A 122,193-nucleotide genomic window follows, 5' to 3' on the forward strand; every position below is an offset into this window, starting at 1 on the left:
GCCTACTCGTAGGCTACTCTTAAAAATGCTCCGATATCAACAACAGCCATAAAAAAATCAATTTTCGCCCCGTTTTTAGGTATAAAATTTTGTATAAATCAGAATCTGAATGATATATGAACAAACCCCTCTGTAAAAACCTTGAGAATATAGATAGGAATACAACTGGAAAGTTTGGTGTATGTAAGTGCTGCTGAAGTGGATACTTCTGGCTCTGAGTATGAGAAAAAAAAACATTTTGAGAAAATGGCCTTTAAAGATTTGTACTGTAAAAATGCATACTTTTTTAGTGGAAACAGCTATTTATAGACACAACAGCACGTGTTATTTGGATTAAAACTAAATCGTATATGTAAGTAAAACATGACCTGTTACCTGATTTATGCATAATGGGTGGTTCCCTACATTATTACAGGACGTTTGCAGGTCAAGAAGTTCCATGAACGAAACATCCAAAGCGACCGCTCTGAAAACCAACGTCTTGATAGACAGCGCATGAATACTGAACTGAATTGTCTTTCACGTCTTGCGCTTGTACGGACGAATTCACACTAGTTTATGCAGAAAGTAACAGAAGCTCATACAATGCATTTTAGCAGGCTTAATTAAGCATGAAAATAACTAAAAAAGAAATATATATATGATGGACAAATTAAGCAAACTAATATGATTTATATTATTTTGGTGTATCTTTTAAATACAATTAGAAATGTTAGAAATGCAGTGAAAATACAGGTATCGGTATCTGACTCGTTCTGAAAAAGTGGTATTGGTGCATCCCTATTAATCATATCTTTCCACCCGTAGTCCCTAATGGCCTAACATTGCAGAAAAACTACCATGCCAAGAACCTTTTGTTTTGACTAAAATGTTTAATAGTTTCAGTGACATTTATTCATTCATTCTAATTCAGTTTTTGTTTAATTTTACTCAACAAACTCTCTGTTTAGTCTGTTTTTTGGGAAGGTTACAACTTTGATGTTAAACATACTGTTTCAGAAATATAAACAATTAAAGATATTGAAATTACAACTTAATTTGGTTGGTTTTATGTTGTTTAAGTTGGCTTTAAGAAAATAAATATGACTATTTGTAAAAGGAAATTTGATTTTTTAAATTAGTTTTTAAAATAGGTAAATGATCTTTACAATTTCACATGGGGTTGATTCACATTCAGTTAGATGGTCAGTAAATTGAGCCACATCAACCCTTTTTAATAAGAAGCCATATTTTTAGAACCCTTTGTCATAGATATATTCTCATCATTTAAAATTATAGGAAACATCCTGATTTTTTATTTTTTATTTTTTTAGACATTCAGTGTACTTCTGCCTAATTTTCTCTTATCTTGAGGAACACACAAGTAAAAAATGGCTCATCTTACCCCACTCTCCCCTATTTAAGAAAAAAACATTATTTTATCTAATTGTGAAAAGGGTTGATTACAGCATTACACTATATTCATATCTACTCACATTGCATAAAAGGTTGCAGGGATGAGCGTTGTAGCCTATCACAGTAATGCGTAAAGAGCGCAACTAGATTTCTGCACTTTCACTGAAGCTTTCAGCATAACTAACACAGTGGAAACACAATGTAAATAATCCTGTTTTTATTTCTCCTGCCTGCATATCAAACACGCCAGAGGGCGGTGATGAAGATGCAGGTGTTGATTTGTGTCTATGCAGGCAGTCTTGTGCATTTTGGTATAATTTTTGCCCCAAGCCCGTTAATTTCTGACAATTCTAGACAATGCCAAATGCCACTGTTTAAAAAGAGCAAAACTGAACATTCTGCCAAACATGCAGGTTTGGAATGACATATTTTACGCATGCATAAATGAAGAAAGAATTGTCATTTTTGGCTGAACTTTTTCTTTAACACTTAGTGTCCATGGATGTTCTTGAGCTGTCTACCGGCTGAGCTTTCTTGGGACTTCGTGAATGCTTTCTGTTATTTCTCTGAGAGATACTCTTCCAGGTCGTCATGGGAACGCTGGGAACCTCCTTCTTTTTTGATACTAGCTCTGACTGAATAACTCCCCGGATTTTCTTCTTGTCTTCATCGGAGGAAGTGTTACTCTTAGAGCTCATCTCCACCGTAGGCTCCGTGAACACTATCAGCTGATTTTTACGATGAGGAACTTCAACTGTAGGACTCCCATCTGCCCCTTTCTCCTTTGTCAGTACAGTGACAGTCATCTGGGCCACACTGTGGTTCAGAGAAGCGCTTCGGAGGAGCATATTGGAGCGTGGCTGCACCATCTGGATCCCGCCTATAGGAATCGTGAGGCTGAGATTGGGAATCATCACCTGGGGCTGGGAGTGCAGTGGCAGGTGACTTAACACACGCTGGCCTTCTTTCGGTTGCATGTTCCTGGAGAGACGCCCATGTGGCAGAGGCCAAGACTGTGTCATGTTGGTCCCTCTCTTAGGACTGTGTGTTTTCTCCTTGAGGGGAGCCAGAAAGACATTTTTTTAGTGAAATCACCAAGTGGTCTGTTGGATATTGTAGAGTGACCACTAGTGCAGTCATCTTTATTCTAGGCAAAAGGACGTTATTTCTAAACAGTGTGGTTAATCTTTTTTTTGCAGCTACGGTCTTGACAGCTAAAGATAGTCCTGGTTCTTCCCAAATTTTTATTTCACACAGTAGATGGTAAACAGATGAGTATGCATTCATCATTTCATGGGTTACTATCTAAGGTTTTGGCTTTAATTGTATGTAAAGACCGGTGGCTTGACTTCTATTTGTAATAAAGGTGCGACACAAAAATAACACACAGTGTGCTTTTAGAATCAGGATATGTGTTTTTGGATGTTTATCTTGGATATATTTGGGTGTCTTTGTGTGCACTAATAAAAAAAAATCTTTCTATAAGTGGAGTAAAACAAACTTAGACAAAGAAAGAAGCATCTACATATTTAGCTATCAAGACTAGAAACCCACAATTTACTCACTATTGAAACAAGGATGAATGGAGCCAGTAAAGCTGCCAGTATGAGTTCTGCACATCAACACTGTTGTCAAGCGAGAATACTATTTAAATACATTTATTTTATTTTATTTTTTCTATGGGTTTTAGAGGAACTAAACAAAACAGGTTTAAATGGGAAACCATTATTTTTGATCAGGCCAATATACAAATGCACGAAATAAATGGCATGGTCATTTAACTTTTTCTTATCAGCATTATGGTCACTTGTTACTTCTTACATTCAGTCAGAAAGATCTACATAAAGACACTTACCGGTTTGGTCTTGAGATTGAATCTGTTGGGTGAGGCTTTTGTAGAATCTCTGGGTCTATTAGCTTGGTACTGAACAGTCACGCTGGCCCCAACAGTCAACGCAAGTGGACAACTGTGAGCCGAAGGCTGTATGGGGGACAAGGCTCTAATTGGGGACACACGTCTCTCTGGGAACGATGAGGCTGGGTGTTCAGAAGGAGACAAAGAAGAAAGGCAGGATGATGGAAAGAGACTATATCTCGGAGAGGGACAACGTAGAGGGGACATGTCTCGCTGAGGAGACTGTGGTAAAGCAGGGGACATTTGCAGGCCAGGAGACAGGCTGCGGATGGGGGATGAGCATTTCCCTGTAGTGGGTTCGAGGTGTGGAAGGGTTACTATAGACTTTGTGGTCTTCGGAGAGGCAGCTTCTCCATAGTGGCTCGGTTTTCGGGGGCTCATACTGACAGGCGGTTTGGGATGTTGTTCCCAGCCTGGGTTTGAAAAGCCTGAGATGTCACAGGAGCCAGAATTATCTCTGGAGAGAGACGCACTCTTAGATGATGAAGAGGAGCATGATGCTTGCTCGTCACCCTCATCATTATCATCAGCCTCATCCACATCTGTCTCCTCTGCATCTGAGAACTGGTGCTCCTCCACCAGATCCGTCTCAAGGAAACGTTTATCACTGTCACCTACAGCACAAGAGAGTCACTGTATCTTAATTATGCAAACAAAAAAGACAAATACATTTAACCAATTCAATCACTAGCTAAGTAACCATACTTAATCCAAATGCCACAATAATTCATGGTAAATACATCATTTATTTCCAAATAATCAGATGAATTGATGTATCATATAATTTGCTCTGATCATTTTTTAAGTCAAATTGATAGACAAAGTTTTAATGCTTTCAACAAACAGAACTACAAAAAGAGGTTAATGAGTAACTAATACTTCAGACAGAATTTGTCTGAATTTAAATAAATTATACATGTACATGGCTGCTGAAAATTCAGCTTTGCCATAACAGATATAAATTACATTTTAAATTGTTATTTTATATTGTAATAATATTACTGTTTTAGTGTATTTGTGATTAAATAAATGTAGCCTTGGTGAGCAAAAGGAAGAGACTTCTTTCAAAAACAAGTTTCTCACCTCCCTCATCTGTCTCAAGCTCACACTGAACTGGTCCTGGAGCAGTTCCCTCTGGACACCTCTTCCCATGAGCCTTTGACTTCATATGTTTGGTTAAATTCCCTGAGGAAAACAGTATGAGAGCTTCAACAAGGGAATGAAAAAAAAGAAACTTATTTATATCAAGTTCGTCCCTGTGAGAATCCAGGTGTAGACTTTGTCCATGTAAACAACCTCTGATGTCATTGAACTAGTGATACAATAACATCTATTATAAACCTCTATTTTTGTTGTGTTGGCAATATTTCTACTACAGGACAGGGAGCATATTGATGGTCTTGTCCTTATCATAAATTAGTTTAAATTTGCTTCTTGCTATTACTAGTCAGGGGCAGGTGGAGTTAGGGAGAGTGGCAATCTTATTCCACAGTACATTTTATTTGACCAAATATTTGCATTTGCCCTTGAGCAGGAGATTATGTATTTTGGAATGTACATTTTAAATGTATATCTGCTAAAAGTAAATATTGTCTTTTAGGTGTACACTAGCGTATAGTAGATGGGCTCAAAGTTAATATAAATATTAAATGTATATTTTACTTTATCAATAATATTAATATAATATGGACAGACATGAACTAAAAGCCACAAATCTCCATTCATCAGTTGTGCAGCATACCTTTGGTTTTGAAGGCAAAGTTACAGTGCTGGCAGATGTAAGGTCGATCGTCCGTGTGTAGTCGAATGTGTTTGCGCAGCATGCTGGGTTTCTTACAGCGTATTCCACACTCTTCACATACATATCGTCCTCTCCCCCGGCCACGTACATACACGTATTCCTCACTTGACCTGTAACTGGAAAACACAACATTAAAGCTGAAAGAATATGTTGTGTGAACATTCACCAGGCTTTTCCAATGATCAGGAGTCACTGACAGATAACAAACTGACCCTTATAAGTTGAACTACTAAAGGGAAAGACTTTTGAAAAATAGAAAATATTGCAGAATGTCGAGAGTGCTCTTTATCATAATGGGAATTGTGGCTTTCAAACTCTAAAGGTAACAAACCAAGCACCAGAGAAATATCATAAAATAAGAGATGAACCAAATGAAAACTTCATGGCCAAAGCTTAAAAAATCTGGACACACTGGTTTAAACAAAACACAAATTTTTAATTACATACCTGTTTAGAATAACTGAAGTTCTATTAATTAAAAAAATCATCATAACATCACATATCTTTTGAGATCAATATACTGTATAATCACTGATGACAATCATGTGTTTAATTAGCGAATCAAACACATAATTAAATTAGCGAATAATTCACAAAAAAAAAATTCCAAACAAAGCTATCATATGGATTCAGAAGACTCGCACAAGCCGTATGGACTACTTTTGACATTTCTGGAGCTTGACAGTTCTCATTATAAAAAAAAAAAAAAAAATAGCACTATGGAACCCTTCTGAACCTTTGTGAAAAAGAAGTACTTATTACGGAAATTAAATACTGTAAAAGACTCTACACACAAGTACAAACTGAATGTAATGTTTTCTGGCACTTAATTGCATGATAATTGTAATTAAATGAAAATGTATTATAGTTTAAATTTATATGTACTTATAAGCAGTTATAAGCAGGACTTAAGTACATGTTTAAATACAAGTTCATAACTAATTCTATTGTCTTTTAAATATGGTTAAAAGGTTCTGCTGATTGTATTGTAATTAAATTGATTATTAAAAAGTACACTTAAGCACTTAGGGCCCTATCTTGCATCCAGCGCAATTGACTTTGTACACCGACGCATGTATCATTCCTATTTTGCACCCGCGCAAAACGAACTTTTCCCTCCACAGAAGCACGTCGCTAAACTAGGGAATGAACTTGTGGCGTGTTCCAGCGCAAACAATCCCTGGAGCTATTTTGCTGTTCCATAAAACAATTGCGCCACTGACCAGAAAAAACCTAGTCTAAAGTCAGTGGTGCGTTGCGCGTTGTTCATTATGCTATTTTAAGGGTGCATGCTTGGCCATAAACAATGTAGAGTGTGCACAACACGCATACACTTTGATTCTCTCATCTACACAGAAGCAGCGGTTTTCATTTTTGCAAATCATACATTATTACATAGATAGATAGATAGATACATAGATAGATAGATAGATAGATAGAGTTTATTATAAAAGCATACATCTAGCTTACACATTTACCCAAATTATCATACGCCTGTTTAACCGAAGTTAATTTCGGTGTGTTTCTCCATCCCCAACGTCCCTGACGAGAACGTTGGTCTCCTCGGCTGTGAACTGCTCCTGGCGCGCGCCTGGCAAATCCGCCGTTATAATAGGAATCCGCTATAGAACAAGCGCGCCTGCTCTTAAAGGGAATGTGAGATGACGCTCTGATTGGTTTATTTCACGTTACGCCCAAACCACACCTATGAATAATGAAGCTACTTCATACCAACCTCTTTTAGATTTGCGCCGGGCGCAAGAGTCATTTATCCAGCCGGGAAAATAGCAACAGCGCCCAAGACCCGCCCACAAAGTTACTTGCGCTTTGCGCTTGACACTTGCGTTTCAGATCGTTAAAATAGGGCCCCAAGTGTGTTAAGAAACAGTCATGAAAGTACACTTAATTCATTATATTATATATTAATCTATATATATTTTTTTTTAAATTAACTTTTGCAAAAATTGACGTACACTACAGTTGCACATAATTAAGTAAACTTCTTTTTTTATAAGGGAATCTCATTTGAGTTTGGACAAACATGAGGGTGATTAAATAAAGACTTTGCCTGAACAAACCCTTTAACTGGATGAAATGTGTGCAGCAAAAAGGTGAATCATATCAGCACTATTTTTTCAATGTTTAATAAGTTAAACAAACAGAATGGAACAGAAAAGCAGCACATGTAGGTTGACATTGACACTGCAAGTTCTCAACATCACCTTTAGGTTAATTAAAATACCAGCAAAGCAAAGCAAAGCCTCTGGGTTAGAATATGTGCATAAAGAGGCCTATACATTGATCTCAAAGGTCTGTGTGGGAGATCTGGTCTCCAATCTATAGCACCTGCATGGTATGCTTTTAAAGGTGCTCTAAAACAACTTGGTATGCTTGGCACAGACCCTCTTTCAGACACCACACATGCATATATATCCATACACACCCCTTCCACCTACCCACAGACACACACAAACATGGGTAGTCTGGCTGGTTATCCACCCTGTTTGTGTCCAGAGAGTCCCAAAACGGGGCCTCCACTTGACCTCAAACAGAGCGCCATTTATAATGTCAAGAACTAGGGCTCCCCTCCCTTCGACCCCCGTCACCACCACCCCGGCTCAAACATGGGGATCTTGCAATGCCGCTCTGTGCCCAGAGCCCGGGCTTCTGTGCCAATGCAAACAGCTGAAAGGAGGGAACCCTGGACCCAACCAGCAGCTCATAACCAATAACATGAGTACAAATCAAGAACTGTGTTGCCAGCTTTCTTAAAAATAACAGCCATAATAGAGTTCAATTTTAGACGATTTAGTTTTTTAGATTGAGGCTGTACAGCTATTTAGGTTGTGATGCGATATATTCACAGTAACAGACTACAGTTCACCACCAAGTAAAGATGGAATTAATATGATCCAATAAATAACCAATGTCAATCTAAACATACCGGAATTCCAAAATTTTTAATTAAAGTGGGTCCAAAAGGCAGTGTATTATATAATAATTAGATTTAATCTGTTCTGAAGAAAATATGAGTGATGCTTGGGCATGCAAAAAAAAAATGTTTTTTTTTTTAGCATGTTGCTACATAGTTGCTAAGGTGCTTTGCGTGGTGGTTAAAACATTTACACTTGGTATTAAGATGCATTTTCAATAATCCACAAGTGGTCAGTCAAAACGCATTACCGTTTACACTTGGTCTTAAAATCCATTTTTAAATCTTTTGTGACCACTTGTGTTCGGACTTCGTCTAGACCCTGTGACGAGTCTCCAGAGTGCACTTCAGCATCGCCCTGTAATTACTTCTCATCATTCTGTTACGTAAAGTATACGCTGATGCAAGATGCAAGTAAAATATCTCTTTATTGGGAATAAACAACTGTAAGTCCAAACGCCACAGACAGCAGGAGAGTGGTGACGCAGGGACTTCGATGGGCAACTCTGAAATGATGAGTGATGATTAGAGTGTAGAATTCCCCGGAGTGATGAGTGATGATCAGAGTGTAGAATTCCCCAGAGTGATGAGTGATGATCAGAGTGTAGAATCCACAACGGGACTGGAAACAGGAATCCAGCACAACACGATGAACTCAAAAGCAGACAAGAGAACACACGAGTAGAACAGGAACAGGTAAAGACACGGGGAAGCTCCAACAACGATCTGACAAACACAAGACGAAAGATAAGGCATTAAATAGGCTGGCTAGATGGGATGCAGCTGGCGCTGATGAGGGAATAAGTAATCAGCGGCAACGGCCATGCGAAACAATCAGTAAGAACAACACACACACACACACACACACACACACACACACACACACACACACACACGACATGAGTAAGACAGTGGATCTAACAGCCGTGACACATTCAATCAGCAGCCAGGAGCAAGTGCTGATCGGCCACACCTGTGCTTCATTAAGAACAGAGAATATAAGCAGAACAAGAGAATGGCTGCGTTTACACTTGGTATTAACATGCGATCATCGCGATCCGATCAAGCAGATCGGATCATAAGCCAATCAGGACACGGTGCGTTTACACCTGTCCACATCAAGTGGCTTCTGTATCTGGATAACAGATCGGATCTCGCATTCCCACGAAAAAAAAACAAAACATGGATGGCTCCGGTGTCGACCTGAAGTGGTGGGTTTTCTTTAAAAAAACAGTTTTCAGTCGGTTGACATTTTACAAATCTCGCAAAATGAGGAGGATGAAGAGGCTGCAAGTACTAAAATTGTGGATAGATGCCATAATGGAAACGGTACAGAGAAACGTATGGGTCCGAGAACATTGCCAGCTGTGGTGGGAAAAATGCGCGTTCTTTGCACAAAATGAATGGTTCTGCAACTTTTGGGTGCGAACTGCGAAGGCAAACATTTCAGTATATTTGCGATGTACTTCGCAATCGACTGTATCACAAAACCACACAGCTCTCAGTTCCGGAGAGAGGAGGGGGAATAAAGACAGTGGGCGGGGTTTTGTGTGACGTCCACCAGTGAATGCAGACCAGATGGCTAGATTGCGTTTACATTACACTGAGATCCGATCACAATGCGTCCTCGACTACCTCTGAACCTGGACAAGCTGATCGAATAACATTCCGATCAGAAGCACGTTTACACTTGTCTTTTCAATGCGTATGTGGACAACATCCGGATACAGGTTGCATGTTAATGCCAAGTGTAAACGCAGCCAATGAAAGGGTGAGCTAGTTCTCCACTGCAGGAAATGCTAATAGTGTGTTCTCTTTGTCGCTGCTTCTCCAGATTCAAGTGAGGATTAACTGATCAGCACTGGCCCTCAAGACCAGGAAACAGGCCGGCAGCGTCCACACCACGGGATGAACCTATGCCAACCGATCCACACCCACCCAATGCCAAAGTACGGCTAGCAGGTTGTATTGTCCACCGAGCTCTACCGCTGGAAGCGCCTGCACGGCAAGTGTGGGTCGGAGGGAAGATTGTGAATGCGATTCTGGATTCAGGCAACTCAGTGAGCCTGGTACAACCTCAAATCATCAAGGCCCGGCCAGGCAGCAAATCGTCTATCCCCATCACCTGCGTACTCGGAGACACCCGTTATGTGCCTGCCCAAACGGTCACCATCTCTGCTGGATCGAAGTCCTGGCCGGTGGAGGTAGGAGTGGTAAAGGACCTCCCGGTCCCTGTACTGCTTGGAAGGGATTGGCCGGGGTTTGACCACCTGCTAGCAACCACCATACAACCTGCTAGTCGGAACAGGAGTCACCGAAAACAAAGGACCCACCGTCGGACTGCTAGCCAACCAGTCCTGCAGGCCACCGACAGCGAGAGAAAAGGTAAGTCACAAAATTCGCCCCCTAACCTGTATACTGATTTCTTCCAACAGATCACTGAAGGGGGCTTGTTTGGACGCGAACAGCGAGAGGATGATAGGCTACGGAATTGTTGATCACAGGTTAGGGAGGTGGAGGGAGAAGCCCAACATCCAGCCCCCCATCCCTACCCGCACTTCATAGTGAAAAATTGCCTGATTTACTGTGTCGCCCAATGGCGGTGGGAGGAGAAACACCTGCTGGTAGTGCCGAAGTCCAAGACTGAAATCATGTTGGAGCTAGCCCACTCACACCCGACAGCAGGGCACCTAGGGGTGAAGAACACAATTCAGCGTATTTGAGATCAGTTCCATTGGCCTGGCCTGGCCTGGCCTGGCCTGGCCTGGCCTGGCCTGGACGCTGAGGTGAAGCGGTTCTGCCAAAGCTGCCCAACTTGTCAAAGAACATCACCACTACAACCTACCCCCAGCCCACTTATCCCATTGCCAATTATCAAGGTGTCCTTTGAGCGTATCAGGATGGACCTGATGGGACCGCTGCCGAAGTCTGCATGGGGCCACGAGCACATACTCATCATCGTGGATTATGCAACCCGATACCCCGAAGCTGTACCCCTTCGGAAGGCTACACAGAAAAACATTGCCAAGGAACTGTTTCTTCTGTTCAGCCGGGTGGGCATTCTGGCCGAGATCCTGACTGACCAGGGCACTCCGTTCATTTCCAAGCTCATGAAAGACCTATGCCAGTTACTGGCATAGTTACTGAGTCAAACAGCTCCGTACTTCAGTCTACCACCCACAAACGGACGGACTAGTTGAGCGTTTCAACCAGACTCTAAAGCAGATGTTATGGCGGGTGGTAGCTGAGGACGGACGTGACTGGGATCTCATGATCCCGTACGTGCTTTTTGGTATCCGTGAAGTCCGCCTTTGAGTTGTAGTTTGGGTGGCAACCGCAAGGTCTCCTCGACGTAGCCCGGGATGCATGGGAACGTCAGCCCTCCCCACATCGAACAGTGATAGAGCACGTACGAGATATGAGACAGAAGATTGACCAAGTCATGCCATTAGTGCGAGAACATCTAGCCTTGGCCCAGCGTGCACAGCAACGCCTCTATAACCGACCCGCTCAAGCTCGGGAATTCCAGCCAGGAGAACAGGTCCTCGTCCTGGTTCCGTGTGCCACTTCTAAATTCCTGGCGTCCTGGCAGGGACCCTACACCATAATTGAGCGGTTTGGGCCAGTGACGTATAGAGTCTGCCAGCCGGGAAGGAGGAGAGCAGAACAAATTTACCATATCAACCTGCTGAAGAAATGGACAGCACCTCGAGAACATCTGGCCGCTTTTTCACAAGCTGAAGGGACCAGTGGTTGATTTGGGACCACAATTGTCAGGCACTCAGAGGATAGAACTTGAATCCCTAGTCGGACAGTTCCGAGATGTGTTTTGAGAATTACCAGGGCAGACCAACTTAATTTAGCATGAGATTCACAATCCCCCTGAAACTATTGTCCGGCAGTGCCCCTAAAGGGTCCCCGAGGCTCGTCGACAAAGCTATTGAGGAAGAAGTCCAGCAGATGTTGAAGGGTCATTGAAGCATCACAGAGCCCATGGTCCAGTCCCATTGTGATGGTCCCAAAGCCTGATGGAACCCTCCGTTTCTGCAATGATTTTCAGAAACTCAACGAAGTTTCCATCTTTTACAGCTACCCCATGCCCCGGGTAGATGAGCTCATAGAGCGTCTGGGTAGAGCCCGATATATTTCCACCTTGGACCTGATAAAGGGATACTGGCAGGTCCCTCTCACAGCTGCATCCCAGGAGAAAACAGCCTTTAGCACCCCTAGTGGCCACTGGCAGTATCGGGTTTTACCCTTCGGGGTGCATGGGGCTCCAGCAACCTTCCAGCATATGATGGACATCCTGTTGAGACCTCATCAGGCCTTTCTGGGGTTGGCAGGTTACTACAGATGTTTCATCCCTAACTTCTCCGCAATAGCTTGCCCCCTGACAGACCTGACCAAGAAGTGGCAGCCCGAGACACTAGAATGGACATCAGATGCTGAAGCAGCCTTCCAAGCATTAAAGTCAGAGTTGGCCTCTTCTCCAGTCCTTTATGCCCCTGATTTTAACTGCCCCTTCACACTCCAGACAGATGCTTCCGACTCTGGGCTGGGAGCTGTCCTGTCCCAGATACTGCACGGAGAGGAACATCCGGTGGTGTACCTTAACCGGAAGCTTACTCCAGCTGAAACCAAGTATGCCACAGTGGAAAAAGAAGCTCTGGCCATAAAGTGGGCAGTTCTGGAGTTGTGGTATTGCCTGTTAGGGCAGAGCTTTACTCTGGTGACTGATCATGCTCCATTGCAGTGGATGGCCCGGGCAAAGGATACGAATGCCAGGGTGACTCGCTGGTTCCTCGCCCTCCAAGATTTCCAATTCAAGGTGCAACATCGGGCCGGAAATATGGAAATGGAAATGGAAATACGGATGGATTGTCAAGGATGTGGGCAGGTTGGTGTGGTCTGTCTGCTGTCACTCCCCACCTACGCCTGTCTTCTCCCCTGTGTTGTTCCAGGACCAGGTCGACGCTTAAGCGGGGGAGTGATGATGAGTCTCCAGAGTGCACTTCAACGTCACCCTGTAATTACTTCTCATCATTCAATCAGCAGCCAGGAGTAAGTGCTGATCGGCCACACCTGTGCTTCATTAACCCTCTGGGGTCGACAAACGCGTCTGCACGTTTTGCTGGATTTTTTTCACACAGCAGCAAAATAGACTTAAAATACTCATTACTCAATACGTCATTTATGGTCATATAAAAAATAACTTTAAAAATGTAAAAAAATAAACTGTTAAATGTCTACTTTTTTATGCGTCCACTTGCAATCGAAACAAAACATTGTGCTTTTGTAAAATAAAGAAAATAAACAGGGTGTGCTTTCTGCCTCTCCGTCTCCGTGAACGTTTTTTCTGGAGCACGTCTCTAAGCTTAACCAAAACTCAGCGAATACTAGTCACACAGGCAAGAGCAATACATCTTTATAATCATTGAAGTGTCTACTTTTAAATGATCAAATTCAAAATGGAAACAAATATTATCTGTTTATGTAATCTGTATGCAAAGAGAGAGATATCAGTCGTTCTCATGGCAACTCATTATCTGCTAATGTGAACACGCCCACGGAGAGCAAGCGCCATTGAAACGCAAATGATCTGAGGCGATCCATGCAAACCTGTCAACGCCCACATCAATTCGATAAAACACACCAAGTTTAATCAGATTCATGTACTTTACGTCGCCATGCGATGCTGTGGGGAATAATAATAGCATAATAGTAATATAATCCTGGAAAATGTACCTCAAAAGTGCTGGTTTTGGTTTCATTTCGAGGAGCAACGGCTGAGGATTGTGAATAGTAAGGTCTTTATTCTTGAGTGCTTTGTTTTAATTGCAATATAGTGTATGTAAACCGCAAAAAGACTGTTTAAATATGAATCGTGTGTCTATGTGTGAATGAACGGCACAGATGCGTCTGTTGTTTACTACAGGCACTTACAACATGCTATTTTTACATGAACATGACCACATCTACTAGTTTAGCTTTTCCTAAACTATATTGCTATACTGAGATGAGTAAAAATCGACTGAAATATGTTAAAATAAAATGTCTTTGTATAAGCAACGTATTAAACTGCATATTAACATTTATATGCCCTATATAAATATATTATAAAAACTATATGTTACAGATGAAAAATGAATGTTTAGACAAGATTTTGTTGATTAGTTTTGGATAGATAAGAAAGTTTTACAGTAAAATAGACTACTGCCACATCAAATAAGCTTTTGTTCTCCAATTTCTGCTCATATGTTACATATATAGTACGGGATGTTTTGTCTAAAATAAAGTAGGTATATTGAATTATCAACTAAGAGTGTTTTTTTCCAATTCAAACTAATGAATCCTTAACTTTGAAATACGTATGATAAAATGTATGCTTTTTACAAAGAAAGATTACACTTGAAATATTGTTAAAATTGTAAATGTTGTTGATTTACATGTGAAACCTATTTAATAAAATAGCAAAACATTATGAAACCTTGCATATTATCCAATTTGCATGCATACAAAATTTGTGGGAAAAGACATTTTTTTCAAGATGTTTGAAAATTCATTATTTGATTTGAAAATTAGATTTTTCAGTCTCATTCATGTCTGTAGCATGGTGTGGGATGAGTTATGCACTGACGTTTAATAACTAAATCTAAGTATGAGAAATATTGACAGCTTATTATTAAAAGGTAAGACATGGCCTGAAGAAAGGGGATCAATCATGACACTTAAAGATGTGAAAATTCATGACATGTACTGTACATTATGTGAGGATGAACTGTGCAGAAACCACAAAATTACCATTCACTTGAAATGCTGGCTCAATCCATTTCCCAAACTTTCACGCAAAATCACTACCCTCATTCATCAACTAAAACTTCAGAGCTTCCATTTTAAGATGCACAAACCACCTTAACCTCAACTGAAATGTCTTCTAAACTAAAGACCATACTTGGATGGAGAAACAGCACAGCCAAATTATGAGTCAATTTCATGGCTGCTGTGAAGAGTATGCTGTGTTAAAAATGCTATAATTCTTCAGAAGTGCCACAGGTGGTTGTTTTTAGGAAGACTTGTGTCTGTAAACTGATCTCAGTCACGACAGACTAAGTTACAGACTACATAACCTTAAAGAATTACATTTCTTTCAGTTCAATTTCTTTCTATCAGTTTGTCTGACTTCTTTTGTAGTTAACATAGGGCTTGAAACCAGACTGATTTATAGCTTTAATCCATAGCACAGATTTATTTATCTTTATTATATAGACTTCTCTCTTTTATTAAAAATAACTACTCACTCTAATAAGCATCTCTTAGATCTCAAAAGACGGCAGAGTTGACAAGTTTTTGTGTGAGGGGGTTAAGAGATACATGAAACTCAATTAGAGTTTCAATTAGAATTTAGGTACAAATAAGCGAGTTCACACTTACAAATAACCAGATAGAGTAAAAAGCAGCCAGGAAACGGTACTGACACCCCAAAAAAGATTGCAAAGTACAAGGCTGATAGTGCAGTGTTTGCAGGGAGTAGGTTGGCCGCTGGACCGGGAGGGCTCTTGCAGCTTCCGATGGGAGTTCGTTGGGTGTTGGGTTAGCCCTGCCGGCAGCTGAATGGAGCTTAGCTGCTCGACTGGGAGGCTTTCACAGCATCCGGCAGGAGTTCAATACTCACGGCGATCAGATAGGAATGCTCCAGCCGGCATATGGGCAGAAAATAGATTTCGACCATGGAGGGCTCTCACGACGTCCGACAGGAGCGCAATACTCACAGCGTCAGACGGGTAAGCCCCGCCAACAATCGAACGGTTACAGGCTTGGCCGTTTGACCTAGAGGGCTCTCGCAGCATCTGACTGGAGTTCAATACTCGCAGCAATCGGACGGGTAAGCCCTTGATGGCAGTTAAGCGCAATTAAAGATAGGAAATTAAACAGGGATGGTCGCGTATAGGGGTGAGCTTCTGCTAAAGTCAGGTGTTAACGCTGCTGTGGTGGTGAGAAAGGGGTTAAATGTAGAGGCAGGGCTCTTGAAAGCCTATGATGGCCAACGACTGAGTGCTTGAATCTGTTGCTGGGAGAGGCCTTTTTGAGCAGCTGTGGTTACGGAACCTATGTGAAAAGAGTGACTTGAAAAGTGCTCTGCTAAGAGTAATTTGAGGTGTTTTTGGAACCAGAAACACATAACGGGGTGATTTGAATCGTCTCTGAAAAGTGGGTCAGAAGGGTACTTAACTTGTGAGTTTCTAAAATGTAAGTAACATAGAGGGGTGTGGTACGTTTGGATAGGTGATGGGAGATTGAAAATGTAAATGAAATGGCCTTTTTTCGTCTGATCTGCCTTGCTTTTTTTTGATGAAGAGATTGTTTCGTTATCTAAGATTGATAAATCTGAAATAGTGGGATGGATTTAGGGTTAAAACTATAGATGAAATGAACATAGCGTTGAGTGCGAGCGGTATTAATGGAATGGTAGCCTAGGCGGTGAGTTTGGTGAGTATGTCTTTGGTGAGTATGTCTAAAGTTAAAGGTTGTCTGGTGTCTGGGTGGGTTTTTTAAATGCCTTTGATAAGCAGGGAAGTCTGTGACTTGATTATTTTGGAGGAGAGTGAGCCGAAAATTAGTTTATGGAAAAATTGGATTCCACTTTAATGTAGCCTTTAATGGAACCAATTTGAAGGCTCTTGACTGTGTTAAGATTGGAGATATACAACGTAATAGTGAGAAGAGAAAAGTCTGGGAAGGGCAGGTTGAATGTGAGTGGAAAAGTTTTAAAACATCTCTATGGGGTCGGGTTGGGGTCCGCTTCTGAAGCCAGCTGCCTGAATTTCTGAAAGGAAAAGCCAGAGAGAGTCAGTAATTTGTTTTTTGGACCCAGGAACATGCTTAGCAGTTATTATGAATTGATTGCACGCTGTGATCCAAATTAGGAGTCTTATGAGTGGCATCATTGCTGGGGAGTGAGAACGTTTTTTATTGATGCAGTGCACGGTTGCTTCGTTGTTGCAGTAAACTACGATGTTGCTTGTAGACCATTCTTTCCCCCATAGAAAGGCTGCTACAATGAGAGGATACAGTTCAAAGCTGGGAACTGCCTTGTATCTAAAAACTGAGGTGGCCACATAGGCACGAACCAGCAGCCTTGATAAAATCCCCTGAAGCTGATGGAGGGATCTGCGTTGGTGAAAAGTTGGAGAGCGAGAGAAACCAGGTTGCTGTAGAAGAATGATAGACCGTTCCATTGTTTAAGGAAGGCTATCCATAAAGTAAGCTCGTCACGGCACAAATTAGTTAGAGAGATTTGGTCTTCTAACGTGTAAACCGAGGACGCAAGGGAGAGAAGATGTGAGATGAAAGGGCAGCCTTGCAGAATTATGTGCAGTGTGAAGTTTAGGTGGCCGAGCAGAGATGGGAGTTTGCGTTCAGAACAATTTGGGCTGTCTAGTAGGGTGGATGCGACCAGAATTATTCTGTTGATTTTCTCTTTAGGCAATGAGACCTGGAATTTTACAGTGTCTAAGTCAATGCCTAAAAATTTAACGGACGTGGCTGGGCCCCTTGTTTTGTTCTGAGCAATTGGAATCCCAAGCGCAGTGAAAAAAAATTTGGACTGTGAGGAAAATGTGCGGCTGGGATGACATTGGGAGGCGAGATGAGGTGAATAAGGTAAGGAATTGCATAGTTGTTAGAGAAAATCCAGCAAATGGCTTTGGATAACATGTCAAAAATCTTGGAGCTGCTTTTGCAGTAAAAAGTTAAGCGGACGGCAAAATAATATTTTTCTTGCCAGCGAACGCCAAATAAATGCCATGAATCCAGGTGGATGGGCATCACTTTAAATGCAGAAGTGATGTCAACTTTGCAAGCCAAGCTCCACGGCCAGCATTTTTAATTAATGTTTTTGCTTGATCGATGTTGTGATAGTGAAGGTGAAGTGGGATAAGGCAGTTTATGCTTGGGAACGGAAAATTTATGCAGGGCTGAGAGGTTGATTATTAATCGTTTTTTACCAGAATTTTTTTTAGTATCCACTCCAATGGGGCTGATGCGAAGATTTTTCGAAGAGAGGAACATAAAATGGGTTGATCATGAAGCCTGAATTAACTTCCTTACTGATCAGGTTGTCTTCTGTGTCAGGTTCTATGAGGGCGAATTGAAGATTATCACAAATAATATTTTGTGAGGGAAGGCTTTCTACTCTGGGTTCAAAACCATGCTCGAGACCAGGCTGAAAATAGTTAGTAGATTCAGGATTAGGGTGGCAAGACAATTTAGTAGACAAACGGAAAATATTTTCTGGAGTCAACAAACAATAAAAAAAAAACATATTAATAGATCTCATGACAGGGCATATTAGGCATGAGCGGCGCTGCAGTAGCTGCAGATGTGCAAAAACCGACAACGCTGTCTTGTACATTTCCCTGTATTAACGTTATTGCAGACCTGTCTGCTGGAAGAAAAAGCTGAGGGTCTTCTTCTAGAATCCGTACCAGAAAAGTTGAAGTTGGTGGTTGCTGTGCATGGGATGTAACTGGATGATTTTGTTTGGTTTGGAACAGGACATGGAGGAATTGAGGGATTTACTTGGGGACAAGCCGTGGTGGAATGGGCGACCGATCTACATACTGCACATGAAATGTTCAGACAGTCTAAGAAGAATCTATTGTGGTGGTCTGTGTCCAGCACGCCCCAATAGAGGCACTAATTCCATTGGGAGACTTGAACGGCGCATTTAGCTGAAAACAGCTTGTGATAGGTGTAAAAGTGGGTTCCTCCATATGATAACACAAGCTCTGCTATTATCACAAGATTCTCAATTAAATTCTCACCTCCTATGGTGAAAAGCAGCACAAATGATTCCACTGTATCGACTGAAAGCAATACAGAATTCTGAGAAGGAAAGGATCCGGGATGGGCTATGAGCTGAATTTTTCTAGGTAACTGAAAAATCGTCACAATCAGTTTGGTGACTTGATTCAATTAGGGGAAGCAGGGAGAGTAGGAAGGATAAATCAATGTCTGCACCTGACAAAATCTGTGCTCTGATGTTGCTGGCGACAGGGAGCAGTTCCAAAGCGATGGCATTCGATGGTATGGGCATATGTGTTGCAGAAAAGAGGGAAAATTATGACCTAGCCTGAGGAAGAGAGTTAGGAGGGAGAAGCTCCTGGGTTGTTTGCAGAGGCAGTCTCACGCTTAGGTCGGCCCCTGGGGCTTGGGTAGTAATGGGGAAGGTAAAGGAAGAGGAAAGCTGGGGTGGAAAATAGACTGTCTGGGTCTGCGCCGCTAGCAGAGGCAGCCTCACGCTAGGGCCCATGGTTGGCGCTGTAGGCAAAGGACAAAAAAGAGAATTTGAGACTGATGACTGGGCCTACGCCGCTAGCGGAGTCATCCACACACTAGGGTCTGCAGGAGAAGCTGTAGGCAACCGATAGGGGAAAAGGTTAGAGGCAGAGGGAGGAGAGGGAAATGTTATCTGGCCATGTGTTACTAGCGGAGGCAGCCTCACGTTAGGAGCTGCAGGCAAAGGACAATGGGGAGGGTTAGAGACGGCAGGATGAAATGGCTGAGATGGCTGAGCTTGCTCACGCTAGGGGGAAGGCATTTGTTGAGAGAAGCAGGCATTGTTGTACTGGGTGCAGCGCTGGGGAAAGCCGCGGTGTGTGGCTGAGCAGAGGGAGGACGAGAGTAGGGCCTGGCAGCGGCGGAATCTGGGGCGCAGCCCAGGCTCGCTGAAGGCCTGCTGCCGCGGCCCAATGCATGGGAGGAAGACTGTGTTTGAAAGGAATGTGGCTTTGGGCACCTACAGTCTTTGTTCACTCTACTGGCAGCCTTAGAGGGTAAAAAGGAGCAAACTGTCTGCAGGTTGATGTATAATTGATATTACTGTGCTTTATTCATGTCTTAATCCCTACAGTGTCCATTTCTCGATTGCAGATATAGTTGGATGGGCAAGGGTGTACTAAGATGGCAAGGAGGATGGTTGATGTCTTACCTGTAGGAGCAGGGCTCTGCATCTTGGGGTGTGGAGAACAGAACGGATGGGCTGGCAACCGCGCAATGGAGCCAGAAGCTCTGCGGCAGCACCCGGCGGAGAGTGGGTGCTGCTTAGTTCGGTGGAGTGCGGCGAAGGATTTCGGGAGAAGAGGAATGTGTCATCAGACAGGAACAGCTCAATCTCTGACATAGCTGCAATTGGGCGGGTCCAAATGCAGAAAACTGTCGAGGAACATAGATGAGTCGGCTATGTATATATAGGCCTCCTCTTGTACTGATTGGATAGGCAATATGAATTGGTTCCTCCCAAATGTTGTCAAGAAAAAATCATGACTTGTTTCATGGTCACAACTGGACACTAGACAAACATAAAAATTTAGAGTGTGTATGTGTCGCTAGTATACTCAGCGCATTTGGGCTTTAGATCAAAGTATTTGGTTTTTTTGTGCTTTATGTACTCAAAGTGCTCAAATTTTGTCATCAACACAGCCCAATTTTTTCGAACTCTGTAATTGTAATTTTTACATTTGTAAAATAAATGGATGAGATGGAACAACAACAAACTACTAATGATGGCAACAACAATAGACAACGTTGACGAGTGCTTGCATGAGGGGGTTAAGAGATACGCACAACTTTTAAAAGTTTAAACGAGTACAAAGACATCTTTATCCCTCTTAACTTTTGGAAAGAAGAAGCACAGACATTAAATTAAATAGACATTGAAAGGCTATATATACATTTGTACGCATATGCTAGTGTTCATGAAAGAAACTTTTTAGGATTTGTGCGTTCGGCTGTGTGCATACATTAAGCGCTTGAATTAAAACGGAAGTATACTTTGGGAATTACACTAGTGGTTTTTAACTGGTTGGTCGAGACCCAAATTAGGTCACAGGTCTGTTTTGACAGGATAGAGAAATGCTAAATGCAAAATAAAAAAAATGTAAAAAGTAGCTATTAATTGTGCAAAGTAAAAGAGCAAAATAAATAGGCTTATTAACTGGTTGGAAAAAAACATTATACTGTACATATCTTTTGTTGCTCATGTTCAAGTCCATGCATCCAATCAAACTACGCCCAAATTCTACATTAAATATGGGTTCAATTGCAACAAGGGTTAAAATAAGCAGTTAAAATGGCCACACTAGGCTTTACCTTCCATTGTCTTTCATTCTTATGCATTTATACATGTGCATGGGAGACCGGATACGCAACCTAATGCAAAGAAGTTTTGGTGAACTCTGACCTGCAAATGCATATGACGTGACCAAAATTTGTGACCTACACTTCCAATTCAGCTGTTCATGTAAATAATTGTGGCTTTTCTTGGGCCTATGCAGTTTTCAATAAATATATTATTTACTTTTGTATAACAATCAATTTTGGTTACTGTGTTTGGTTGCCACTTATAATTCGGATAATTTGGGTATTAAAGCAAATCCAGCTAAAAACCACTTAAATCTCTAAGATGTTTGTTTTTCATTCATCTGAAAACACCTCAAAATGTGACTCTACTGCCTCTTGGCCATCTCCATATGCCTTCAGCTCAATGACCAAAATCATTGATGCAGTATGGTGTAAATGGGACTCTGTGGGGTTCCACAGGAAGTGACCGCCAGGCTAGGTAGTTTCCTGGCTCGGCCTGTGTAACAGACGGTCCGTGTTGGCTCTGACAGCCAACTGATCTCCTGCAGCGGGGCAAGAACAACACTGCTCAAAATACTGACAAACTAGTGACAGAAAGCCACCACACATACAGTATGAGCAGGATGCACAGTGCAGGAACTACAAAGATTCTAGCTTTCATATGGGTGTGGAGAAGAGGACATTCATAGCTGCTGTATCTATGACAGTATTAAAAACGGCTAAAATTTGCTTTAAAAAACAGTGCTTGCAAGGCAGCAAAAAAAAAAAAAAAAAAAACCTTTCTGGTTTTCAAATGAAATAGTACATCAGAGTATATCTTGCTTATTATGATGCTCACACACATCTGGTTTTCTTACATCTGTGTACAAGAATCAACAGCTAACATGACATCATATTTGAAGTGTAAATACAAATATAAATGTTTAAATAAATGCATGAGAGAAAATAAAGAAGACCAAAATTCAGTATGCAAATAAATGCAAAATAAGACATGAATCACAAATAAGTATGCAAATTGTACAATGACATTATCACTCTGTGTTTCATTTTGAATGGCCAAATTCTAATGATGTAAGTCAACACTGATTAACTTTAAAGGGGTGGTTGATAATGATTTAGCTTTTTTAACTTTAGTTAGTGTGTAATGTTGCTGTTTGAGCATAAACAACATCTGCAAAGTTACAATGCTCAAAGTTCAAAGCAAAGGGAGATATTTGCTTTTAAAGAAATCGCTTTTTAAGAACTTTTAAACAAACGGCTGGTTGGGACTACACAAGCTTCCTCCCGGGTTAGTGACATCATTAACCCTAAAATTTACATAAACCCCGCACCTGAAAAACAATTTATAGCTTATCAAGACAGAATATGCTAATCAATGACTAGAAGATAATTACACATAAGCTACATAAATTCATCAACTAACCATTCAGAAATGTCCTGTTGCTTCTACATGTTGTCACATCTTCTTGAGTCTCTCCATCATTGTCTGAATCCGGTTTGAACATAAAAGTCTAAAGGTGATGATACACAGGGCAACTTTTTGAGCAATGTTGCTGGGCAATATTGCCGAGCGATTGTTGCTGGGCAATATTGCCGAGCGATTGTTGCTTGGGCACTTTTCCATTGAAAATGGGAAATAAATTTCTATCTGGATACTTTAGATCAGTCGTGGGCCCTGTGTCCCATCTGGTTTCCCGTTGACGGCAACATTGCCCAGCAACATTGCTCAAAAAGTTGCCCTGTGTATCATCAGCTTAAAAGTTTTTGAAATTTTCAGTGAATGTCTGTGTGAGTGCAAGCTGTTGAAGCTCCACCCTCTGTGCCACTAGCAGCAGGTCATTTGCATTTAAAGGAACAGACACAAAACGGTGTGTTTTTGCTCACCCTTAAAAATTGACAATTTTAACATGCTATATAAAAATATCTGTGAGGTATTTTGAGCTAAAACTTCACATACACACTCTGGGGACATCAAAGACTTATTTTACATCTTGTGAAAAGGGCATTATACCACCCCTTTAATTTTACATTTCACAAGTATTATGTTTACAAAAGCAAAACTAGACAGCACTTAGACTACACTGAAGAATAAAACTATTTACAAAGGTATCTATGGAGGTTTAGGCTGAATTTCTTGCAGAAAAGTGTGAGGAAAATAAACAAATATATATTTCTATACAATGCTGCCTTGCAAACACAGTAAGAATGATTTACTGCAAATTGTGTAAAGCATTCATTATGCTTTTACACTTTATTTTCTTTGCATTTATACAAGTGTTATGTATTATAATGACTTACCCTCCCTCACAAATCTGTACCCGTGAGCTGTACTTGGAGGTAGATAGTCGGTCCTCCTTCTCCACTGCGGTTTTCTTTTCTACCTCTGTCAACTCAGCTTGCTGGGCTTCTTTCGGTTCTGTGGGCTGAGTGGCATGTACCTACACTCGAGAGAGACACGGGCAAGTTCACCAACCCTATTCCGGGAGCCCAGGGAGACAGAGATGGGGGGGGAGTCTCATTCAACATTTTAAGTTGACTTTGTATACTTTTTATAAGTAAAATTTACAAGTTTACATTAATGTTGTCTTGTGAAGATTAAGTTTAATCACATTTTAAAACTGTGGAGTGGGGACTGTAAGTCCCTTACCTTTGTATTACTTAAACCCTCATATGCCTTTTAAAATACTGAGCTAAAAAAACAACAACATAATCCCTCAATTTAATAATATCAATGTCAGCTAGCATAACAGTTATTCTCCCAACTGAAAAATTAAGTTTTAAGTGGACAAGCTGTTTTGGGAACATGGTAGCTGGTTAACCAACTAATGACCAGCTTGGAGCAGCTAGAAACCATCTACCATGTTATAAAACACATCTACAAGCCTAAGCTGATTTTCCAAGCAGGGCAGAAATAATTGACGTGATGAATGCAAGAGTTGTTACATTTACCTCAGTCACGTTAGGCTTTTGGGACTCAGGTGTCTCTTGTTTCCTGTCTAGAGGGGGTGACATGGCTGCCATGGTGTAGATGAGTGGTTCTGGTCTCTGCCTGCAGTGCAACAGGGCTAGCATTTCCTTGCTTGTCAGGCCAGGAGGGTTTGGATTGCGGGTACTTGTACACCATGAAGAATAGACTGAGTTTTGTTGTTCACTCTGTATAGATGGATTGGGCTTTATGTAGTTTAGATAGCACCAGGTAAAAGTAAGGTTAGTGTTAAGAGTCAGAAATGGTGGTTCTTTGTGTTCTGTTGGTAAGATGACACTTTGCTCACCCAGTCTTTCATCCTTCTTGGATTCAATCAAAACTTCATCATTTCCCCTTTCATTTTCCTGTTTTTTCTCCTCCTCTTTCACACGTTTCTGCTGTTGCTCACTTTCTGGGCTGAGCTCCTCACTGCTTGTCGGGGATAACACACGTTTGGTTGCTCCAGCACTTACTGATTTGGATCCATCAGATATTGGTTGTTGGTCCATGATTTCAAACTTTGAGGCCACTTGAACTGAACTGACTCCAGAGCAGCAAGGTTCCTGAGGCCTTGAGGCAAATGTTTGTGAAGCTGTAGTATAAATAGAGCCTGTATGGTGTGGAAGGTGTGAATTAAGACGGACTGGAATTCTCTGAGCTGGTAAAGGTCTCAGTAGTTCTGTGTTTGAAGTAACATCAAAACCAAGATTCTGATGGTGGCGATAATGAGTGAGGTATGGTTGGTTGACCCTTGTATCAGAATTCACCAATTCATTCTCCATTGGAATTTCAAGCTTGAGTCCTGTCGACATTGAAGAATAATGAGCTCTGGCAGCACCTGATGGACAAAGCAGACTTCCCATTGTTGTGGGCTGGTCAGTATGAATCAATGGTGTCAACTGCAATGCATTCTGCTGGGTATTCTCTGATAAAACATCCTGTGATTGCATTATCTGCTTCTCACTAAATGTGTGTACAGTATTGCTTAAAGACAGAAGATGGGTGGTGGTTGGACTGTAAGAGATTGCTGGGCTATTGCTAGGTGATGTGATAGTCCTTTGAGTTGGAGAACTGGTGTTGAAGACTTTAGAAGATTGATCCTCCTCCTCAGGTTCCCTCACTGCACTATGCCTCATTAGAAGGCATTTCCGCCTTTCTCTCCATCCTGCAGGGGTCCGATCTGGAGACAAACTGCTGTAGTCAAAAGACTTACTGCGAGCTTCCTTAATAAGGTTAACATGTTGAGGAACATGGGGTGCCTGCTCAGATGCAGAGCGCCTCATTTCTCTGTGAGAATTTGTGGGAATTGTCAAAGTATGAGTGGCTCTTGATCTCCTAGTTGGTGTCATATCTGCATCAGCTTTGCAAGCCTCTTCAAATGAAGTTGATCGACTGGAGGTGTGAGATACACAACTGTCTTGACTTGGACTGTGAGGCAGGGACATTGATTCAAAGCTTGAGTCCCCTGATGACTGGGTAGCTTCTGCAAGACGGAGACGTTTCTTTTTAGGCGGTAACTTCTCAATTGGAAGTTGGGCTAAAGTTGGACTTCTTTGGGGCCATTGGAACTCACTGACCTTTTCAGCGTCCTTGATTTTAGGTACAGTTGGAGGGGGTGATACTGTCAATGTGTTGGTGTTTGAATCTTCAGTGACCAGAATCTCTGGCACTTGGACATTGTGTTGCCGTACAAGTTTACGGAAGTATGGTTTAGTTGACTGCTCCTTTGATTGTGAGCAAGGAGAACAATGGGAGACATCATGAGGGTGAGAGACCTCATCTGGTCCAAGGTTTTTTAAAGTACTATCATGTTTCTCAAATGAACTAGTATGTTGTATGACAGATATTCCTTTCAAAGCACATTCTGTGCCATGTTCTTGACCTAATTCAATGGTCCCTTTAATAGGCTGTTCACAAGATGGCATATATCCTTTGAGTGATATATAAGAGACTGAGGGTAAAGAAGGATCATCAAGTTCTATACTCTCTTCTTTTCTTCTTTTTCTAAATGCAAAAGCACCAGGACGAGTTGTGAATGTTCTTTTGTGTTCTTCCACTTGATAGACTGGAATTTCAGTTTGTTGAGAAATATGAACCATGCAGTGTGTTTGATATCTCTCCCAGTCATTAAAAACTATACCACATGCATCACACTCAAGTGGCTCTTGTTTCTGGCTGGGATCAGGCACTGCAGGAACTGAGGGATGAAATGATGAGCTGGAATAGGGATGTCCGTCTATGGTAATTTCAGCGCCGATGGGCAATTCAATGGCAGGCTGTCGTCTTAGCATACCATGACGCCGATTATGAACTGGTTGCTGGTCATCAAAGGATTGGCTAAGGCGAAGACTAAGAGAAGTTTCAGACACATCACTAACGCTTGCATCTGAGGGCATGGAGTGACTTCTCAGAAGAGGAGCAGTTGATGTTGTGTCAGTTTGTTCCATACTGAGAGAATGGTGCTGAAATTTCTCACAAGGTACACCAAGAGTAATTGAACCACTGCTCTTTGTACTCACATCTATTTCTTTTGGACTGTGAAGGAAAGGCTCTTTAGAAGAGGCTGGCTTCAGTTCTGTGCTGCTTCTCCTAGAGAGTGAGAATCTTCTTGGTTTGACGCTGTCAATCTTACTGGTGTCTACCACAGCCTCATTGATGGTGATGAGTTTTGTTATGTGGTCAATAACTTGCTTTTTTGGCACAGAGAATGGAATTCTTTTACTTTCTTGCCCAGCAGGATGGGCATGTTGCTGATGAGCAGTCCTCTGTAACTGACCAAGACGACCAAACTTTCCCAGGATGACCTCTGCATAGCTTTTGGCACTTGTGTTTGGTGGACTATCTTGAGAGACTTCTGTGCTCTCAGATCGAGAGAAATAGCCTGACTCTGTGCTACCTTTGCTACTTAGACCAAATGATGAGGATGTTTCATCAGATGATCCTATAGGTGTACGCCTTCCTCTGCTAAGTCTCATTGCAAGTCTTTTTTTAACTGCATGAGAATCTTCTGTACCTTGTAACTGTTTATCAGAGCACTTTTCTGTGGTATTTTGCTTTTGAATGGACATCTTTTGTTTTTCTAAAAAGGAGGATGGTTGGCTTTCATCTTCTGATTCTGTAAGTGGCTCCTCCGAACAACTTATACTTGGTCCTTCCCTCTCTGCAGTCAGACCAGCTTTCACCCTATGAGTATGTGATTTTCTGTGTTTGTACAGGTTACTTTTAGTCTTGAAGGAGAACCCACATGGTGCACATGGGTAAGGTCTCTCTCCAGTGTGGGAACGAATGTGTTTTTGAAGCACACTGGGCTTGGCACAAGCACGACCACAATATGAGCACACATACTTTCCGGGTTTTTGAGGTTTACGCTCACGTTTTTGTCGAGGTGTACTTTCCAGGGCCTCATCCATGGAACAGGATGGTATAGCTGATACTGCTGAGGATGAAGCTCCAGATGGCATTTCACTAGGCTGCCTCATGTTATCATCAGGATATTCAGAACTACCAGATGCCCTTGGTGGCTTTACCTCTTCAACATTGTCTGTCTCAGTTTTCTTCTGTAATCTGAGACGCTTTCTCTCAGGATTAATACGTTTTTGCTTTTGTCCATGATGCTGCTGGGTGCCAACCTTGTTCTGTTCATGATACTGTGGCAATGAATGTGGCTGGGGGCTGTCCACTGGAGTCTCATTCTGCTTTTCTAAACCTCCAGATTGCTCCCCTGTGGTCAACTGGCTATGCAAGGCCTCCATAAAATTTGATGAAAGCCTGAAGTACTGTTTATTCCAGACTACGAATGACCAATTAATTTAATTAATTCAGAGCATCGCTTAATACATTGTTTCATTCAACATATGCATGGATCGTCACAACTGTAGCATTCTGTATACATCATTGCTTGATGTGAGAATAGCTTCTTCAAATTAATTTTGTGGAATACCACTACAACTTTTTCAGTTACAGATAATTCTGCCTCTTCTGTTTCTTGTCCTTTCTTGTCCTTGGAAATCCATGGCAACTATGTTTTTCCATGAGTGCCCTGTCTGGTTTTCAAGTCCCTGTGTTCTGCAGATGTTTTATGTTCTGCCTGGTTCAGATGATGATCCACTTCAAAGATTCAAATTCTGGGAAATACCAGAAGGCAACAGAATTAGTCAGACTGTCAATTCTACATTATAATTGCTGATAGAATATCATACACAATACACCCTATATTCATGTGTGTAGCAATGCTCAAAGACTCCAGACCACACAGAGCATGCACACAAAATAAATATGTGAGCATTTGAAAGCAGTAGCCTGACAGTCAGACAGATCGAAGTTATCGATCTGAGTTTGTACTTGCTATTTCCAATACTCCAGAAAGACTGGCATGTTACTTTTTCTTTTTTAATTTAGTTGACTTGGTACCAAAGTACCAAAACTTCTGAAATTACTAAATCACTTAATGAACTACATCTAATGGGATCGTAGCTAAACTTTTTTCCAGCTATTAACATACAGTTGTTCACATTGACTGTTACAAGTAAATTGGTTAAATAAAAGCTGTCTAACTGGACTTAAAGTAACACTAAAGTGTCTGTGTACATGTATGTGCATATAAAAAAGAGTAATGTATGTAGTAACAAAGAGTGAATACTACAGGTTCTTTGGTATTCTTAACAAAAGCACAATTTCGGACAGCACTCACTGACTCTGACACTACTTTCACTAGAACACAATAAGGAATTAGGCATCCCACTCACTGACCAGCTGGTATTGGCACCCACGCTTTGCTTTAGGGGGCGGTTAGGTGTGGAATCACAGGGGATCCTGCTGGTACATATCAAAATCCCTGCCAATTATACATTCCAGCACAATTGATGAGTGTATGATTTAAGAATGCTGTATTGTGGAAAGTAGAGAATCTGACAGGTGACAATTATATTCAGTTACCCAAAATATTTGATTCATGGAAAATTAATTGATAGCATTGACATACTAAATAAAACTTTGTTTTAACAAAAGGGCACTGTGATTTGAAGACTTCAAATAAAATAAAATTAATTAAACCATCTGAAAATTTAAACAAAGCAAGATAAAACTGCCTGGGTTGTATTCACATGTCATTCTGTGGCTCATGCTTTTTAGGTTTGATGAGTATATGTAGGTCGGACGGATAGTGTAGGAGGCGTAAAACATGGTGGTTGTCTGGACTTGGATGTGAGTCAAGTAAGCATTCATCTCTCTAGAACCACCTGTTCTGTCCTCCCACTCAAAAACACTGGCGACCTTGAATCACAGACTGCAGTGGCACATCATAATGACTCATTTTAGCTCAAACACAGTTCTATAACTGTTACACAATTCTGTATTAAAACTACACACATTGCTTCTACAAGAGAGACTGATCTGTCTTCTCTGAGCTGTTTTTCCAAATATGTTCTTGATTAAGAGAATTAGGGCTGAACGATTAATTGCATTTGCGATAATATCGCGATATGATGAAACGCAATTTTGTAACCGCAAAGGCTGCGATTATACTCTGATCACGAGACACGTGAGAGTAAAGCAGTCCGCAGAGGAAGCATCAACTTGGCACGCTACGCATATAGGCCTGACCTACAGGAAAGAACAGTTTATGTTTAATTTATGTGATATTGTGTTATAGATTCTCTCTCCAACGATTCTGGAACGATTCAGAGAATGTCAGAATCAATTCTGAGCTTAGTTTTTAAACACAGATGCGTGATGACGCTGCGTGTGCTTTAGAAACACCCGTATTCTGCTTGCTTCCAATTCCTCACGCACACACCACTCGAACCTTCCGTAAAATAATCATTCATAAAGTTCGGAAAGGTTGAAGCGAATTACGATGACATTCGCTAGCTTAATTGCACAGGATATGCGCTGTGGAGAAACTCACGCTTTGCTCTATGTTACTCTTGTAATGCGCGAGTAATGTAATGAAGCTTGCGAAATTATGCTCTTAAAAGGCATAATTTATGTCTTTTGGAATGCAGTGGGCTTATATATTAAAAATATGAAACTCACTGACAGTAGGCTGCTTTCAATTTCAATTTCAATTATGAAATGAATGTAAACACAGTCAGTTATATCTTAAGGGATTAAACAGTCAGGACAAACAATCTTATATTTCAAAAGAAACCTGTGGATTAGTGTGAATGCAGCTTATCGGATCTAAACTGATAAAGAAAAATCACTCACAGCTCTTGAATGGAAAATGTTCAGATAGCCTACTCTTAAATAGCCTACTGAAAGCACTCTTTGTTTATTCCTTGTAGCCTATTTTTTTTTCCCCTCATTGTTATTTACTAGCTTTTGTTTTGAAGCTATATAGTTTATATAGCCTATTTAAAATTCTTAACATTGTTTTAATTTAATTTTTTAATGTGTAATTATTTTTAAAAGTACTTATAATTACATGCAATTAAACAAAAAAAGATTTTAAGTTTTATTAATAAGATTAATAAGAAAAGTAGATCAAGAATCGGTTTAGGAATCGGATCATGAGGTGCCTAAAGATTCCCATGCCTACTTTTTTTAATAATACAGAAGATAAAGAGCTTAAAAAATAATCGCATATTAAATCACAATCACAATATTGGTAAAAAAAATTATATTTTAGATTATATATTAGATTATTTTCCAAAATCGTTTAGCCCTAATTAGAATTTAAAGCAGCACTCAGTAGCTTCGAGATTTCTTCGCTGTATTCTCGCTTTTTGCTCGCAGGTTTCTCTGTAGAGCTCCCCCCACAGCTTCGGAATAGATATTTGACAACACTGTTGTAAAAACTCGTTGGTGATTCTCAGACACCAGAGGCTATAGATCAACGACATCAAAGCAGATGGGACATTCTTTAAAACGTCTTCTTCATTCGGGTTCGGACAGCGTGAGGGAGCGCAATAATGACAGCATTTTAGCAGATTTCTTTTGGCCGTAAAGCAATTGTTTACATCGCGAGACCTGATATCACGCGAGACTTCCTGACGCGGCGGCCGGCGGCCCACCGGCTCAAAGTTGCAAGTGCGTATTTTCCGCTCACGGGCACCAGGGGGGTGCGAAACGACCACCATTCAACCCGAAATAAGTAATATAACCATTCCAATGACTCCGAAGCTGTTCAGTTAAGGTAAAAAAAGTTACTTAGTTCACCTTTAACTTGAAACACACAATGAAGTCTTTTGGGGAGAACTCATAAAATCTCTGCAGGTAATCAAGTCAAAAGCATGATGTTCTCCTAGACCGCAGACGAAATGTATACTAAAAGGGATTGTGCCAGCAAAACGGAAGAACTATGGGCAATGTTTGTACTGAAACCATGAGAACATGAAAACATTCAATACTGTATGTGACAAAGAAAATCATCCAGCTGCACTGTGTATGGTCACTGGGCACCTGTGAGCATTTTAAGATATTTTATAACAAGGTCAGTGATGAGTCTTACCAAACCACAGCATAACCCTGCCAGGCTCAGATGGTTAGAAACTGGGAATAAAGCTTCATCCACTCTGTTAAAACCCCAGCCACACAAAACAGAAGCTTTACACTGTACTTAACCAAATCTAAAATATGTTGTTTAAATACGTTTAAGAAACCTCGCCAAAATTCCCTTTCGCTCACTAATGGGCACCCATGGTGGTTCCTATAGCAACGGCCCTAAACCATGCAATGGCAGATGGAAGCAAAGCTGGAGGGCTAAATTTATCTCCCAGCATCCTCCCTGACTACACAGTGAGCGCCTGACAAGCCAAGGTGCCCCCTTCCCTCCAAAAATCTCCATCTCTCAAGACAGGAGGTGATGGACAAGGAAAAACAACTTTTCACTGTTTCCTTTAAATTAAATAAAACAAATTTCCAATTCAATTTCAAAAGATGAGTGCAATAATAACAATAATAGGATTTCTTTCATTTTAAATTAAATAGCCTACAAATGATCAGCCCAGGATTAGCAAAGTCATTGCACTATTGTGGCTCTATAAAGTGATAAATAAAGCTTTAAAAATGCTCACAAACATTGTCATTATAAGTTAAAAGGATCAAGACAGATAAAAAGCATATTTTAACAATATTGGAGAAATTCTGAGATATCAGAGCAACATTTGTTCTGTTTGCAGTTACTGCATGCTAATAATGAAATCTCTCTTTATAACTTCACATTAACACAGCTCATGCAGACATAGATAAACATTAACATAACTCATGCAGACATAGATAAACTACACAAAGCATATATGCTCGGCAGTCAATCTGAATCTGTTGATGCACTAAACACCTGTGTCAGGCATTTCAGATAAGCAATCTTTTGGCTTTCCTATGCATTTATTCTTCCAAGTTTTTTTCTGTACACCTTACGCTTATCATTAGCAAACAATCAGCCCAATCCCAATGACTTCATCTAGACTGTAGTTCACGTCCATCTCCCGGGATTTAAATTTCCCCTCCCTCCAGTGAAAGAGCCCTGGGCCACCCCCGGCATCCATCCGCCCCGAGTCTCATTCATACGGCAGCAGCGTAGAGGAGGACACATACACAGTACAGTCAGTCCATTCATTCTTTCTTTGCTAGCCTTCTGTACTGGCAGCCATTTGAAACACACACACACGCACAGCACACTACAGGCAGCACACAGCCTCCCAAACTCAACGTCAGTTGGTACATACTGTACAACCAGACATATGACTCTCAAAATTCAGCATAACACATAATACGAACTATACAGATAGCTTAGAGCCCTTTAAGATAAGCAGCATCAAGATCCTGTAAATGTGAGCTCTGCAGAAGTGGATGTGTGTGAAATCTGGTAATCAAGCAGATTAGACTAGTAATCATCATTGTTTTGTTTTTTTACCTGGAAGCTGCAGGTCTCCTCTTCAGCCCTGCTAATATGTGTGAGCAGTCAGGCTTTGAGTGAAGGCTGCGAGGCTGAGAGCGAGTGAGTCATAGCGAGAGAGCCAGGGAGAGAGAGAGGCTGAATGTATGAATGAGCTGCCGTAGTCTAGCTCGTTAACCGTGAGGCAAAGGGGAGGTGAGATTATGCTTCATGTACGGTGGATTGACAGTAAAGATTTTCTATGAGTGAGGAGGCACAGATACCACTTATCAATGCCAAAATGTGTCATATATTTTCAGGGAGGGGTGGGGGGGGGAATTGGAATTTCAATTCCAAATTGAAATGGATTAGCAAAAAGACTTTGACTAACCGCAAATATGAACAAAACGAATTGTGATTGGTTGCGTTACATGTCAGTCAGTCCTTGGCTGATATTTTTATTCTTAAATACAAGTGAAAGTGTTTTGTCATTTAAGAAACCTTTAAAATGAATATGATTTATGTTAGTTGATGTACAATGGGCACCACCATGTTAGTAGGGGAGCGCGGGGCACAACGTAACACGGGGCTAGTTGTAACACACTTGTTTTAAATACTTCCACACATGCTAGGATGATGAAACTTGGTGTATTTACTAGTTGCAATATCAACACTATATAGAGAAAAAATTGCGCCAAAATTGACATTTTTTTGGCAGATATCCATAGACATTTATTAAACCATAGCAAAAGTAAATTTCTTACTTACGTTAATTTTTCATCTCTATTTTTTGTGTTTATTTAAAATTAGACAAATCTGATATTATTTTAATCTCCAATATGTTATTTAACAGTTGAGATAGTTCTTTAATGCTTCACTAACTAGCAGAAGACACTAGCAGGGTTTAAATCCCAGTTGTGCAGGTGGGGCATGTTGTCACACTGCGTTACAATGTGCCCCTATTAGAAATATGCTATTATATTCTATAGTTTTATTAATTTTATTGAGAAAAACGTGAGAAAAAGGTGAATAAAGACTGAGAGTCAATGTTCAGAAATTACTAATTATTTCTTTGTTTTGAACTATGTTGTATAGCTGTGTTTTCCTGTGTTCGTAATCAAAACTCAAAAATTAGTTTATATTTAATTATTAAAAATTGCCATTATTTTATATGAAAACGTTTTTTAATTGTATTTTATTTAGAAAATATTTTAGTTTGTCTTGTATATTTTTTTTTTATTAGATCAGATAACATTTTAAGCTGTCATATGTCATGTTACAATGTGCCCCTCACATGTTACAATGTCTTAATCTATGGGGCATGTTGTCACATTTCACTTCCATTCTTTCGGGGTATATCCAGAAAAAAGTATATACTGTATTAATAAAACAAAACCACATAATTGTACTAGACATGTGGGAAATTAATGTGGGAAAAAATAAATACTCTGAACCATAGGTAGATTTACACAAACTGAGAAAGTCAAAAAGTGTTACTTTGTGCCCCGCTCTCCCCTACGCACTGCAGTTCAGAGAATTATCTGTCAGATTTAGGCTACAACACGTCAATTCATCCACACTCCCAAAATAGGCTACATGAAAGTAAGTGGGCAGTGAAGTGTGAGAAGAATAGAGTAAATTGTATAGTAACCTACACAATGTGTATCTAAATCAATTTATAATTGAAAGGATTGTTAATGCCGCTTCCATAGACATCAGTGTGTATTTTACAAACTATCAATGTATTGTTTTGCTAGCCTAGTACTTATGTGTATTTAAATGTCTGAAACCTAAAATAAACCTGGTTGAAAACACTGAATAGTTGTGATATATGTAGGGTGACCAGACGTCCCGAAAAATTCGTGACAGTCCCGAAATCTAAGCTGTTGTCCTGAATCCCGAATCCGGCCCTAATTGTCCCGAAAATTATACTAAAGCAAATTCTTGAGTAGTTATTGTCTGATAAAACATTAAAAACTGTCCGTGGAGGTTGAGTCGTCCTGCAGCCAGCCCCTGCCGGCTGCTCATTGGCTGCAGCATCTTTTTTTTTGTCTTTTTTTGAAGTTCTACAAAGATACCGTAGGCGCGAATTAAAATGCATTGATAAGTGAGCGCGAGTTGTCGCAGCCGCGAGTACAGTGAATGTGCAGGCAGCCAGTAAAGGAGTGATTGATTGGTCGCGGCACTGTGTGCAAAAAAAACTTCGGCCTAATGTCTGATGTTGGGTTACACAAAGCAAATCATCTACACAATTATTTAGTTTTCTTATTTAATGACCGACAATTTCGTCATAATAATAATTTTGGCATAAGGCTTATTAGCGTTAGACTATAGCCTGAAATGTCTGATTTACGCACTGTTACAACAGTCTTTTTTTTTTTTTTTTTTGTCACAATGACATTTGAGTTCATGATTTTAATGTTGTTTTTTTGTGGCAGACTAAATATTAATGACAGACTGTTGATCTTTGAATAAAAATATGTTTGGTTCAGGTTTGAAAATTCATTTTATTATAGGCTATGTAGTCTAATATCATAGTAGGACTACCCCAAAACCTCCCCAAACAACACTCCCCCCCCGCCCCGTCCCCCAGCCACCCCAACCCCAGGCGTGACCTAGAGTAGAAGGTGGATGGGTAGGATCAACTGAGAACTAGGAGACTTGGAGCTGGATAGGACTAGTGGATATAAAAAAGGCTTGGAGCTGGGCGGGACTAGCAGGGACAGGAGACCACAGGGAATAATGCCGCGTTCCAGGCAACCTGTAACCCGTGTTTTTCCAACTCGTAACTGGGAGTACATCGATCTAGTACGAGTTCACGGGTGGGAAGTTACGGGTTTTACTGCCGTTCCAGTGCACTTTCACGGGTATAAGGTTGGAAAAACACGGGTTACAGGTTGCCTGGAACGATGTACTCCCAGTTACGAGTTGGAAAAACACGGGTTACAGGTTGCCTGGAACGATGTACTCCCAGTTACGAGTTGGAAAAACACGGGTTACAGGTTGCCTGGAACGCGGCATAACTTCTTCCACTTCCTCGCATTATAATTCAAATGTTTTTGATAAAATTATAGTAGAAGCTGTATTTCCCACGCAATCTTCAACAGCACTAACTGAAAGGTAATTTTGTATAATGCATATCTAGTGTCTGTTGACACATTATTAGAAGCATTTTAAGGATTCCCTCATTCATTCCGGACAGAACTGGACATTTCTAGTTATTTTTAAAATGTTGCTTTGTGTTTTCTTTTTCTAGTGTGGAGAGATTGAGGGGACACACTTCAAGCACACTTTCCCATTGAGCTTTCAGCACCCCCTACAAAAAAGAAGTATACTTCAAGTTGATTTTACACGCAAGTACACGTAAGTTTACAAGTTTACAAGTACACGTAAGCAATGTTCAAGTATACTTTATGTATTAAGTAGGCTATACAAATATCAATGTGCACTTGTAGTAAACTTGTAAGTGTACTATTTCAATACTGCTTGGTACCACTTTTAGTATATAAAAGTATACATTTAAGTGTACTACAAGTGTAACAGTCGTAAACTTTAAGTACACAACTAGGTTTCTCATTTGTAATGCATCTGTACTACAAGTGAACTTATAAGTATACTAGTAGTTTACTATTTTAATACAAGTAGTACATTTTTTAGTTTATGAAAGTACACACTGAAGTGTACTCTCAGTAAACTACTAGTTTAGAAGTTTATACTGCAAGTATACTTGTAAGTTTTCTTTAAGTGAACATAACATTATGCTTATAGTTTACTATTTATATATTATTTTTGCACTTGCAGTATACTACTATGTTCAAATGTAGATATTATTTTTTATTCTTGAAAAATACCTTTAACTGTACTTTAACTAATTTTAAAAACATTTTATTAGCTTCATGCATCCTTTTTTATCAACACTTGAATGTCGGCAAGTTTTATAGAGAAAGGCAACATTTTAAACAAAAAAGTTGAGAAAATCAAATTTTTGTCAAAGACTACGCCTACGCCAAAGACTATGATCAAAACACAGATGGAGTAGATCTAGTCCAACACACTTAACAGTCGTTTTCTCTTCATGGGTTCGATATTTCATTTGGTAACATTAAGCAGTTTTGATTTACATGCTGTTTAATGTTTGATGATCACGTTATTTTACATTTGCGTGAGCAATCTTCTATCACTTGTTTCAGCTTCTTCTCCTGTGTTTTGATCCGGAGATTCTGTACTAGAAGATGTGTCATAGCGCCCCCTACCATATAACAGTGAAAACATGGATAGCTGGAAAATTCAGCCAATGGTGGGGAAAGAGTAAAGTAGAATTAAAGTAAATTCCTATGTACACTTTCAGTTGACTAGCCTACACAAAAATTCAGATACGCAGAATTAGAAACATATCTGTTTTACATCAATATTCTAATCAATATTTTCAAACAATGGAAGTTTCATAAGACTGTATATGAAAAACTTTGTAAAAAAAGCATATTTAATAGGCTACTCGATCAAAAGAGTTAACACAACTACAAGCCAAGTATACTTTGAATACTTAATTATACTTAAGTCTCGATCAAAAGATTGAGTACAAGTACAGGCCAAATATACTTTGACTTCCCTTTCAGTCGCTCATGTTCGACGTAACGTCGACGTGACGACGTAATTGGGATCACTTCAGGGAGCCCTATCAACTTCGAGTGTCTACAGAATGAGCCAATGAACGTTGGCGTGCGTGAATCGTGTCACGCGCCCCCGCCCCTCAGCGCGGGTATAAACAGGAAGCTGGCGCATTGTCTTTCACTTCGGAGCTGAGCTTTTGATTTCACTTCCGAACTCTACAGGAAAAGACTGCCTTTGAGAACGAGAAGAGGACTCTCCTCGTGTTGGTGTGACGGCGCGATCAGCGGTGGCCGCGAGCATTGCAGCTCACAACTGCTGTTTTCACAGCACTATTGTTCTGTGTCTGTGTGTGTGTGTGTGTCGGTTCGGTGGGCGTTTCCCTGTGTGTTCATTCACACCGCGGCTACCCCTGGGTGCCTCAGCACTGAGAGAGTTATTTTTCTATTTTTTTGTTTTCACTAAAAGAGCAACACAAGCGTGACCCTGCGTCTTTTTCAAGATGTCATTCCGCTTGTGCGTTTCGGGATGCCGTCGTTCCCTGGCGCCAGCAGATGGCCACAGTAGTTGCCTCTCGTGTTTCAGCATTCAACATGCTGAGGCAGCTTTTGTGGATAGTTCATGTTCCCATTGTGGGAATATGACTATCTCAGCGCTTAGATCGAGACTCGCTTACCTCAAGGGAGGTGCAGTCCCCTCGCCTATGCTCCGATCTAGTGTTTATTCTGCCCCGCAGAATAGACCTACTTCAGTGCATGACCAGGGTGATCTGAGGATTACCGTGAGGGCTTCCCCGTCGAGTCAACCTCTGCGGGCCCCTCACGCCTCACAAGTGCTGCTGCCATTGGAGTCCCTTAGCGAACGTCTTGGTCCTTCTCCGGAACGACCAACTGTTTCCTTTGGGGCTCCTCCTGACGACCAGATGTCGATCGCAGCATCGGAGGGGGAGCTTCAGTCCTCTGGAGATGACGACTCGGCTGCGTTACCCCCCTCGGGGCGTGTGGCGTTGTCCGAGACCGATCCAGAATGGGCGGCTATGCTTTCCCGGGCCACCGAGAAGGTTGGGCTTGCGTGGAACCCTCCACCACGTCCCGAACCTTCTCGGTTGGACGATTGGTTTCTCGGGGCGGGCCGTGCTGGTTCTCAGTGCGCCGCCCCGGTACCTTTCTTTCCGGAGGTGCATGAGGAGCTTTCTAGGACGTGGAAGGCACCGTATAGTGCCCGAAGCCGTCTTAGTGGCTCCTCCCCCCCTCGCCACCCTAAACGGCGGGGCAGCAAAGGGGTATGTGGATATCCCCCCAGTGGAGCAGGCCGTCGCGATGCAACTGTGTCCGGCGTCCGCCTCCTCTTGGCGGGGGAATCCACGCCTCCCGTCCAAGGCCTGTAAGTTTTCGTCCGGTCTAACGGCGAAGGCTTACAAGGCCTGTGGACAGGCTGCTTCCGCCCTCCATGCCATGGCGCTCTTACAGGTCCACCAGGCCCAGGCTCTCATGGACATGAACGAGGGTGGTTCTGACCCAGAGCTCTTCCGGGAGCTCTGTGTAGCAACCGACCTCGCCCTCCGGGCGACGAAGGAAACCGCACGTTCAGTCGGTCAGGCGATGTCCACCTTGGTGGTCCAGGAGCGCCACCTTTGGCTCAACCTGGCGGATATGAGGGAAACCGATAAATATCGGTTCCTGGATGCCCCTCTTTCCCAGGTTGGGTTGTTCGGCGACGCTTTGCCCAGCAGTTCTCGGCTGCACAGAAGCAGACGGAGGCCATCCGGCACATCCTGCCCCGGCGGACCGCTGCTGCTCCCACCCGTCCGCCGGCCGCAGACCCTCCGTCTACTCGTCGCCGAGGTAGGCCTTCTGCGGCGTCCTCCGCTCCCGCTAAGCCCCAGCAGCAGCAACCATCCAGGCCTCAGCGTGGAGCAAGCCATAGGAAGCCGACCCCGCCCGTCCAGGCCGCTGCCAAACCAGGAGGCAAGCGACGGTGCAAACGACCCTGAGACGGGCGGCCCAGAGGTGGATCAAGTTGCTCTTCAGGAGATGGCGAAGGCGCCACTCCTTCCCCCGGTGGAGGGCCGGGTGGAGAATCTTTTGTTTCCTTTTCTTTTTGTTCCGTCACTGACCCACGGGTCAGTGGTACCCACATTTTCAAAAAAAGAGCAATTTCTGAAACCTCTGGGCCCCAAGAGGGCGCACTTGGCAGTCGACGACGCCGCCATGCCTTGTCACTCCCGAGCCCCTCTTTCATCGCCAGCAGGCAGCAGTGGCTGTGTCCCGGACACACTGACGCCTCCGCACACTCACTCTGCCCTTCAACGGAAGCAGGTATGTGCTGCACCACACACTCAGACCCTACTTCGGGCCGCTGTGCCGTCCGAGTCGGGTCCCTGCATTCCGCCGCGCTGCCCCACCCCGGGTACGTCTGTGGTGCCGTTGGTCCCGCTTGCTCGGTCTCTGGGAGCCTGGTTAATGCTTCCCAGCCCGTCTCGCTGGCTCATCCGTACCATCAGACTCGGCTATGCGATTCAGTTCGCCAGTTCTAACCCAGGTAGTGAACCTGCAAGCGCTGCCTTCGGAGGAGGCAGACCCAGCCCTGGCTTTTCTCTGTCCCGTTCGTGCTCTGCGTCTGTACGTGGACAGAACGCAAAGCCTCAGGACCTCAGATCAGCTCTTTGTCTGTTACGGAGGCCAGCAGAAGGGAAAGGCTGTCTCCAAGCAGAGGATGGCCCACTGGATAGTGGATGCCATCGCCTTGGCTTATGAAGCCCAAGGCGTGCCCTGCCCGCCCGGGTTGAAAGCCCACTCCACTAGGGGTGTCGCTTCTTCCTGGGCGCTGGCACACGGCGCCTCGCTGACAGACATCTGTAGAGCTGCGGGCTGGGCGACACCTAACACGTTCGCTAGGTTTTATAGCCTACGTGTTGAGCCGGTTTCTTCCTGTGTGCTCGCTTCAACTAGCCGGTAACACCGAAGTTCCCGCTCTAGTGTCGGCTTGCTGCGCCACTCCCTTCCTAGGAATGGATACGTGCGCTTTTTGCTCCAGTTGAGTTCCCCAATTGGCGAACCCTGTGAGTTCCTCCGCACCCCTTCGGCAGTCGGACGTTGCGGAGCGTCCGACGCCAGGCCTAGTGCTTGTATGCTTGTGTAACTTGTGCTAGGCTGTAACGTCCCGTCGCCACCGTTGCTGACCATCGCTGCATGGCCGTCACAAATCTCAGCTCCTCAGCGAAAAACAATGTGTGCGTGCGCCCGCTTCCTGTTTATACCCGCGCTGCGGGGAGGGGGCGCGTGACGCGATTCACGCACGCCAACGTTCATTGGCTCGTTCTGTAGACACTCGAAGTTGATAGGGCTCCCTGAAGTGATCCCAATTACGTCGTCACGTCGACGTTACGTCTCCCGTTCCCTCCTTCAGGGAACGAGGGTTACATTAGTAACCGAGACGTTTTCTCTCAGTATAAGTCAAGTACACTTAAGTGTAATTTTAAGTATATTTCTGAGAAGTACATAAAGTATATTTCTGAGAAATATATAAAATGTAGACTGAAAGTACAGTATACTTTCTTATTTTTAGTTTAAAAGAAGTATAGTAATAGAACACTTGAATAAACTTCTTTTTCGTAAGGGACTAGATGGAAAGAATGGAAAGAATGGAAAAATGGAAAAGAATGGCCGCAGGTGGAAAAAAGGGGGTCCAGTTAGAATGGCTCTGGAGAATGTCCTCTGCTCCAGCTGAAATAGGATCAGGAGCTCTGACATCACTAAAGTTTTCTGTTTCTTTCCATTCATACAGTTTGAAGGAATCTGAAGCTCAGTGTGCAGTACTTTGTGCAGTACTAAAGGTAATAGGCTGCTGGGTGAGAAAGGGCAAACTTGAAACACATCAGTGCTGAAAAGACCAGTTAAACTAGAATGAGCTTCAATGCTGCTTCAGGGTGTTTTGGTGCTTGTCTAGCTGTTTGTAAATTATTTTTGTATCTCTGAATACTTTGCATACATTTTGATTTTGATGTTGATTTGAATAGGTAACAGCTACAATTGTTCATATTGAGAATTTGAATGAATAGGAAAAGTTTAAAATTAAGTAATGTAAATGGACAACACACTTTCACGTGCTATCCCATTTTCATATGGTTAGAAAAAAATATGACCTCATGAAGGTAAAAATGCCCCCTAATATCATCAGAAAAAGTAAATATCACAACAAAAAAGTTCTGACATTGGTTTAATGTCTTCTCCTTTTTCACTTTTAGTCTTACTTTTTTTTTTTTTTTTTTCTTACAACTAGGTGAACATGATTTCACCAAGGAATCTTGACATAAACTGTAAACTTCCCTCAAACCTGATTGGTACAACATGTAGTACAACATGTTCATTGGTACAACACCAAGTACAACATGTTCCTGGATCATCTTTGTTGATCCTGGGACAACATTCCAATCAACCAATCCGGTTTGAGGGAGGCTTACAGTTTATGTCAAGTTTAGGCTTACAAGCAGGATTAGTTGTTTCTTACATCAGTGTTATTCATCTATCATTTCTCTCTGATTTCAGGGCTAAGTTATTGGTAGGGGTAGGTTTAGGGGTAGGTATAGGGATAGCGTTAGGACTAAATTTGCATCCTGAGTAAATATTTACCATTTTCATTTAAATTGTGCTGGTGCTTATGCTGGTACTGAACTGGGGAAACTACAAACCTCTCTGAATGATGACATGACACAAATATGTTACTGAACAAGCTTCCCATAAACAAACACGACACATTGTTTACTCTTAATTTTAAGAATACATTTTAACTTTCCCAGACCGGCCTATATTTCAAAAGTTCCTTCTATGGCTGGTCAGCCAGTGGTTCTCACCTGTTATGTCCGGTCTGTGCTCTGAGGATCTATGTCCACAGCTCAGGCCAGTGGCGTAAATCTTCTCAGCTTCAGGTCTGCTTTAGGACCCACAATAGAGGGAACGTATCTTGCATTAGATCACTGATACGATCTCCCTCTCCTATGAGGTGCACGGAATGGCTTCGCCTCTAGGAGTTAGGGCGCACTCCACTAGGACTCATTAGGGATGCATCCTTACAAAATGTTTGTGCTGTAGCATGATGGTCGGCAGGTTATATAGCCTGGACGCAGATTCAACCCCAGGATCTCAATTCCTTAAGGGTTGATCTGGGACTAAGCCTGCACTGAACAACTACCTCTGCAGATCCATAGCCTTGTTGGGCAGGCACTATCCTGAGGCACTGTCACTGAGATAACCACACCAGCAGCAGCACATTGTTTGTGGAAAGGGGACATGGGGTACCTCAGGGATCTGTCCTGGATCCCCTTTCTTTTTCCCATTACTTTACAGCTACAATAGCTGCTTTCAGACATTAAAATTAGAGGTCGACCGATTAATCGGCCGATTTTTTGCATTTTTTAACATAATCGGCATCGCCCAATATCCAAGTATATAAAGCCGATTATCAGGCACGCGCATCTGTGGGCAGCCTAGTGTTGTTGTTGTTGTGGAACACGCGTTCGACGCACGCTGCCCCTAGGGTCATTTTCCAGCAGAGTGAGCAGACCTCATCCAGTGCCTAAGGAAGGAGCTAAGTTCCTTGGAGAAAACTCCTTTATATTTAATTAAAAACTTTTGATATGTTACTGCCAACTTCGAGAACATGAATAGGCGACATGACGTTCGGCTACTTTGGATATTGATAGTGTAGTTGAGGTTGCATTATCACAGCAGAAGGGTTGCTATCATGTTACAATAAGTAAGCAAGAATTTTGCAATTACAGACAGTGAATCTGAGACTTTTATTTGTTCTGTTTGTGTGTCTTATATTTGAGAGGGTTGTCACTCAATGCAGAGAAATAAGTAATAAAAAAAAGAGACCAACGCACTATAGGCTAGTGAAGGACTGGCTTTGCTTTGCTAGCGTCGTCGTTGCTAGGGTTGGGTAGCTACAGACCGACCCAGTGATATACGGCACTGGTGCCTTAACGACCGTTCTACCAGACCGAATATCAACGCGGATTTCTGTGCTTCATTTCGGTGCTACTGTTATGCCTGTGCTTCTCTTGGATGCTCTGAAAATGGACGTTAGAATAACAGAAACATCGCTTCCCTGCATGTGACGTTAGTCAGCAGCTAACTTTAGCATTCCGTTAGCTAGTAGCTGGAATAAACACGTTAAAATGCTGGCCAAACAGTGTAATGTGTGACTGTATTTCACTGTAGACTAGGGGTGGAACGGTACATGTATTCGTATTGAACCTGTCATGGTTCGTGTAACGTTATAAATTCACACGGAGAATACACGCTATAAAAATAAATAACACTCGCGTGCAAATTAATTAATGTAATGCGGAACTACTGTTAGATACGCGGGTTCTTTAGGGACACCTAATCTGTAGCCCCGCTTTAGCTCAGTCTGCGATGTAAAGATTGCAATGCTGGAATATGTTGAGAGAGAGAGAGAGAGAGAGAGAGAGAGAGAGAGAGAGAGAGAGAGAGAGAAAGGGGCGCGCGGGCGCGATCGAAAAGTCGCGTGTGTTTAAAGTCGCAAAGTGTTTACTTATATTTGTGTGCACTCGTGTGTGTGTGTGTGTGTGTGTGTGTGTGTGTATGAGGCGCGATCGAACGGTGGAAACATAAAAACATACTCCGTCATTTTGTTTATACAGGACATCATTCAAACTGCAAAGAGTTTAAGTTACTGTTAATTAACATTTTAAGGAAAACAAATATATTAATCTGAAATGTAGCAAATTAATTTTCAATTCATTCAGGTACAATTACCAAACATATGTCAAGGTCTTTTTGTCTTTTGTACAAGTGCACATTGGTCAAGTGTTCAATAAATGTTTTTGTTGAGAAATTGTGTCTATCTTAAGTAATTATTTGTGTTACATTTTATCTTTCAAATAGAGGTTAAAAACAAGCACATAATCGGACAAAATAAATCGGCAGCATTTATCGGCCATCGGCCTGAAAAAACCCATATCGGTCTACCTCTAATTAAAATAGGTAAATTGCCTATAATTTCCAGATTCCGGTAAATGCACCATATGCACTATGTATACACAAGCATTGGCCCATTCACAAAAATACCATTCACACAACAACAGCAAAAAAAACTGTAAACTCTGTGGTGTAAATAATTGGAAATCACCTTTAAACACAGCACTTTTTCTTTGAGAAGTGCTTTAGTTTCTGTCTTATCTGACAATGTATTTTTTTAACTTAAAAGTGACAGGCATAAGGAGCCTTTAAAAATGCAAGATGCCAAGCAATTGTATCTTTAGTGAAGAAGGGATTCAAGACGTGTTTTTAAAAATGTGTGCTCACCTATGAGATGTGGTGCAACGGTCAAATTTACTAGTCATTTTTCAGAAACAACAGTATATTTAAAACACTGAAATGTACATGAAAGCATAGTCACTGCACATTGATAAAAAATAATAATAATTTATAAGACCTGTACCAGCTGTCTCCAAAGAAAGGATAACAGTACAGCAGATAACTATAGACAGAATACATGTACCCAGAATTACTCAACATTCAACCTGTCCTTGCCTGTCATGTCACATTAGACTAGAATATCAGACACTAGGTGAGTCTCTGTCTTACCAGTGTACTCAAGGTGGGTCTGTCTGAAAATCCTGTTCTTTGCACCAAAGGAGAAAACTCTGGGCTCAATGTCACCTGCAAAACAGAGAGGGACAATCACTCACTCACATATAGTCTAAACTCGGGGTTTCCAATTTTTAGATGTCACTTACTGACATATAGTCTAAACCAGGGGTTTTCAATTTTTAGATGCCATAGACCCCCAATATGATCATCCTTTTGTGAGGGACCCCATTCTAAAAAAGGGGGTTTATAAACTGAAAATATAATAAATCTCATCTATTTTAATTAGGGCTGTAGATCTTAGAAGTCAGGAGTTTATCACACTGAGCATTTACAATGCCACAAACACCTTTATCCCTGCTAGTGTAACAGATGCACTGGAGGCAAGCTTATTGAGAACCCAAGTGCAGTTTATTTAAACAAAACAAGATTAAACATAAAACAAAGGCATGGCACGGCACAGTCCACAAAACCGTGGACATAAACACGAACATAGACTTACACAATAGTGGACTACAGGAAACAATACTTGACAAAAGACATGGCAAACATGAGGGCTTAAATAAACAAGACTAATGACCGGACACCTGTGAACAATGAAAAAATGAACCAATGACAACATGACACATCAGACAAGGGAACACATGGCAGGATCACATGATTTTGAACAGGGGATCACATGACAGACATGAAACATGACAAAGACATGAAACGTGACCAAGACGAGACCAAATCGTGACAGGTAGGCAGAAATTTCTATTCTAACCCTTTAACCCAATTCCGCTTCTCTGTTTGCGATCAGATAATTTTAAGCTGCAAAAAAACCGGCAAAATTTTTAGCCCAATGATTCAGTGAGCGAATTCTTTCAAACAATCAGTCCAAACCAGTGCTAATGTAAAGAAAACTAGGGATTACATCACTTATTACATCAGAGATGGCAGAGAGAACAGTGACTTGCATTTCCAGTTTTCAGTTAATTATTCATTCCAGTGTCTGTTTAGCTTTAAAACACAAGCTTGTCATTGTTACTGAAGAGCACGAGTCCTCACGGATCGTGCTGAGTGAAATACACTCAACAGAACGTCAAAACATCCCACCGATGGCGAGATGGTATGCAAACTACGTTTCTCTGCTGGATAAAGCAAACCACCATTGTAATTGTTACAATGGTGGTTGCAGCAGAGACGAAACAGGATCTAAGTGCAGCAGTCGTTATTTACAAATAAACTCAAATCTATACCAAACAAATTCTCAGGATCAGGAACAAGAACAAGATCGGGAACAGAACAACCAACAAAATGCAATGTTAAGAACTGACAAAGAACAAGACAGAACACAGTGTTTAAACAGACAGAGCAAATTAACAAGACACACCTGAACTGAACTGAACTGAACAATCAATCAGAAACTATAGAAACAATCAGACAGGGGGCGGAGGAAGACAGAACTGAACTAATTGACAGATTAACCAAACACAGACAAGAACAGAAATCAAAATAAACTGACATCATGACAGAACGCCCCCCTCCCGGAAGGTGTGTCCTCATGCCGCAAAGACTTTACAGGGGTGGGAGGGGGGTAGCCCTGGAGGCCGAAGAGGGTGAGGCACCCTCCAGTGGCGGCAGCGGCAGTTCAGGGGGCCAGGGCGGATCCGACAATTCTGGAGGCCAGGACAGATGTGACAGTTCAGGAGGCCAGGGAGGATCCGACAGTTCAGGAGGCCAGGGCGAATCCGACAGTTCAGGAGGCCAGGGTGGATCTGACAGTTCAGGAGGCCAGGGAAGATCCAACAGTTCAGGAGGCCAGAGTGGATCAGGCAGTTCAGGAGGCCAGGGTTGATCAGACAGTTCAGGAGGCCAGGGAGGATCCGACAGTTCAGGAGGCCAAGGCGGATCCGACAGTTCAGGAGGCCAGGGCGGATCCGACAGTTCAGGAGGCCAGGGCGGATCTGACAGTTTAGGAGGGACCAGGGAGGATCCAACACTTCAGGAGGCCAGGGCGGATCAGACAGTTCAGGAGGCCAGGGCGGATCAGACAGTTCAGGAGGCCAGGGAGGATCCGACAGTTCAGGAGGCCAGGGGCGGATCCGACAGTTCAGGAGGCCAGGGAGTATCCGACAGTTCAGGAGGCCAGGGAGAATCCGACACTTCAGGAGGCCAGGGCGGATCCGACAGTTCAGGAGGCCAGGGAGGATCCGACAGTTCAGGAGGCCAAGGCGGATCCGACAGTTCAGGAGGCCAAGGCGGATCCGACAGTTCAGGAGGCCAGGGGCGGATCCGACAGTTCAGGAGGCCAGGGAGTATCCGACAGTTCAGGAGGCCAGGGAGAATCCGACAGTTCAGGAGGGACCAGGGAGGATCCAACAGTTCAGGAGGCCAGGGCGGATCAGAAAGTTCAGGAGGCCAGGGAGGATCGCACTTCGTGGCCTTGCCATGGGAGCCAGGCTTGGCCACTATGGCCGGGGACGTATTTTCTTGGGAGGGGCTAACTGGATTGGGTTCATGGGCTTGAGGAGCGGGCTCTGGGCTGAACTCAGGTGCTGGAGCAGTCACTGGATGCTGGTCCACTTAGCTACAGGACATCCTTGATGTACCGCTGCAGGGAACAAGTGGTTGTTGAAACCGCTGGAACCTGGTTGACGATGATAGTCCAACCCGCTCCAAAAACACTGTTTTTAAGGTGCCCTCATTTCAAGGTACCATGTAGGAGAGCTCTAAAAATTCCTCCACATAATCCTCAATCAGGCAGCCATCTTGTGTCTTGGAGAGGAGAAGGCACTCTACTGCTATTACTGCAGTTTCCGGATGTGCAGTGTTGAATTTTCTGTCGAATTTGAACCACTGAATTTGTGGAAGCAAATTTGTAAAGCGAAATAAAATGGGCCAAAAATTGCCTGTAAAATTGACCGAAAATAGTATAGGTTGTATTTTTAAACTGACCAAATATTTTGGAAGTGAAATGTGAAAGATGAATATGGTTATTGAATTTTTAATAATGAAAATGTGTTTGAAATGTTTTGAATTTAAATTTTCACAGCTTAAATATATAACCATGTTGAATTTCAGCCCATAAAAATACAATTCCTAAAAAATACAATACATTAAAATGAAAGCATGGTTAATGCAATGCATATTTTTTCAATTAGTGTAATTCATCAAGCTTTCTTGTTTCAAATACATTTGGCATTCATTTTCTTCCATATGTTCCTTATCAAGCTGCCTTTGTTTGTATAGTGTATATATACTCCTGTGCTTTAGTCACTCCTTGTTGGTTCTCGTTTATGTAGTGTGTGGTTAATGTTCCTGTGATAATTGTAGTGTTCTTCTGAGTGTAAGTTTAATAAAGATTGTTATTTCTATCGTTGTCTCCTTCGTGCACTGCAACCACCTCACATCTAACATAAAGTGACAGCAGCATAATATACTTGTCTGTGTCATTAATGTTAATTAATCAGCAAAATACAACTGCTCTTGACTGAATAACTTTTGTAACTTTAATAATCTGTGTATATTTAATTCAGTGTTATTTTTACATTTGATTATTTAATTTCTTACTTTAATACCTAAAAAAACATAAATCACAGTTTATTTCATTTGAAGCCTTTATTATATTGTATTTTTCCTGTTGTTTGTAATTATCAAACTTGAGGTTTCATGTATGCTTGACACTTTTTTTGGCAAAAATGACCTTCATTGTCTTGTCCAAGATCTTGAGAAACATATATTCAGTTTAATGTGTCAGACATCTTAACTGGTACTGTACTGTATGTCACAGCAGCTGACGATTTTAAAGTATACGTGTGTTTGTTTAAGAGTGTCAAAGAAAATGTGTATGTGTATGTGCCATTTATTTGCAATAAATGAGGGTCTTTCATTTCCCTGTAAGCATCCAGAGGGACACCTGAGAGGGCTAAAAAAAGCACTCGTCTGGGGTGGGGACCAGTCACACCCCTTGTCCATAAACTCACATACATACACTAATACATGAAAATATGTACACGCACTTAAACAAACAGCCCTAAAACTAAAGCTATGATGGCCTTCCCAGCTAATGTAACAAGAAAACCATAGACTGGACCACTCCTTCAAATAAAAATGTGATCTGAAAAAAGGTACAGAAGTACACGCAGAGACCCCTGCACTTCAAACATATATTTGTAGCCACAACATATTTTGTGGTGGAGCTTTTCTGGAAGATGTGTTATTAACTGTAAAAACAGCCCTGTTTACACAGTATGTAACACTGCCAGTATTTGTCCAATAGTAATATAGTCTCTCTTGGAAAAGGTGAGCCCAGCATATTATTGTCACTGCTGTTAAAATGCTGTCACAGCACAAGATCACAAGTTTGGACCTTGGCAGATTAAACCAAGATGGATCAAACCAACTGTATCCAACCAGAAAGCGTAGGAGAACTCAGAGAAAATTCATCACATATGAGTCACCTTACTTCCAGTAAAGAGCCTCACTGAGCACCCTAACAGTCTCATTCCTGACTTACCACTCGCTATTACTGTTTCTTGTGTTGCTTACTGGAAAAGCCCTCATTATTTTACCAAAAGATGATCAGCATCTTTACAGTGTATAAAGTTAGTGTAGTGACTTGTAGGATGAAAATCATTCAAATGTTTTTGGAAAAAGTTGTACAACATTGTTAAATGGTAGTTCACTGACTAAAACAGAGATGTTTTAGATGGAAAAGAGGCAATCACTTATATCTAGAAATGTGTGGCTGAGGATTAGAATGGCGGTTTTGTAATGGATTATAAATGTAAAAAAGAACATGTTTGCACTTGTTTTGACAAAAATTTAAAGAAAATCCATCCTCCACCAACAGCATACACAGAACATACAAAACCATAAAAACAGTATATATTGGGTCATTCTCATTTCAACCCCATCACAGAACATTTGGAAATTATATATATATATATAACAACTACATACTAAAAATAAGATAACAGAGATAACAGAGTTAATTCTGGCAATGTTACACAGTTTTTGGTTGCCCTATAAGTAAGTAAGTAACTAAGTAAATAAATACATAAATAATTAAATAACATTTCTCAGGAATGTCAAAATGTTATGGCCTTGAAGATCAGTGCAAAAAATGTCTAGTAACAGTCTTAGAAAGCAAAGTCAATAGGCACATACAGTACTTAGTACTAGAATAGTACTTATGCACTATACTACTGAGTAGTGTGTTCACACTGAAAATTCCAAAAGGAAAAGTGCATTTTAAATACTCTGATGATGTACTTAAAGGCAGGGTAGCTGATTTGTTCTAGAATTTTTTTTGTTTTTGTTATGCTGGTTGAAAGTCTCTTCACATCTTGATAGCAATCACTAAGGTAAGTGATCTTATGTATTTTTATGTATATATATATATATATATATAGTCTGTGGAAGGCGTAGGACCATAAAATGTTTGACCTCAGCGCGAGCACCGCAAACGAAACAGCAGCCAACTTTTACAGTTCCTCCTGAACCAAAACAAGCTTATGCTGCGTTCACATAGTAACTACTGTAGATTTAGAAGAGATTTAATTATGTGACATTATACTTGGAGCGGTTTGTGACTCGAATTTATGCATTTATATGGCAATACTATCAATGCCGAAATGAATATGCAGCAGTCAGGTGGTACATGTCAGTGCTCTTTAAGTTGTGTTCATTATTATTTTAATGTTATGTGCTTTGAGACAAGAGGTAGTTTAATGCTGTCTCTCGTGATGCTTTTGTTTGCTCCTTGCTGTACGCATTCATGTGTTTTGAAATGCAACTTAAACTTACTTACTTAAAATGTGTAAAAGAGTCAAAACAGTGCCAGGAATAGGAATTGCATGCAAACAAAGATCTGCTGCAAGGAGAATTTAAATGGGCAAAGTAGCTCCTATGACGAGAAAAAAACAGCTATGCTTCAGCATTCTATCCTTTCTGGTGACAGATCTGGTGACATCATGTATTGTTTTTGGTTTGTTTAGATGTCTTTGGTACATGTTGCGTTCACATTTCTGTCAAAGCATACCAGAGTTCATTTGGAAGCGGACCGAGACCCACCTTTTCAGGGGTCTCTGTCCGCTTGTTTGGTGCACACCAGGGTTCAGCTAGCAGCGTTCACGCTTATTCAAATGAACCGCACTAAAAGAGCAATCGCAACAGAGGACAAACCTGTGTGAACACACCCTTAGGAAAAGAGAACATAGCGAATGCATGATTTTTTTCAAGTCAATCAAAACAACATTTTGGCAGAACTAGCAGTGGCATCACTGGCTCTTGATTTCTAGTAGGGCAAAATCAATAAGATGCCCTGCACAACACAAGGGAACATACAAGCGTCCCTATTTTCATATCAAGCAAAGAGGCACAGAAACCATCCACACCAAATGGCCTTATTATCTCACACAACTCAGGTGAACTAAAAGTATAACAAATCTACTATGCAATAATGTGATTTAAAAGCGCAACATATTCCTCGTACAGTTTCCAGGACAAAGGGCAGCTCCCTTTGCCAAGTTTTTCCAATCTACATTTACCTGAAAATCACAAGCTTATTGCTTCACACATCATATCAGGCCTGCACACACTTTTAGTACACACATAGAGAAATGATGGACATGTGCGGATCACCTACATAGTATTGTCTTGTCTTAACTGCTGAGTAAGTGGTTGAGCTGAGTTGAGATGAAAGCATTATGTGATGTGATGTGATTCATACAAATATAAATGTACAACAAGATTGGATATAGGCAACTGCACTAGCTAATGGTGTCAGGCAGGATATTAACACTCAGCTAATGTTAAATAGCTAATGTTGTGTCATACAGACCCAAGCTTGAATCTTGATGTTCACTGTGTAATTTCCAACCCAGGAACATTGGAAAAACATGCCTGAGGCAACACATCTGCAAAATCATATTATGTAGCTTCTTAAGCATTTTGCGACACTTTCAAAGTGAAATGTCCAGTGAATGGCGCTAAAAGCATTTTTATCCAAGTTTTATCCAAAACAAATGAAAGTGAATCTTACAACGTTTTATTATGTTTGTTGTTGCATACGTATTGCGACAGTTCAGAAATTAAATGTTCGGGAAGTGGCGATAAAAGGTTTATGCTCCTTTAAAAAATAACATACATCTTGCACTAAACACAACCTAAACCTAACCGGTTGTGTGAACAAAACAACATAATATGAAATAAAAATGCATGTGCTGACCTAACCATGCCATTTTAGCTTGCTTCTAAGCTTTTGTAGAGCTCAATGCTGTACCAGGTGAGCTACCGGGAAAGTTTTCTACACCAGAAAAGCCATACATAAGGAGCTGGTTATTTGATACAAATGTGAAAATGTATTAGTTTACAAAGCATGCACTATTTTAAAAGTATTTTGAGGTCATTACATAGTATCATGCAAGGAATAACCGATAATCTCGTGTAAAAAGTTATTGGGGTTTTAATGCCAGTAGTGTTCATTTCAGTTGGAAACTACCGTGAATCGTACCCTGGTAATCCAGAGTCCTCGCGAGAGCACAAGTTGAATTTGCTCAGCGAGTTACTCTGGTGTCGAATAATGTTGCTCATTAAATATGCCCCTCGATCTGAGCTGAACCAATCACATCGGGTTATCTGATATAGGCGGGCCAGAGCTAAACAGATGTAAACCAGTTGTTTGAAACAGCTTTGGCCGCTACAATGAACGAGTTAGACTTGGCTTTTTATCTAAAACAGGAACAGAAGACGCCGCTCGAATCGTTCCTTTGCAAGAAGGACGTTTTTGCTGTTTTGCCGACCGGATACGGTAAGAGTATAATCTACCAGTTAGCTCCGCTGGTAGCTAAGCGTATGGGGTTTATTGTTGTGATTGGTCGTAGTGTTATCCAATTGCGTGCAGTGAGATTTTCAAATGCATGCCTGGTGCCGCCCCTCGAACTGGCCGATTTTCATTAGCCGACGCCAGACCATTAATCTTTTAGATTTAGGTCTGGATTTCCAGGCTACCTGAATCATATGCATATGTACGATTTTGCAAAAATGTAGGTAGAGTAACATTTTCCAGTGAGCCTAGGTCGTTAATGCCACAACTGGTGTTACCAGCAACAATTTAAAATGAAACAAAGCAGCTAAACAATTCCAATTTTGACTATCCTGTATTATTGAGAGCAAAGAAAATAGTAATGCTATCTACACACCAAAAGATAATCGGGCTGATTTTGGGCCGATTTCCCCCCTTCCGACAATCCTAGCTATGTCCCGATTATCTTGATGGTTCAACAGATTATCTTATCAGATTTTCCCTTGGTGTGAGGTGTGTTAAGAGTGTCCGAACCTGCTCGGAAGAACGTCGGAGCCGCCCCGATCGCGAATCGTAAAAATTCAACATGTTTAATATTTACGATCAGAAATCCTGATGTGTGGGGGGAACCCCGAGGACAAACGCACGCACGCTCTGGAGAGTATCACGTGAAACAAAGCGATATCCAATCAGAAAGCGAGATGATGGAAGACAGAAGCATAACAAACGCAGTCATGGCGCAGCACAAAGTGAAATTGATGTGGACAGCAGAGATGGAGGATCAGCTTGTTGATCATTCCAACAAGAATTGTTGTTCCAACAACAAAATCATTCCAAACACTATCATCGCAATTTCTTCCTGCATATCGTCCGGCATGCTTATTCTGAAGTCTTGCGAGATTTTACGAGATTTCCTGTGTTCACAGTCAAGAGTCTGGTTGAAAATCTGTTTGTGTGTGGTGTGCTGTCTTTGTCACATCATGGCACACCACACACTATAGGAGCAAAACGCTTAAATCTAGGATTTTTTGTCCTAATGTTTGTGGTCACATTTTGAAAATCTTATAAGATGTAAAAAATCTTTTGGTGTGTACCCAGCATAAGTGAGGAGAGAGATTTATTATGAAAGGGACAATGGCTGCACCCCATGAGAGCCGTGCAGACAAACAGATCAGTTCTGATAGCAAGGTGATGTCATGCGGAGAGGGACCAGACATATGTTCTCTCATTTCACCCACACTGAATTAAGAGACAGGCTATGGCACACTTCCAAATCCCTCCTGCCCTGAAATCTATAGCATTCATAGATAGATAGACGCAGCGTTGTAAACCACGGCCCTCAAGATTTTTTAGCAATAGTGTACACCCTTTAATGAGAAAAGGTCAGGAAAATAATGTAGATGAAAAATCTACATGTAAGTGCATTTTGTGCATTTGCAAGTGTGTTTGTTTTTTCAACTTGTTATTTTGCATGACAGGCCTAGTCAAGCCCCAGCATTGTTCTGGGTTCCAAACAAGATGTGCTTCAGCACCGTGGACAGGGGCAAAGCAGGCGGGCCAAGGACACAACATGCACATTAAACCACTCATCCCAAATCACAACAGGAAGTCAAGGAGCACCAGGCATCCCACTTGAGTTTGGATTAAGTCGAGGGCATTTTGAATGAGGTCCTCGAACCTTTATAATTCATCTTGCTTTAATCTTATACACAAAACTTGTCCAACCACAACAATGCAACAATAAAACAGATGGAAGGAGGGATCCAGCAGCAGATCTAGCTCAAAATCTGGACTGGATTAATAATCTGCATTAAATGCCTCTTAACCCTTAAAGACCTATACAGCCGCTGCCAGCTAAAAATAACAATTACTCTTAAATGTTTATGCTTTAAAAAGTCATTTAAAGAGGAGATGTGTGGCTTTTATCGGGTTTTTTCGCTTTTGGACATTCAGAGACTCCGTAATGAATGTGACTACGTCATCAAGTTTTGATCAGCATTGATTTGTCAAAGAAACCCAATACTTCTAGTACACAAGACAATTTTCACAATTGTTTTCACTACTTGCTGCAAGTTTGTTGTTCATGTTCAGATTGAACACACACACACACAAGCAAAAGTATCATATATATTAGATAATTTATAATTATATTATATTATTATGTATTACATTATAATTTAAGTCACTTTTGCTTCAGTGTTCTATTATTATATAACAATGTTTCTATTTATTTTACTTCCTGAACTTTTTTGGACACATCTACATTGTCAGTAAATAAATAAAAAAACACAAGCTTTTCACTGAAAATCGCCTATATCGAATCGCCAATCGAAAATAACAATGTATATTCATCTGGAAATCTAGAATATCCAAGTAATAAATTGTAGCTAAATTGTAACTTCAAGTTCTCCTGTTTAAAATGATATATGGCACTTGATGCTGACTGCTATAATGGGTTAGAAAAACAAAGAAAAGTACAGAAGAGTCAGGTGCTCCAAAAATGTATTTAAGGGTTAAGGCAAAGGCAAGAAAATAAAGAGATACTTTGAATGGCAAACAATTAGATACAGAAATAAATCAGTACTAATACACTTTGAAATAGTATCAGAAGTGTATTTCCATGTCAAAGAGAGCAGAATCGCAAAACACACCTACCTATTACGTATTTACCATGGACCAATGGTAGGTGTTTACATATTATAACACAGTATTGTAAAAAAAAATTATATATATATATTTTTTAAAAATATCTGTCAATTGCAAAGGCTTAAAGGTAGGGTAGGAAATTTGTTTTATAAACACTTTTTGTTTTACTGGTTTAAACTCTCATCACATCCTGAAAGCAATCAATAATAGAAGTGGTCTTAAAGGGGTACTTCACCTCTGGAAAGATGAATGTGTATTTAAAATAGGTCATTTATGTAGAAGAAATGTGAAATTATTTTTGAATTTAGAGCTTTCTAGACTGAGAAAATCCAGAAAATGTATTTTTGGCTTATGTGGATGAAAGACAACAACTCCCAGAATGCACTTGCTTCGCTGCCCTAGGAGGCCACTCCCAAGCCACGCCTACCAGTAAGAGAGCGCAGTTGAAAACAACAAGGCTAGGCTACTAGTGAGACTCCGTGACGAGTTTGCCTGGGATTTCGAGATCGCCCAAAATGTCCGGGATTCGGCTTTTGCGTTCTACAGACGCCATTCATTATGTTTATTGTGGCGAGCAGGATGAGGCTGAGGACCGCGGGAGAACGGCGCGAGGCCGGTGGCGTCATTACTGAGACGCGCCGGTCTCGTATCTCTCACGGAGGAGCGGGAATTTTCTTAGCAATGTTAAAACGCACATCAACTGATCACTTGTTTAGCGTTCATGTAAACACTACATTCAGATTCACCAATCGGAATGAATTCAGTTAGATTGAAACAAAAGATGTGCATGTAAACAATGAATGGCGACTGCAGAAAGCAAAAGCCGAATCCCGGACATTTTGGACGATCTCGATGGCCGGACATGTCCGGGAAAAAGAGGATGGTAACCCCTACTACTCAGCTTTCTCCTACTAAGCTTTCTCCACAGAACCTGCGGTGAGCCTGCTAGCTTAGCTTCCAAAGAAAGACGGCTGATACTATGTGTACATTCTGTGAGTGAGATGCCACCTCCTATGGGCGAGTTGAAAACATGCGGGACAGCCCCTTCTACTGGCTGTAGTCTTTAGCCTCTGGCCAAAAAATCCTCCGATGACGCAAAATGACGATTTTTGCGTCATCGGAGGATTTTTTCCAGACAAAAAATCAAGGTAATTCGAAAATACTACAGGTTTTCTACTAATACAAAGCTTAATGCTAAATCCTGAAGTATCCCTTTAATATTAAAACATATACATACTATATATCTTCTGTGGAAGTCCCAGGACCAAAACATGTTCATCCAATCATTGCTTTCAGTCCATATGCAATGATACAATGTCCTACCTGCCTGTATACCTCTGTGCTTACGCAGACTTCACACATCATCGGCGCGTTCCGTAAGGCTATACAGAGTTGTGGACAGACAGTCACTGAGTGCCACAAACAAACAGAAGCCACCTTTTACATTTCCTCCTGAACCAAAACAAAGAGTTTATACTTTGTTTACCCTATGTTGTTACCGTAATTACGAGATGGCAACCTGGAACTATTCACATCCTCAGATTCGAATCTATGAGTTTTCTATGTAAACACTATCAACGCCGGAATTAATCTGCAGCAGTCAGGTGGTACAAGTAAGAGCTCTGCAAGTTGTTTACATTCATTATTATTCTAATGTTAAGTGGTTTGAGACATGAGGTAATTTCCTCTCATTTCTCGTGATGTTTTGCAGTCTCTGCTCTGGCTGTGTGAGTTCATGCGGTTTGGAGAAGCTTTGAAGCTTTGGCTTTGAAAAGCGCTCTGAAGGGAGGGTGGGATCTCATGCTTTCAAAGCTAACTTGCTATTGCTAACCTCTCTGCATGAATTGCCTACCCTACCTTTAATTGTTGGGTACAGTGTTTTAAGAATGATTACTCTTTTTAAGTACCTATAACTAGAGTTTCCTTTCCTATATACCAAATTCTTGCCCGTGCATATTGAAACTCTCAAATCTCTGATTACAGTTAAGGGGTTAAAGGTTGACAGCGCAGCTGGATATTGCTCTTGTGCACTGCTCAGGTGGGCTGGACTCCAGTCCAAGTCCCAGTTCTCCAAAGGGTCCACCTGACTGACAGCTACTCAAAGTGTCTACGTGTAAATGAGACATTGATATCAAAATAGACTGATGGCTGTACACTGAAACCTTTGAAATCATAGACAGCCTGTAATGTTTACATAATTCAGTGGCTTAGCACTGCTTTGATTTGAGGGGAAGCTGTGGGGAATTTTACAGTACAGAGAAATGAATGCATCTAGGGATGCAAGAGCCAGTACTTCAGTACCAAGATGATGCTAAAATCATTGTTAGTATCGGTAGTACAGACACAACGAAACCTAAAAAACAAAAATCGTTTCATGTTTAATCTTCCTCATGTCCTTCTCGTGCTTTCTATTTATTTAATTATCTTTATCTAAATATTTAGCTTAATAAAAGATTGCTTTACAGGAATTTTGATGTTTTTTATTACCTAGTCATTTCACAAAATAATTAAGGCATATTACAGTTATGAATACATAACGTAGTTCTGTAAGTATTGTAAGTCTAGATTCAGTTGTTTTAATTTAATTTGTAAATATTTACACTGCAGTTCTATAGTGTGTGTTCAATGGTGTTTTTGTTTTGCTGTGGTATTAAAATTAGTACAAAGAAGAGTGAAATTTCACTAGCATCAGCAATGACTGCTGACATTTTGGTATCATGGTAACCCTAAATTCAACATATTTGGCCAACTTGGACTTACTGTAATCTCCTCAAGTTTTAAACTTTGGCAGAGTCAATATCAAAGCCAGAGCTTCAGCATGGTGCACACCACCAAATATGAGTCATGTTGTCATCCTTCTCATACACTTATCAAACAGCTCAAGCACTAAAGCAGATTTGGCCCTTGTTTGGCTCTTGTCTGGATAGTATGGGTTTAATTCCTTCTGAACTGTGCCTGTATCAGGTATCAAGAAATCAAACTCCGTATTGGCTCTGATGACACACCTTCAGAGTGCCATTTGGGCTCTGGGCCTATCAGTTTCACAATCGAGGCTTTATTCCTCTGGACTATAACGGCTGAGGCTTTAAGTATGATTACAGAGGGATTGTCTTAAATAACCTCAGAGAGAAAAGGCACTGTGAGCTAAACCTTATGCTGGCAGAACACATTTAGCAAAGAGGAGAGCTGAGTTACGGGAGTTACGGGAAGGACAGTTAAGCATCAGGTTTGAGTTTAAGGGAATACTTGGGATTATTTGAGGTAGCCATTGAGCGATGTAAGAAGTATCTTTATATTTGGTTACATAACCAGATACCATTCACTTTACACACAATATAAGGCTGTCATTACGAAACCAGTTTCCTTTCCTTTCCTTTGTTACTTTAATGCTGGACTCTGTTGAACATGTAAAGTTTACAAGTCATTTATACACTACGGCCATGATTGGGCTGGCATATTGCATGTGGATTTGAGCTGAGAACTGCAGGCCAACTGGACAAAAAGGAGAAGCTCAGTGCCGTAGACAGAAAGTAAGCTGTGTGAGGCAAGATCCCGGTCATTCTTGAGCAACATTGCGCTTACATGCTCTCTTAGAAAAAGAAATGAAAGATAAATATTGTCACAGGCTTTCCTGGAAACCACTGGGGAGATTCCTATGGCCTGTCCGATGCAACCTGAAGAATCCCACTTCTTCATGGAAAGTCATTAAGACTGCCTTATCAGTATGTCAGTATGCCAGGCCATCTGAAACACAAGGAAAGGTGCCTTTGTAGACCCTCGTGAAAGAACTGATTCCACATTCCTGGCTAGTGGCACATATGGGTGTACTGGGTTTGATTAATAACTGGAATTTATTGGATTGTCCATGAATGATTATTATTATTGACATTAATAATAATAATAATTATATGCTATTCATTATTCATATGATACATTAATTCCTAATTCATTGGGAAATTAAGCCTTTATCTGTAGTGACAATAGCCAATGACTATCTCATACACACAAAATCTCATACACACACATTTACTTTAAAGGGACAGTAAAAAAAAAAAAAAAATGAAAATCTATTACTCACATTCATGCCTGTATGACTTTTAGACCTCCAATATTTATTTTTTTTTTTTTATTTTTTTTTTTTGCACAACGAAGGTCAGTGAGGATAATGTGCTTTTGAATCCCACTAACTTTAATTGTATAGGCAAAAATAGCTCAAACATTCTTCTAAAATTATTTTATGTTGGATGAGTAAATTATGACAGAATTAAAACATTTTAGTGAACTATTTTTTTCAAGTCCTTATGGCAAAACAGTGACAAAGCAAATGATGACTAGAAACTAAACAAGACAATGAAACTAAACATGACCGTGACAACTTAAGTAGAACTTGAGTACATATTTATATTAAATTGTATAATTACTTCTACTGTATTTGAAATATGGTTAATGTGTACTGCCGGCCCGGTGAACTAAAATAATTAACTTTAAACGTAATATTGAATAAAAAATTACAGTACAAAATATAATAAAGTAGCTTACATGTGCTTCAGTATGTTAGTCAAAACATTAAAACAAGTGTACTTATGTAAAGCATGACACAATATTATTAAAACATAGACTTAAAAAGTAGGCTACTTAAAGTAAAACTTTTCATTTGACATTAATTGGACTTTTAAAAAGTGCACTTTTCAAAAGTTTACTTTAATGTGTTAAGAAACATATTAATGAAAGTGTACTCTTTTGAAGTACACATAAGAGGCATTTTAATTAATATTATATTATCTGCAAGTACATGTTTTTAAAAAATATACTTTTAAGGTTTGAAGTGCACTACAAATGCACATTCAATACAATTAAGCACACACCTTTTTCACAAGAGACTAATCTGTGATGAGAATATTAAATAAAGGCTATAAAAAAATGTAACAACAATCCATGATAATGTGGTGAATCGTACTATTTACATTTAATTTGTTGCATACTTTGGTCACATTTTAAATTACAGAAACATCTGTCTGTGTAACAATAATAACCTCATATTACATTATATTATAATAATAGTGTAAGTGAAATTGTAAATGTTATCCAATTCCCTGTCAATTAGTTACTAGAATGGTTTGAGACTGTGTGTTCTTGTGGTATCTTCAGCCAATCAGTGCTTATGACATCAGAGTTATTAGGCTGCTCGCATGACATTTTATTAAACCACAACATGCATTTTTAAAAAAAATCAGATTTACATCACAACTATGTCTTTGAATATTTAAACATCTCTCAAACACAAGAATACTCTTGTACAGCCCAGAAGTCTAGGTTTCTGGGTGATGATGGGTAATATCAGTTTTACAGTAACGTTAGGTAAAATCTAAACCCCTTGATTTCATTTTTCAGTAATCTCATTTGCTCAAATTATTTTCATTTTATAATGTGCCTTTGGCTTATTCAGGCAGAGTATGGCTGGAAATGACAAAAAGGTGGACTATAATTAGGCCACATTAACATAAATCACATGAGCAAGAGACTAGCGTCATCCCATCGACAGCGCGAGCGACGCGACAAAACTACAACGCTCTTTTAAGCGTATAGCCTACTATTAGGGAGCTTTCACAGAGAACGTTCCATTTAGAACAACTAGACAGAGCGCTGGGTTTTCGAGACTAAATCGGAATTGTTAACATTACACCTCGTCTAAAAAACGACACGATAATGTCACAAAACGCGACGCCTGGGTACAGAGAACAACGATTCAAACTAGCGCGGTGTAAAAGCTCCTTTAGCATCGAAGCTTTTGTCGCGTTGCGATTAGGACGCTCGCCTCGAATTCTCGTGCAATAAAGAAAAGCAGAATCACTCTGTTTTCTTTAGGCTAATGTAGACTAATGCTGCCCTACTGCGCGTATGTCTATGTTAACAAAGGCGATGAACAAACGACGCGATGGACTGCTAGATTGATAGACTAATCGTCATTATGAGGTGGCATTTCGCATCTTTCTAGGATTGACACGCACGCAATGACCCCCGTTTAACCCAATCCCGCATTCTGTGATTATGCAACATTATTGATGATTTCATCGCGCTCTGGACAATGCCGGGAATTCTGCGAGCCTACAATACTCCAATAGTTCAGTCCGGCGTTTTAGCGACAAAACGGCATAATACAAAGATTAACGCGTTGACCAGGCGCTATACATTCAGTTGGCTATATTACATTGGCTTTAATCTGCATTTGCCCTTCATTATATATTTAATGCTTCAAGTTCTCAGTGCTGAGAGTCTGGATTTCCTGATGACGCTATAAACTGCACTTGAAATCATAAACGGTAAGAAAAGAGCGATGATGTCATTTTACTTCAGTTCCACTATATTAACGTTTACTCCCGCTAACAAAGAGCTTGCATGTTAAAATGGCTATCAACAAGAGGGCAGCTGGGAAACACATGACTGTAGTCTTACCGAAGCCACTGAACATGCTTAGTGACCCCCTTTACACCACTGACAATGCAACATATACCCACCCTGTGCCTTGGCACCTAGATTGGTGTGCCCTACCTAATGAGCCCTACGGCTCATGTGACTTCACTGCAAAGACATTAGAATATAAATAATTGACGCACTGAACGTTTGCATTTGGCGTCGTTATAAAAGATCTGGCGAATAAAGCATATTTACAGACCGCATGGGGCAGACTTGGGTTCTTCGGATGTAATGTTCTGTTACTGTACCCTGCAGGACAGATCTGTGTACACAATAAAGCTCAGTAAAACAATGTCAGAAAAGACGTTTACCTGAAAGCGTGGCCGTTCCCTCACCATCTTTAATTCCACGATGACTCGGTCAACCGACTGCCTTGTAGCATTTAGGTCCGGAGAGGCAGGTCTGTTAGATGCTGGCACATGTCTCCCCTCTCGTCCAGGGCAGGCTGGCACAAGCAGAACTGCAATCTCGCGCAGAACACGCTGCTTCGATGAGCGCAAGCGCCGCGCGCCACGCTATCCCGCACGAGACCATTGAGCGGCTCGCGCCACGCCCCCTTCAATGAACTGTCAGTGGCAGTGCACCCGCACGCTTGTCCCACTGCATGCTTTCAAATCGTTTACAGTGAGTTTGTTTTCCATGCAGACCTACAGTTTCCCCAAAATACGTTAGGATACTTAGATCTCACTTAAAATGTCTGAATGAAACGCAAGTGGCGTACAAACTGCAGCTCGAGTTTTAACCAGAACTAACTTCACTTTTCTGAGCCAAACTGACTTTCAATCAACTTGGATGAAGTCAGTTTTCCTAAATTTCACTAGTCTAGCAGAGCAGCCATATTATCTATGAACAGTTCATTCCCACTCATTTTTAATAAACATGAATTAGGCTGCGCAATGCTTTTTAGATTCATTTTGAGCAGTAGGCTATGTGTTTTTTCAAAATTAATCGAATCATTTTAAATAAAACTGCTTTCATCATGATATGCTGTTTATTAGGCGTCATTGGTCTGTGTTTGAGAATTATAATTCAGACAAAAAATAGGCTACTTTTTGTATTGTTGTGGGTTCTTTAGGCTATGAGATTTTTATCAGTAAATCCTACTGAGGGAGCTTCTGGAGGTCCAAGGCTAATTCTTATTTTCTCTAAAAAGTGTAAAAGGTGATTACTGTTACAGTGTCTGTCACATAATAACTAAAGTCTGGACCAGATCAAAAATCAAACGTGATTGAGGCTAATAAAATAGCCCCCTGTAAGCTCCCCTGCACTCTATGTCAGGCATGGCAAACTGCCCCATTCATGTTTCTATTGCTCTCATTCGACAAACCTTTTACACCTCTGCTGAGTATGAGACCTAATCATCATGGTTCCTTTATCATTATTCTTTTGTTTTAATTCAGTCATTATTAGCCTTTATTCTAGCAGTACATGGCATGCCAATCCACATCACGTTGATCCCAATATACATTTATCCACCAATAAAAAGACTTTTAGAAAACAAAACAAAACATTTTCTTATGACCTTATGTGAATTCTTATGACAAAATATATCATGAAATATAACTGCACCTGTGCAGCTGTATTAGAGCTACAATTGGCATTATGCTACATAAGACAATTTATTCATTAATAGCCTACTATGCCTATTTTTGAAGAATGTCATTAACAGTTGATGGACCCCATTGACTTCTATAATAGGAACATATCCATAATGGGATACATCAACTGTTTGGTTAGCGACATTCTTCTAAATATCTTTTTTTGTGTTGAGCAGAATAAAGAAATTCATACAGGTTTGAAACAACTTGAGCGTGAATAAAATGACAGTTTTCATTTTGAAGTGAACTAAACCTTTAACCGTGTCATATTTCACGTGTAGAATCGTTTCTCTGGGTTTGTTGTGTACGGAACAGAGCAACAGACAAGAGGATGAGTGATGGAAGTTCGTCATCGGAAGAGCATTTCATGCTGACTTTAAAAAAGATCCACTAAACAGCATTTCTAAAACATTTTTCATAAGCTTTTTTGCCTCTTCCCTGGTGCACTATCTACACTGTACACTGTAAAAAATGGCTGTGAAATCTACAGTTATTTACTGTAGATTTCACAGTAACATTACTGTATAAGATTTTTACAGTAGAATATTGTAAAGTTTACAGTAAGACCGTAAAATTCACAGTAGTCCAAGCATTACAGTTGAAATCACAGTAGTCAAATCATTACTGTAAAAAAATCACAATTTAGCCACTATAGTACTGTAAATAGTAAAGTAAACTACTGTATTTTCCTTTTTTTTATCATATCTTTCTTTGTACCCCTTTCACATGGACCCAGATTATTGTTGTTCAGAATTCATTACCGGAATATGATATAAATACTCGATGGTGAGCTTTAAGTAAAAGTGTAATATTATTAAATTAAAATGTGTCATGTAACTTGTACTGATGCACCTGCTGCAGGAGCTTTCTATTCCATACAATATATTATTTTTTAAGAATTCACATAAGATTCTAAGAATATTTTTTGTTTGTTTGTTTTGTGACTGTAAATGGGTGTTTGGGTGTAAATGGGTGTTAACAGGGCAATAAAATATTTGATAAGCCTTATCTTAAACTTTTCCAAAGTCTCCCCTGACATGGTCTAACAATATAGGCTTCATAAACACATATTTTTTTTAGATATCATCCTTAGATTTGAAATTAAGCATGACCATTGGTTATAAGTTGCAATAGTATATTCACATAATTATGTATATTAATATTAAAATATTAATATAAATATTTTTATACATTGAATAAATATATTCTTAATATTTGTTGTTTTTATTTTTGAGCTTATTTATCTCAATATTAATAACATCTGATTAATTTTTAGTTTTGAACTTGAAACTAAAAATTAAATTGAAAACTCTCAAACTTTCTCTCATTATGTGTCTATTCAGAATGACTTTTATTTATGTGTCTATTCAGAATGACTTTTATTTTGGGTAGGCTATGTCATGTGCATTACTTGCCAAAATTGGGGCTGTCTGGTTAACTCATAAATACGTACCATGGGATTTTTATTTTACAAAAAAATCAGTGTTGTATATTTTTTTCTTTGGAAGCAGGAGAGATAAACGTGCAAGTTTCCAGAGCTGTTTCTGAGCTGCAGGGCGAATAAAGCGCCGGCAGAGTGGGCGGGGTTTACCCAGTCAGTCTAGAAAGTTCTAGAATCTGTGGGAAAAAAAGCGCGAAAGCAGCACTTGCATTTCTGACTCGTCGGACTCGTCAGTGACAGAAAAGCTCCGTTAATTCAAAAATTTACGTTTATTTACACACGCTTTGTCTTGCGGTTGTATTTATCTATTTTTGTTTTCGTCTTTTGTGTTGATTTCTTTCACTTTTTGCTTGAGAGGAATTCAGCGAAAACGTTTAATTCCGTGAGAGCTCCGACGGAGCTCCGACGGAGACGTTTTCACAGCCGTTAATAACAGACTATTATTACACAAATTTACGTTTCATTATACACGGCTTTGTCTTGTGGTTGTATTTATTTTGTTTTCGTCTTTGTGTTGATATCTTTCACTTTTGGCCTGAGAGGAATTCAGCGAAAACGTTTCCGTGAGAGCTCCGACGGAGACGTTTTCACAGCCTTTAACGTTAACGTTAATGTATTTTTCACCACCCGTGGCCTCTGCCGGAGTTTCCATCTTGGAATCGCGGATCCTTCACCAACTGCTTATCGGGACTTCCAGAAAATCAGTAAGTAAATGTACCATCACTAACGTAACTTACTAGGAGCAAAACAAAAATTTCTGTGTCTGTGCCACACCCTTGTAAGGCTGTGGAAAGCCACTTGTCATAAAAATGAATTATTCGTGCAAGCACTGTAATTTCACCACAGCTTCAATTACTGCATTTGTTCGTCATTTGAGCATACACAGAAATCTAGCTAACTTTAGATTTCCATGTGGCGTAGCAAAATGCTTTGCCACTTTTCTGACGCGTGGTGCCGCTCAAAGCCACATGTACCGCTTTCACAAGAAGACAGCTAAACCAGGACTTAAAAGGAAAATTGATGGAGTTGATTTGGCTTGCTCTGTTGAAGGTTGTAACTATGTGGCAGCAAATTTTCCAAGCTTACATGAACATCTTCATTGGCATATTAAAGATGGCACAAAAGTGTCATGCCCTTACATTAATTGTATAAAACATTTCCGTGTCCGTTCAACCTTTGCCTCGCACTTGAATCGGAAACACAAGAATATATCTAGTTCTCCACGTATTAGCCAAAGTTCTACCAGTGCTTGTACTAACATCACCTGTGCCTCCATGTCATCAGACAGTGAACTAGATCACACTTTTGAGACAACCTTTGACGATGATGATGACAACACAAATGATGAAGTGGACACAGATGATTTTATGAACAATCTGGCCATGTTTTATCTCCGAATGCAGGCTAAAATGCTGTTACCAGCCAGTACAATTCAGACCTTAATAGAGGAAATGCAAGAGGTTCACAACACTGGTTTGACTCATCTATTGTCTAGGATGCATGAAGAGTTAACAAATCTGAATGTGCCTGAAAGTGATATTAAGAGGCTCCTTGATAATCTCTCAAAAGATAACCTTCTGAAAATGTGCAACGAAGGAGTGTTTAGAACAGATCAAACCCGTAAAACCTTCTTTAAGAGCAGATTTAGCTATGTTGAGCCAGTCAAGACTTATTTGGGCATTGATGCTAAAGGCAAAGAGAGGTTCTACCAGTATGTGCCCATCAAAGATACAATAAAATCACTCCTCTCTCAGAACTCTGTTAAAGAGCAGTATGCCCAAGCTAAAGTTGACACAGAAACAAATCCTGATGTTCTGGAAGATGTGAGAGATGGTAGAAACTTTAAAGAGAATATACTTTTACGAGATTCACCATCTTCATTGTCTCTCATCTTGTATCAGGATTCTTTTGAAGTTGCGAACCCACTCGGCTCAGGCAGAAAAAAACACAAAATACTGGCCATGTACATGACACTTGCAGAGATTGCACCACACAACAGGTCTTCCATTGATCCAATGCAACTAGTTATGTTGTGCAGAGAGGAGGATTTCCAATTTTTTGGACAAGAAAAAGTGTTCTCCACTTTAGTCAGTGACTTAAAAGAAATGGAGGAAAATGGAATTGAAAATGGTGCTGGGGAGAAAATAAAAGGCTCTGTGATTGCCATTACTGGAGATAATCTGGGGTCACACAGTATTGGCGGGTTTACTGAAAACTTCAGTAAAAGCACACATTTTTGCCGGTACTGTGTCATCGACAGAGTGTCTTTTCAAACAGATCCCTGCAAATCTGGTCCTAAAAGAACCATAGAGAGTTACAGAAACAGTGTGGCAGACCTGGTAGACCAGAAAATGAACAGTGGAGTAAAGTTTGACTCAATTTTCAATCAGTTGAAATATTTTCATGTTTGCCAGCCAGGGCTCCCTCCATGCCTGGGTCATGACCTGTTTGAAGGGGTTGTTTCATTTGATCTTGCTATGTACATTAAGCACTTAGTGACAGTGGGCAAACACTTCACCTATGGTCAACTGAATCGGACTATATCACAGTTCACATACCTAGGCAGTGATGCAAATAACAAGCCATGTGAGGTTAAAACTAATGCGGAGAAGCTGGGTGGACATGCTGCTCAAAACTGGTGCCTCTTACGTCTCTTTCCTATTCTGGTTGGAGACAGAATCAAAAATCCACTTGATGATGAGGTGTGGCAGTTGTGTTTAAAGCTCAGAGAAATTGTGGATTTGATATGTGCACCCAAGATCCATACCAACCAAGTAGCATACCTTAAGATTCTCATTGAGGAATACATCCAACTAAGAACTGCCACATTCCCAGAAAAGACACTTAAACCCAAACACCACTATCTTGTCCATTACCCAGAACTCATTCTTCAGTTTGGTCCCCTCATTAGGTTGTGGACATTGCGCTTTGAAAGCAAGCACTCATATTTTAAGCAGTGTGCAAGGAAACTGCATAACTTTAAAAACCTCTGCAGTACCTTAGCAGAAAGACACCAGTTGCTACAAGCATATTTACATTAGGGATGGGAACGACACGGGATTTGGGAAATCGACTGTCGAGGCCCATGTGTCGACTTTTTGTCGGATTGTCGGCCTTTTTTTTCTTTTTTTTCTTTTTTTTTTAAAGAGCAGCAGCAATGCGGAGGGTGGAAAATATTCTACATCAGGGTCCGAAATTAAGGCCAAATGCGGGTAGATTTTCTGTTTGGCGAGTAAATCTCAAAAGGCTATCCGCCACACTGGCGGGTGAATGTTCATTACAAAATATGAAATTTTAAGCGCGCACGCACGAGCAGAGAGAGAGAGCGAGTCCCGGCCAGGCGTCCTTTTGACAAGCGTTTGACAGGGCGGCCAGAGCTTCTTTGCAGCTCAAGTCGGCGGCGGTGTGTACGTACAGTTAACGCTCTTTCTGTTGACGGCACTGAGGAAAAAGCTCCCGCCACTGTAAGAAGCTGTCGCCGCCCATTTGTGTCCTCCTGCGCACCCATCAAAGCCGTGCAGAACGTCTTCAGCACTCGCGGATCGTGCATATTTCCGCTGCTGCTTCTGTTTACACACCATGGTCGTTCTTTTCTCGAGAAAAGGAGTTTTCTCATAGCGTTTGCAACGCAATACTCGTTCCCTTATCTCTCAGGGAACCGAGGTTAAAGTAACCGAGGAAATGTAATAAATTAAAAGCCCCCCCCCCCCCCCCCCCAAAAAAAAATGCAATTTGGAAATCCCACAAGCCCCGCCCCCTCGACATGTCGACACTCTATTTTTTTTGTCGAGTGGAGCATGTGTCGAATGTCGGTCGTTTTGTCGAGAAAAAGTCCCATCCCTAATTTACATGCTGGTAACTTATTTCCTCCAACTCTGCAAATGGGCCAGCCAAGTAAATTTGATGACCAACTGTACCAGATTGGCATTCAGAGAGCTGTCAGTCTCAAGGGTCTCCACCCAGAACACACCATTGAAACACCCTCTGTCACTTTCAAAGGCACTCTGTACAAAAGAGGCATGACTGTTGTAGTGGACCAAAATGACACAGGGTATCTACTTGGGAAAATACTGTTGATACTGGTAAATGAGGCAAACGTGCATTTTGTTGTCCAGCAGTATCAGTCTGTGCCTGTTGTGGATCTTGGTGTTTATTGCTTACAAAGCAACTCAGAAGCACAGTATCAGTGTTTGACTGTAGAGAAGCTCGCAGATTATTACCCTCTTTCTGTATATAATCAATTTGGTCTTAATCTTGTTGCTCTGCATCATTCTGTGTTTCAGACAAATGAGTGATGGACTCCATTGAGAAGGCAATACAGGCCGTGCTACCACAGCTAGATGAAGCAAAGCTTGAAACTTTAGTCAATGAGTTGGTGAAAGTAGGTGTTGAAGGACCAGATGATCTGCAGTTTATTCAAGAAGATGACATCAAACATCTGCTCACAGCCATTCAGTGCAGAAAAATTATTCATTTCTTGAAAGGAGGTGAGATTATTTGTTTTAATTAACATATATTAGTTGATCCGCTACAATTAATAACTAAATAAATCAGCAATCATTCAATCATAATTTTGTAAATAAAAAAAAAAATAGTAAAAATTCTCTGATTTCAGCTTATTATATGTGGATGTTAGTGTATACCGGCTTGTCCAAGATTCTGTCCCCTTTGGTCAGGCAGGTGACATATTGATAAAACTTGAGGAGTACAGATTGAGGTTTCAGATTGAAATCCCCCGCAGCAATAAATGCCTTCCTGGGTGTGCAGTTTGCTGTTTGCTAATGGCAGCATATAAAGACAAAAAAAAGAACAAAAAAAGGGAAAAAAAGATGGTATATCCGGGAAAAATAAAAACTATTCATGCCTCTGCTATGCTGTATCTGTACTAGTAGAGTTATTCCACGCAAAACTACAGACCCACAGCTTTCCAAAGAGCCCAATCACTTGTTTATAGGCCCAAGTATGTAAGAACAGTGCAATACAGTATAGAAGGACAGTGGTCGCATAGCAATTGAAAATAGCATTTAAGATATTTCCCATATTCCCCCATGCAGATCACATAGTCATGCATTGCATTTGCTCTTTTTTTTTTAAACGCATTGATTTTAATATAGGCCTACACCTGCAATGCGGCTGAAAAAAGCACATCATCAAAAATATTTCAATGTTCACAAGTAAAATAATTTTCTTGTTTGTTCTGACCATCAGTTGACCTCAAATCATCCATCTAGGCCAATTAGTAATTGAGATAAAGCCATGGCAACCATTTTGGAAATTAGCTTTTCCCAAGGTCAGATTTAAATAGATTTTTAGTCTGGTATTTAGTATTTTTTTTATAGTTAGTATATTTGAACTGTACTAGAATCCATATAAAAAAAAAAAAAACATTTTGTATAAATTTAGTTGGTTTAACCCTATATTGACCCACCTATAAGGACCTGACGGCCACCATTTTTAGGGCCCTATGAAATCCGTTTTATTTTTTCGCAAATTCCGTTTTTTATTTTTTCTAATTCCGTTTTTTTTTTAGCCCTTTTGGATTTTTAGGATTTGCTTGTTTTCTTTTCACTTCTAAGCAGTATTGACCTTTAGAAATTCACAAACTCACAATTCAGCTATTTTATTTAAACTGTTAATATATTCAGCAAAGCACATTCAAAATTCTCCAAAATTCAGCCAAACCTTCAACAAATCTCTGGCCAAAAATTAAAGATTAAATTAGCCTTTAAATCATTTTTCACTAAGAATGTTTTATAAAAAGATAAACCACATATTTAAGCCTTTTAAATCATTTTTATAAAAAGAATTAGTCAAAAAAGATAAATTACTGACATTTACAAATACAGTGCATATTAGCTTATCTTTTAATATTAAAGGTCCCATATTATGCCCCTTTTCACAAGATGTAAAATAAGTCTCTGATGTCTCCAGAGTGTGCATGTGAAGTTTCAGCTCAAAATACCCAACAGATCATTTTTTACAGAATGTTTAAATTGTCATTTTTTGGGGCTCAGAAAAACGCTCTGTTTTAGTGTGTGCCCTTTAAATGCAAATGAGCTGCTGCTGGACGACCCAGGGGGCGGAGCTTCATGAGCTCACGCACAGTCTCTCAGGACAATTTCATCTCCCGGAATGATGATAATATCAGAAACTCTCAGTAACGGTGTTCATTTCGAGTCGGACAATAATGCCTACAGAGTCAGAGTGCTGTATAGAGATGAAACAGGTATAGTTTAGTAGAGATGAAACAGGTATAGTTTAGTAGTTTAATTACGGTTATTATAACGTATTTGTCATCTGCTTGTATGTATCCATTATTTATTAATAGCCTACAAGTCTGCTGTCTGAATGATGATCAAACATGTACTGATGAGTTTAATAAAGTTTATTGTAGGCCTACATCACACAAAATATGAAGCGTCAGTTTTACTTCAGAAAATCACCGTAAGAGCTGAGTAAACACAGTAAGTTATTAGAAGTGCGCAAGTACATAAACGAATTTCGGTAGAGTTTAGGGAGCATTCCTGTGGTCAAAAAACGGTTAGTCAAAAAACGGTTCTAGTGACGTCATTAAAGCAGGAAGTAGAGGGATGTAGTCCAAACGGGCCGTTCGATGTAGTCAACTTCTGTTAAATAAAATATCTCGCTTGGCATTGAACTTTGAGCTTTATCATTTTACAGATATTATTTATACTCTAACAACAACATTACACACTAACTAAAGTTTGAAACATGGGATCACGAAGAACGGGACCTTTAATAGTAAAATTCGGTCCGATTTTCCCGTGGCGTCTGTCATTGCTATGCAACCATGCACTGCGCTCTCCACAACGACAAAGAAGTTTTAGTAGCTAATAGATTTCCACCACCGAAAAACGCTTGCTGTAGCTCTGCTACAAGATTTATTTATGGGGAAGAGAAAAAAAACACCTGTAGCGTTTGTGGTTCACCCCCATCCTTTATGTTGACTGAACTTTCAATGTTATTACGGAAAGGGTGAAGTTGATATGTTTGTTCTTATCACATGAACTGCGGTGCGCTTGCGGCATTCTGAACAGTTGAGGTGTTTTTATCTCACTGCGCCTGGATAAAATGAGCGCGTCGCTTCAATTATGAGCGCGCTTGCCGCGCGCCTACATTTAAAATAAAGAACTTGAGCGTGCAAAAGACACGACATGTGAAGCTAGCTAGTTACCTCCAATCAGGCCACGGAGACCCCTGCCATAGACCGTAAAAGATACGCAGCAAGAAGAAACACTAGTGGTTCACGCTTGCGCGCATACTGAAAAGCGCGCTGTTTGCATCCCTGTATATTAACTGTATTGACAGATGTCTCTCTCTATATGGCTCTGAAAAAATGAGAAGGAAGTAAAAAAAAAAAATCGTTTATTTAATGTCAACAAAATATATGCAAATTCCGTGAGATTCCGCGCGTATAAGAGAATTCCGTTTTCATGTGTAAATTCCGTGATTCCGTCCGCGTTTTCCGCATCACGGAAATCATAGGGCCCTACATTTAGAATTTTTTAAAAAGTTTTAGTTTAAGTACATCTGATACTATTGTAAACCACTAAGAAACCTTTTGTAGGAATTTTTTTTTTTAGGGTCAACCTTTATTTTCACCTGACTATTCTGTGCTTTCACTCATATGTGTGTAATGCAGGTCCTTCCAATCCCCAGCTGAGCCCTTCAACGTCTGAGCCACTGGCAGTTGCCCCTTCCAGCACATGCCCCATATCATCTATCAGTCCCATCTCTGCATGGGTGAACAGTTTTGAGGTGCCATGGAACAAAGTCAGGCCGACTCTTAGAAGAGCAGTAGATGCTGGTGAGAGGCCAGCTCCGGATGACCGCAGACACTTGATAAAAGTCACTGTTGATGCGATGAGAGAGCGTTCCTTGAACCCTACTCGCAGAGAGTGCGTGGTAGTGGCTAAAGCTATAACTCAAAAATATCCAAATAGCTTTTTAGACAAAAATGAAGAGGGGGAGCTAATTGGATGTGGGTATTTCAGCATTATAAATCAGCTCAAAACCAGAGTAGAGTATTTGAATCGAGGCAACACTCTTTCCCGTCTGAGGAAGCACAAACGCACCCAGAGAGATGATGAGGATGGTGATGATGACCAGCCAGCAGTAGCTACATGTGCAAGAATCGACAGTTATGGATGTGTTCGTTGGCAGCCAGAGGACTATCCAGATGGGGAAACATCAGCATCATTGGAGGAAAAGAAGCTTGAGATGATGGATATATTCAGCCGAGAGGGACTCAAGGGCGCTGAGAGAGGAAGGGTAGAAGACCTAATGGCAATCACTTATGCCAAACAGCGGGAATACATCAACACAAAGCCTTCCCCAAGCATTCTGGATGTGGGTAAAGAGTGGCCATTTCTCTTTTCACAGAAGTTTTTATTGACACATTTTACCACTCTCACCAATGTTGAACTATACACAAGACTAAATGAAGATATGGACAAAAAGGGTAAAAGACTCCTGGATTTCTTCAGTAGTCAGATTACAAAGTGGAGGAAAGAAGTAAGAGCTGTTCTGAAGGAAGCCATAAAGAAGGACCGAGAAGGATCTGATGGCCTAGCAGCGATGCTTGTGATGTTGGCACACTTCAAAGAGCAAGAGGAGTCACTTTTTCTCATTGCTGATGTAAGTTCCTTAATTATTTAAATCTTTTATTTGGAGTTTTCAGCAATTAATTGTCACATTTATTGCGGAAGAATCATTTTCCCTGATTAGAGTGAAATATCCCCCCCCCCCTCCCCCAAATTGTTAATGCAGGTTGACAAACCTCCAATTGTTCAAGTAAATACAGGTTTGTGTCAGGTTTATGTTATTGGTGGTTGAGCACTTTTTCCTTGATAGACCTCACCTCACAATATAGCCCACGTGGTGCAAGCTTCTATCTCAATTCTTGGGTAAATACTGGGTAAAGTCACTGTTGTCCACTGTGTGCACAATATTTTAATTAAGAGAAAATTGATGTAGTGTTGTAATTGATAAAGTTATTGTGGTACTTAGTTAATTTTTTATGTGTAAACATGCACAAACCTTCGGAGAAAAACAAAAAAAAGGCTCATTGCTTCCTTATCAACAAATTTCAAAAAGCTTTTTCTATCCTAGAGTAATATACCGTCTACCTTGTTTCAAGTAACTCTTATCTTTGCTGGCATAGGAGACTACCACTCCCGCAGACGCAGAGGCCCAGCTGTCTCTCCCAATCACTCCAAGGATCATCATGCTCGGTAAGTTTCACATTCAATGTTAACGAATCCTTTGAATGCATACGTGATATGTATGCTCCCTGCCCTGTTTTTACAATAATTTATGTGGAGAAAATCTTTTATAGAATGTATTGCTATGAAATATAATTTTTGTGATGACTATTGTCTTTACTAAGGAGAGACAATCCTGACTGCCAAAAAATGGATGCTGTCGATCGAGGGGAGGGTCGTAATCCCACCTGGTGCTCACATGGCGGACTTCACCACTGCCTTGGCCGCTCTCTTCGCCTGTTACTATGTATTTAACCTAGAGTATCAGGTGGAAGCCAGCACAACACTGGAGTTTGTTCAGAGGTATTTTTTTATCTTAAATAGTTTGATTGCAGTGTAAAAGCAAATTGACAATTGAAAAGCTGTTCAAAATCATCTTCTCCCTTTAACCTGTTAACTGTCATGGGCCCACCGGTTCATTACATATTTAAAACAGTAATATCCTATACTAAACCTAAACTAATCTTGACAAACTATATATCATTTGAAAGCTTACAATCTCTAGTTTTCATGTTTGGTGACTGATTTTCAAAATAAATTACAGAGGAGCCGTAATTTATCAATTTGCAACAAGACTATTTTCATATTCCTAAGGCGTGTTCAGACCTTTATTTTGAAATAGCAATGAACATTTTTATGTGTTTCTTAGAGGTTGAATTCATATCAAAATCTGCCAAACTTCCCATATTACTTCTGAATAGAATGTCTACTTAATAAATTGTATGAAAATTGTGGAAATAATGGTTCAGATGATCACTCAAACCACATATGGAAATGGAGGCGCCCTTATATGGGCAGTAATGGAGTCTGGTTGTCACCTAGTGAAAATGTTTGGTACTGCGCCCAAACAAAATCTTACCGAAAGCTCATTTTTTGAGATATCAACCTAAATTTTGAAACACAACTTGTTCAGATTTTTGACTTTGATTTTTTTGCAGTTTTAGAGTCACCCAGGTTTTAAAAATATATATTTTATATAAAATATGAATAATTAAAATTTTTACATTTTACATTTCCAAATCTGTGGCTTTGACAAAGACAGTGAGTTACCGCCACCTACTGGCGATTTTAATATCATATTTATTAATATTAAACGTTTTTTAACATTGCATATTTATTGAACATTGTTTTATTTAAAGCGTTATTTATTTTTTAAAGGTATTATAAAGGTGAAAAATGAAATGGAAAAATCGATTAAATGGGGCAAATATTGAGAGAAAAATTGGAGAACTAAGGAAAAGGGATATGTAGAATTGCACAAGTGCTACTGCTAAAGAGTGCAATGTCAATACAGCCTGTTAGCTTAATTTTAATTTCTCATAAGCTTAATTGAATTGGCCTAGAGAGAATAATTATGACATTTTCTGACTAAAGACTAGTAGTCAGATAAAATAGCTACCAAAATTAAAAACTGCAAGTAAAAGTAATGACTAAAAGTTTGACAGAATGACTCAAATGTGACTAAGACCAATAAGCATTTTCGTCTGAAGATGAAGACTAAAACTAAATCAAAAATGGCTGCCAAAATTAACATTGGCCTACACAGGTGCGCGCTACAATACTGCTGCGTATGTATTAAATATGACTGATAATTTAAATAAAATGTTTTATTTAATTCAAGTAGTCTACTTGTACATAATTATTTTTTAGGGTTTAAAATGTATACAGGTCAAGGTCAAGGTCAAGGTCAAGTTTATTTCTATAGCACCTTAAAACAACATGAATGTTGACCAAAGTGCTTCACAATCTCAACACAGATGCACATACAGTTAAAACATAGCATATCAAATAATTCAAACCAAAAACACATAAAAGATAAAAATAAGGGTAAGGACAAAAGCCTAGTAACGGCACAAAAAAGTGCAATTACATGACCATTTAAAAAATGCATACAGCTTTTCGACGCATTTTAATAAGCTTGTGCAAAGAGGTACGTTTTAATCGATGTTTTAAAAACTTTTAATGTAGGGGAAGCTCTAATTGATAGTGGAAGTGTATTCCATAGTTTTGGAGCGTAAACTGAGAAAGACCTATCACCCTTTGTTTTCAGACGGGTTTTTGGAACGTTTAATACAGATTTGACATTTTCCCCTCATACTTCTTTTGGAATTGGTACGAAGTTGGCATTGGATTTCATTTGAAATGGTATTAAAAAGGTCTTAAAAAGCCTTGAATTTAAGCTGGAGGATCCTGGGGGTACCCTGTGTGTAGTATTAGTACTTTTGAACAGGATTCTGTGATAACAGTGATAATTTTTGGCACTATAATAATTAAGTGAAATGTTCATGCCATTTCATCTCAAGTTATGATCAACTATGATCAACTAAAATCATCTAATTATGTGTTTTTTTACATTAGGCCTAGCCTATAATATGTAAAGTACAATTTTCTATAAAAAAAAATTATATCTGATTCTGTTCTTTTCTCTGACACGCGTTGTTGGGTCTGGAAGGTTACTAATGTGATTGCTTTATCTGTAAATTAAGTTAATGCTTTTTCAATTACTGAATTCATTGAAATAAAATGAATTCTTTGATTTTAATATTTTTTGGCAATGCGTCGTGTAGGTCTTAAATTTCAATCTTTATGGTCTTAAAATGTCTTAAAAAACTGAAACCTGCAGGAACCCTGCTAACTCCTGTTGAGATGTGAAATGCCTCTGTCTGCTGGTCTTTATGTATGATTCTACATTGCTCACTGCACTTACAGTTATTCATTAATGTGTACATATTGTCCTTTCCCCTAACTCCTATACTCATGTTCATAGGTTTTTAGTCAGGATTAATCCTGACTCCAACAAGTGCACTGCCAAGGAGCAGATGAGCAAGACAACTGGGAGAGTGGTGAAGCGGAAGACTTCATACATGAACCCCCATGTAATCTCCTTCATCAGGGACTTCACAGAGTTCTATTTGCTAACTGACTAGATACAGGTGAGGTTCTGATAATAGCTTTAATAATAATTATAATGTAATTAATAATATAGGTATATGTGGGTATGATATAATTAATCATAATTTGATAATAATAATAATTATTAGGGATGCACCGATACCGGTATCGATATCGGGCCGATACTGAGCTCAATGTACTTGTACTCGTAAAAATGATTTGTGTACTCCGATACCAACAACCGATACCAACAACTGATACCAGGCGTAATTTTTTGTCATAATCGTTCAGTCCTACTTATTAAAATAAAATGTGAATGCATTTGACATTAATTGTTGTTTACTTGTTTGTTTATATCCATAATTAATTGATACATGATTCCCTTACAATAATTTTTGGCTAAAAAGTCACTGAATCGATTTCAAGTCACTGAATCGTTTCGGATCGTATCGTTCTAAATGAACCAATATCGTCCTTGAATCGTATCGACAACCACGAATCGCAAATTGAATCGTTGTTAAAACGAATCGTTGCACCCCTAGTTAACATTAACTATTAATAAACTGCACTTCTGCAGCATTTATTAATCTTAACCCTCTGGGGTCTGAGGTGTTTTCTGGGCCTTGGAGGTGTTCTGACATGCTCTGACATTTGTGCTTATTTCTGTTACTTGTGACATTTTCATGGCTAAAGTCTAATTACACTGTATTCAGCACAAACTCTGCTACAATAATATATCTATAAACATAGATAGCATCGGTGGTGTTAGTACTTGCCATTGGTCTATCGGTCTGCCCTGTACTACAGCCTGAAAAGTTTAACATTGACGGAATGGCCTCAGGTTTAGCCTAACCCTCACCAGTGAACCGGTTGTATTGAAAGTACAACTCTCTAAATAGTCTGTCGCTAAAAAAATGCTCACTACGGACTCGAAATCCAGGGGCTGCATGCAATGGCTGCTCTGCTAGTGTTGGTTAGCAACGGAGTAGCTTACCATTCCAGTGACGTTGCCGAATGTTGAAATCCAACATGGTGGCGCCCGTGTAACAACAACAACATTTTCAACATACCATTTTATCCTTTTTAACAAATTCTGCCACTTTAAAAATTGTACCAATGAGAATAAATAAAATATATCTGTTATATCACCTTTACTCAAAATTCCAGTTCAGTTCAATTTAATGTTAATTTTACCATTTACTAGTAGTAGTTTTTAAATAAAAAGTTGTATTTGTTGTAACACACCACTGTAACACACCAAAGTTGTAACACACCACTTTTTTTTGGAAATAGGCTCATTTTACAACTCCCCCAGAGTTAAACAGTTGAGTTTTACCGTTTTCGAAACCATTCAGCCGATCTAATGTGTTTTCTTTAATTTCAGGGCTCCAACTGGGATTCTAGGTCTCCAAGGTCAGGGCATGCAAGAGGTCATAGACCTTTGTCAAGTGGCAGGGGAAGTTTAATTTCCTTTCTGTTTCAAATGTTCATGCAAATGTTAAATATTTAATTTTTTAATGTTCAATGTTTTATTTTATTTCAATATTGCCATAGTGTTATTTATTGCTCTTTAGAATGTGGTAATAATCAGTTATTTGCACGGCTTCAAAGTAGTTACATGTTTTGACCGTATTGTATCAATTTGCATTATTGTTCTGTCATAGCAACCTGTCATGCGGAACTAATGAATAAACTAGTAACAGTTTGATCTGTAACTTTACAAAACTTGTAATGAAATACCTCGTTTTGTAAAAATTTTCTTCTGTCGTAACTTAAATTTAGCAACAGTAGAATAAGCGGGATAATAGACTTCACGCCATTAGACTATCCAAAGTTAACACACTCCGCTGGGCGTTGTGGCTGCATTACAAACATGGAATGTGTGTTAATTTTGGATGGTATAATGGCATGTTGTCCAATGTCCATTATCCCTTTATGTTGTACCTGTTTTGTCATTCTTGTTCACCAAATGTTTTTAAATAAATAACTATTAACAATTTTCTTATTGTCTGCAGTTGATTGCAATATAGAATATGGGTGATTCTTTTAATGATGGCTAATATTAAATCAGTGATACAGTATTTAAATTCTACAGTGAGAAACTGAATTTACAGTGATTAACTGTTATCTCCTGACCGCATACAGACGCATTTATTTTTTTCTTCTACAGTAAAACAATCAATACTGTAAATACAACTAAAATCACAGTGTTTAATTGTTTTTTATTTTACAGTGAATACACAAAATACTGTAAATGGAAGTACAGTACCCTTACTGTAAAACGTATTCACAGTAACTTACTGGCAACAATTAGCCAGTAAGTTACTGTAAAAACAACTAAAATCACAGTATTTAATTGTTTTTGATTTCACAGTGTATACATAAAATACTGTAAATGGAAGTACAGTACCCTTACTGTAAAAAGTATTCACAGTAACTTACTGGCTAATTGTTGCCAGTAAGTTACTGTAAATTTTACGGTAAATTTTTTACAGTGTAGGTCCTAAAATGAGCTCCAATGGCCAACACAATCAGACACCATTAGGAGCAATTACTGTTGTTGTTATGGAGCAGGTGTAAACCGTTGCTGTTTTTCCAGCTACAAAACCATGGCAGCCTCCCTACACACCACACTTGAGTCTCAGCGGCAGGGCAGCTGAACCTTTAATTACCCTGACAGCTAACACACATATCTAGTCAGTGCAATAGGGTCCCCAGCCAGTGCATCATCCTCTATATGAGTCAGTCCCTTAAGAGGGAGTTTGATATTGTGAAAAGACTGTTTTGGGCTTTCAGCTTCCCGTGCTGACATGATGGCAGCCAACTTACTCAAGCAGACACAGTCCCACTTTAGACTATGTTGTGGTGGTGTAGTTACTGGTTATATAACAGAATTAGTTTTGCCTACTGCTCCCTGGAGTGTGTGTATGCACCGCTGCGCTGACATAAAACCATCAGGAATAACGACAAGATAGACAGGGAGATACCCGCAGTGGGACAGCCGGCGGGTGGAGAGTGAGAGAGCACAATTAGTGAGGTCAGCGCAAAGTGATGCGTAAAGGGAAAAGGATTCCATGGTGTAGCACCATCAGCCACGTCACACAACCAAGCGGTACACTTTAGGATCTCACTATTACATCACTAGCAAATTACATTCTTCAAGGATAGCGACACATATCGCAACATTGCAGGGTTTGAACAGATGCAAGTTAAAAAATTCAATTTGTTTGCTTGTCATTGATCCAACTTTTTTTTGTTCATTTTACATTTCTAAAATTATAATAAAAACACAAGTAACCATATACAGCAACACTTCCATATAGAGGGAATAACTTTTTAGCTGTATTACAGTAGCAGGCTTTGAATAAATGGATTAATGAACCATAACTTCTAGTGTACATTTTCTTTAATAATCAGTTTTATAAGAATGAATAAAGTACAAAAACAGAACTAGAATCTTTTTGGTCAGGAATGTCATCATAAAGCTTTGAAAGTGTAAATGGATACAGTTCTTTAGAAAAATGTTTCATCAAAATCCTGACATGTATAAGGCGATCTTCATTTTCAACTGAACATTCATCTTTGATTTGATCAAACGTAGTGCAATTTGTAACAAAATTGGACCCAAGACAGATATAAAGAACAATAAAATATCCAGAAATGGATGTATAAAATAATGTGATGTCAGAATATGTGAATTGAAATATACATAAATTCACAAAGAATTCTAGATACATTTTAAAACAGAAAGAGTTATACATAAAAGTGCCCTATTAGATCGAAGCATCATTTATGACAGGTGTATTGTGGGTTAGGTTGAAGAGGTTTGATAAAGGTTTTTGATTATGTTCTGTAACAACAAAAATGTAAATGAAAAGTGTCCTATGAAGGTTTACAAGTGTGCATAATTCAAGGGCTCAAAACATCTTAAGAAACAAAAACGTCTGTAATTTACTAAGTGAACTCAGCATAAGGTAATATGTATAAGGCCACTTGTAGAATCGTATAGGCGTTTAGTTGAAGTCTCGGTCGGCCAGGATTACCGGAGCCACAAGAGTCCAGAGGTACAGTGCCAGTCCCAGCCAACTCGAGCAGATCTTCACCCACACAGATGGCATAGTGGTTTTCATGGCTGCATAGTCCGTTTCAGGCCTGAGAAGAAAAAAATGTTTTTAAGGAATAATTAGCGCTCAATCCCCAATTTTTTCACATTAACATATACACAGAAATCAACTCAAAAACAGCATAATGTAAAGTGGGACAATTTGTTTCCAAAAGTAAAAAACCCAATTTATTTTCTCCATACAAACGGATTACTGAGGATTGAAGACCTGTTTTGAAATGCCTATGGACAAAATGAAAGGGAAAATACCGGGCGATCACAGTTGTGCTGTTTTAGGATATTCTAGACCAGGCATATTCAAATGGCGGACCGCGAGACATAATGACAACTGTAGCATCATGTTACATTTTCTACAGTTTAAAGTGAGCAGCTCATCGAAACAACAGAGCGGTACACAGCACAAGTGCTCAGGGTCATTTATGGTAATGATCTTTCGCCACCATTTCCTCTAATATTTTTGTCTAGAGCCAAACACGCTTCATTCAAGCCCTTTCCGTTCCATGCGCGTTGTTTCTCTCTCCCACTAAAGCACCACATTAAGAGCTGCAGATGACGTGGTTATTTTAACAACACAGTGTTGTTGTAGCAGAAACACAGTGAGCAGTAAAATAGATTGATTTTACTAGATAGAACTTTTGCTAAAACACTGCAGAAAACAAAGCTGCAAATATAATATATGAAAGATAATATGGTGTTAGACTCCCTTCTGGACTGTATTAAGGATATCAAGCTGTGGCTGTCACAAAACTTTCTTAGCTTAAACGAAGCTAAAACGGAGTGCATAATTTTTAGTAACTCCCCTAATGGTCCATCGGTTAGTTTAGGAACCATGGCATCATTCCTGAAGCCAGCTGTTAAAAACTTGGGGGTTACTTTCGATTGTAACTTATATTTTGACAAACAAATCACAAATGTTGTAAGAATGAGCTTCTTCCAGCTTCGTCTTCTGGCTAAAGTTAAGCCTTTTCTTAACAGGCATGATCTAGAAAAGGCAATTCATGCTTTTATTAGTTCGAGGCTGGACTATTGTAATGCTCTCTATGTTGGTTTGAAGCAAACCTCCATAGCTCGTCTTCAACTTGTGCAAAATGCGGCTGCTAGGTTTTTAACAAACACATCTAGGCTAGAGCCCTGCACGGGCCTCAAATCTAGGCCCGAGCCCGGCCCTGGCCCGAGACGCTCAGGCCCTAGCCCGACCCGTGTCCGACAGCTCATCAGAATTATCAGCCCGAGTCCGACCCGAGCCCGTTTTTTTTTTTTTTTTTTTTTTTTTTTTCTTCACAGCGGCAGACTGCCATTAAAATATGTTCGTTTTGTTAGTTATGTTTCTTTTCTTTTCATTTCTTTATTAAGCTAATTTAGACAAATGTTGGGAGCATTTAAAAAAAAAAAATGACGACCAAGCAGCCGAGCCAACAGCGAGTAAAACATGTTTGATCAATTTAGCCTCTCAAATCAACGCTAATACTTTACTTAGCTAGTAGCTACAATAAAATCCATAGATGTAAAACACTTCAAACATATCACACAGACAGTTAGTTTAATGTTTATTTATTAAACCACAGTGAGTAATTTTTTTTTGAAATACTGAGGCAGGCTCAGGCTGCTCGCAACAGCGCTCGCAAACGAAATGAGCAATAGTCAATCAAAACAAATTAAATAAAATAAATAAAAAACAAACTTGCAGGTTATCTTACCTCAAAAATGCACCACAGAACATGGCCATTCTTTTTTACAGTAGTTTCCAACAGTTAAACGAAAATAAAGTCCAATCGAACGAAAAACGAAAAACATCAGAAGTTTCCAACAGTTAAACGAAAATAAAGTCCAATCAAACGAAAAGTTAGAATAGTCTCTTACAGAGCATCGTGGAGAAAAAGAATAGCATCCACAGTGGAAGATTTTAACCCAGTCCTCTCTTCTATCACTCGCGATTTTTCTCTTAATATTCTCCATTATTTGCACATGAGGTGAATCGTTGGTTGCGCTGACTGGAAACCACTTGTGTGTGCGCGACTGCGCGTGCCTGCGTGCGACTGTCATGTCAATCATATGTCAGTGTAAATAATTATAAGATTATTAAAGTTATGAGGTTATTAAATGTCTTTCTATGTTTGTTTTTCTATCATCGACGTCAATTTCTCATATTTTTTTTTATTAATGTCTAAAAATATAAAAAGAAGGATAACTCAAAAAAGGCCCGAGGCCCGGCCCGCATGTGAACTATGACGTGAAAATTGGCCCGAAGCCCGGCCCTAGGGGCGTAAAAAAGTCGGGGCCCGTCGGGCTCGGGCTGAAATGCAGGGCTCTAATCTAGGCGGGCACATATCACGCCCGTCCTTTTTACTCTTCATTGGCTTCCTGTGCGTTTTAGAATAGAGTTTAAGATTTTATTGTTTGTTTTTAAAGCCTTAAATGGCCTGGCACCTGAGTATTTAGCTGAGATTTTAACCGTGCGTGACCATGGCAGAGTGTTGCGGTCTTCTAATCAATTGGTTTTAGAAGTGCCAAGGTCACGATATAAACGGTGGGGTGATCAGGCATTCGGAGTTGCTGCACCAAGACTCTGGAACAAATTACCGCCGGATATTCGTATAATTACAGAGGAAACTACCTTTAGGTCTAAACTTAAAACATACCTGTTTAGAATGGCATTCAATACCCAGTAGTGGTGTGACATTTTGTTGTCGGAGCTGATTTATTTTTTTTATTTTTTTTATTTATTTTTTTTTCTAAGTTGTTTTGTGTTGTTTTTATCCCTTGATGTAAAGCACTTTGGATACCTGTAGGTTGTTGTATAGTGCTATATAAATAAATTTTGATTTTTTGATTGAAATATAGTTATTTTTATCTGTCATACATACATATGACAAACCAGGATTGTGACAATTTCTTTTTTTCATCTACATTTAGCATTATTATTCAGCATGTTAAGAACATTTCATAATAAACAATGTTATAATTGGGAAAAATATTAGATGGCAAGGAAAGACAACTTAAACTTTTAAATTTACTGGTCAACTTTGCTCTGCTCATGATAAGGGCATTTTGATTATGTACATTGTTTTTAGTAGATGCTTATTTTAAGCAAAATATAAAAAATGGCCCATACTTTAAAAATGAAAACCCTGAATCCACGTACAATATTTTTCTGTCACATGGCCTTCTGCCTTTCATATGCACCTAAAGCCCCTTTCACACAGAGATTCCGGAAAATACACGGATAAAGTGACCCGGGATTTGACCCGGGTTCTTTTGATTTTGGTTCATTCACACTGCCAGTGATTTTCCGGAATCACAGAGTGCGTTCACACACAACCCGTAAAAATCCCGTAAAGACACGTGACATCGATGTGACTTTAATGTCTCAGCAGCGTCTTAAGTTTGCTTATGAGCTGCGATTTCTCTTGAGAGAAACCACGTTTGTGCATTTTTTTCTCTGATTCGATCATAAACATGCGCATTACATACAGTTTCACAGCTGGCGAACGATCCCGCGCTTCAGCGTCATCACTACGACATGGCATTATTACGGCTTTTGTTCACACAGCGCGCGTCGATGCCGGCATCAATCCCGGGTCGTGTTTGAGTTCACACAGAAGGCACTCTGGCAATTTCCCGGGTTCAAAGTGCTGTGTGAAAGGGACTTAAATGTAAAGATAATAATAGCTTGATAAAACACCTGATCTAACCTTTTAATCTTCATAGCTAATTGGACTCAACTGATGAAAGAGATATATATATAAAAACACACACACATACACAGTGCTCAGCGTAAATGAGTACATCCCCTTTGAAAAGTAACATTTTAAACTATCTCAATGAACAAAAACAATTTCCAAAATGTTGACAAGACTAAGTTTAATATAACATCTGTTTAACTTATAACATGAAAGTAAGCTTAATAATATAACTTAGAATACACATTTTTCAGTTTAACTGAAATTAGGCTGTTAATTTTACTTTTCAATGGAGTGTACTCATTTATGCTGAGCACTGTATGTATATAGAAAAATTCTCAGATGCCACTGCTTTGGCTCTGAGGGCCCAATATCCTCATCTAATCATTGGAGACATTTTACTTAAATAGCAATGAAAATTACCTATTGATTGTCATTTAAGTGAAATTACTGAACTTAAATATACAAGCTTGATAAAAATGATCATTATAGAAGAAAATTTCAGATGGCACTTAGAGGCTTTTGCATCTGAACTCTTCATATATATATGTCCGGACCTCCGCTGGGAAGGAAATATAAAGACCGGACCTGGAACTTCAACTGAATACCCCTGCTCTAGACACTCACTGATACCAGTTGGTCAAGGTCATCATGATGTAGAGGGAGGCAAGGAAGAGGGAGAAATGGAAAAACGAGTAGCTGTATGTGACGCTGTCCTCTTCGTTATCCACAGCTCGTCTCACGCCATCCTCAGAGACATTCTCATCAGTGCTCGCCAGCCCCTGAACTTCCTCTGTCTGCATGAGCTTGTTCACCTGGCTGTTGTTTGAGGAACGAATGCTAGAAAAAGAGAAGAAACCATGTAAAATGTGGCTTAGCCTCTTAAGTGTCACCGGCCCACCGGTGGGCCCAAAATCATTACATATTTAAAACAGTAATATCCTATAATAAACATAAACTAATCTTGACAAACTATATATCATTTGAAAGCTTACAAACTCTAGTTTTCATATTTGGTGAATGATTTTCAAAATAAATTAGAGAGGAGCTGTAATTTATCAATTTGCAACAACAATATTTTCATATTCCTAAGGCGTGTTCAGACCTTTATTTTGAAATAGCAATGAACATGAAAAATCATGAAAGAATGGATGAAACCTCAGTTTGTTTTCATGCCAAGAGTTCAAAAGGTATCATCCATTAAATTATTTTAGAAAAAAAGATATTAAAATGTTTGTAATAACGCATATGGAAATGGAGGCGCCCTTATATGGGCAGTAATGGAGTCCGGTTGTCACCTAGTGAAAATGTTTGGTACTGCGCCCAAACAAAATCTCACTGAAAGCTCATTTTTTGAGATATCAACCTAAAATTTGAAACACAACTTATTCAGATTTTTGGCTTTGATTTTCTAGCAGTTTTAGAGTCGGCCAGGTTTTAAAAATATATATTTTATGTAAAATATGAATAATTAAATGTTTTACATTGTACATTTTCATAAACTCAAACTTCTATAACTTTTTTTTTGTTTCACTTTCTTAATTTATTTCACTTCAACAAAAATCTGCCAAATGTCTTCTTTAAAACAAGACCAATTTTACGTCTTTACTCCAAAGCATTCTTTAATTACAACCATTTAAAGTCGAAATGTGAATTTTCATGTATATTTAAAAAAAGGGGGGTGACACTTAAAGGGTTAATTAAACATTTTACAAAAAATTAAAAATTACAATTTAATATGTTTGGCCGATATACTGAACATTTAGGATATACTGAATATGATTTGATGATGATATATAGTGCCATTCAAAAGTTTGGGGTCAGAAAGATACTTTTTTTTTTTTTATTAATACATTTTTAAAACAGATTTAAATGATTTCTGAAGTATCATGTGACTGAATTGCTGCTGAAAATTCAGGCATAAACTTATGTTAAATTAACATAAATTTATTAAGTTTATTAAACTTAAATTAAATTAAAACAGAAATGTTTTACTTTAAATTAAATAATATTTCACAGTAATGTTGGTCAAATAAATGCAGCCTTGTTGAGCATAAGAGACTTCTTTCAAACACATTTAAAAATCTTAAAGGAGTAGTTCACTCCAGAATTAAAATTTCCTGATAATTTACTCACCCCCGTCTTCCAAGATGTTCATGTCTTTCTTTCTTCAGTCGAAAAGAAACGAAGGTTTTTGAGGAAAATATTCCAGGATTTTTCTCCATATAGTGGACTTCAACGGGAACCAATGGGTTAAAGGTCCAAATTGCAGTTTCAATGCAGCTTCAAAGGGCTCTACATGATCCCAGCTGAGGAATAAGGGTCTTATCTAGCAAAACAATCTGTCATTTTCTTCAAACAGTCATACTTTTTAACCACAAATGCTCGTCTTGCACTAGCTCTGCGATGAGCATCCACGACGTCACGCATTACATAATCATGTTGGAAAGGTCACGCGTGTAGCAGAAGTATTGACCCAGTGTTAACAAAGCGAACGTGCAAAGACTAGGTCAAATGCCCTTTACAAAAAAAGGTAAAACAACAATGTTAAATGATTTTGGAGAAAATTTTATGGAGTTTTTCACCAATGTCACACGTGACCTTTCCAACGTGATTATATAATGCGTGAAGTTGTGGATGGGCATCGCAGAGCTAGTGCAGACCAATCGTTTCGCTAGATAAGACCCTTATTCCTCGGCTTGGATCATGTAGAGCCCTTTGAAGCCCTTTAATAATCCTGGAATGTTTTCCTCAAAAACCTTAATTTCTTTTTCACTGAAGAAAGAAAGACATGAACATCCTGGATGACATGGGGGTCAGTAAATGATCAGGACATTTTAATTCTGGATTGAACTAATCCTTTTATGACCGCAAACTTTACGCAGAAATGTAAAATAAACAAATATCATGAATATAGCAATTATTTCAATGTGCTTTTCATTTGGACATTGTATTTCCTACAAATCCTGTCAGTAGACAAGTAATGAGCATGAGGGCATTAAGGTCAAATGTTTTTCATGCTTTGATTATAATTTATTTGTAATTGTTTTTAAGCCATTTCGAAGCAAATCATACAATACATTTATTTATTTGAATACAATCAAAAGGTTAAAAAATATCGAAATATTTTTATTAGATATACTGCTCAGCATTTTCATTTAACTAATGATATTAAATGGTCCTTGTAAGGATGATGGTTATAAGCTCACCTGGCATACAGTGTGCACAGGAGGAAGATGACCAAACCCACAATGCTCTGAGCATCCCACCACTGTGTATGGATACCGGGGGCACTGGTGGGAGTGGGTGCTGTAGGCCCGCCATTGACTAGACTCAACAGACTGGGGTTGCACTTACGATCTGTGCACAGAGAGAAAAAAAGATGTGTCATACATGTTAATTTATGAGGAAACAACAGCATACAGTAATACTCTAAAATAGATACTGATCCTGTTATTCATTTTACACATGCTAACTGGCTATAATGCAATTCTTCTGAGTTAATGATTGAGGGCCAATAATTGGGACAATTTTCATACTGTGCTCCACAGTAAAAATGCTCCTTTAAAGTTTAATTGCATTAAATCCTATTACATTTGGCCTGGAGGTTGCTGAGGTATGTCATTTTTTCCATTCAAGCAGCTCCATGTGTTTATGTCTTATTTCCCAGCATTCACTTATGTAAACAAACAACTGGCGTCTGGGATTTTCCGATGTCTTTCCAAGAATTCCTTTGTTCTGGTATAGCGTCTAGTGATTTCTATCTTTTGTAATGGAATCATGTAGTGTGAGAAAACGATTATTAAGAGACCATCAGACAATGATATAAACTACTGGTCAAAGTTTGAGGCCAGTAACTTTTTTTTTTTTTTATTGTTTGAAATGATTGCTTTCATTCAGCAAGGAAGCATTTATTAGATCAAAACTGTTATAATGTTACAATAGATTTTTTTTTTTTTTTTTAAATGCAGTTCTTTTGAACTTTAAGAAACAAGGAATCCTAAAAAATAATGTATTACAGTTTACAGCTTATTAGAATGATTTCTGGAGTAATGATGCAGAAAAATCAGCTTTGTCTCCACACAAATAAATACAATTTTAAAAATATATAAAAATAGAAAACAGTTTTTTGTAATCGTAATAGTATTTCACAATAATACTGTTTTTACTGTATTTTTGATCAAATAAATGCAGCCTTGCTGATTAAGAGACTTCTTTCAAAAAAATCTAACCAATCCCAAACTTTTGAATGGAAATGTACATAAAATTAGTTTCTGCAAACAATCACTGAAATCGGTGTTGTGAAAAATTTGGGTGTAATTTGTCACTTTATGTCTCTGATTAGTCTCTGATATGGCCTATTAGACTCTCTCTCTTTGCTTGTCATTCATTTTGCACATTTTGGAGGGTGAGGTTTTAAAGAGAGGGTGTGTGGTTGAACTCTAATAGAGTTTCTGAACTATATAGTCCAACAGAGTTTCTAAATGGTTTAGCTCCGCAGTACTTGAGCGAGCTCTTAACGCATTATAGTCCTTCACGTCTAATCGCAATCTCAAAATTTCAGCCAGTTGATAATACCTAGAATATCAAAATCGACTGCTGGCGGTAGATCCTTTTCCTATTTAGCACCAAAACTTTGGAACAGTCTTCCTAACATTGTCCGGGAAGCAGACACACTCAATCAGTTTAAATCTAGACTAAAAACACATCTCTTTGACCTAGCATACACATAACACATTATAGACTTCTATAATTCAATGTTAGGCTGCATAGATTAGATCAGCCGAAACTGGGAACACTTCCCATAAATCCTGATGTACTCGTTACATCATAAGAAGAATGGCGTCTACGCTAATATTAGTCTCTCTGTTTATCCCGAGGTTTACTGCAGTCCACCGGATCCAGGCCGTACCCAGATCTGATGAAGGACCTGCGTCTGGACACGACGATAACGCAGTCCTGAAGTGTCAACAAGTCTCTCCCCTGTGAAGGCCTCCTTCCCTTCCCTTTATCTCTGTACAGACAAAACCTGGTCGAGATAATTCCGGTTTCATGTGGCTACGCGGAAGTGATAAAAATTCTGTATTATAAATTTTAAGGCCAGACAAGTAGTTTCTTGAGGGTTGGTTTGTGAAGGACTACACATCTGCGTACATATATATTCAAACGCGCATACCTATAGACTGAACATGTAATACGCATGTGCACGCCATCAGCGTTCTCATAGGTTCGCGTTTTTAAAATTTGCGCAGAGAGAACTTAAGGCTTTTCTGTTAGAACGGTGTTGTGTTAAATTAATAACTGATGTTCGTTGTGACGGAAGTGAATCAATCAAAACTAACTTTAGCTGGACAATAACTTTATTCTAGAGCTGCTGTAAAGCCAAAACAATCTCTGTTACTTAATTTCCTATTATCTCTGTAAAGCTGCTTTGAAACAATCTATATTGTTAAAACCGCGGTGACTTGACTTGACTTGAAGTTAACAGGAGGTATAAATTAGCAAAACAGCAGAAATATATTACGAAAATATATACAAAATATATTAGACAAGCGAGTTGTCTGCTTCTCTCTTCCACATTGCTTCCTGTCCACTCTATCCGCTTAAAAGTCATGGACGGATTACTATTTCCGGGGCCAAGCCTTCAATCGTTTCAAGTGAGATTCAGCTGTTTATTAGAACTATTTATTCATATTACACATTTAAGGTAAGCTTTTATAAAGTCACAGTGTAGGCTACATTACAATCTCTGGACTTATGGCAACCCAGACACCAATATTTTAACAATACATAAAATATGAATCACTGCTTGGCCATCTGGAATTTCGGAATGGAGATAAAGTTTAGGAGCATGATTTTTTGTTAGTTTACTGCAGAGCGTGAGAGATTATTAGTACCATATGTTGTTTGGTTTTGGCATCTGATAGAGCGTTTGAACCCGGAAACGGTGGCACGTGACGTCAGACTTAAGTTCAAGTATTTTTATTGTAATTTCTCTCCCTTTGGGGGGGGGGGGGGGGGGGGGATGGCAGTGGTCAGCCAGCGCTGTTAAGTAACCTGATCGCCTGCGGAGAAAAGCTGTTCTTCTGTCTCGTGGTCTGTGCTCGGACACTTCTGAATCTTCTTCCAGATGGCAGTGGGCAGAACAATCCAGCAGAGGGATGGGTGCTGTCCTTTACAATTCTGGTTGCTCTCTTAATGCACCGGACTTTGTATATGTCCTCCATAGATGGAAGTCTGGACACAATGATGTTCTAGGAAAACTTTACCACTCTCTGTAGGGCCCGCTTGTCAGTGGAAGAACAGCTGCCAAACCAGACTGTGATGTTATTGGTCAAGATGCTCTCCACTACACATCTGTAAAAGTTTATGTTTGTAAAAAAAATTCTTACTCGTGCCAGCCTTCTCAGGAAGTGTAGACGTTATTGGGCCTTCTTTACCAGGAAAGTGGTGTTCTAATTCCAGGAGAAATCATTAGTTATGTGAACCCCCAGGAACTTTCCAACGCCGCTCCATTAATGTGCAGTGGAGGGTAAATAGCAGATTTCCTAAGTCTACAATCACTTCTTTCGTCTTGTTGAAGTTAAGGGACATATTGTTTTCTGTGCACCACAGCTCAAGGTCTCTTACCTCCTCTCTGTACTCTGTCTCGTTATGTGAGATTAGGCCCACCACTGTTGTATCGTCAGCGAACTTGATGTGATTGTTCTGATGCTGAGCAATACAGTCATGGGTGAGTAGTGTGAACAGTAATGGACTGGGAACACAGTCCTGAAGGGCTCCGGTGTTCAGAGTGAGAGAGTGTGATGTATTCTCGTGGATCCTTACTACCTGAGTTCTGTTAAAGTGAGGAAGTCCAGAACCCAGTTGCAGAGTGTGGCGTTAAGTCAGAGTGTGAAGAGTTTACTGATGAGTGTCTGTGGCAGAGTAGTATTAACTGCTGAACTGAAATCGATGAAAAGCATTCTGACATACGTGTTCTTGTGTTTCAGATGTGAAAGAGCCAGGTGGATGACATATGATATGGCATCTGCAGTAGAGCGATTGTGTCAGTAAGCAAACTGTAAGGGGTCCAGTGTGGGTGGGATGATGGTCTTGATGCAAGTTCAAGGCACTTCATGATGACTGATGCGAGTGCCACAGGCCGATAGTCATTGAAGCAGGTTATTGTTGATTTTTTTGGTACAGGAATGAAGATGGAAGTTTTGAGGCATGCTGGAAGCACAGACTGTGTTAGCGAGATGTTAAAGATGTCTGTAAGGACATCTGTCAGCCAGTGCGAGCATACTTTCAGCACCTGTCCAGGAATCCCATCTGGGCCAGTAGCCTTGCGTTGGTTCACTCTCTGTAGAGTCCTTTTTACCCCAGTTGTTGTAAGGGACAGCACCTGCATTTGGATTCCTCAAAATGAGCAAAATAATTGTTCAATGCATGAGGCAAAAAGGATCATTAACAGAAGCATTGTTGTAGTTTTTGCTCTTGTAGTCGGTAAGGTCCTTTAGCCCTTTCTACATTCGCCGGGGGTCATTAATCTCCAGGTGTTCCTCGATCCTGTGGGAGTATGTGGCCTGGGCTCTTTTTATTCCAGCAGTGAGTTTGTTCCTTGCTTTCTTCAATGCTGCTTTGTCACCTTCCCTGAAAGCAGCATCTCATAGTTTGAGGAGCGAGCAGACATCTGCATAAAGGTTTCTGGTTTGGGGGATCTGTTATTTTCCTGGAGGGAGCAACATCATCTACACATTTGTTGATGTAACGTGTAACAGATGAAGCATATTCTTCAATATCTTATCACACCATCAGATGTGGCAGCCTCTTTGAACACATACCAATTGGTGCAAAAAACAAAACAGTGCTCCAGAGCTGATATGGCTCCCTCTGGCCATCTTCTGATGACTCTGGTTTCTCCTGTTTCTAAAGTGGTTGATTAGAGGGCACTAGCATAACAGAAGAATGGTCAGAACTACCCAGGTGGGGGCGGGGGAAGGCTCTGTAAGCACCCTGTGCATTTGTGTACACATGGTCTAAAATGTTGTCTACTCTCGTGGAAGCAGTATAAACAGTAGATACTGATCAAATTTAGGTAGGACTTTCTTGAGGTTGGTTTGGTTAAAGTCACCTGCTATCATAAAAAGCCCTCGGGGTGTTTTGTGAGTAACCTGCTGACCGAGTCAGAGTTAAATATATTGTCAGTATCAAAATATATTGTCCAGACACTATCCAAATAAAGGTGAAAAACAAACAAAAAATGTGGATAGATGCTGAACATTATAGCTACTGTATTTAAACATAATTTACTTTTAACTTATGTAACCACCATAGATCATTGTTCTAGAACGTTTAAACAAAACCTGATTTTTTGGATATGATTTACTCTGATTTCACTTTTTTTAATGTAAATCACCTCAATGTCAAATTCTTAATTTATCAACGTTTTATTGTACATGTAAACACCAGACAGTGTTTTTCTGAAACTTTCTTTTAAAGAGAAGGGTCAACATACAGTAGGAACTAAATTAGTAATTCAATCCAAACATCTATTAAAATCAACAAAAGTGAAACAGCATTAAAGAGGTTAATGTTGGTATGGACATACCAACCTGGTTGTGAGACTTACTGGGGTTGTTGCTCATAGCAGACCATGTGAGATACATGGTGTAGAGAGAGATGACAGACGGCTGGAGCAGACCAGAACTCGGCTGAGATTCCTGTAACACATATACAATGCAAATGTTCACATTTTGATTCTACACACTCCCACAAAACCCAAAACACCCCAAAGCAGAACAGCTTTAGCCTTTTGAGCGTAGTCTTGGCACTGCATAAGAGTGACAAAGAGAAAAACAAGAAAACAAATGAGCACAAATGGATCAAATGAGTGTGGGAATGACCTGCACTTTTGGAAGGATGGCCACCGCAGACACAATGATACAAAAGATGAGGTTGAGGCTGATGAAGACTTTGTGCTCTGTGCAGTCATCTGGCTGTGTGTAGAATACATAGAACAAAACCACAGCAGCGAAGGCACAGATATAGTGCACCAATGTGAAAGAGAGCAGGGCTGTGGAGAAAACACACATCTGTCAATATTCACATTTCCTGGGGTTCTCCGAAGCGAAAGTCGTCATAGTTGGCTAAACTTCAACAGTGGTGAACGGAAACTACAACAAATCTAATTTTTGCATTCTCATTTACTCAAATAGCCAAAGGCAAACTATGATGCCATTTCCATGACTTTACAAAAGAGCAAAAAAAAAAAAAAAAGTAGTGAGACTTATTACATTGGTTATAATAAAGAAAGATGCCAAATTAGCCATCACTCCCTTAGCCGTTGTATTGTAAACACTCATGTTGCAGCGTTAACTAGTTCTCTGCAATTTAATGTCAAAGTAATACAAACTATAGTGCTATAAAAAACATCAAATGAAAAAAAAAAAAATTGTTACAATGTTAGTAATTGTGGAATTGCATCATCATAGTCTGTGAAAAAAAGTCTATTGCTTCTCAATGCTGCAGCTGGTTAGGACAGAATAGATTTTAATGCTTGTGACTCTATCGTTTCACATGCTTTCAGCTTTTACCGTCATCAGTTTTAAAGCTTAGTCATGGGGAAACAATGTTGCTGAACATACCTGCATACCAGCATTTACGGTTCCCGTCCTCTGCGTTCTCCACCCACTTTTGATTCCAGGTGTGAGCAAAATCCACCAGCAGAATGAGCTGAATCAGAATGAAGATGAAGGACCCAACCACACCAAAGTAGTACCACACTGCAATGGACAACATTTAGGTTTCACATCCATTCCTTTTGACCCAATGAACTGGCATGACTGTCCAGCTGAAGTGACTTATTTTATAGAGACTGCACTCACAAAGAGCAATTCTTTTTTAAAATAAATGATTTACAGCAAAGCATAACTAGAAGACTTTTTAAAGGGGTCATTAATTGAGAAATCAAATTTTCCTTGGTCTTTTGACCTATAAGAGGTCATTGTACTAAAAATATATCCTGTAAGTTTCAGAAATCAAAACGTACTTGTTAGTCCAATAACAGCTTTTATTGAAACCAAGCCAAATTGACTTGTTTTGGATTTTGTCTCATTATAACGTAAAAGTGCAACGAAAGACTGCCCCTACAGAAGACCAACACCTACTTCTACATTATTGCTTCTTTAGCCCCGCCCACTGATTCACGCATGGGAACTATGAGTACTGAAAAAAACCTACGTAGCAGTGAATGACAGTAAAGAGTGATTTATCTTTAATAGAATAGCAGCACAAAGATCACACTGGCCATTTACCATAACTTGTAATGAGTGGAAAAATATTTGTGAAAATTACCATAACAAAAAATATATTAAAAACAGCAACAACCTTTTTTTTTTTCATGTAATTACTGAACTATAGTATTTATTTTCTTATTTATCAGCTTACTTACCCGTGTTGAATGCTCCATCTGGAATGAAGAAAGCTCCCACAGTAAGAGCGACCAGAATCAAGAACTTGAAGAACCAGAAACTGAAAAAGAAAAAGTGTCACATTGGTATGAGTCATTATGTAAGGCTTCCTAGACAGAAACTATTGTGCAAAAAGGAATTTCACATATATCAAAAAAAAATAATAGCCCAGCTTTCAACAGTAGAGGGCAACACTTGTTAGTGAAAATATTTGAGTTAGTAAAGATTTTATGAGAATGCCAGCTGGAACAGCAAACAGTAAAAATATACCCGTTTTGAATTGAAGCTCGTGGATCCTTGCTGCTTCTCACACGGATCATGATGATGGAGAAGAGGAAGAAGAAACAGGCCATGGCAAAGCACATCCTGTAGACCGACTTATAGCCAACAATGATCTCACAGTTCACCTTCCCTTCAATCCCTGGTATAGAAGAGCCTCCTTCACAAAAACCAGGAATCTGTTGATAAATTCACCAAAAAATAAAAACATCTGCTGTTTTACACAGTGATCAAAGAATGCATTTTGATCACATCAAGAATGTGTTTTAACATCTTACTAACATAATGTGGGTGTTTATACATTCTCAAAAAAAAAAAAAAACATTTCAAAAGTTAATGAACAGAACAAAACATTTTACATTTAAGATAATGATTATGTATAACCCACAAAATTGTATAAAGTAATACTGCAAACAGAATGTCTCAGCTGCCTCTCGTAAGCTTGCTGTGTTTTCATAAAGTTACTAAAGCATATCACAAATGAGAGAAGGCAAACAAACCAGCCAAAGAACGGTTTATGTAAAAATAAAAAAAATATGAAAATATGATTAACTTTCTTTTAATAAACATGAACATATAAACATACAGATTTGTGTTTATTCCTGTGCTCAAATGAAGAAATCTTCAAATGTTGCCCTTTACTAAAAACTATTTCTGGCACTGGTCTATATGTTTTCATTGTTTTTGTTTTTTAGGACTGGAATGCAGAGAGAGGAAGCGGGATCATCGGGACAGATTCAACCTTGGATCATCATGAGCACACCAGCTATGCTGTGAGCCCATGCACTACCTGTAGAACGACACCAGCAGTATGCGTACCTTCTTTAGCTGTGTCTCCATGCCTGGCAGGATCATGATGATGGACACTATAGTGCCCAGCAGCAGAAAAAAAGAGAAGGCCAGGCGGGTCACAGTGGAGTTGTATGTAGAAGGGCAACATCCTGATAAAAGACATGGCGCAGAGCCGCAGAGACAGGACGCCTACAGGACAAGAACACTCACTCAAGTTCAACACAGCAAATACACTCATTTCCCTGTCATACAGGGGGAACAACCTATGTCAACTAACTTATATGAGTAGCTTGGGTCTGTATGTTAAACAATTATATTAAACTGTACTGATAAAATGGAAATGTGGTCGAAAAACTCGTGAGGAAAAGTTAAACATGGTGTATAAAGTTTTGAGACAACATAAAGAAATGGCTATACAATCATTTATTAATGTTTTCTCAACATGTTTTCTTATAGTTTATACGTAAACAAACAAGGAAACAGCCAGTTAACGTACAAATGTTTTTTTTTTTTTTGGAAAATGCGTTGCTGTCTTTACGGTAACGTTACCCGTTGAAGTTTGACAACATAAAGTGAGGGAAAAAAGAAGGCTAAGCCATTTTAAAACAATATTTTGGACTTACGCAGCTCGCCAGCGAACACAAGGCCATACACGCACCCATGATGACAGAGAAAACACCAAGACTAAAGCAAAAACACGGAAGTCAATCTTTCCTCCTCATTTCTGGTTACTAATAAATAACTCAAAAAGTGCGCAATGATTGGCTGGGAGACTCATCGCAAAACTTTTGGACCAATCAGACGACGGTACAGTAAAATCGCTGAAGTAACAAACCAATCAGATGTAACTAAGCGTAGTAACTTGTGTGCATAGCGGTGGTTGTGTTTGTATTTTGCATGCGTCTTTGCATGCGTCTGATATCCACATCTCAATTTATAGAATTACATTACATATTTATGTTTTTGATTAAAGCAACCTATGAGATCAGTAAAAGTCTCTGTCTTACGATGCACTCTAGATGGCGCAAAATCCCATAATATGGATTGTGATGCAAAGGTTTTGTGATTTTGAAACTTAAAAAACCTTCCCAATTTGCATAGGGGAAATTGTGGAAGATATCCCCCTTAAAACAGTGCATTTAGGCTACTGTTAAATTGTAACATATACGTGTACGGTTTAGCACAGGATTTAACATGTATTGGTTATTGCACAATATTTAAAAGATGATAGGCTATACTTAAACCACTTAATAACTTAAACTTTTCTGAATATATAAAATATCACTGTGCAATAGCCTACTGCCAGTGCCAAACAAGCAGATATTCTTCAATCATAGTTCCCGGACATGCGCATGGAACTGAGAATTTTAGTTCACGCTTGTTTCTCAGAAGGTTTCATGGATTACTTAAAAAGGTAAATATAAATTCAGCCCGAACCGAACGTATGGCTAAACTACAATTGTTTATCGTTTCGTAAAAGTTTATAATGTTTTTAGTTTGTAGGTTTTGTGCAGTCGACTGAATGATTGCAATTTGCAGGCATTAGACCTCCAGCACACCTTGTCAGATCTGTCAGTTAACCCCGAAACACAGTCTCCAAGACCAACATCATAACTTCAGATTAGACAGCATGTCTCTTGAACTCACTCAAAACTACCCATATCTCGGTATTAACACCAGCAACACAGGGAACTTAAAGGCTTATGAATGACCCAAAACAAGCATTAAGAGCATATTACGCTATTAAAAATATAAAAATATAAAAATGACATCTAAATTAAAATCTGGCTAAACATAATTTAATTGGTTATACAACCTACTGTATCTCTACAGATGTGAGGTCTGGAGCCCGCTCACAAACAAAGGTTCACTAAATGGAAAAAATGCCCAATAGAGAATTCTGAAAAAATATAAGTAGGCCTCATAGACTGTAAAAAAATAGGTAGGCCTACATCAAAAAACTCAAAATAATGTCTGCAGAGCAGAAATAGGACTCCACCCACTAATGATTAAAATAAAAAAGAGCCATTAAATTCCATGACTATGACCTCGCATCACCTATAAGATACCGAGAGCTGACCCCAGAGAAAAGCCCCCTCAGTCAGCATACAATCCACCAACCACAAGGCGGAGATTCATCCTCGTCCTGACGAGACACCTGTGGGTCTCAGTGTGAGGGAGGCGGGCAGGAGAAAAAGAAGAGAGTGGGAGAGAAAACAAAGAATAAGAGGCAGAAAAATAGGAGGTTTCGGAGGTTTTCCTCTTTTTTTTCCCAAGTGGTGCTCACCCCAAATTTACCAAAGCTCATGAGCAGGTAAATCAGGATGAGGTGGACCAGGACACTGAAGGATGCTGCACCATTCAGGAGACATCTGTACGTTTCTTAATTATTTACACACAATAAAAAAAGCCCACAACACCATCACATTATAAAAAAGTGACTTTCTTCCATAACGTGATAAATGCTGTATGTAGATTATGAACTATAGTTTGATGAAATTTTAAGTTTTTCAAATTTCAACTAGTCAAAAGTACCCGTAAATGAAGAATTAATATGAATCTGCAATATTTAATATAGTTGCATTGGTTGATATTCCTCTCTTTTGATCTAGAATTATGTTTTAATAGACCACATTTGCTGGAAATGTGGCATCGGATAAAAGAATGGGGAATGGTGAAGGAGGATTCGGTGCCGTCTTTGAAGGGACCCACCATAAGGATGGTCTTCAGGTGGCTGCAATTTGCAGTGAAGACGGAGAACATGCTATACATCAATCTTGTAAGTAGACCGTTCTCTCTGTGTCATCTCATCTAAGTCACTGTTTGCAATTTATAACATCTAAGATTAATGTAAATCACGGAGTACAAATATTTCAATAGAGAAAGAGACTGGCCTAAATCCTTATTTGAGAAACAACTTCATCTAACCATCATAAAAAAATAACCTTTTCTTTCTTTCTTCTAGCCTGACCATAGACCAGATCCACTTGAGGTGGCCCTGATACTCATGGCCAATCAAGACCTCAGCTTTCGCCACATCATAGAGTTGCTGAACTGGCAGGACAATCCAGACCAGTACATAATGGTCTTAGAGCACCCCACGCCCTGCGTGGACATTCACCACTTCTGGCAGTATCATAGCAACATCTTCAGTGAGAAGTTGGCGCGTCATTTAATGTGGCAAGCGATTGACGCCGTTGTTGTGTGCTGTTCCCGGGGGGTGATCCATCGGGACATCAAGATGCTGAACCTCCTAGTTAACACGGAGACCCTTGAGGTCAAATGGATTGATTTCGGGTGTGGTACTACTCTGGTATGTATTATCTCTCAAACGTGTTTCACCATTAGACATGTCACACTAAAGCTCTTTCAGATGAGTATTTGTCATACCAAATAGTTCTGAACAGAACAACCGGTAAAACGCAACGATAACAGACAACTGAACAGAACAAAACACAGGGTTCAAATCTATTTCACAGGGAAACCAAGGATCTAATGAGATAATTAATGAGACACACCTGAACTGAAACTCAAATTAATCTGTAACTTGACAGGCAGGGAAACAGAAGGAAGAACCAATTAACATTGAACTCTAAACATGAACAAAGAAACTCAAAACATGACAAATTTATTGTCCTATGCAATTTGGGTTCCGAAAATTGCATTCGACGGAAACTGCTGTATGTTATTTTATTCAGCAAGTAAAGTCAAAACCAGACAAGACACAGAGGTGCTGTACTCCTTGATCTACAAAATGCATTTGATATGCTAAATCATAAAATACTCATATCTAAATTATCATATTTTAGTTTTTCAGTCAATACAATGAAAGGGATTTAGTCTTATTTTATATCTAGGAAACAGTGCACTCGGATTGAAATGCATATATCTTCCCTAAGAGATTGTTCCACAGGAGTTCCTCAGGGCTCTATCCTGGGGCCCCTACTTTTTAGTTTGTACCTGAATGACCTCCCTGAAGTATGTCCTGATGTACAAATTCAAATGTACGCAGATGATTCTGTGATTTATGTACATGACAAAACGAAAGAACAGGTGGCACATAAATGATCTTTTGCAATGTCCAAAATTTCTGACTGGCTTACTCAGTGCTGTTTAACATTAAATTTTCAGAAAACTGCGTGCATTTTAAAATGAAAAATAAGGAAGACGTCCAACCAGATATCATAGATAATGGTGAAAAATTACAAATTGTGCGGGATTTTAAATATCTTTAAAATTATTTTAGACTCTCACCCATATGAAAAGCATGTTAAAAAGTCAGCTTTCAGCAGAAGATGCGAGAGTGTTTTTGTATTCTATCATTTTTCATAGACCAAATAGATATCTCCATTGACATGAATTAAACAACAAATTGTTTTTACTTTTGACAATTTTGTTATGTTTCACAATTGTTATTTAATAGGGGTGATTTGCAATACAAAAATGCATCAATATGTATTATGGATAGTGTTGTAAACTCAGAATCGAAGACCAGGAGACTTGGTTGTTTCTTCAGCAGGATTCTTTATTGAGAACACGAGCTGTCGGTATAGCTGCAGTCACCAAAGTCTGAATCTGTGAGATGTTCTCTTACAGTTTATATACATTTAGGGGCAGGAACCAAAACTTTGTGATGAAACAGGTTTCGGAACCTGTTTGGGACTGAGAGTGCTGCCCACCCTAATTCACTCAGCATATCCATTCAAATGCTGAGACCTGAGAACAGGACTGACAGGACTCTCTTGCTAAAACACAAACTCCAAGAGTTTCAGTAAATCAGGACTGACCAGAGTCTTTTGCTAAAAAACTCTGATAATAATCATTTATACCTAACCTTAACATGCTAAATTCAATGTAAACCTAAATTAAACATTTTAATAAATTTGGAATCCCGCAATAGTGACAATATGTGTTTGTGGATAGTTCACCCAAAATGAAAATTACTTTGTGTGAAAAAATTCAAGTTTACAGAGTTTTAGTGTCAGTAAACTACTATATAATGTTGAATATAATATATAATAATGCAATGGGGAAATATTTGTGGGTTCTGATAATGCCAAATGTCTTATGTTACCAGTAAAAAGTGGCCTACATTATTTTAAATGTATCTAGTCAGCGACAGAGTGCAAGCATATTCGTCTTAAATAATTCTGTATTTTCAGTTTCAGGCTCATCAATATTTTTATTCTGGTGTCACCATTGTCCTGTGCATTAGGTTATCAGCACCAAGTCCAAGCCTATTCATTTACACCCTCAATATAATATAACATTTTGCATTTTAATCAACAGTAAGTTTTTTGTTAACCTTTTACCATATGGATTGGAATATCGCGATAATATTGTATCTTGAGTTCAGTATCGTGACATGAGGGTATTGTTACACCCCTATTATTTAATGTACAAAACTGTTAATAAGCTTGCACCACCACCCCTGAAAGAATTTGTCTCTTTGTGCACTGAGAACACAAGACAAACGAGCTTCATCAAAAGGTGATTGTGAAGTGCATTTTATAGTTACTGATTTTGGTTGTTCAGCTTTTTCTGTAAGAGCAGTTAATAACTGAAATAATACACCAACCTATATCATATGGTGTCCTACTTTTTCACAATTTAAGTTACATTTGAAAATATGGTTAAAGATGAGTCAAACATGGGATCATTGATATTGTGTTTTAGAAACTGGTTATATATTTTTTTTTAATCTTATTTATTTTAGATGAAATATTCATTATAGGGTAATATTTTTGAAAGTATTGTTGTACTATAATATTTGGAATGTATTTTTCATTTGTTAGGTGAGAAGTTTATTGTATATGTTATTGCTGATGAATGTTTTAGTTATGTTATGCGCTTAAGTCTTTCCTGCCCAGGGACAGTAGATGAAATATAGCTCTGTAGCTAATTCTGGGGCTGTCATTGACTTTCCATTGACCCTGTTAAATAAAATGTAACTAAATAAAATAAATTGCTGATCTACTTGCCTAGGGATGTGTATTGTAAATAGTTTAGTTTTAGTTAAGTTAGCCCTTCCAACCCTCCATCCTTAGCGTCTTGCGGGGCTGGCAGGCCTTGTTGCATCTGGCACCTTGGGCATGAAGTGGTGGTTTTAGCATCTTGCGGAACTACTCACCTAGGGATGTGTATTGCAAATAGTTTAGATTTAGATAGTTATCTACTCCATCATCCAATCATATTTTTTTAATAATGGAGTCACCCAGAGCTCACTGTCAAGCCTGCCCCACAAGTTACTTGCACTGCCACTCCAGAGGTTCCTGCCATTGGTGTACCTATTCTTAGTTGCCTTGGGGCTTGAGATCCAGAAATCCCTGTGAAGGCCACCCAAAAGGTTCCTGATGCTGCTGCTGCTGCTCCAGAAGAGGGTCAGAGAGGTCATACATCAGGTCCCTGTGCAACCTGGAGGATACTGCTATGGTTCCACAGCTCAGCAGCTCCAGTTGCGCAGCTTTCCAGAGGTTCCTGACATGACTGAACGGGTCACACTGATGCCCGTCATGTCCATCACAAAGGTTTCTTTCATGACGGCTGCCAAAGAAGTTCCAGCCAAAGCCTCCACAGTGTTCGCTGTCGCAGCCTCAGCCAGAGCTGGAGTCCAAGGCTGCTCTAGTCCCAGAGCTCATCTCTCATCCTCCCTGGCCCAGAGTTTCCTGCTGTAGCTGCTCTGGTTCTTGCATTTTCTGTCTTCAAATGATCCTCTTATGGCCCCAGTGTTTCTTGTCATTGGTGTGATTCCTCCATAAATATATTACACCTGTGTACCACATTAAAAACACAATGGGTCTCATTCATGAAACATTCGTAAATATAGCCTACGAATAAATATGTGAGTGATTTGCACGTTAAGACACCTTCCCAAAAACTCTTCTCCTGATTCACAAATACTTCGTAAACGTCAGATGTGATGGTGAAATGTGTGTGTGTGTGTTAATGAATTCCAATCAGTCGTAAATGGGACGCGCGTGCACGCTCATTCTCAATTACCATAAATCCCGCCCATTAAATCCGGCTGACAACTGAGGGCTTGAGACGAAGAACCATATAAGTCCATATTTGCAAATTTTGAATAATACATTTTTTTTAATTTGGACTCTGAATATTATATTACTTTTTTTTTTTTACTTGAAGATAGACAACAAAAGCTTCCCAATTCTAATGAGATAAGATTTTTAGTATCAATTTTAAAAATAAAAAGTTAGAGTAATTTACATTTCTGGAATGTGGAAGAACAGTATATGTCCAGTTAATGTGGAATAACAGTATAAGTCCAATTCATCCTATCATTTTAAGCCACTGGAGATTTGATTGCTTTATCTTAGTTTTAATACAGTAACAGAACCTTAAAAAAAATATTAGGCATTTCTTTCTTTCAATTTCTTTTATTTTTTGCCAACGTAAATCACAGAACAAAAACACGGACAATACGGTACGAACAATGAACAATACATAGGCCTACTTATAGTACAAAAAATAAACATCAGTGCAAACAATAAACCGTACATACAATAAACAATACATACAAACAATAAACAACAGTAATAACAGTAAACAATACATATTTACAATACATACATCATCATCATTCCATGCTAATAGTTCCATATGCTAGTTTACATATACATCTTCCTTTTTTTGTTCCTTTAACTTTTATAATACATTTCATAACTAATCACCCCATTCATTCATTTACTAAATAAATAAATACCTATATATTCCTATTATACAACATAAGATAAGGCATACAAGATAAGCTACAACTACTTTTATGATTACTTTTACACAATATACACAATATACCCCACCTTACCCTGCACATGACCTACACATACCAGGCTACTCTTCACATTCTAATGTCCCATAAAATGCTTGGGCCTCCGCTGGCATGTAGGCTAGCATTTTCATAAGGTCACGGTGCTTCTCCTTCTTGACGGGCAGAGGGTCCTCGTAAGCACGAGCATACGTGGTGGAGAACAAGGGAGCTGGAGGTGGTTGATTCTTCCTCTGTTTGGTGATCAGCCAGGTCTTCCATCCCTCGTAAAGGCTGTGGCTCCCTTTTGTGTGGACACACCATGGATCAGCAGCTGAAATCATGATTCAACAAGAAATTCAATAAAGATTCTTCCTTCACGCACATATCCCCAACACTGTTAATCTCAGAAAACCAGTTTAGTTTTAGTTTAGTTCTTCGGTTTTTTACCTGTCACTTTCAACCACATCATGGATGTGATTAGGAGGCCAGGTGGACGCTTTAATGTTGCATCAGGGAGCTGCCTGAAGTCCGCACATTTCATCTCAGTTACTTTAAATGGCTGCTGCTGCCTGGCTCCACGGATCATCTCGGCAACATCGCTGGGGGTGTGGAGTGTGGACACCTTACGCCTCTTGTCCAGCGTGGCAAATGAACGGTCACAGGGAAGGAAGGAGTGACCAGACACCATGAACTTCTGCTCTATCTGACTGAAGTACCTTCTAGATACGAGCAGGGCCATGAGGTTTAGGACTCGCCAGTTGTTGTTCTGCCCACAGCATCGGTCACTATAGATGATGAGCTTCCGTTCCTTTGCCTGGACTAGGGGAGCGAAAGATGTTTCTGCCCACTTCAAAAGACAGCTTGCCACCTCGATGGAACCTCTGTGAGCGATGCCCTCATGCCAGAGGCACATTGTAGGAGGATCGTCAGTGCCCATCTCCTGGATACAGAGGTTGTAGTTGGCCAGCTGCCGTTGATAGTACACGTTGGAGTGTGTCAGGTTTGGAAAAATGCTGTGTAAATATGTACCCAATTAAGGTGAATTAAAATGCAGCCTTATTAATCAGCAAAACGTTCGGATGTTAAACGCACTATTCACACGTGGCTGGGAGCAGTAGATTTCTTTCGTGCCAACTAACATTTGGAAAATACGAACATTTTAATGAATCCTAAAATTTACGCCAGAACCACTTTACACACGATACAAAAATTCGTTCTGCTCGTGTTTCATGAATGAGACCCAGTGTTTGTCAAAACAGTGTTTTATTGGGAAAACATATGATATTGGATTTGGATCTGGAAAAATTTGGATTTGGATCTGTAATGTTGCTGTTTGAGCATAAAAAAGATCTGCAAGGTTACAAAGCTCAAAGTGCACTCCAAAGGGAGATATAACAGAATCCACTTTCCAAGAATATACAACAAATTACTCCAGATCTTATGAAGTCACACTATTCCTTATTTAAATAATCTCTGCCCACGGAATACGCAAAAAAAGTGGACGAGGCCTGGTTGAGCTGTGTTAGAGAAGACAGTGTTGTCGCTATGCCAAAGAGACACTGTTTTTTCCACCCCGTTTACAAAACTCATTTGTTTGACCCTCCTAAGGCTGATGAACTTAGAGTGGTTAAAATGTATTGGTAACACTTTACAATAAGGTTCCTTTATTAAACATTAGTATAAATGTATTAACTAACATGAACTAACAATGAGCAATACATTTACTGTTTTTGTTAATCTTTGTTAATGTTAGTTAAAGGAGAACTCCGGTCAATTTTAACATTGAGCTCATTTTTTTGTAAATTTGGAGTGCTGTCAATACAGAGAACAACGACAAAAATCGGTGTTGCCTACATCGTGTTATCCTCTTTTTAAAATTTGCACCCTGTTGACTTCAATTGTCGAGTTCGGGCGCATGATCGTACGTACTAAACCTATGTGCGTGAACTCGACAATCGACTACTGTGGACTTCAGCCGAAAACAGGATGTAAACACAGGTATGAGCGCTGGCTGAAATAACATCACTTTTATTAATATCTTTCACATCTAGGCCTACTGCAGTCAGATTCACCCGCGTTCACTCTGAAAACACTGACTTTAACTATGCTACTATGTTTTCAAGGTCCTTTATTTAAAATTGTTTTATATTTATATTATATTTTTATATTTAAAAAAAATACTTTAGATTTAGTCTAAGAAGCACTCATTAAACCTGCCCAGCATTGTACGATTATACATGTATCTATTCCCTCAACAGGACAATGTAGGTTTGTGTCAGACACCTCCACAAAAACTATGTGTGGAAAATTGACAAGAAGATGCAGCAGAATCTTAAACTGAGGAGCTACAACCACCAAGTCCCTCATATAACCACTTCACAACTGAACCAGAGAACTCAGAGCAGCCTTCAGCCCAGGTCCCAGCTGACCCGGAAAAGAGCATTGGTTAGACCCTCCTATCTCTCAATTTTACTTAGATTTAGAAATTATTAAACACTTTAATAATTGAATCTGGGACAATAATCATATCCTTTTCAATTCGGACCCCTCATATTGAAAAGGTAGAAGCAGTTTGGCTTAATATTTTCTTTAAGAATCACTCATTAAATCTGGTCAGCATTACATGATTATGTCTGTTCCTTCGACAGGACAATGCAGGTGTGGACAAGTCACCCCCACAAAATAAGCAGCATCTGTCAATCAAAGTCAAGGACCAACAATCGGATCAAGGCCGCTTAGAGCAAATTGACTATTTATTAGGGCTGGGTAAAACATATCGATTTCTTGATTTTAATAGATTCTCATTTTTACGAACCGATATCGATTCTTAAATCCCAAGAATCGATTAGTCATCCTGTTTTCAGTTGATGAATGAATGTAACATGAATCGAATTGTGAAATTTGTGTCAATACCCAGCCCTACTTTTTATGTAGCATATTCACTAAATTCTGTGTAATTTCAAATATTTAATATTTAAATTGTGCTTATAAATGTGTTAAATGAATGCATATATACAGTCGTGCTCAGAATTAATCATACCCCTGGTAAATATGATCAAAAATGGCTGTAAAAAATAAATCTGCATCGTTTATCTTTTTGATCTTTCATTAAAAAAATTGGCAAAAATCTAACCTTTCATTGAAGTCAAATAATTGAAAGTGGGGGGGGGGGGGGGGGCGGTCACATTATGAAATAAATGTTTTTCTCCAAAACACGTTGGCCACAATTATTACCCCTAGAATTTTTTATGAATAAAATATCTCTGAAGTATATTCCCATTAATATTTACCTTTTTTAGCAGACCAGGGTGACTAGGAACATGAAATTGTTTAGCTATGACTTCTTGTTTCACAGGAGTTTAAATATGAGGAAACACAAAGGCCAAATTCCCTTAATCATCCATCACAATGAGTAAAACCCACAGAATATAGTTCTGATGTGCAGCAAAAGATTGTTGAACTTCACAAGATAGAAAGTGGCTGTAAGAGAATAGCTAAAGAATTGAAAATCCCCGTTTTGACCATCAGGGCAATAATTAAGAAGTTATAATCAACTAAAGATGTTACGAATCCTCCTGGAAGAGGACGTGTGTCTATATTGTCTTAATGGACGGTGAGGATGAAAGTTTGAATGGCCAAAGACTCTTCAATAATCACAGATGGAGAATTGCAGAGATTAGTTGAGTCTTGGGGTCAGAAAGCCTATTAAAAAAATAATCAAACAACCCCTACATCCCCACATGTTGTTTGGGAGGTTTTCAAGAAAAATGCTCCTTGCTCATCCAAAAACAAACTCCAGTATATTCAGTTGTCAAACACGACTGGAACTTCAAACGACACAGGGTTCTGTGGTCAGATGAAACTAAAAAAAGAGCTTTTTGGCAGCAAACACGCTAGATGGGTTTGTTGCACACAAGGATAAAAAGTGCCCCATGTGTACAATTTAATATACCATTGGATGTTTAATGTTGTGGGCATATTTTTCTGCTGGAGGTCCTGGACTTCTTATTCAGATACGTGGCATCGTGGATTCTATCAAATATCAACAGATAAAAAATCAAAACCTGACGCCTTCTGCTAGAAATCTTATAATGGGCCGTGGTTGGATCTTCCATCAGGACAACGATCCAAAACAAACATCAAAATCAACACAAAAATGTGTTAGGGAGCACAAAATGAAGCTTCTGTCATGACCGTCCCAGTTCCCTGATCTGATGAGTGGAGTGAACTGAAGAGAAGAAGCACCAACATGGATCTGGGAATCTGAAGGATCTGGAGAGATTCTGTATGGAGGAATGGTCTCTGATCTCTTGTCAGGTGTTCTCCAAACTCATCAGGCATTATAGAAGAAAACTCAGAGCTGTTATCTTAGCAAAAGGAGATTGCAAAAAGGTATTTAATAAAAGGGAATAATTGTGGCCAACGTGTTTTGGAGAAAAACATTTATTTTATAATGTTATTTCCCCCCCACTTTCAATTCTTTTACTTAAATGAAAGGTTAGGATTTTGCCAATTTTTTGAATGAAAGATCAAAAGGATAAACGATGCAGATTTATTTTTTACAGCCATTTTTGATCATATTTACCAGGGGTGACATTAATTCTGACCACCACTGTACCAGGGGTTCACTCTAAACATCGTGAGTCCGCTTTTAGCTATTATGCAGCCGCAGCTGAACCAGCTTCCAGAAGAGATCAGATGTGCTCCTAGTCACATTCAAATCCAGACTCAAAACACATCTGTTTAGCTGTACATTTAATGAATGAGCACTGTGCCACTGTTCGTCCGACTGTTTGTACTGTATTTTATTTTATTTTTTATTCTAAACTGTTTTAATTATTCTTATTTCTTTGGATTATTTTAATTTCTTCTATGCAAACACTTTGAATTATCATTGTGTATGAAATGTGCTATATAAATAAACTTGCCTTGCCTAGGGGACACACCCCCTCGGCCTTTTGCCGTAGAAAAAACTAGGCTACTGTCTTTACTAAAGATTAGTTTCCCTTTCAGGCGCGAAATTTATGGGGTGATACAATCTATCTTTAAATGGATTTTGCGTATGCCCACCTCCTGCATATGAGAGATCATAAGTGAAGGCTTTAAAACCAAGCAGAATCTTTTGTCGGCTGATCGCTCCCACATTTATATTTCAGGGTTGAATTGCATGTAACGTTATTATTGTTCACGAGCCCAACATCCAGCCACACAAGACATGCAATCTACCTGATGAAAAGGGAAGGTGTCTTTCACTGTTGTAAGACAGCCTAATGCTGTTAAATAGAGAAAAACATTTTACATTTAGCATATTTTAGCGTATCCTTATAGCCTTATTATTGTTCGTTTTTTCCCCCACAGAAACACAAAATGACAAATAGTCTCAAGCACCGCAGCAGCCCATACTAATTCATAAATTCACTGTAAACGAATGAATAATCTTAACCTGCACCCCCTGTTTATTTCTTAATCAGCGCTGATTTTCGTTGGAAAGCTTAATTTTAATATTCAACATCTAAAGTCCGTTTTTCAATCAATACATTATAATAAAATAAATAATAGTTAAAAAAGCTCAAGCAGGTTTTTGGACAAGATACATCGTTGTGTTTCGGCTCCTGTCTGCGCTTCAGAGAGCATCTCAAGCTGCTAAACTGCTGGAAAGTTTTCAGGCCAAGGACACTGAAGATGTGCGATGAAAGGCTATTTGGAACTAAGTAGGCTATTTTTTTGTAATTGTATTAAATCAGTATTGTGCTGCTGTAACTGTTCAGGAAAGCACTCTTCCTCCTCTGATATTTTGCTTATAGCAAGTTATTTTCACCGACCCCTGGCACTTGAGAACTGCTGGTCTACACAGAAGAAAGTCCTGTATAGGCTCTTCTGTACGGGTTGTCGAGCCATTCGTTATTCTGGTAGTTTGATGAGAAAAAGATGAAATGTAGTTGCAATAGGCCTAAACACGTTAAGAATCCGTACAACTGCAGCAGCAGAGGACTATTATTAGAATATTAGAAATCTAATATTCAAGCTGTTTTCTCATTTTTCTACTCTTAATATTAAACCAAAAAACACCTGAACGAATGATACACGGATTCTCTTGAACCACCACCACGTTTGCGCCAGAAAACTGCAGTGCAGCTCTGTAATCGGCCAAAATGCTCCCGACCGTTCAACTTTTCTGAGACCCTCTACTCTTCCCTGTGGATGACCTGTGACCTACTTTCTGTACGATCTGAATTTTCCACGTTTTGAATTTTGTTGTATTTTTTAAAACGGTAGCCTATATTTGCAGTCTAAGAATTCAGAACACAGAAACAGCTGTTTGAAAATACATGTCTATAAAATTCAGCCATAAAAACATTTAAATTTGTTAAATTTCAAAAGTTCAGTATTCATTTAAAGAAATCAAATTCAGAATTTAAAATTCCACATAATATTCAATTTTGTTAGATTACACTTATCAATAATTCAAATTTAAACAATTCAAATTCAAATCATTTTGTCATATTGCAAGCTCCATAGTGAGATAAAGATATAGCCTAGATTGGAGAGATGGATAGAAATACAAATAGTGAGATAGAGAGTTTGTGAGAGATAGAGGTTGGCTCTTAAAAGTGCATTTGGGTGCTGAAAATCAGTAGCTTTGTTTGAAAATGTGAAGTTTGACAGAATCTGCAGGGAGAACAGAAAATGTTAATTATGTAGGGTTGCAACCCGGTATCACGCCAAAACGTGTAATACACACGCTGGTCCACTAGACTAGAGGATGCGTGTCAGTGTCATTTGCCTCCTCTATAGGCGTGAAAATGACGATCCTTAAATATCGATACTTATGTTGTATCTAAAGGATCGATCCTCACATAATAAAATGTCGATAAGGTGTTTTTTAAACCAGTACTTGTATTTATTTAGCACGAATTTATTTTATTCAGAAAGGATGCATTAAATTGATTAAAAGTGAAAGTAAAGGCTTTTACATAGTTGCATATATATATATATATATATATATATATATATATATATATATATATATATATATATATATATATATATATATATACACTGCTCAAAAAAATAAAGGGAACACTTTTTAATCAGAGAATAGCATAAAGTCAGTTAAACTCCTGGGATATTGATCTGGTCAGTTAAGTAACAGAGGGGGTTGGTAATCAGTTTCAGCTGCTTTAGTGTTAATGACATTAACAGCAGGTGCACTAGATGGGCAACAGTGAGACAACCCCCAAAACAGGAATGGTTTTACAGGTGGAGGCCACTGACATTTTTTCCCTACTCATCTTTTCGGACTGTTTTTCACCAGTTTTGCATTTGGCTAGGGTCAGTGTCACTACTGGTAGCATGAGGCGATACCTGGACCCTACAGAGGTTGCGCAGGCAGTCCAGCTCCTTCAGGATGGCTCATCAATACGTGCCATTGCCAGAAGGTTTGCTGTGTCTCCCAGCACAGTCTCAAGAGCATGGAGGAGATTCCAGGAAGACAGACAGCTACTCTAGGAGAGCTGGACAGGGCCGTAGAAGGTCCTTAACCCATCAGCAGGACCGGTATCTGCTTCTTTGTGCGAGGAGGAACATGATGAGCACTGCCAGAGCCCTACAAAATGACCTCCAGCAGGCCACTGGTGTGAATGTCTCTGACCAAACAATCAGAAACAGACTTCATGAGGGTGGCCTGAGGGCCCGACGTCCTCTAGTGGGCCCTGTGCTCACTGCCCAGCACCAGGGAGCTCGATTGGCATTTCCCATTGAACACCAGAATTGGCAGGTCCGCCACTGGTGCCCTGTGGTTTTCACAAATGAGAGCAGGTTCACCCTGAGCACGTGACAGACAGGAAAGGGTCTGGAGAAGCCGTGGAGAATGTTATGCTGCCTGTAACATCGTTACACCAGCATGACCGGTTTGGTGGTGGGTCAGTGATGGTCTGGGGAGGCATATCCATGGAGGGACGCACAGACCTCTGCAGGCTAGACAATGGCACCCTGACTGCCATTAGGTATCGGGATGAAATCCTTGGATCCATTGTCAGACCCTATGCTGGTGCAGTGGATCCTGGGTTCCTCCTGGTGCACAACAATGCCCGGCCTCATGTGGCGAGAGCATGCAGGCAGTTCCTGGAGGTTGAAGGAATGATACCATTGAAGGGCCACCATGCTCACCTGACCTACATCCAATAGAACACCTCTGGGACATTGTGTTTCGGTCCATCTGACATCACCTGGTTGCACCTCAGACTGTCCAGGAGCTCAGTGATGCGCTGGTCCAGATATGGGAGGAAATACCCCAGGACACCATCCGTCGTCTCATTAGGAGCATGCCGCGACGTTGTTAGGCATGCATACAAGCACGTGGGGGTCATACAAACTACTGAGTACCATTTTGAGTTGCTGCAATGAAATTTCAGCAAAATTGACAAGCCTGCTGCATCATTTTTTCACTTAGATTTCCGGGGTGTCTTTGAATTCAATCCTCTTTAGGTTGATCATTTTCATTTCCATCAATTGAGACCCATTGAGATCTGATGTGTTTTCAAAGTGTTCCTTTAATTTTTTTGAGCAGTGTATATATATATCATGTAAATGCTGTTCTAATACTTCTGATGCTGAAAATTCAGCTTTGATTACAGGAATAAATTACATTTTAACATATTCAAATAGGAAACAGATAGCCTATTTTACATTGCAACAATATTTGTTTTTGATCAAATAAATACAGCCTTGGTAAGCAGATTAAAATTCTTTCAAAAACATTAAATATCTTACCAACCCCAAACTTTTGAACAGTAGCACACATGGTAACACTTACTATAATTATGCTAGTTTGGGCAATTACATTTATTTTGATTGATCGTTAAAGCTCTAATGGATTGTGTTAGGCTATGTTCTGTAATTGATGTTAATCAATTTCTTTCTAAGAAATTTCTTTCAGAATAAATCTGTCAGAAGAAAATGTGCAAAAGTTTTACCTATTGGGGTACAACAGTGGCAGTCCTTTAAAAATTAACAACGTTTTTACTACGGTATCCATACACAAATTACAAATTACAGGTGCATCGAGAGCACAAATCACAAAATCTTTTAGTGGTCATGAAAATGTATTCAGACTTAGCATATTATTGATGCATTCATCTCATATATCACGGCACACTGCTTCTGTTAATGAATGCGGTTTACATGCTGAATATGCATTGTGCAATAACACAATCACAGTTAGCCTATCTTCTTTATTTTGATATAGTTCTGCATGTATAATATGACAAATGTAATTAATTACTTTTTTTAGAGAAACGTACCCAACAATGTGCATAAATTATGTTTTAACAGACTTAATGTAGAACTTTTAATTGATTGAAAAAATGCAACACTAGGCTACTTTTTTAATATAAAACTACAACCAGGGATCTCAATTTATTTCTACTATCTCAGTTTAATATTCAGGGAGGGTGAGGAGTGTTTGGAAAACTTGTTTGGAAACAGTCAGTATTTCATTTTTGTGCCATTAGTGTGAAAGTGTGTGTTTGCTGCTTCTGGAGCTGCTTAGATTGTTCAGAGTTCTCACTCAGTGTGGTCGTGACATCATAGTGGAGATTCTGTCATGGCAACTGTAAACGACAGCTCTGACTCTGGTCTGCTGTTGGTGTGTTAGGAGTTAATAGATCGAAAGCCTTTCGAGACTTTCTACAGATATATTGACGACAAACATTGAATTCAATTGCAGCATTCGGTGTCCATAATGGCGCTGTTTAGCAGTGTATTTAGACAACAGTTTGAGTGTTTTGGTCACTTCTTGCACAGAGAGGGGACACCTCAGTCAGAGAGCACAGAAGTGTGCGGCACAAGAATTAGCGGCAATAGAGAAACTTCCAGAGGAGTGTGAGGCCTTTGACACCACTGCCAATGACAGGAAGTGCAGGAGGAGACGCCGCAAGGTAGTCCACAGTCTGGAAAAGTTAATGGAGGGAGGAAGTGAGCTTAGGGAAGCTGGAGAAAATAAAAGGAAGGGGAGAAAACCTTAGGAACGGAAGATCACAGAGCCAATGCCACTTCTTGTGGAGGTCAAACCTCTGCCTAATAGAGTCAGATGTTCCTTCCGAAAGCCAATAGAGGGAAAACAACCAATGGTTACAAGTGTCTCCGGACCCCTCGCTCTACCAGCCGCTCGCTTCAAACCCCTGCCACCAGTGACTAAACCTCCCGTGCATCCTCAGAAACCAGCTCCAGCACCTGAGGATGTGTTATCCCTGCCATGTTCTCCGCTTCAAGTGGATCCTTCCAAACTGTTGGTGGTTCCTCCATGTCTCGATGAAGTTGTTTCCCTCCGACACTCTTCATCCCAAGTACGTCATCCCAAACGACTTCCTCCAAGCCCCACTCCTGCACATGATGAAGTCGTTGCTCTAAGACGTCCTCCCAGCCGGAAGCCTGAGCCGTTCACTTCTTCGGTTCTTCCCCGTTTAAGTCACCTTCACAACTCAGCCTGGTGGTCATAGAGGATGAGGAGAGCGAGTATGTGGAGTACACAGGGAAGACCATCCGGAACATTGACTTACTCAAGTCTGAACGCCCCCAAAAGCCGGAAGCTGAAATGAAATTGAGAAAGATGTTTGCTTGGTTGGAGAAGGACAGCGAGGTGCAGGAGGAAGCATGGGCGGACGAAGTGGAGGAGGTCCAGGAATTTAAGGAAGAGGAAGGTGAACCCAGTGAAATTTTAGACCATTTGTAGTATGATTGCGTAAAGGGAACAGGAATTCCGGTAGGGAACAGAATCGACTGCTACACTGGTCGCGTGCAGCGCTGCAGCTGCACGTAAATAGAGTTTGCCCTTCCCCTACTGACTTTCACTTTCGATTGGAAGTGAATGAGGCTTTGCGATTTTTTTTATCTAGGCCTACGTGAAATTCTGCATCCATTGTACGATTTATTTTATTTATTTTTTTCCCCCTCGGAAGGGCAACGTGAGTCGAGAAGGGCATATGGGCAGTTGCCCGGGCAACCTGAGCAACCCCCCTGTGCACGTCCCTGTCATTGGCAGTGGTGTCGAAGGCCTCACACTCCTCTGGAAGTTTCTCTATTGCCGCTAATTCTTGTGCTGCACACTTCTGTGCTCTCTGACTGAGGTGTCTCCTCTCTATGCAAGAAGTGAGCAAAACACTCAAACTGTTGTCTAAATACACTGCTAAACAGCGCCATTATGGACACCGAATGCTGCAATTGAATTCAATATTTGTCGTCAATATATCTGAACAAATTATAGATTAATGAGACAAATAAAATAAATAAATAAATAAATCGTCCGTTAGATATACACAAGATAGCCAGCGGCAAACGTCAGCTGCACTAACCGAGGAAAGGCTGTTCTCGGCGGGGTACATGAGCGCCGAGCGTCCGACTGCCTGGTTCTCACAACTCCGAAAACGTCAGATCAAATTTTCAAATAGGCGCTATCTTTATAAATAAACCAAAGATTTGAGCTTTAAACAACTACATTCTCGCCTGAAATACTCTTAAAACTACATTTTGTGACACAATTACAGCAGTATTTTTAAATTAATAGGGGTTTCTCCTCTGCTATTGACGCTTGCTGGTTGGTGTGAGATGCATTCTGGCTACCAAGTCCGCACAAGCTCTGGCACAAGTCAGCTCTCGATGCATCCTCGGTAAAAGGGGCGAATCAAGAACACATCCGGGGATTTGAACTGGACTTGGCTAGATGTGAACTTTGAATTGGAACAGTACTTGGGCAGCTACTGATGACGTTTCACAAGTCCACAAGAACACAAGTACAGACAATAACGCATATTGAGAAACGGCTTTAGTTTTCATTGAAGTTCGCGTTTTTAGCGCAATTTTCCTATGGACAAAATTGCGATTGTTAACTCATGATTTCTGTTCTGTCTGTGCGCACCAATCTTGCACTTCTATCTCCTCCTCAACCAGACCACCTAGAGACTTCGGGTTTTCGGCATTATGTTAAGGAAGGTCTAATCTCGGGAACGCACACAAAAAAAAAAAAAAAAAAAAAAAAAAAACATAAAAAGATTTACTATCTCTTAGTGTTGTGATCCCATGACGTCAGAAAATTGCGCTAAAACACTCACTGAGTTTTTATTACTTGTTTGTTTGCGCGTGCGCAGTTTGAACCTTAAACGCATGCGCAGTTTGAGACTTCAGCTACTCTGCACTGTCTGCTGCTGATGAGAAGTCGGTAGCGGAAAGCTGCCTTCAATTCAGCGTTTCTGCAGAATCACTGGTAATTCATCATTTTTATAATCGACTGTATGTTATTTGTCATATATGATGTATATTGTGTCCTTCCCAGGCTGATGGCCTGATCTAATTCACCAGTGCTGCCGATTTTGCACATTTTTGGGTGCTTTTGCCAGTGTTGATGTTAATTAGCGGTGTCCTGCCTATTCAACCCAGCGTTTCTAAAGAGTCACTGGCACGACATTGACGGGAATATTGTTCTTTGTGTTGTTTACTGTATCGCTTGTTTATACAGGGAGTTTGTTACCGTCGGCGCTCTCTGGAAGACTACATTACCCATCACTGCCTAGAACTACAGCAAACTACGGCAACTCAAATAGCTCAAAATACACAGCACGTTTAGTTTTTTTTTTTTTTTTTTTCTTCTCTCTCTCGTGGTGACTCTCCCTGCATTCCAAATGGCATAATGTTATGTATTTTAAAAATAATGCTTTTTTATTGTGAATACATTTTTTATTTTAAATGAATTCGTTAATGATTTAAGTAATAAACTAGATATTTTTGTTGTAGAAATCCGTTTTGAAAGTTCAAAACACTGTTAATTACAATAACTAGGTTAGCTGAAAGAAATATTGTTAAAAAAAAAAAAGGTACAAAGACTTGACTTGGACTTGGTCTTTACGGACTTGTGAACATGTCTGGTATTAATCATTTTTATAATCAACTGTATGTTTTGTCATATCAAATGAGATGTTACTTTGCTCATGTATTTACACTAGTTGAGGAGTTCATAGACAGATGGCCTGCCGCCTGCACTTTTTCTAAAGGACAAGGTAAACCATTTAATAGCAACTATCGATATTAATTATTATTTTAATTATTATTTCTAAAGATTTAGAACATTTTAGTAATACTATAGTAGTAAAACTTTGTGGTGATTCAAATTCCATTTTTTTTATACAGATATCCATGGAGTTTTCGTGTATCTGTAACGTCGACCTCCTGTGGAAGTTCTACATATCCCTTGAAAAGTACACAATACCTCTCCTAAAACTCTACAGGAAGAATGAATGTATTTAGAGAAGAAATCAGGACTCTTGGACAAGCTGGATGAACAGGTACTCTTTTAGGATCCTTTAATATATTCAAAACACTGCAGTATTAACAGCTTTCTTAATAAAACCAAACCATTAATGCAAGTTTGCATATTGTTTCTATATAATTACATTTGTTGTCCAATTTAATGTTATTGTGTTGCAAGATTAACCCTTTAAGTGTCACCCCCCTTTTTTTAAATATGCATGAAAATGCACATTTCGACTTTAAATGGTTGTAATTAAAGAATGCTTTGGAGTATAGACGTAAAATTGGTCTTGTTTTAAAGAAGACATTTGGCAGATTTTTGTTGAAGTGAAATAAATTAAGAAAGTGAAACAAAAAAAAAGTTATATAAATTAGTGTTTATGAAAATGTACAATTTAAAAAATTTAATTATTCATATTTTATATAAAATATATATTTTTAAAACCTGGCCGACTCTAAAACTGCTAGAAAATCAAAGCCAAAAATCTGAATAAGTTGTGTTTCAAATTTTAGGTTGATATCTCAAAAAATGAGCTTTCAGTAAGATTTTGTTTGGGCGCAGTACCAAACATTTTCACTAGGTGACAACCAGACTCCATTACTGCCCATATAAGGGCGCCTTCATTTCCATATGTGTTATTAAAAACATATTAATATATTTTTTTCTAAAATAATTGAATGGATGATATCTTTTGAACTCTTGGCATGAAAACAAACTGAGGTTTCATCCATTCTTTCATGATTTTTCATGTTCATTGCTATTTCAAAATAAAGGTCTGAACACGCCTTATAAATATGAAAATATTCTTGTTGCAAATTGATAAATTACAGCTCCTCTCTAATTTATTTTGGAAATCATTCACCAAATATGAAAACTAGAGTTTGTAAGCTTTCAAATGATATATAGTTTGTCAAGATTAGTTTATGTTTATTATAGGATATTACTGTTTTAAATATGTAATGATTTTGGGCCCACCGGTGGGCCGGTGACACTTAAGAGGTTAAAGGTCCCATTCCATGGATTATTTTATTATTTTATAATGTTTCCTGGGGTGCCCTTATAATGTTAGTATGTTTTTTAGATCAAATTTTTTTATAATTTAGAAATAAAAGGCATTTTTCCTAGCCTGATTTCATCACCTGATTTGAACGCTCTGTTTGAAGGGGCGTGTCTGCTGTGAGACTTCAATGTAAACACCCACTGCTGTGATTGGCTGACATGCTTGCATATGAAATATCTGGCATTACATGTGGAACTATCTGTAAAACTTTTACTATTACAGCTATTATACGTTTTTACTATTACAGCTATTATACGTTTTTACTATTACAGCTATCGGGATTAACGAATCGTGAGAAGTTTTTTAAGTATTTAGATCTATTTCAATCACATAAAAGGTTGCAGTTATGAGCATTGAGCAGATGACAGTCTGTTGATCGTGTGAAAAAAGATCTTATCATTGCAACGCAGTTTCTGCACTCTCACTAATGATTTCACCAATGCAAACATGAGGTATATAAATACAGTAAGAGCTTCGTTGTGCAGTGTAACAGCGTCATTGATTTCATAACGAGTTTTGGCAAGTGTCCAGATAAACTCGCGCTGTGTGATTGACAGCTTGGGCGATGGGAAAGGGATTGTTCTTTGATCGCTTTCTGTATATTAATCACAGTTTAAGTAAGATTATTTTCATCCTACTAAGAGAAACGATGTGAAGTTGATCGCTACTTCCATAGTAAATCACTACTTACCGCTTGCTGGAATATAGTTGAAATTGCCCCCTTCGTCAGTATGAGACGCTGAGAGAAGCCTGCTTGATATTATCCCAGGTTAGAAAAACAGTCCGTGGTGAAATGGACAGAGCAAACTAACAACTTCGAATTAAACTTTTGCGGTATCCGATTATAGATAAACATCAACCACGCCTGTTGACATTTCGCTGATGTTCCTCAGAGAGTCGGTGTGACTGGAGTGTGTGTGCTGATGTTCCTCAGAGAGTCGGTGTGACTGGTGTGTGTGTGCTGTGGGCGGAGGTTAGTGAAAACACGGTTCTAGTGACGTCATTAAAGAAGGAAGTAGAGGGATGTAGTCCAATCGAGCCGTTTTTTGTAGTCGACTTCTGTTAAATAAAATATCTCGCTTGGCATTGAACTTTGAGCTTTATAATTTTACAGATATTATTTATACTCTAACAACAACATTACACACTAACTAAAGTTTGAAACATGGAATCACGAAGAACGGGACCTTTAATCACATGGAAAATATCACTCTAAGAAAACCCATTACTAAGCCAATTTTTTAACTTTAGTTAACCCTGAAATGATGTGTATAATATGTGTAAATTATATCATGTGTTCTAAACCATTATGACTTCCTTTCTTCTGCAGAACACAAAAGGAGAAATTTGGAAGATAGAACAAATTTCAGTAATTTACGTACAGTGACATTTGAAGTGTTTTCAAGGCCTTTTTGCATTCATTCAAAATGGTGTCTCAAGACATGCTGGAACCAGTGGCGTTTTGCAGTATTTCAGAGGTTAAGCAATAACCAGTTGTTTTTTATTCAGCCATGAGAATCTACTGTAATGAACACATATAGAGAGGAAAATAGTCAGTAAATAACTTTATAAAATAAGTTATCAATATCATAAACTTCATAATGACATCAGTCTGTTTTTCATTCAGTTGTGTCAATTGGGAAACAGTGCATGTTTTGTTGACAAATTTGATGATTTTACATCTTTTTTGATGCCAATGTATGTAAAAGAGCAATCTGTACATTCTTTAAAAAAATCTTTGTTATGGACCAAGTCATATGGATTTGGAATTACATGAGGGAGAGTAAAAGATGACAGAATGATCATTTTTGGGTGTGCTGTACATTTAACTGCCAAAGCAGTAGAGATCCCTATATTAAATAATTAAGAGTTAAGGTCATAGTGCATCTGCAGATTTAAAAAAAATAAATAAAATAAATAATAATATATTTATATAATTAAGTGTGCTTGCTGAAAGCAGCACACTTATTGTTCTTCTTAAGTTTTCTTCTTCTTCTTCTTCTTCTTCTTCTTCTTCTTCTTCTTATTATTATTATTATTATTATTAAGTGTGCTTGCTCTTCAGAAGTGTTTGCCCGTCACAGTCAAACGAAATCGGCGGCGTAGTCGCCAAAACAGGAAGTAGTTCATATTTCAGGAACGCTGTCACGTATCGAAATCAAACTTTGTACATTAACTCAAGACTCCAATGTGAGGATGTACAAGATAAAAAAAAAAAAAAAAACATTTCAAAATTTTACATCATTTGGATTTCGTTTTTTGCATTAGTCTAATTTAATCATCTTCATTTATTAATACAGATTTGTATGCATTAATTGTGCAATTCCAGTTCTCAAAACAGTTAATAACAAAACAAAAAAAAAACTTTATACAAAATACATCATGCTCTTCTTCGCTAACCGAACAAACAATTCATTGTCTGTGGCTGTGTTTGTGCGCATGGGAAATATGCTGCGCATAAAAATAGAAAACAAGGAGAAATGCGCAGTCACATGCTCAAACAATCAACAACGTCGCTCTAGAGGTGCGTTGTGGACTGCAAAGTGGACTTCACAGGGTTTTCCGCCATCTTAAGTGAGATTCCAATCCGAAGGGAGCGAACATGTTCAGTTCGAAGGGCACTGCGCACGGCATAGGGAATAAGGGAACATCGATACATCACTTCACAGGAAGTGGAGAGCGATGATCACCCAACTGTCATTTCGCGCAGCACGTCATCACCAGTCAGAACGGTCATAACTAACGATGGAGGAGTTTACGTATGTGTGTAAGTATTCATACATTTCACCATTGTTATACAAATGACAGTATTTTTAACGGTTATTGTTGTGAATATTACATACTGTATACTATTTTTGATGATTATAATTTACCTCAGTGAATGCAGCCAGCTTAGCTAGTCTGTGAAATAAAGTGATTTTATTTTAGGTAGTTGTAAAATAGTGCAATATAATTGTAAATATATAATATAATAATACAAATTAAAATATGAATGTTGTCCTATATATATTTATGTTATATCATAATCTGCGCGACCCCGTCGTTGACTTTCTTTGATGACGTTTGCAGGGCGTTTCAAATGAGTGGTTATTGTCAGTGAAGTCCACTTCAACTGATATACTGTGCTCAGGGAGTAGGGGAGCAGTGAACACTACGTATGGACCCTGTCGAATGGAACGTGTAAAAACAAGTGGAAAGTGGAAACAAGTGGAAAGCGCGCCGCTCTCTCCTTTCCACAAGCGCTTGCTCTCCCGTGGCATCTGTCGTTGCTATGCAACCATGAACTGCGCTCTCCATGATGACAAGGAAGTATCAGCAAAAGATTAATTGATTTCTAGCCCTTGCATTAGCTTTACTACTAGATATATTTATGGAGATGAAAAATAATAAGGCGCCCTGTACAGCTATGATCAGCTGTTCGGCCGA

The 122,193-nt window shown here is 39.4% G+C and overlaps 4 protein-coding genes across 8 annotated transcripts; 1 reads left to right on the top strand and 3 right to left on the bottom strand.

Moving 5' to 3' along the window:
* Positions 1 to 254: 254 nt before the first annotated feature.
* hivep3a (HIVEP zinc finger 3a) lies at positions 255 to 62,618 on the bottom strand. 5 transcript variants are annotated; one of them, XM_079878071.1, is made up of 8 exons: positions 62,411 to 62,618; positions 45,185 to 45,259; positions 24,133 to 28,272; positions 23,482 to 23,621; positions 5,052 to 5,221; positions 4,394 to 4,495; positions 3,251 to 3,924; positions 255 to 2,450 (listed from the first exon to the last, which is right to left on the bottom strand). In XM_079878071.1, exons 3-8 carry the CDS (start codon positions 27,898 to 27,900, stop codon positions 1,878 to 1,880), a joined length of 5,427 nt encoding a protein of 1,808 aa, XP_079734197.1. In that variant the 5' UTR covers positions 27,901 to 28,272; positions 45,185 to 45,259; positions 62,411 to 62,618; the 3' UTR covers positions 255 to 1,877. The 5 variants fall into 5 exon arrangements, with proteins under 5 accessions (XP_079734197.1, XP_079734194.1, XP_079734195.1 ...); XM_079878068.1 differs by having other exon boundaries at positions 5,052 to 5,227; XM_079878069.1 differs by lacking the exon at positions 45,185 to 45,259 and having other exon boundaries at positions 5,052 to 5,227.
* Positions 62,619 to 65,338: 2,720 nt separating this feature from the next.
* On the top strand, positions 65,339 to 79,313 carry LOC307163230 (uncharacterized protein). Its single transcript, XM_079879238.1, has 7 exons — positions 65,339 to 65,842; positions 69,422 to 69,625; positions 72,802 to 73,796; positions 74,323 to 74,392; positions 74,548 to 74,725; positions 77,190 to 77,355; positions 78,699 to 79,313. The coding sequence occupies exons 2-6, from the start codon at positions 69,433 to 69,435 to the stop codon at positions 77,347 to 77,349; spliced, it is 1,596 nt and encodes a 531-aa protein (XP_079735364.1). The 5' UTR covers positions 65,339 to 65,842; positions 69,422 to 69,432; the 3' UTR covers positions 77,350 to 77,355; positions 78,699 to 79,313.
* A 1,637-nt stretch (positions 79,314 to 80,950) lies between these two features.
* Positions 80,951 to 97,387, bottom strand: serinc2 (serine incorporator 2). The gene is made up of 10 exons (XM_079879310.1): positions 97,266 to 97,387; positions 96,670 to 96,831; positions 95,842 to 96,029; positions 95,553 to 95,632; positions 94,747 to 94,884; positions 94,006 to 94,175; positions 93,732 to 93,822; positions 88,327 to 88,477; positions 85,745 to 85,957; positions 80,951 to 81,466 (listed from the first exon to the last, which is right to left on the bottom strand). The coding sequence occupies exons 1-10, from the start codon at positions 97,302 to 97,304 to the stop codon at positions 81,328 to 81,330; spliced, it is 1,371 nt and encodes a 456-aa protein (XP_079735436.1). The 5' UTR covers positions 97,305 to 97,387; the 3' UTR covers positions 80,951 to 81,327.
* Positions 97,388 to 104,405: 7,018 nt separating this feature from the next.
* LOC307163385 (uncharacterized protein) lies at positions 104,406 to 105,380 on the bottom strand. The gene is made up of 2 exons (XM_079879412.1): positions 104,855 to 105,380; positions 104,406 to 104,738 (listed from the first exon to the last, which is right to left on the bottom strand). The coding sequence occupies exons 1-2, from the start codon at positions 105,342 to 105,344 to the stop codon at positions 104,491 to 104,493; spliced, it is 738 nt and encodes a 245-aa protein (XP_079735538.1). The 5' UTR covers positions 105,345 to 105,380; the 3' UTR covers positions 104,406 to 104,490.
* Positions 105,381 to 122,193: the final 16,813 nt, after the last annotated feature.

Source organism: Squalius cephalus (assembly GCF_949319135.1).
Source record: "Squalius cephalus genome assembly, chromosome: 8".
Lineage (NCBI taxonomy): Eukaryota > Metazoa > Chordata > Actinopteri > Cypriniformes > Leuciscidae > Squalius > Squalius cephalus.

Bases quoted from the DNA above. Each gene is read 5' to 3' on its own strand.
- LOC307163230 (XM_079879238.1), top strand. From the start codon at position 69,433: ATGGACTCCATTGAGAAGGCAATACAGGCCGTGCTACCACAGCTAGAT. The intron at 73,797-74,322 runs GTAAGTTCCTTA...TTGCTGGCATAG, and splicing joins CACTTTTTCTCATTGCTGAT to GAGACTACCACTCCCGCAGA. The intron at 74,393-74,547 runs GTAAGTTTCACA...GTCTTTACTAAG, and splicing joins TCCAAGGATCATCATGCTCG to GAGAGACAATCCTGACTGCC.
- LOC307163385 (XM_079879412.1), bottom strand. From the start codon at position 105,344: ATGGGCACTGACGATCCTCCTACAATGTGCCTCTGGCATGAGGGCATC. The intron at 104,739-104,854 runs GTAAAAAACCGA...TCATGATTTCAG, and splicing joins GATGTGGTTGAAAGTGACAG to CTGCTGATCCATGGTGTGTC.
- serinc2 (XM_079879310.1), bottom strand. From the start codon at position 97,304: ATGGGTGCGTGTATGGCCTTGTGTTCGCTGGCGAGCTGC. The intron at 94,885-95,552 runs GTAAGTAAGCTG...TGTCCATTGCAG, and splicing joins AGATGGAGCATTCAACACGG to TGTGGTACTACTTTGGTGTG. The intron at 93,823-94,005 runs GTCATTCCCACA...TATGTGTTACAG, and splicing joins CCATCCTTCCAAAAGTGCAG to GAATCTCAGCCGAGTTCTGG.
- hivep3a (XM_079878069.1), bottom strand. From the start codon at position 27,900: ATGGAGGCCTTGCATAGCCAGTTGACCACAGGGGAGCAATCTGGAGGT. The intron at 5,228-23,481 runs GTAAGTCATTAT...TGTGTTTTCCAG, and splicing joins GTACAGATTTGTGAGGGAGG to TTACAGGTCAAGTGAGGAAT. The intron at 3,925-4,393 runs GTGAGAAACTTG...CTTGTGCTGTAG, and splicing joins GCTTGAGACAGATGAGGGAG to GTGACAGTGATAAACGTTTC.